Source organism: Nicotiana tabacum, chromosome 22, assembly GCF_000715075.1.
Source record: "Nicotiana tabacum cultivar K326 chromosome 22, ASM71507v2, whole genome shotgun sequence".
Taxonomy (NCBI): Eukaryota; Viridiplantae; Streptophyta; class Magnoliopsida; order Solanales; family Solanaceae; genus Nicotiana; species Nicotiana tabacum.
The window spans coordinates 21,575,673-21,719,851 of record NC_134101.1 but is presented as its reverse complement, the minus strand read 5'-3'; the positions used below and the strand labels follow the sequence as shown (position 1 = coordinate 21,719,851).

General features: G+C 37.4%; 8 protein-coding genes and 2 non-coding genes across 18 annotated transcripts; 6 read left to right on the top strand and 4 right to left on the bottom strand.

The window, feature by feature from the left end:
- The first annotated feature begins 9,007 nt into the window (after window positions 1–9,007).
- Window positions 9,008–14,376, top strand: LOC107820482 (uncharacterized). Of its 4 annotated transcripts, none has more exons than XM_016646791.2 (8): window positions 9,008–9,243; window positions 9,705–9,756; window positions 10,725–10,995; window positions 11,098–11,192; window positions 12,614–12,764; window positions 12,881–12,977; window positions 13,416–13,498; window positions 14,201–14,376. In XM_016646791.2, exons 2-8 carry the CDS (start codon window positions 9,709–9,711, stop codon window positions 14,206–14,208), a joined length of 753 nt encoding a protein of 250 aa, XP_016502277.2. In that variant the 5' UTR covers window positions 9,008–9,243; window positions 9,705–9,708; the 3' UTR covers window positions 14,209–14,376. The 4 variants fall into 4 exon arrangements, with proteins under 4 accessions (XP_016502277.2, XP_016502269.2, XP_016502260.2 ...); XM_016646783.2 differs by having other exon boundaries at window positions 9,696–9,756; XM_016646774.2 differs by lacking the exon at window positions 9,008–9,243 and adding an exon at window positions 9,273–9,428 and having other exon boundaries at window positions 9,696–9,756.
- A 14,134-nt stretch (window positions 14,377–28,510) lies between these two features.
- LOC107773708 (azadirone synthase LFS) lies at window positions 28,511–35,485 on the top strand. Of its 2 annotated transcripts, XM_016593128.2 has the most exons (12): window positions 28,511–28,740; window positions 28,853–29,045; window positions 29,626–29,706; window positions 29,970–30,021; window positions 30,278–30,399; window positions 30,866–30,966; window positions 31,049–31,107; window positions 32,476–32,532; window positions 32,702–32,747; window positions 33,393–33,472; window positions 34,896–34,959; window positions 35,204–35,485. In XM_016593128.2, the coding sequence occupies exons 1-11, from the start codon at window positions 28,663–28,665 to the stop codon at window positions 34,957–34,959; spliced, it is 933 nt and encodes a 310-aa protein (XP_016448614.1). In that variant the 5' UTR covers window positions 28,511–28,662; the 3' UTR covers window positions 35,204–35,485. The 2 variants fall into 2 exon arrangements, 1 of the variants encoding a protein (XP_016448614.1); XR_012705213.1 differs by lacking the exon at window positions 32,702–32,747 and having other exon boundaries at window positions 35,204–35,276.
- Window positions 35,486–44,453: 8,968 nt separating this feature from the next.
- LOC107773655 (uncharacterized) lies at window positions 44,454–50,132 on the top strand. Its single transcript, XR_012704939.1, has 10 exons — window positions 44,454–44,772; window positions 45,539–45,598; window positions 45,691–45,730; window positions 47,296–47,459; window positions 47,768–47,806; window positions 47,949–48,035; window positions 48,134–48,212; window positions 48,723–48,847; window positions 49,750–49,841; window positions 49,958–50,132. It is a non-coding gene; the product is annotated as an uncharacterized LOC107773655 (transcript).
- A 2,095-nt stretch (window positions 50,133–52,227) lies between these two features.
- On the top strand, window positions 52,228–53,194 carry LOC107766175 (3-isopropylmalate dehydratase small subunit 1-like). The gene has a single exon (XM_016584920.2). It carries the CDS (start codon window positions 52,251–52,253, stop codon window positions 53,025–53,027), a length of 777 nt encoding a protein of 258 aa, XP_016440406.1. The 5' UTR covers window positions 52,228–52,250; the 3' UTR covers window positions 53,028–53,194.
- A 1,196-nt stretch (window positions 53,195–54,390) lies between these two features.
- LOC142176908 (U6atac minor spliceosomal RNA) lies at window positions 54,391–54,518 on the bottom strand. Its single transcript, XR_012705712.1, has one exon. It is a non-coding gene; the product is annotated as a U6atac minor spliceosomal RNA (small nuclear RNA).
- Window positions 54,519–63,404: 8,886 nt separating this feature from the next.
- On the top strand, window positions 63,405–77,418 carry LOC107766174 (phosphatidylserine decarboxylase proenzyme 1, mitochondrial). Its single transcript, XM_075243892.1, has 12 exons — window positions 63,405–63,674; window positions 66,682–66,770; window positions 66,916–66,966; window positions 67,077–67,142; window positions 67,223–67,283; window positions 67,441–67,550; window positions 67,658–67,911; window positions 68,357–68,463; window positions 69,629–69,696; window positions 70,683–70,760; window positions 72,994–73,116; window positions 76,783–77,418. Exons 1-12 carry the CDS (start codon window positions 63,503–63,505, stop codon window positions 76,921–76,923), a joined length of 1,320 nt encoding a protein of 439 aa, XP_075099993.1. The 5' UTR covers window positions 63,405–63,502; the 3' UTR covers window positions 76,924–77,418.
- Window positions 77,419–80,850: 3,432 nt separating this feature from the next.
- LOC107817943 (formyltetrahydrofolate deformylase 2, mitochondrial) lies at window positions 80,851–85,837 on the top strand. 2 transcript variants are annotated; one of them, XM_016643841.2, is made up of 8 exons: window positions 80,851–81,054; window positions 81,245–81,357; window positions 83,526–83,676; window positions 83,776–83,849; window positions 83,971–84,130; window positions 84,405–84,503; window positions 84,617–84,703; window positions 85,553–85,837. In XM_016643841.2, the coding sequence occupies exons 1-8, from the start codon at window positions 80,950–80,952 to the stop codon at window positions 85,697–85,699; spliced, it is 936 nt and encodes a 311-aa protein (XP_016499327.1). In that variant the 5' UTR covers window positions 80,851–80,949; the 3' UTR covers window positions 85,700–85,837. The 2 variants fall into 2 exon arrangements, with proteins under 2 accessions (XP_016499327.1, XP_016499326.1); XM_016643840.2 differs by having other exon boundaries at window positions 80,856–81,084.
- A 475-nt stretch (window positions 85,838–86,312) lies between these two features.
- LOC107817944 (probable aquaporin TIP-type RB7-5A) lies at window positions 86,313–87,823 on the bottom strand. Its single transcript, NM_001326011.1, is given in 4 exon segments — window positions 86,313–86,441; window positions 86,444–86,818; window positions 87,103–87,353; window positions 87,651–87,823. Coding segments are annotated over 3 exon segments (753 nt in total). The 5' UTR covers window positions 87,778–87,823; the 3' UTR covers window positions 86,313–86,441.
- A 14,357-nt stretch (window positions 87,824–102,180) lies between these two features.
- On the bottom strand, window positions 102,181–111,802 carry LOC107817942 (O-fucosyltransferase 29-like). Of its 4 annotated transcripts, none has more exons than XM_075244603.1 (10): window positions 111,313–111,802; window positions 110,570–110,654; window positions 109,653–109,729; window positions 109,400–109,488; window positions 109,090–109,279; window positions 107,325–107,506; window positions 104,710–104,812; window positions 103,676–104,004; window positions 102,843–103,036; window positions 102,181–102,751 (listed from the first exon to the last, which is right to left on the bottom strand). In XM_075244603.1, exons 1-10 carry the CDS (start codon window positions 111,532–111,534, stop codon window positions 102,744–102,746), a joined length of 1,479 nt encoding a protein of 492 aa, XP_075100704.1. In that variant the 5' UTR covers window positions 111,535–111,802; the 3' UTR covers window positions 102,181–102,743. The 4 variants fall into 4 exon arrangements, with proteins under 4 accessions (XP_075100704.1, XP_075100705.1, XP_075100703.1 ...); XM_075244604.1 differs by adding an exon at window positions 110,857–111,143 and having other exon boundaries at window positions 102,181–103,036; window positions 109,653–109,816; window positions 111,313–111,450; XM_075244602.1 differs by having other exon boundaries at window positions 102,181–103,036; window positions 109,653–109,816.
- An 18,026-nt stretch (window positions 111,803–129,828) lies between these two features.
- LOC107817945 (zinc finger protein ZAT1) lies at window positions 129,829–131,110 on the bottom strand. The gene has a single exon (XM_016643846.2). The coding sequence runs from the start codon at window positions 130,930–130,932 to the stop codon at window positions 129,991–129,993; it is 942 nt and encodes a 313-aa protein (XP_016499332.2). The 5' UTR covers window positions 130,933–131,110; the 3' UTR covers window positions 129,829–129,990.
- Window positions 131,111–144,179: the final 13,069 nt, after the last annotated feature.

Below are 144,179 nucleotides of genomic sequence, written 5' to 3'. Positions count from 1 at the left end.
ATCAAAAGAAATATTTGAGATCATATGAGTTGCACGAAATTCCAATAGGTGTTGGCACTAGGATAAGCCAAGTATCCATGCAATAAGTGGCAGAACGACCAGGAGAAGTAATTGCGCACTTTTAAAGAAAACTGAGAAGGCACGAAAGGAATTTAAATCAATGACCCAGAGTTAGTTATGTTATGACCGCACTTAACATTTCAGAGTATTATCCATGCAGCATATATGTTGACATTCCTACAGCTATAGGAGACGCCGGTATAAAGTTAAAACAAAAAGAATTGAGTCCACCTCACAGACAAAGGCTTGAATTGTTAGAAGATTATATTATGGATGTTCCATGGCGTCCACCAAAGGAGAAAGTAATAATACCCTGAGCAACAGATCGGAAGATAGCTTAAGCCTACTTAAAGGCTGGGAGAGAAGAGGAAACTAACGAGTTACATCAGGTAAGTGAATTAGGAGTCTGAACATTGCAAAATCACTCTTAACATTAGAGGTACAAGAAAGATAGTACAACAACCATATTTTATAACGGCTCTACAATAAAGCTAGAAAAAAAAAAGTACCAGTCTCATAAGGAGTAAGTATGAAGCTCCCACCGGATTGTGTACGCACTAGAGGTGCAAGTTTATAGTAGAGCTTCAAGAAGTGGAAGTGAATTTTACCTATGTGGATGGGAGGTTATGAAAGAGACAGAAGATACAATACGAGATTAAAAGCTAAGTAAGGTAAAGGTTAAGAAGGTACGAAATGCTCAAATGTAGAAGGTTGTGAATAGTCCATACATCAGATAGCGGGCTAAAAGCGCCATGATTCAGTACCCACAAATGATAGTGGTGTTGTCAGGGACATATCTTCTAGCCTATAGTTTCCAAGTACCGAGAGGTCTAGTTAAGAGAGTAAAGAAGAGTTAGAGACAATTTGATGTCCCGCTTGAAGTTCCTGAATAACATAAGGAAATGTATGGTGCTAGAAAGTTAAAGGAAGGTTATGAGTACTATAAATAAATATGTGTAGATCGCAAGCTAAAGTGTAATAGAGCAACAAGATTATTGAGAAGTTGACGAGAATAGGTAAGGCCTCAAAATTAAGCCCATCAAAACAAGAGAGCTGATGGTTTCCATAAGTTATAAAAAGAAAACTCAGTATAGCCTGAATGAACTCAGAAGAGTCTAAGACTATGAGCAATTTGAAGAGATAAAATGTTGCCCTGGTAGTAGAATAATGGTGTAATTGTGATATATAAGAGGATAACGTTAAGGCCATTGATTGGTTAATGATTCAAAGAGAAGGGATCTCATGAATTGCATGAGATTACAATACCCCTCATAAGATGAATCACGTTGGGATGCGATGAAATACAGTTATTGAAGTATAGTATCGTCCCTAGATGGATCAAGAAAATAACTTCAGATGTTTCCTGATGAGACGTGATTCCTAAGGACAATGTATTACGTAAGAGGTTTCAAGTTATCAATGGTAGATTATAGATCCACATTAAGGTGAATCAACAATAGGCAGATAAAAGTTCCAAAGTATGAGATGATATCAGGCCTTCATTTTTAAGATGAACAGTAATGAGGAAGAACTAAAGGACTTAGATTTATACATATAGGATAAGAAGCGAGAGGTAACATGGAGTTGGGTAGCAAACCTCGACAATAATAAACTGAAGCAAGTGTGATAGTGTAGTATGACCTACCTAGATGTAGTAAATCAATAAGGATATATTTACAAGGCTACGAAACAAGATATCGCAACAGTCGTAAGTTTGACAAATTACCGAGCGAAGAACTTTACTACACCTATATACACCGGGAGGAACAACTTGTCATAGTTCTATATATGTTCCCAAAGTGAGGCCTAGAGATTGGCTAAAAGCTGGAGGAAAAGGAATAGAAGAGTCGCATAGGCACACATACAAGGACAAAGTCGTACAGGATGCATGACAGAAGGTCGCAATAATTACGAGGTTGGAAGGATTCAGACCATAAGTCATGGTATCAGAAAGATGCCTAAAGGGGAGAATGCCCGGGCCTATGGATTTAATAATAGAACAGTTGCCTAGATGTATAGGCCAGCAATAAAGTATTTATAAGAGCTATAGGTTATAAGACTGATAAGTGCACCAGTCAACATTCGAGGACGAATGTTCCAAAGGGGGAAATGATGTTACAACCCATATTTTCGTACGTACGAGTCATCGTAAGTCAATTGATGTAAGGTCAGAAATGAAATCATATTTGAAAAGTTTACAAAGTAAGTTAATCATATTACCTCGGAGGTTATAAATATTGAAATCATGAACAACAAGTACAAAGATGGTTGGAAGATTCAAAAGCTAAAGGAATTGAAAAACATAATGTTTAGTCGAAAATCGACAAATTGGGAATGTTATAGCATGTACTTTTGGAGTGAGACCAGGGTGTTTAACATGATAAGGAGGTTATGTTATGATTTATTTTAGTCATATTATAGTCGTGTGTTATATTTTGAAGTCAAGTGAGTGATGGAACAAAAGTCGATGAAAGTCATCACAAGTTACGTTCATAAGTTTTACTGAAACTTTGGATCCAATGTAACTGACATTTTCTCCCAATATACGTAGATTTATGGGGTGTTCCACCCATCAAATTAAAGATCTATGAGTCTATTTTCTAACGCATTAAATCGTTTGTCAATACGACATTGGAGTAGAGAGATATGGGAGTTTTTCCAAGACTGCGCAGACTGTCACCTACTTGCTTAAACGAAAATCCAAAAATGGGCCTCTTCGGGTCGTCCAAAAATGGGCCAGTTCGGGTCATTCAAAGAGGACTTTTTAAAGGCTTATCCCCTTCATATATTAGGTTTATAATAGGGAAAAATAACCAGACTTAATCTCTGCAAAACTCCTCCCAAAAATTTCCCCCAAACCCTAATTGATTTTCTCTCCCTTTCAAGTTCTAATTGGAGGTAAAGCCTAGAGTTTGAAGAACCAAGATAGGAGCCGAGTTATCCAACAAATAAGGTAAGTTTACTGCTCTCTTTCATCCATTTTTTATGCTGTATATGCATAGTAAGTCGTTCTATATTTGTAAGAACTCACGGGACGGTGATCGGAAGATGTGAGTTTGAATTATTCACTTGTAGCGGACTGTTTTGTGGACTGTTTTATGGACTGTTTTGTGGTGCTGTTGGGCAGCGTGTTTTACTACTGTTTTGTGAGAGTTTTGGAGGAGGAAGGGTGTGGAGAAACACCACATAAATGCAGGATGTTGGGCGGGTCGTTCATCGTAACAATTTTGGATTGTTGACACTACTACGGTAGTCGTTTTGTGTATGAAGAGATTGGGGTATGTTGGGCTGTTTTGTAGTATTGTGTGGTATACATAAGATTGGAAACTAATGTATATATGTTGTTATTGTTGTTTTTGGTGTTGTGGTGTTATCTTGAATTTGGAGGAAGTAAGGATTATAGGGGAGATGTTGTCCGTTTTAATACAAAATAAGCTTGTCGTTCGTTGTGCGTTAGTTGTACCTTTCGTAACTTAATGATAGTATTATTATCGTTGTTGTAGATTAAGGTGAGAAGAGGCGAGTTCAAGTTGGTGATTGGAAAGATTGTGATAAGGTATGTTAAGGCTAAACCTTTCTTCATTTTGGCATGATCCCGTAACTACATGAGTTTGATAACGAGGCATAAAGAGAAGTTCGTATTCCTGAATTTATTCACATTATCCTAGTCTCAGAAGTTACAGTATTCTCCCTTATCGGGACTTCATATTCAGTTTAGTATTGTCTTATTTCAGCTAAGAGAGCAGAGAGTATATATATATACAGTGTTACAGTATTTTTTACCACCATCGAGCTATAATCGGTGGGCAGGCCCCTATTGGGCAACCTCTGATCAGATGGTAAGTTATATACCGAGCCTACTGTGGACGAGCGCCTATAAGCGAGCCCAGAATGGCCGAGATACAGAGCCTAGTATGGCCGAGCGCCTATGAGCGAGCCTACTACGGCAGGGCAGTTACACATACAGAGCCTTATAGAGCCGGACAACTATTTTACATACTATATGGAGAGAGTTAAGTCAGTATCAGCAGGTAAGCATATCTTTAGATTATTTTTTACTCCTAGTTACATTCCGTTATTATATCATCAATTCAGTTTTAGCTTTCAGTTATTTTGTTGCCTTACATACTCAGTACATTATTTGTACTGACGTCCCTTTACTGGGGACGCTGCATTTCATGCCTGCAGGTCCTGATAGACAGCTGGATAAACCTTCCTAGTAGACAGAGCCAAATATCAGCTTGGTTGGTAAGCTCCACTTCCCCGGAGTTACCAAGTCTAGACCTTGGAGTCCGTTTTATATATACAAGTTTGATGGGTAGGTCGAGGCCCTGTCCCAACCATGATACAATTCAACTATCTCTAGAGGCTTGTAGACAAGTCCTGTATAGTTTGTTCAACTATCTCTAGAGGCTTGTAGACAAGTTCTGTATAGTTTGTATAACACTATATGAGTTTTTGGGTATGTTTACCCCTTAGATGAGACAGACGATATTTTCAGATGATTCAGAATATGGCCTCATTGGCCTAGGTTGAGGGTTATTCCTCTAGAGTTCACAGTTACAAAGTGGTACGCTCAGGCCGAGTATGGTACCGGGTGCCGGCCACGTCCCTTCAGGTTTGGGGCGTGACAGGCCCGATAGGTCATCTTATGTTTTAAAATCTAATTCTGTGATCCAAAGACTTAAAAATCTCATTTTTACCCTCCTCGATTTTCGGTAAGCTTTTATGTTAAAAACTATGAAAAATATGAAATTTTACTTTGAAAACCATTTGATTTGACTTTGGTCAACTCTTTGAGCAAACGGATCCGAATTCATATTTTAACGGTCTCGGTGGGTCCGTATTGTGATTTGGGACTTGGGCATATGACCGGAATCGAATTCGGAAGTCCCTAGCCCGAAATATCGGACTTTGTTAAAATTTGAAAGCTAAAGGCTTAATGAATTTGAAATGTATGACCCATAGTTGACTTTTTAGATATCGGGTCCGTATTTTGGTCCCAGAACTCGGTATAGGTCCAACACCATATTTATGACTTTTCTGTGAAATTTGGTGAGAAACGGAGTTGGTTTGACGTGATTCGGACGTCCAGTTGTGAAAATAGAAGTTTTAAAGCTTTCGTGAAAATTTACTTTGATTTGGTGTCCGATTCGTAGTTCTAGGCGTTATTTTGGTGATTTGATCATGCAAGTGAGTTTGTATGATGTTTTAGGACTTGTGTGCATATTTGGTTTAGAGCCCCGAGAGCTCGGGTGAGTTTCGGATAGGCTACGGAGTGAATTTGGACTTAGAACATTGCTAGTGTGTTTCAGTTTTTGTTGCAGGCCTCAGATCTCGCAATTGCGAGATCAATCATCGCATTTGCGACCATTGTTGAGTTCGCATTTGCGATCTACTCATCACATTTGCGAAGAGTAGCGGGGAAGGCCAGAGTTCGCAATTGCGAACAATGTTTCGCATTTGCGATGGGAGCTGGGAGGGGGAGGGGGATTCTTCGCATTTGCGATCCAGCCAGAGTTCGCATTTGCGAACTATTCTTCGCATTTGCGAAGAAATCAGAGGTGTGATGGTTCTCGCATTTGTGATGAATTCTTCGCAAATACGACATCTGCAGCTGAATAAAATATGACTTAGACGGGATTTTTGGTTCATTCTTCAAATTTTCAAAACCTAAAACTTAGAGGCGATTTTTACAAGACTCCTTCTTTCCCAAATCATTGGTAAGTGGTTCTAACCTATTTCCTGAGAAGAAGCTGAAGTATCCACGACCGAAGCAGGAACAAATTCGGATGTGATGAGAGAGGAAACTGGAACGAAGATAGGATCAGTCGCGGTCGAAACAAAGGCAGAAATTGAGGTCGTAGTAGCCTTCCTCTTTCGTAACGAGGGCGCGGGAGCTCTCGACTTCCTCGTAGACCCCCTGGCCGAAGCTAGACAAAAACAAGAAAAGGGAAAATCAACGAAGAAAAACGAGCAAAAAGATCAAGAAGCTGATGGTAAAAAGTAAATTACCAGTCAAAGGGAGAGTAGGGCCGAATTTCTTGAAAACACATGGTCACTCACAAATCCCTGCGATGTGATAGAGGATCCGCTCGACCCAGTCAGAAATATGAGCGTCCAAAGGAGGAGGCCAAGTCTTGGATACAAAAGAAGAAAGCGAGAAATCAAAATTCAGGACCGAACACGGGGGAGAAACCAAAGAATTTACGAGTATATTTCCAAGCCTCAGGAAAGTTGTTAACATTGGCCACAACATCCTCGGTTCTAACAAAAAAGAAGTTAAACCAAAATTGACGACTGAACTTGTCGTCCAACTTCACCACCAAGCATTTACCCCTCGGTGGCAAAGGTTCAACATTGTTCCCCTATAAAAGGTGGGAGCGAATAGATGAATTAAGTGTCGCAATGTCAGTTAGACCCCGGCCAGCTCAGCAAACTTAGTGAGCATCTTTATAGCTTTATAAACATACGACGCGAGCTGAGCAGGACAAACGCCATAGTGATGATAGAATTATTCCACCAGCGGAAGGAGGGGAAAAGAATAGCCGACGTGGAAGGGGTAGGCGTAGAGGGCGCTATACCTAGGACGGTGGACCTATATCGTATCCCCCTCGGGCGGGATCAACTCGAAATGATTGGGAAATCCGAATTTAGCCTTAAGCTCCGCTAATTCCTTCACCGTCATCACTGACTGAAAAGCTCCAGAGGTGGCCTCTGGTGATTTGGTGAAATCGGATCTAGAATCAGGGTTGTGTAGGATTATCTCCTCCACCGACGGAAAGGTTTCCTCCTCAACGGTGGCAAGAACGCTTTCCCCATGGGAGGGGAACACCACCGCCAAGGGAGCAACATGACTCCCCTCTCCAGCCTCAGAAGGTACGTTAGACATGACTCAACGTAAGGAAGGAGAATAACAAATAATAGGGAATGAAAAACAATGTAAGTCGCTGAAACAGAGAAGAGAAATTCGGAGAAAAAGAGAGCAAGAGAAAGGTATGGGATTTTGAAGCGTTAGAAGATTTAAAACTCCAAAATTGTGTTCAAAGACCTCTATTTATAAAGGTCATGGCACCGAAACCGAAAACGGCTCATCATGATTGGCATTGGAACCGAAGCGACAAGTCTAATTAAAGGTCACGCGCGAAACAAAACGACACATCGGGAATATGCGTCATAATGACGCATGACATCATGACGTCATCCTAACTCGTGGACAACCTAACTCCAACAAATCGCCCGGGAAATTCGAAGCATTTGAAATGTGCAGCCCACAGAGGGCCACGTTACCTGCTCACCACAACAACTACGACCTATGTAGTCTGCTTGATTAGTTCGACCACCAACAATACGATTCGCTCATCGAACCCGTCCGCGAAGCCGACCTCAATAAGCAGAGGGACTAAATATATGGATCAAAATCTATCTCTAGAATATAAGTCAAAATGATATTGGTAAAGCATCTCCATGTCGCCATGGGTCAAAGTGATCTAATCAACAATGAAGGTCGTGGTCGAAGAGTTAGCAAAAATCGAAGTCGAGGAGTCGTCAATAATCGATGTTGAGGTCGCATGCCCTTGATAGAGTTATAACGGTTAGCTTTAAGATAGGACCTGAAGGAGAATTGTACTATTAGGGTTTCTAGAAACATGTTCCCTATAAAAAAGAAAGAGACACAATGATAGAGGACATGTGATATTCATTTTGTAAAATACACTTTAACTTTAAAAGAGAGAATCGGATCTTATTGCAAGCATACAAAAGCAACCTTTACACTAAGATTCTTGTCCACACTTTTACACGGGATCCGAGAATAGCTTAGATATTAAAAGGCTCATCCATTACTTATCATTGTCAGAAAGAACATTCACTGATTCTATCCTTTCTTGGGTGACTCATCCGTTCTATTTACATAAGTGTCATTTATTGTTGTTCAACACTATTTAATATTTTATTATTTCCTATGACTTCTTAAATATTGATTGTGTGTCGTCGTTGCTATTGAAGTATATCTACATATTGTTTATTGCACTTCCGAGAATTTCATCTTTGGGATATTATTGTAAACTAAGATTAACCCTCACTGATATAAATTTAATTGGTTGAACCAAGATCTATATTTTTTGGTCGAACAATTTAACTTTACACAATACTCCTATAACGTAAAGCCATGAAATTTTTTATCAAATTAAAATTATTATTATAATAGTAAAATCAAATCTATTTTTCCTCAGATTAAAATAATTAAACTATGCGTGACTTGATCAAAAATATATATAACTGCAATGCCAAATTTATCGGTAAAAACAAAATTTATAGCAAATAAATAAGTCACCCCTAAAACTTTTAACTATCCATATTTTATAAAACAAAAGATAATTAAAAAGTATACAAATGAAATGAAAAAAAAAAACAATTATCTAGCGCCCAATTCATTAGTGAAATTTCTTAATCCCACTATTGTAAATGACCATAAAGGCTCATTCTCTCCCCGTTAAAAGAGAATGAAGAACTAATAATATTGTGAAAATGATATCATACGGTTACTTTTAAGTATGTTCTTTAAAATATATTCATAGTTTACAATATATTTAAAAATTAGTAAATTCGTTCAAATTTCAGCACACGATGTCCTGAAGTTTAAACCGCAAAGTTTAAAATCGTGTCCTAAAGTTCAAAAATTATGTCACTAATTCGATTCTTATGTTCTGAATTTTAGATTAGCAATTTAGAAATTCAAGACAATTAGTCATGAATTTTAAATTAGCAGCACAAAAATTAAGAATACAAAAAATTCAGAATAATTAGTCATGAAGTTAGGTGAATTGCCTAATCGTTAAACATATAAATTGTAAATATTTTTTAAGTAGCAGGCTTAAAATTGCTGTTCACCATCTTATACATTTACTTATTAGGGATGAGGGATCAATTTAAGGGACATTTTGAACGTTTTTTCTTCAGTCCACAAAACAAAAAGAAGTGGGAGAGACAACTGACAAGCAGTGCGTGTGCATTGGTTGAATAATTAGATGATTGCGTCACGTGTACAAATTTCATCAAGTTAGAGAGAGGCAGACGAAGCTCCCGTGACTGCAACACAGCGTATTTCTGTTTCTCTGTGTACAACTGAACTGAGATCAAATCATGCACCCATTACTTCCCTCAATTTAGGACCAAATATAGGTATTATCATTGCCCTCTAAAATATCTCTCTTCTTTCTCCAATTTTTTAAATTTACTTTTCGTCTTCATTGGTGACTGTTTCATCTCTTTTTTGGATCCCTTTTTCTTTAAAGTGTTATGCTGCTCACTGCTTTTTTCCTTTCTGTTAAACTTTTTCGGATTTCAGTCCCCCTTTTCACTAATTTGTAAGTTTTCTTAATCCGGGTTTATTTTATTGGAAGGAATAATAAATCAAAGTTGGGTTCTTTTTAAGCTTCTCACTACCAAGTTGCTAAAGTTTGATGCTTTGCATCTTGTTATGGTGTTTTCTTGTTTAGGTTAATGTAATGTCAGATAGTACTAAGTTTTGCTTTAGCTTTTCTTGTATGTGTGATTGTTGGTAATTACTAATATTACTAGTTTGTGGGGAAAATTAGAGCTATTTATTTATTTTCACCTATTTTTTCTTGAAGTATTTGCAGATCAATGGATTTAGGGAATGAGGTGCAGAAGATTCTAAGCTGGACATCTGTGGTAAGCCATCATAATTTTGGTTAATGTTCCTGTCCCGCTGATATTGGTTCAAAGTATCTCTTGGCAAATAATTGTGTTGAGTCTCTTTTCTTAGCGATATTATAGCTCACTATAAGTAGAAGAATCTTGATAGTACTAGACATTTCAAAGGGAGGTTAAGTTGAGATAGTCATACTAAAAGTTCACTTGGATACCTTCAACAATATGTAGTACTTCCTACGAACCCTCAACGAATGAGTTATATTGTGAAAAATTGATTTGATTTTTGGTCATAAAAAGTTGAGTTAAGATCCTACATTATCGATCAGTGATCCCCCCCCCCCCCCCCAAAACCAAACCCCAAAAGCCAAGTGTTCCATGAAGGGGTGTTTGAAACCTTTGAGCTTCAACTGGATTGAGTTTAGTTTTTGAGTGTCTTTGGTCACACTAAACCGATCCCTTGTGTTACAAAGTAGCTCATTCAAGTTCGTTGAGATTGAGCTGTAAACATGAAAGAGATAATATGAAATGTATCAATTGCATCTATATTATGGCTGAATCTAATTCATTTGCTAAGGACTCAACATTGCCCAACTATGGTTTGCAGTTTCTTCCCGTAAGCAATGAAGAATACTATGAATGAAAAGTTATCATCTTGCTTCTCGGCTCTCTAAGTAACAAAGGTTGATAAAGTAGTAGCCCCTTTCCTCAGTCACTCTCTTGGCCTCTTAAGTGATTAGGCTATCAGCTTTTAAGGGGATTGTAGTCTAAAGCTATGTTGCAAGGGCTCTTCGAAAATGTCGCCGGGTGCGTGTCGGATCCTCCAAAATAGTGTATTTTTGGAGGATCCGACATGGGTGCGCCATCATTTTGGAGAGTCTAGGCAACATAGGTTTAAAGATTCTTTCTATGTTTAGAGGAGCATAATATTCATTTTTCTTAAAATGTATATATATTAGCTTACTTTTGGTTTTGGACATCTTTTTCAGTGTGGTAACCTTGGTCTTCATTTGATCTGGCTTATCCTACACTTGATCATCAATGTTTGGTACTCTGTATTGGGCATAGCTCGTAAAGTGGAGAATACCCTCATTTCTAGCGGGTTGCTAAAGAGTTACAATGCCATTAACATTAGTAAAGTGCGATACCTGGCTGTTGTGATTGAAAGCGAAGAAGCTCGCCAAACTTCAAAAGTTCTTGAATTATTGCATTGGCTTGCATCTATTGGTATAAAAAGCATCTGCCTCTATGATAGAGAAGGTAAGGTTGTCAAAAAATTATCACCAGCTTGTTCGAGTGCTTTATGATGCATCTACAAGACTCTGCTAAAAATATGATTCCCACAGTCGTTGCTTATTGTAGGAGTGCTGAAAAAGTCCCAGGAAGCCATTATAGAAGGATTGAACAAGTCCCAGGAATCCATCATAGATGGATCGGATCATGGAACCTTGCCTGAGGTATTGTCAAGTTCCTGCATAGTTTTGGACTTATGGGTTATGGTACTTTTTACATTTTGGTACACATTTACCTTTACTTTCATTTCTTTTCTTTTAAGTCCTGATATATTCAAGTGAAGCGTGATTCTTGTTGGAAATTAAGGCATCTGCAAATCTATGTGACATGCTCTCTAGCTAGATTATACCGAAAAAATTGACTTACTGTCAGAAATTATATCTGCGAGGAATCTGATTAATGGAAGATAGTAAACTTTACTCCCTCCCATGATTTTCTTGAATTCTGCAAGTAATTTGACAGCTATGGAATTAAAAATGGACAAGATAAATTCGTCATTTCAGAAGTTAGAAATTGAGAAACTATATGAAAGATACTGTGGTTTGATTGTCCATCTTTTTGATATGGATCAGGAAAGTTGAGATTTTCTCATTTCAGAACATTAGACTGTTGACTCTTGAAAAGCACGCAGGCAACGTTCTGGGAAGGGGAGGAGTGCACAATATTTTTATATTTACGATGACATATATTTCTTACGTTTTCTGGATCTAGGAAATATTATGTTTAAAGATATCTCTAACTAGCTCAATAATGATAACCTACTCAGAATATTTTATCCACCTCTAATTTTCATTATGTCACTTAAAATAGGAAGGTCGGAGAAAAAACAGAAGACCCTCAAAAGACCCTTTCTCGTCATTCAGTATATTTTAGTTTCTCTAAGTTATTGGGTGTCTGTTAAATCTTAATATTCGGACGTGCCTAGGACAGTGACCAATATTTTCTTTCGAATTACATTTCTCTTCTTTTTTACCGAATGCTAATCTGAAGCAACTTTAAACGCATGAAGTGTCACCAGTGCTATTTTTACAATTATGATGGACTGTGAACCTGGATCGTGAAAAGAAGAATGATAAACAAAATAAGTTAAGATTTTCTCGTCACTTTTTCTCTATATAATGTTTATGTTCTTTTCCTCTTTTTTTGGTTATATTGGGGTGGGGTTAGGGGGTGAAGGAGAAGAGATTATTGGTACATAAGAAAGTTAACTTTTTCTAGTAGGTTCTATGTGATTGACATCTAACTTTGTCCCAGTTACAATTGCCATTTTTGCTTTTTTAAAATTTTGCTCTTTGTAACCAGTTTTATAAATAAATATCTTACAAATGAAAAGGGAGGAGTGCAGAGACCTGAAAGATTGAATGAGAAGTGATAAAGAGCCAAGCACACCTAGAAATACTGGATACAAAGTGAAAAGAGCCAAAAACAAACTAAGTGATAAAATCAAATGAAAACTGTGGAATAATGAGGTTTAAATGATTTAATGGCAAATGCCATCCGGGTCTCAGCTTAAAGTTAAATCTACATAATATTGCACTAATGACTGTCTTATGTTTCTTTTGCCGATATCCTTCTGTGCCGCAAGCATGTAGATCTGGAGTTTGTCTCTTTTGCTGATTCAAAACCTGCCGTGGCCAAGGCAGCTAATTTACTTTTTGTCAAGCATTACGCCAGCACCAAACCAGGAAAACCGAATATTACTGAGTCTGACATGTCTGAGGCTCTACAAGCAGCAGGTCTGTCGATTTATCTTCCTTCCCCCTGTTTGCCTGATTTATTCATCAATATGAATTTTTCATCTTTTCTTAAACGATAGCTTTCTATACACGTGGATAAATTATCAATCCTGCAGGTTATGAGGGACGAGAGCCTGATCTTTTATTAGTTTATGGTCCTGTGAGATGTCACATGGGTTTCCCAGCATGGAGAATCCGGTACACTGAGATTGAGTAAGTACACCCCTGCTGAAATACTTAGCCTTTTTTTTGCTTATCTGTGGCATGATGTGACTCTCTAGATAATGCGTCGGCTCATTTGATTTGAGTATATTAAAGGTACTGCTACTGTGGTATAGTCTTGAACAGTTTAACTCTGACTGCAGACATGCATCTGTTATGAAATTCTTATTGTTGATTATCTGGAGTTATTAAACAACATAAGGGATAGTGTCTTAGGGTACAAGATTCTCTCAAAGTTATATTCCTAGTATAAAGTTAGTTCATATTTGAATTGATTCTTCTTGTCTTCCCTTGTGGTCAAATCATGGTTATAATTTTTTTTCTTTTTTAATAATTAGCAACTTGTTAACGTTTCTGGACCGTGCACTAATTTTAGGACATGTTACAAAAAGGTTTTGGATCTGAGTTTAAATTCATTTATGGCTGCAGACATATGGGGCCCCTGAAGTCCATGAAATTTGGTTCCCTCATAAAAACCATCCATAAATTCACAAAGGTGCATCAAAACTATGGTATGTATAACATTTATATAGCTGGGAATGCTAATCTTCTCTGCTTTCAGAAACCAACCTTGCTCTTTTTGCATGTCACCCCTGAGCCTGTCTCTCTACCAAATTAGAAAAAAGGTCCGCCCGGTTCACTAGCATCCCACATTCACGCAGGATCTGGGGAAGTGGCCGCACCCTAAGGGGTGTGATGTAGGTAGCCTACCATGATGCAAGCATCGGGTTGGCTCGAATCCGTGACATGTAAACGGAGACAACTTTACTGTTGCTCCAAGGCTCCCCTTAATCTCTATCAAATTAGAAACAAAGCAAATTTTGTCTTATCGTATATCTTGTGTTTAGAGGTTGGATAACTCAATCTCCTTTAAAGATGCAAAATATGGGAAATTTTGAATTTCCGTACTATTGTAGTAGTGATGTATCTATTTGGTATTTAAGCATAATTTAGGGTACACTTTAATACGTTGATGAACGTCCAAACTGATCACACCAATCCTCTCGGACTCTCCTTTGAACACACACCCCGCCCCACCCAAAAAAAAAACTTTTATTTATCTCTTTATCTTTTCTTTTTTGTCGTTGAGGGGGTGGGAAGGGGACATGGAATTGTTTTCCAAAATTTGCTTCTGCAATTTCAATTGCATACACTGATTCAGCAGCTTTGGTCTAAAGAGAACTAATCTGAGTTCTTCACGTTTTTGTTTTCAGGCCAATGAACACTTGAAGATGGAGTGATTTTTTCCTCAGTATGAGATTGTTATGCTTCTCAGCATTTACAATATGCAGTCAGCTTCGTCTTATATATTTATATTATTCCAAGATTTCATACAAAATATGCACCACGAAACCTTAAATTCTAATAACAAATACCCCTTTGTGCACTCTCTCTCTCTCTCTCTCACTCTCTCATACATAATTACTCGTGTGTGCACATTACAACAATAACAACAACAACAACAACAACATACCAAATATTATCCCACACCGTATGGGAGGGTAGTGTGTACGCAGACCTTACCCCTACCTTGTGAGCATAGAAAGGTTGTTTCCAATAAACCCTCGACTCAGGAAAGCATAAGCACTACATTAATGAAAATATAGACAAGAAGGGACTTGTGTATGCACATTGTTATAACTTATTAGTTAGAGATGCCTCTTCATGAGATTCTCCTTTTGTAGAAGTCGCAGATGAACTTATGGTATTTGTCAATGGGAGAAAAGCTATGACAAGGACAGTATAAACTGTATAGGGTGAAAAAGATTGCTGTAATGACAATGATAGATACCAGATCTCTAACTTCTCGTATACAGCATACTATATTAATTTACTATGCTTAAATGATATAGAGAAGTGAGAATATGTATGTATTAACTATTAACTATGGTTTAGTGATAACAATGTATGTGGTAGGTACACGTAAACAATGTGGATACGCTTTGTCTATCCCTCCATCCTGGATCAGTTGACGACATAGAATTGGAAACATTCAGATTTATTTCAGACACTAATTGGTTCATCGTTAAGGATGATATTCTACAATGACGTGAAGTACTAACCTATAAAGTAAATAAACGTCTCTTGTCTGTTTGTTTTCCCCCCTTTCCTGATTAGCTTACGGGAGATTGACAGGAATGGCCCTATAAGAGGTGGTCTTAGCGGAATATCCTTGTAATTGGCCGTATTTAAAAAAATAGCTTTCGGACCAATGCACACAATTATGCTCTCAGGAATTTTTCTACCGGAGTTTGTGCTATATTTATTCTATCTATATTGTTAATTGTTCACAAACTTTATCTGATTGGCATATTTTGTGCTTGTTCAATTGTTTGTCTAACTCTACTAGATTGGTGTAACTTTGTGTCATCTATAATCAACCTATTTGTTAAATTGTTTATTAAAGTCTACCTGGTTGATATGATTTTGTCTGTGTTGTTTAATACAGTGCCTTTAGAAATTGCAATTTGGTACATAACAATATGACAAAATGGTAGAACTTTTAGCTATAAACATTGTTAGGGATGGCAATGGGACAGTGTGGGACTGGGCGGGACGGGTTTACTCTTCTGCGGGGAGGCAGGTTAAACCAGTTTTTAAAAAGTTAATGCGAGGCTGGTAGCGGGTTTAATGCGGATTGGCTTTGAATTTTGATCTTCTCTTAAACAAAGTGATCATTTCCACTAAATTTCACATTCTAACTCACTAGCAATTTAATTTCGGTTTCTCTCCAAGAAAAGCATTCTTGTTTTTGTATCTTGTACTTATTTTATTTTCAATAATTTATTTTTAAAAATGATAATGGTTAACTTTGGAAAGCATGAATAGTTAACTTTCAGAAAATAAGGGATATATATAATCAGTTAAGCACTGTCACACCATAAGTGACTTAATTTTCTTAAAATGAAAAACTACTATTCTTCTACAAGTATTCCTTTTTACTGCTAATTTCCTTATATTCCAGTGGAGATAATTATCTAGTGTCAATTAGGGGCAGAATCATGAATAATCTTAGGATAAGAGTGATTAGATCTACAAATTAATATGCCATTAAATTTTAATTCTAAACTGCAAAAACTACTTTTATGTCTTTAGCTCAACATTTAATCACTCTATCCAATATACAAATTGCTATTTATCATATTTTATTGTTCGTACATTTCTATTGAACTATCAATCTAAACTTCTAGTAGTATAAAATGTCAAACTAGTTTGTTTTAGGAAAAAAAAAATAATAAGTGGGGCGGGGCGGGTTGAAAACAGAAAAAATGGCTATGCGGAGCGGATTAAAATTTTTGTGGGTTTTGCCAAACCCGCCCCGCACCCGCCGCATTGCCATCCCTAAACATTGTATTATTATATTGCATTTAGTACAAAATCCCGCCATGTTGGTAGATCTTAACTGAAGCCTATCTATCTATCTATCTCTCTCTCTCTCTCTCTCTCTCTCTCTCTCTCTCTCTCTCTCTCTCTATATATATATATATATATATATATATATATATATATATATATATATATATATATATATATATATAGCGAAATGTCGTTCGCCTTTTTTACCCTTTAAAAATTGATGTCACATTGGACAAAATTGTGATTGTATATTAATTATTTTCCTAATATATAGAACTTTAAAATCAAATTGTTCCTTATTTGAACTATGTAAAAACTCCTAATATATAGGAATTTAAACTTGAGTAAGATTTTATTTTTATAAATCTTTTCCTTATTTAACTTGTAACTATTCACGATTCTTTACATGTTAGGAATTGTAACGAAAGCTTTTCTTCAAAGTTTGTCTTTTTTTTTTTTTTTTTTTGTAGAATTAAACACTTAAATCATGAAGTATGTTTTTAAAATTCAATTTTTTGTTATCTTCTTTTTGGACCATGTGAGTAGTGTTAACGCTATTTTTATCACATTTGCACAAAGTGTCTAAGGTGACTTATAAACTATTTGTTTTTTTTAATATAAACCTTTTAATCATTAATGATGGAAAACACATAGTACATCATATTATACATTAAATATAAACGTCACTTAATCATTTTTAAATATTTAGAACTTCAACATTAACTATTTTTTTTGATATGATAGGAACTCCTAATATTTAGAAGTTAAAAAAATAAGATTTTAACTTAAATAAATTATTTTTTATTTGAATTGTGTAAAATAACCATCACTCTTTAATCTAATTCGTGTTCAAAGAGAAAAGCCAAAAATTTAATTTTAATTTTTAATTTATCAAGATCTAATAACAATCATAAATATTGATAATGAACGTGCTACGTTTCACCCGTTTTAATAATTTTGTTTTAATATTAAAGAATGATCAAGAATATTAAGGTATATTGTTTTCTAATCCAAATGATAAATTCAATTAAAATTACTAATTGTTAATTCAAATGAGAGAAATGAGCTTGGATATAATGATGAGCAAGAAACCAAAAACGGCAATATCCACAAAGAATAAATAAGAACTAATAGTTATTAAAATCGTTAATATTAGTCGGTATTCCTTCTATATTCAAGTATATTCTAGGCTCTCAGACTCTATTCCTTTTACTTTGTAAATACACATGATATTTTAATTTCTTTTTAGATGTTACTATCACTAAAGCTAATATTTTAAAACTCATTGTAATATTAGGTAATAACCAAAAACTCAAAGGAGAATTTGCATTTTTTGAAGAAAAAAAAAAAGAATATCCTTTTGGAACTTTGATATAATATAATACTTGAAGAGAAATTTAACAGCTAGAGAAAAAGATGTTATAGTAAGATTAGTTTGGTCAAAAGACAGAAATTTGAATATTGAGATATCATATATTCTTTAAGGTTTGATTCAGGGATAGGTAAAAAGCTCAAAGATAAATCAAAGTTAGAGCCATTTTATGAATGACGATAATAGTTCATTAGTCAAAATTAATTTAAAAAATACATTTGAAAAGCTCAGTATAAATATTAGGCAAGAAAAATAATTAAAATTGTCTTATATTATTTAATTATTATTTAAATTTTAATTTATAGTGAACTTTAAATTCAACTAGATTTGTGTCCATTTAAAATTTTGATAAATTTGTGATGGACAATATCTCTTTGTATTCAAGTCAATTATAGCATTTTTTTAGACGCGAAGGAAGAAGCTATGGGTTGATCAAAATCAGGGTTAAATGTATATGTTGTTTGAATTTATATACATTAATTTTTTATTTTAAAATTTTATCTTATTATTGTTTTCATTATATGCTTGAGAATTTCTGTATGGCAATATTTTTTCCTTTATCGATCAATCTAAATATGATTAATATTATTTATTTTCAAGAACTTCACTTTTAGATTTTTATTTTATAATATTTTGGTAAAATTTTATTTTATAACTTAGTTACGTTATTTAGTAATATATTATTAATTTTTTAATTATATACTTATTGAAATAGGTGTGCGTTACGCTTACAAGACTAGTACAAGAGAAAGGACGCGAGACTATTTATTAAGTACCGCTAACTACACTAGCCCCTCACATACCACACCGTGCAATTGTTTGAAATCTTTGTCAATATGAAATGTGACACACGTTCAACAATAAACACCTAGAGCAGGGTAGTCGCTGGAGTCTAGTTCAAGTTCGCGAATTCTTGTGATAAAATATAGGCCAAGTTAAGGCTGGCAAGTGGGCCGGTCTAGAATCGGGACCGGCCCAGGATCACAGCTTATGTGGGTAGTGGGTCTAAACGGGCTCAACCGTTTAAGATCGGGATCGGGGGAGGTGGGCCTGGCAAGTGGGCCGGTCCTTAGCCTGAGGTCCGCGAGACTGGACCATTTGGGACCGGTCCTAGCGTGCCTAAACGGTCTTAACGGCCATAATTTTAAAAAACAAATCTGCCCGTTTGGGCATTTAAAACCTAGATGTTTCCTCTGCCAAAATGGTCGTCGGCTATTTACAAAATAGTCATTTAACACACACACACCCTCCCCCCTTCCCCAACTTTGTTTTAACTCCAAGCTTTTTATAATTACACTTTTTTCCTATTTTCAACTATAAATACCCCCTCATTCTTTCATTTTTCTCACAAAATCATCAATCTCTCTTAATCTCTCTTATATTATGATCCAAAAAAAGATCGGGAAGAATTGGCAAAAATGGTTACTATTATGTGCTTACCCTATAATTGATTTAGCATCCTAAATTTTAATATTCAATATTTAATATAGAAAGATATTGTCATATTTTTTTGATGCTATAATAAAATTATAACGCATTGCTTTGAATATATCTTTATAATATTTTTGTCTTTAAATTTTGAATTAAAAAATTTAGGTCACAATTCTATAATATAATTTACAAGGAATTGCCTTAGATATTTTTATTACCATTTTTTTTTCTCTAACTTCTATAAAATTTTTAAAAAAAATTAGAAAGTATTCGTTGGGCCCACTTAGGCCCAGGATCGGCCCCGCTTAGCCCGGGACTATTAGTTTATGGTCTCGGGCCCGGGCCGGTTCCAACAAGAAGCCCGCGACGCCCGGGCCCACTTAGGACCGTTTAAGTTAGTACCTGACCCACGAAGCCCACTTAGGACCGGGCCCGGCCCACATACCACCCTTAGGCCAAGTATCTAGATAACCCCTTAAACGAGTTTCGAAAATTTCATATAAGCACCTAAACTAAAACCATGACCTATTGGGCACTCCATCTGTATTGATGTGAAAATTTCAATAATAAATAAAGGCAAAATAGCCTAAATGGCACTTATACTTGTGCCACTTTGTCATGCCGGTCCCCAAACTTATCATTTTTCCAATTAAATACTTACCCTCGTTCAAAACTAATTTTGTACTTATGACAGGTACTGATAAGTGTGAATTTTAACTACTTATTTGTACCTTCTTGCTTTAGTTTTAGTCTGAAAGTATAGATTTCTATTCCCAAAATTACTAAAATTGTGCAAATTGCAAGAATGTTGGAGAATTGGACTTGAATGAAGAAAACCCAACTCAAAAAGGAGTGTTACAGCTCATAAGGCAAGAAGGAGCGCAACAGGCCAAAAGCGCGATCCGCATAAGTAATTTTGTGGCCGGAGAAGAAAGCGTGGACCGCATAATTCACTCTATGGCCGCAGATCTGGTGACTGATACTCAGAAGATGACTGAAGCCAAGTGCAAAACACATACAATTTGTGCGGCCGCAAAATATGGTCGCACTAACAAGAATTCAAAAAGTTCAGAGTGCTTGCAAAACGACCAAGTATGAAGCCTTGCCAAGAGTGCAGCCGCAAAAGTTGAAGTGCGGCCACAAGCGGCCGCCAAAGTCTTCAACATGTAGATCCAAGTAAAGCGCGGACCACACATGGAATTGTGCGGCCGCCGATCCTCCCGAATGATATTTTTGTCAGCGAATTTTGGACCACTATAAATAGACGGGAATCACTTTTTGAGGTCAAGTTTGGTAGTTTTTTGAGTTGTAGTCGTTGTAGTTTACCACTTTTGGTAATTTGTAATATGTGTGAGTTAAAAACACATAAGCTTATCATTTAATTTTTTATTATGGATCTAATTAGTGTTTCTTCTTTATTTTATTCTATTTCTATTATGAGTAGCTAGATATTTTCTAGGGTTGTGGCCCAACCCTAGTGTGTAAATCTTATGGGTAATTAATCTAATATTTGTTTATGATTGGGTGTTTGTTATTTAACCTTGTTCATGCTTTAATTCCAGAATTAATGGTTGCAAATATTGATTAATGCTTTTTTGACTTGGTCTTTACTTGAGAAAAAAAGATCTAGTCTAGAAAAACTTAGCTAACAAGAAATTGGGCTAGTTAAGGTTTTGAATAGCCTAATTAAAGGGTTTAAACTAGAGATAGGGAAAACCCGACTTAAGCTCATATCAACTATTTGACTTGATACCCATTGGGCTTGAGAAAGCCAAATTGGGCAAAAATTACTCTATGACCGAGAGATATTGAGTGAGTAACTTAGAGTTAAGAGCTATAATACACACAATCACTAAAACAAGTATTAATATAATTAACTCATTAAGCTAACACCTAGGTGAAGGTTACATCACTAGGCCTTTTACCTATTTGAAAAACAACCAAAAATATTTTCTCAATCTCTAGTTTTTGTTTCTCTAGTTAATCATTGTTAGTATATATTGTAGAAGTAAATTACAAAACCATCTTGTTTGGAAGCATATTTAACCTATTTCTTTTACACTCATCAAGTGTACACTCTAACACCCACACTTAACCCCCTGAGAAAATCGACCCCGACTCATTGTTGGGTACTATTCGTTCAGCGACCGTTTCCAATCATTGCTGAGTGAGGATTGGGTGTGGACCAGGTACCCCATTAGAGGTAGCAGTTCACAAGCTAAGTCTGGATCCAAACTTTCTATCGGGAAGGCAAATGAAATGCCCGATAGTAGAGGTTCGTAACAAGTTTGTTAAAGAAGAGGTAACCCGATTACTCAATATTGGTTCGATCCGTGAGGTAAAGTATCCAAAATGGTTAGCCAACACATTGGTAGTGACAAAAAAGAATAACAAATTTAGGATGTGCGTAAACTATAAGGATTTAAATAAGGCGTGCCCTAAAGACCTATTCCCCTTATCGAACATTGATCAAATGATTGATGATACGACCGGACACGAGTTAATAAATTTCCTCGATGCTTACTCCGGGTACAATCAGATCAAGATGAACCTAGAGAATCAAGAAAAGACCTCTTTCATAACAAACTTTGGCACATATTGTTATAATGTAATGCGTTTTGAGCTTAAGAACGTCGAAGCCACTTATCAGAGGCTCGTTAATAAAATGTTTGAGAATCAGATAGGCAAAACAATGGAAATATACATTGATGACATATTAGTCAAGTATTTGAATACACGGGATCATTTGAAACATCTTCAATAAACTTTCGACATTCTGAAAAAGCATAACATGAAACGCAACCTAGAGAAATGCGCATTCGAGGTTGGTTCCGGTAAGTTCTTGGGGTTACTAATCTCTCGCAAAGAGGGATCGAGGTAAATCACGATAAAATCAAAGATATCGAGGATATTCCGAACCAATTGACGAGTGTGAAAGAAGTATAGAGATTGGGCGGAAGGTTGGCGGCTCTAAGCAGGTTTATCTCAAGATCCTCAGAAAAGTGCCATCATTTCCTTTTTACTTCTGAAAAAGAAGAACGATTTTGTATGGACTCTGAATGCCAACAAGCACTAAAAGACATGAAAAGGTACATGTCCAGCCCCCCGTTATTATCAAATCGGGGGAAGGCGATAAGTTGTTAATATATCTAGTAGTCTCGGAAGTAGAGGTAAGCGCCGTCTTGGTTCGAGAGGAAGAAGGTATGCAATTTTCTATTTATTACATTAGTAAAATACTATCGAGAGCAGAGACTCGTTATCTGCACCTCGAAAAGTTGGACTTAGCTCGCGTAGTTGCCTCTTGAATACTTAGGTCTTATTTTCAGTGCCACCCGGTAGTCATTGTGACAACCTTTCCCTTAAGGAATGTCCTTCACAAGCCTGAGTTGTCAGGCCATTTTGCTAAATGGGCAGTCGAAATTAGCAAATTCGACATTGAGTATAAACCTAGGACTGCAAACAAGTCGCAAGTTTTGGCCGACTTTGTGACCGAATTCAGTCCCGGGTTAATGCTCTCGGCTGCTAAGAAAGCAATGCTAGAATCGGAAAATGACATCAAGAGTTTGGGCCCTATTTACGGATGGAGCCTCCAATATGAAAGGGTCCGGTCTTGGGGTAGTTTTAATCACGCCCTCGGGGGAGACTCTGAGACAGGCCATTAAAATTGTTCTGTTAACTAACAATGAAGTCGAGTATGATGCTTTGGTTGCAGAACTCAAACTGGCCCAGGAACTGGGTTTCGAGGTCATCGAAATAAAGTGTGATTTTTAGCTGGTGGTAAACCAAGTGTACGTGATTTTTAACTCAAAGGAGGAACACATGCAACAGTACTTGAACAAGGTTCAAGCGTTACTTGCACGATTTAGAGAGTGGTTAATCGTCCATATTCTGAAGGAGAAAAACGTGGAAGCATATGCATTGGCTAATTTGCGGTCATCCACCGAGATGAAAGGATCTGATTCCAGTACGGTCATCCAAATTCTACATTCGGTGTTGGATGTGGATGGTTACTGCGAGGTAAATTCGATTAACTTGGTCTGGGACTAAAGGAACGAGTTCATCGAGTATCTCCGACATGGTAAATTACCCGAGGATCCAAAGGCGTCCTGGGCACTGCAAACCAAAGAAACTCGCTACTACCTCATAAATGGGCAGTATACAAGAGATCGTTCCAAGGAACATTGGCCCGGTATCTGGGGGCCTCGGAGGCGGACTACATGATGAGGGAAGTCCACGAAGGAGTTTGCGGGAATCATTCTAGTGCAGACTCATTTGTTCTAAAGTTGATCAGGGCAGGTTACTACTGGCCCCGGATGGAATAGGATGCAAAGGCATTCGTTCAAAAATGTGACAAATGTCAACGTCATGCACACTTAGTGCATCAACCAGCAGAACTTTTGCATTCGATGTTGTCCCAATGGCCATTCATGAAATGAGGAATGGACATAGTTGGACCTTTACCACCGTGCCCCAGAAAGGTAAGATTTTTCTTTATTTTAACTAATTATTTCACTAAGTGTAATGAAGCATGTCCATACCAAAAGATTGGAGAACGCGAAGTGGTTGACTTCATATAGGACCACATAATCTACCGATTTGGAATACCAAAGGAAATCGCATGCAATAACGGGCCGCAATTCGTAGGTTCAAAAGTCACAAAGATTTTGGAAGGGTTAAAAATCAAAAGAATTACGTATTCACCGTGCGGCCCAAGTGCTAATGGACAGGCGGGATCGACTAATAAGGTAATTATTCAGAACCTTAAGAAGAAGTTAGAAGATGCTAAGGGCAAGTGGCCCGATGAGCTGGCGAGAGTGCTATGGACATATCAGACAGCGGAAAAGTCAAGCACGAGAGAAACACCTTTCTCTTTTGTGTACGGTTCAGAGGCTCTGATACCGGTGGAAGTAAGGGAACCGACTTTGAGTTTTTTTCGAGAAAATGAAGAAACAAACAATGAAGTGTTGCTGGTGAAACTAGACTTTCTCGATGAACATCGGGACTTGGCATACGTGAGATGGTAGCTCAAAAACAAAGGATGTAAAGGTATTATAATTGCAGGGCAAATATTTATTATTTTAAAGTGGGAGATCTGGTTTTAAGGAAGGTCACTCAGAGCACTCGAGAAGTCAACGTCGGGAAGTTGGGGCCAACGTGGAAGGTCCTTATCGAATTTCTGCTATCACTGGTAAATGGTCGTATGAGTTGAAAAATCAATATGGAGTCAAACTACTAATCAATTGGAACGTGACTCACCTCAAAAGGTACTATTGCTGAGGATCCTTGTTGGTACTGAAAGTATGTGCTGTACTTTTTTTTTCTTCGACCAGTTTTTGTCACAATCGGGTTTTTCTAGCAAGGTTTTTAATGAGGCAACAACATAAAACATACTACGAAGAGAGGATAACCAACAAAGACAAGACCTTTAAATATCAAGGCACTAAAATTCTCACACCGATGGGACCGACGAGTACGAGCTCGCATGGTAAAAAACTTGTGGATGGTTAAATAATCTTTGGCCTGATGGCAAGCCTCGCCTTCCATAATTCAAAAGGATTATTTACTCGTTCACAAGTTGTCTCCGCTGATAAAGCAACAGTATGAATACATGACTTCCACTATTCGAACCCTCATACTTAGCATTCGATCACTGGGAGGAAATGTATGATACGACACCAAGAATGCCACGAAAACCGGGGACTGTTAGAATCAGGATCAATAATATCTCATCAGGGTCAAGGACTGCATGATCAACCCCATAGAAATAAGTTGTACAAGTTAGCCACATGTATTGGAAACTTTATTAACTTGAGCAAATGAATGCCTATGTACTTTTAAAGATAGAGGGAATAAAATAAAGTCCTTTTATTTTGTCTTATTTTTTGTCCAAATGATGAGCTAATTTTATCATTTGAAAGTTAACAAAAACTTCAAATGTTTGTGCCGGAATGAACAAGAGATGTACTCTTCAAGAACACCGTAAATATAAGGGCCTTCTCTAGTCAAGATACCCTCATAATAAAGGGTAGATTCTGGAAGAGTTTATTCCCGAAATCAAAAGCTATCAGATGAAACAATATACCCGAAACTTTATCAACTTAACATAAAAAGAATATTTTTGCACAAGACTTAAGCAAAAAATTCTTTTATTTATCAAGTGTCAAACTTAGTAAAAGGTTTTGACATAATTACAAAAGATAAAAAAAAGAAAGAGAAGAATATATACACTATTCCTTGCTACCAGAACCCGAAGGAGGAGAAGGGTCTACATTTCCCCAGGTAGTGGATCTGCCTACCGGTTCGTGGACTTCATCTTCTTTAATTTCTCCTTAGATTCCGGAATACTCGGAACTAGTATTCGAGGAGTTAGTTGCATAGGAACAAGAAGGAAGATTCTCACGAGTAGTTAACTCCAATTTTCGGGCTTTGGCAATGTTATCATTAATATCAGCAATGCCCACTTTGGCCTCCTCCAAAGTCTTCCTCTTCATATGATATATAGCATAAGTTTTTTTGAAGACAAGTGAATCTTCTTGATCCTGGAGTTTGGCTCGGAGTTTATCGATCTCGGCCTGGAGCTCTTCTTATTCAACCTTCATGGCACTAAGGCGGAAATCAAGCTCAATATTGGTAGTTGAGTGAAGCCGGTTCTGCTCCATGACCCTCTTTAGCCTCTCTTCCATTTTGGCCCTTTTCTCCTTGTTGGCCTCCTCGGTTTTGGAGCATAAGTTGGCCTTTAAATTATTGATTTGCTCATCGAAGGCAGACTCGCGCTCGACAACGACTATGATAACATCATGAAGTTCGGCCCACTTAGCCTTATCTTCTTGAAGCTTTTCATGTAATTGGGCAGCTTCTTGACCGTGGGCCATTCTATCTTGCTCGCTCTACTGTAACCGAGCCTCAAGCTCGCCTATCTCTGCAACCTTTGCCTCCAACATCGGTAGGCGCATGACACTGGTCACTCTCACCTAAAAGTTGATTCCGCTTAGAATCAAGTCATTGTTTGTCAAGGATCAACCTTAGCAGGCCCTCAGAAGCAAGGAAGTTGGCCTAAAAAAGTTAGAGTTAAGGTTACTATTACAGTGTATAAACGGAAAAGGACTTAGAAGGAAATTAGAATGGTACTTGAGCCACACTGTGTATGAGGAGAGCCCATTTTCTTCCAATCTTTCCCCGAAGCCAGCGGGTTCATATCGTTGGCAAGCTCCACCGACCTGGAGAGGACATGACACTCTTTCGAAATTGAAAGAGTGGCGCTTCGCCTTCCTTGGGGATCTTGAGAAGGCATATCATAGGTTCTACCCAAGTCCCCCTGATCAAGAGACCGAGGAGGAGAAGCATTCCTTATCTGATCAGCTGATGCCAGTAGAGGAACTACAGTTGGTGCTGGTGGCGAAGGAGCAACTAGTGTCGATGGGCGTGAAATTATTGGTGTAGAAGGAGAAGAAGCAGTTGCGGCAGGAGGAATGGTGATTATTGCTTGCTCAGTAGATGAAGGCAAAAAGAGCTCGGGGTTCGAACTCCTTTGGCCGGAAACAATAATGGGGGTCGAGAAACGAGAGTCAACATTCTCGACCAAACCCATCTCACCCAAAAGTGCCTCAACTTCATTTGATGATGGGTTTTGAAGCTCTCCCAGCTGAGCATCCGGTTGAGCGGATGAAGATTTTTTTTCCTTTGAAGAGAAGCCTCTTCATTACTGGCTTCTCCTTTGTCATCGAGGACCATTATAGGTACTGAGGTCGACTTGGTTGGTGTTTTCTTTGCCCTCTTCTCCTGAGTCCCAGCCAAGGAGGAACGTCTTCTCTTTAGTTTCTTGTTCTCGGGCTGGGGACTCCAAGAGGAGGCACTCTCACCGGAGGCCCGGGCAGATCCACGAGCTGTGTTTCAAGCAAGGGTATTTTGCAACACCCTCATGGCATCCTCGGAGTCATCTAAGACGTCGATTTCGGGGCAAATGACGGAGCCCCTCGGAAGCCCTGTATTAGGCAAAAATGGAGTTAGCAATTTATTCATGAGATTTCTTGTGTCCGAACAAGGATAAAAGAAAGAAAGACTTGGCTTACCATGGTGCTTGACATTCCACTCGTATTTGGGGGTCACTTCCTTCCCTCGTCGGGATTCTGCAGTTGTAATATTTAGAATTTTCTGAATCCATTAGTCCATGCCTTGAACCCGTGGCGGTTCCCAGCGGGTAGCTGAAACGAAGAAAATAGAAAATCAACAAAATAGAAATGATCTTTTCACAGAGAAAAGAAGCAAATAACCGAAAACTTACGAAAACGGTTCCACGACTCAAAAAAAGCTGGAGTTGTGGGCGGGATGATGTCTCTGGTAGCAACAACGACGAACCTTTCCATCTATCCACGGTCGTTGTCATCGTCTACGCTGGTGAGGAGAGTATGGTGACCACACTTGCTAAGGTTTATTAAGAATAAAGGTTCATTATATGTGCAAGAGTTAGAGTTTTTCCGGTCTCAGTGCACAATTCGCGAAGGCATGCCACCGCCTGCCATATAGACAGTCGTACTTGTGCTAAGCAGACCTGATATCGGTGGCAAAACTCTAAAATTATTGGGTCAAGCCCTTCACTCGACCCCAAAGAGAATTGACCTAAAATAAAGGGATACGTATAGACATAGCTAAACCCTTTCTTGGAGTAGGTAACTCGCTTTACCATATTTGGGGCGAGGATTTTAATATTAGGACAATTGCAGTCCTCATTCACAGTTAGGATACTAGAAGGGCAAATGAAGAAGGGATACCTACGAACTGGCCAAAACCGATGGCCTTGAGAAGTTGCAGGAGGGATTTTCTCTTGAAGATCGTTTGCATTGCTGAGATGAAGTGGTATGATGGTGTTAACAATAAGGTCAAAAAATATTAAAACACACACAAAGTGTAAGCTATGAGAATCAAAGCAGTGACAGCTTGCTCAACCATCGAACGTGGGAGCACTTCATTGCAAACAGTGTCACTTTAAAGCTTTTATGTGATATCACATTTTCGTGTATATTATTTGTATATATATATTTAGTAAAAATTTCGGACGAAGCAGTGTTACCTCAATCAAGGTGCATTCATCCCTGGGTTGTTTAGTATATGCGATAAGAATAATAAAGTTTAGGATTAACTTTATTCTATGTTTGATTTAAGATATTAGTTAAATCCGGAATAATTTTATACTAAAACAATAAAAATTATTATCCTAATTAGAAGGTGGTACAACTAATGCCTTTGAAATATCCGTCACATGGAATATCCTAAAATATCTCACCCTTACACGACCCTTCTTTTTATGAACTTAAACAAAAACAATCTTTTCTTACAAAACCTTGACCCACAAATTGAAAACGACGTTGCCAGAAATGGTCACAAATTGAAAACTAGAGGTGGTTTTGAGTTTTGAACTCTCACACGGTCTGCTTCTTGTAGAGGCGGAATTTTTACCGTAGAAAAGCCATTAAGTTTTGGAAGGACCAAACAAAACTAGTACAAAGTGGAGTAGTAATAATGGCAGAATCACTTCAACTCCCCATTATCGACCTTACTTCCCCTGATCGTATTTCCACCGCTCGTGCAATTCGTCAGGTCTCTCTTTTTCCTTATTATCTCAAAACCAATGTAATTGGACTCTTTTACTAAATTTTTGATCTTGAATTATAAGGCCAGGTATTCAATCCATTGTGAATTATTGGTGTAGGCATGTGTAGAAGTTGGTTTCTTTTACCTTATAAACCATGGGGTAGAGGAAAAGCTGTTTAAGAAAGTGCTTGAACACAGCCAAAAGTATTTCTCACTGTCAGTTGAAGAGAAGATGAAACTGGTACGGAGGAACAACAGAGGTTATACTCCCCTTTATGCTGAGAATCTCGATCCCTCTTCTGGTACCCAAGGTAGTTCTTCTTTTTCTTTTTAGTTGTTATTTGCTTCAATCATGCCCTTGGTGTTTGCACAAAACCAAGTTAATTTAGCACTAACATGAGAGCATTAGTCACCGGCTGAGGTAAGAATGCATATTAATTAAGGTGATAAAAATTATCTAAAAGTGGAATATCTATTGATCTGATGTGAACATTTGGTGGAGATGATTTTATGTTTGCATTGACACGGAACATTAGCTGCTGCATAGCAGAAGGCTGAAATTCTGTAAAAGGATTTAATTTTGCTGCTGAAATTACATAAATTTTTATTGATACAACATGATTGAAACAATTTGGTTGAGTTGGTCTCAACCATGTGGCAAATCAGTTGATTTCATTGCGTATAAGCGTGGATTAAGCTACATTGACCCTGTCCGAAAGTCGTGTTTACCAAAAGGCTAGCTCTTTGCCTAACAAATGTAGATTTTTCTCTTATGCCACTTTTCTTCAGTAGGCTTTTGTTGGTTACATTTGCGAGTTGATCTGCATTCGGGGATAGTAAGACAGAAGGTAGCTTAAATCTGGAGTTAATTGTTTCATCATTGGAGTGCAGGTGATTCAAAAGAAAGCTTCTACATCGGTTCTCTGGAAGACAAGAGGGCTGTTAGTAACTTGAATCAGTGGCCTGCAAAAGGTATTCTCTACATCTTTCTTATTTGAGCTTACATCATGATCTTGTCCTTAATATACTTAGGCTCTTGGAGTTTGTTCGTCCTTATTGTGTTGAATATGATCGCTGTAACAAGAAGCAAAGATTTCTACCATCAAATGCTCACTTTTCTTTATTCGTGCATCAATTCACGTGTGCTTCGAGACATATTTCATGTTTGAAGGACAGATTTCTCCAGAAAACATGTGTGGTGACTCTTTGATTTTTCTTCCATTTGGAATGTCTAGAAATTCTGCCATGTTGGAGATCAACCATGGAGGATTACTATAAAAGAGTCTTGTGAGTATCACTTTGATATTTTTTAAAAGCAATTTTAGATTTCCTTATTCCCTAAACTTCCTCTTGATATAAACAACTGTAACACCAACCCCTATAAATATTTCATACCACTCACTTCCCTGTGCCTATAATAACTGAAAGTTAAACGTTTAAGTTGCATCTCTGATCATTGGTCTTCATCTTCTTGCTAACAGCTCAGTGTTTTGCAGATGGCTAGGTTACTTGATTTGTGGTTGATTTGACTATCTTGTCTCAGGGATGCTGGGATAAGACTAATTTCACTGATTGCTTTGGCATTGGAATTGGATGAGGACTTTTTTCATAAAGCAGGGGCATGTGACTCACCAAATGCATTCCTTCGTTTGTTACATTATCCAGGTTTAGTTCCATAAACGGCATTTATCTTTTTGAGTTTTTTTTTCTTCCTGTTTTTTAATAGGTGACCAGTACCTGTTTTCTGTCTAAATATTAGTTTTGCCGCCGCACCTCCAGATGATATGAAGTGGGAGTGAAAAGGGGAGACAATTTGATTGATGCTTGTGAATATGCAAAGACAAGTTTTTTCAGGGGGGACTGCAGTTTCTGTGCTATTAGTGTTTTTCTTTGGATTATGCGTATTTGTTTAGCGAAGCATTATGAACTGAAAAAGTGACTACTTATGGAATGGTCCTTTTTACATAGCCAAGGTTTCCATGCTTAATAACTGCACCTGATGCAATACTTGAATTTCCTTTAACTTATAGGGTAACGACGTGCTTGGCAAAATGATTTTAATCATGCAAATTGAACAGTGGGGCTTCCAGTTTGATCATGAGTTCAAATGCTTTATGTAAACTTTCTGTAGGTGAGTTACGATTATCTGAACAAGTGGTGTATGGTGCTTCTGCTCATTCAGACTATGGAATGTTAACTCTTCTAGCTACAGATGGTGTTGGTGGACTTCAGGCACGTCTGATATGAATGTTTTTTCTTTATCTAAATGTTGGTTCTCATGAATGCGTATATTAACTGGTTCTAGAGCTAACAGGTTTGCCGGGAGAAATTCAAGCGACCTCAGATATGGGAAGATGTGCATCACCTCAGTGGGTAGGTTCAATGGTCACTCAAATATAGATATTTTTGATTGATTATTCTGGAGTCAGAAACAAGCCTGATCAAGATTGAATTTGAGCCTCTATCCTAGTGAGTGAAAAGTTTCAACGTGAAAATGAAGAACATTGTTCTGTTCATCTATTTTTGCAATATTCCACTGTCTCCCTTTTGTCCATGTGCGCCACTCTAGAAGGCTGTAACCAATGTGAGGTGTCAATCATTCTGATAAATTTGCTAATGCTGGATGACAATCTGCAAAACGCTATTCAGATGTGGAAAGGTTTTCTGTTTTCTTGAATGCTATAATGGGATATTCTCACCACATTTAATGATTTGGGGTTCTATTGCAAATGATCCTTTTAAATCCATTTCAAGCCCATCTCTTAAATTTGTTGAGATAAAGGGACATTCCTATATCTGCATCCTTATGCGCATCCTGAGTGTCATCTACTGCTTCAGAGAGCTCTCCACTACTTAATATGTGACACGTTCTCTTCTATCTTTCTTTTTCTTGTCTTTTTTTCTATGTGCTATCTGCATTCTGTAGTGACGCCATGAATGTTCTCAACCAGTTGAACGATCTCTTTACTGTCATGCTTAATATTCTCTAAAGGCTGCCAAGTTGTCCTAGACCTCTTCCCAGACCCCCATTTCCACCCAAAAAGACCAAGAAAAAAAAAAGTAGAAGAAGAAAGAGCCCTTCCCCTTCGGCGTAAAAATCTGTTCCTGATCACAATCCTACTGTCTTGAGTCTATCACAACTACAGGTTACAGATTGCTGTTGACTAGTGATCCAAAATGGAAATGAAAATTTAGGATCCTTTGCTAAAGTAGATTTGTTTTAACCTTGGTACAACTGGATGAGTTAGTCTTAGGTTGTTCCCTTGTAGATGAGATACCAGAAGCAGATATGTTCGAGTTAACCAAGTTTTCTTCACTTAAATTGCGAAGGAAGAGGGTCAGGGTAGCAGGCAAAAGCCTCAAAACTTCTCTCATCTTTCTTTGTTAATTTCCAAGATCCCTTCTACAAGGTACTTATCGCGGCATTATTATTCAAAAGTAACTGCTTTATAAAGTCAGAGGTTTATTAGCAGGTGTGTTTTGTATGTCTCTCTCTGTGAAGGTCTAAATACCTTCTCGTGTACCTTTTTGGAAAAGTTTTTTAGAACCGCTTCAATAAGGGGCTAATCTATTTACAAGCATTATACCATGAATGTGTCGGCCAGTACTTTCCTATGTCGTCGCCAACATTCCCTTTCTACTCTATTCAATGTTTAATCTTCTCTTTGGCTTGATTATGTAGCATAATACATGGTATCATCACATAACTGCTGAAGTTTCTTTTCAATTGTTGTTCTGCAGGGCTTTCATAGTTAACATTGGAGATATGATGGAGAGATGGACAAACTGCTTATTTCGGTAGGGCAAATCTCTTCTGTTCTCTTTTATATCTAAAGACATCATAATCCTTCCCTAGGGTTTTTACCTATTCTAGGTTGAGAGATGTTATATTTCTTCATGTTGCCTTTTTCTGTGCTGAAAATTCATTTTACTAAACTCAACAGTAACATAAACTATACATTTGTAGGTCCACATTGCATAGAGTTATGCCAACAGGGCAAGAGCGTTTTTCGGTAATCAAGATTTCATCATATGTTGCTCTCCTTTTTCTTGTCAAACTCTTTGTGTTTTACCCCTTATTTCATATCAATCCATGTCTGGGAAATATTGATATAGATGGTTTGCTTAGTTGAATCCTTGTTCTGACATGTTTGGGATCTATTGTCTTTGCAAGTGGAAAAAGGAGGATACAAGTATTACAAGCAGTGGGGTGGGGAGAGAGAAACAATAGCTATATTTCTTTGAACTTTCTATTAAAGGGAAACTTCCAAGAGAGCTGATCTACTGCAGATGATAGCTATTATATGTTGGAAAATATCTCCACTGCTCGGTGGAATGTTGTATATATTATACAGAGTGTCTATGAAGGAATTCTGCATTAAGTGACACATTCTCGCAATCTTTCTTTTTCATATTCTCACATGAGATACCTAAAAAGTACTTTTTAAGAAGATCCTATAAAGTAAATTGTTTTAGTGAAAAGGATGTCTTTTTGGCTTTTTCTGTTGCAGCTTATGCAATATATCTCATTTCTTGCCATATGCTATCTGATAATGTATGAACAATTGAACGCATTCTAAATATACTCTTGACTCTTCATTCTGCTGGCATTAGAACTATGCAACTTAAGCTAACAAAATACTGGTTGCAACATGTAGATGGCTTTCTTTTTAGAACCAAATCCAGATTGTGTGGTGGAGTGCTTGAAGAGTTGCTGTAGTGATTCATCTCCTCCCAGGTACTTGCGAGTTTTTTGTGCTAGCCCTGAGCCTGAGCCCTGATGCTGTCATTTTGAAAATATGTTGATGACTTTGGTCAAAGCTTTAATCTGTCTATTTAACATCTCCTGGACTTGCTCTTATTGTTCATGGATGTTGAAGTAGTAAAAAGAAAATTCCATCTTGAAATTCTGCAAACTTAATCAGTTTCTTATATGAACCATAATTTTCTTTGATTGGGGGATCTGTCGGTGTGCCTTTATGCTCTTATCATAAAGTTTTCCCTTCAATAGGTGGCTGCAGGCTTTCTCATATGGTCTGTTCTATACGGTAGGATGATCCCAAAATGCAATGCGATTCTGGTGTTCATTCTATTCCCATATTTGGTATTCTTGATTCTGTCATAATTCCTCTTCCGGGTCTTTCCCAAAAAAAACATTTCCAAAGTTGGTTTTCTGGCTTTCCCTTACTTGATGCAAATTGATTATCCCACTCTCCCAGAACAGAAAGGTAATTCTGATGTTTCGTTCTATTCTCATGCTTGGTATTCTTGACTCCCTCATAATTTTGATTCAGTAGTTGACAGAGTTCATGCCTTCAGTGGAGTTTCCATTCCATTAAAGGGTGCAATCAAGGAATGGTCCACAAGATGCTATTCTACCCTCAACTTTTTCGCGAGCCCTCTTCTCTCTCGCCTGCCCCTTACTCCCACTTCTTGAGTATGTGTATGGCAGTCCCCTTCACCCCTTCCTCAATCTCCAGTACTGCCCTTTGCCCCTCCTAAGCTACCCACTATGTTCCCCTAGGTCAAGACAATAAATTCCCGTCTTTTCCCCCGGCCTTCAACCTTGCCCTCTGCCCTCAGGTTTCGCCATCACCTATTCCCTCCTCACAGCCAGCCATCTCCTATATGGTGTTCCACATTTTACTCACTGACACTGTTATCTTCTCGTTGCTAACTCGTTAAATTGGCATACTAAACTTAGATTAAAATATTTTGGCTGCTTTCCGGCATTCATTGCAACGAATACGAGTGTCAGGTGCCATAATGCCATTCCATTTCATTATGCTAGACTTCTTTGTAGTTTAGCATTTGGGACGTCAAATTTACTCAGAGTCTCCCTCCTCAAGACCCCAGAAAGGAAACCCACCCACCCACCCACAAAAAAAAAAAAAAAAAAAGAGAATCCAAACTAAGAGGGAGAATGGTGGGGATGTGGACTTTATATTTTGAAAAAGATAAAATAAAGAAAAACTTCTCAGGGCAGAGGGCACAAACTCACAGATGGATTGGGTTATTCTTGTTGGTAAGAAATTGGCCACTTGAATTTTGTGGTAAAGAAACTAATCAGGATAAATAAGACATATGGATGCTTCTGGATGTGACAATTATGATCTCTTATTATGTCTCATATCAGTTCTTCCCTGTTGATCTTTCAACAGATTCTCTCCAATTCGTGCCGGAGACTACTTGGAAGAGCGCTTTAAAGTTACATACGCATCATAGGTGAGTGCTGTCTCATTGTTGCTATAACTTAAATATCTTTCCAGTTACCACACTTTTGATCAGCAGCTGTTCACATGGAAGGCTGATTACAATTTTGAATTGAGTCTCTCGTCTGTTTGAGTTCTCAGTAGAGATGTCTGAAGAGGTCAATGTAGGGAAAATAAATTTAGGTTGTTGTCTCTCTTCTTGTGTATTTTCCTGTGAAATCAGAACGATTGTAATGCCTTTAGTTGTTTTAGTGCAGATTTTGCGCGAGCAGTCGTTGAACTATGTTACAGGGTGAGATTGTTGTTTGCTGATGAAGTTTATGGATGTTGAAGCTCCCTCGAAGTATATACATTGTTTTAGCTCGATCTTGGTGTGATTTTGTATTCAGCAATTTCACAAGTTAATATATTGGGGACAGTTTGAGGTGGAGCAAGTTTCTTGATATACGCTTGTGTAAAAGAGCTATTTGGACACTAATATGTGGCCATTTACATTATCACTAGTCTATTTGAAACATATCTATGTTTTCTGCCTGGTATTCCAGATCCACTTTTGTGTAAGCCAGAACAAAAATTGGGGGGGGGGGGGGGGGTTCTGTCTTCTTATTTGTCTTACCCTTTAAATCACCAAAATAAATTACTCGTATTTATATATGGAGAAATGGCGCCAAATAGCATTGTCTTTTTGTTTTTAATTAATTAACGATCACCATAAACAATTTATTTGGTTTATGTTTTTCTTTACTGTATAACTAATACATAAATAAGTTATGCGAGAATCTAGTTATTATTTCATGTATGGTATAATAAGGAATAAGGATATGGGTGTTATAATACATGGAATAGAATTACTAAATGACCTTCATGTAGTAAGCAATATTTTATTTTTTTAAGAATGAATAACTATTTTAAATTATAGATTGTATTAGTTTATACAACAAGTGAATGGTCTAATAATCAATAATCTCTGCAATCATTAATTCCTACATTTTAATTTTTACATTAATAATCATTGCATTATAATTCCTATATTATTATCTATCTATATCTAACTTCCAAAACAAACGACTCTTAAGTGTGAAACTAATAATACATGATAAGTTAAGAGTTCTCGTGCCTTTTCCCTTCGGAATCGTTTGGTTTGTAAACAAATTACACCATGATTATAAATTTATAATATAGGAATTATAATATGGGATTTAATAAATGACAGAATTATTTGGTGGATATACTTTTATTTGTAGATGTTTGGTTCGCTGGATTAAAAATGTGATATACTAACTATAATGTAAAATATGTGTTTCAAACTTGAACAAACTTTATTCTCAATTACCTTAATGTAACGACCCGACCGGTCGTTTTGAGTATTACACCCTCGTCCCCCATTTACTGCTCAATTTATGCTTTAGATTTGTTATGTGACTTGCCGGGGGCAATTGGTTCGGGTCCGGTAAGGTTTTGGAATGATTTGGAACACTTAGTTCTAAGGTTTAGAACTTAAGTTGAAAAGATTGACCGGATGTTGACTTATGTATAACGACCCCGGAGAATTTTTGCTAAGGAATTTAAGGTTTTGTGGTGCCGAGGTAGATCAATTAGTACAAAGGTTATATAAATTTCTCGCGGCAAGCTTGTGAGACGCGGCTCGAACGTTTTAGGTTGAACAATGCACTGAGGAGTAAAGAAAAATTTTCGGCAGAAAAGGACATTTTTGCGGCCCACTATGCGGTCGCAGAATCACTCTGCGGACCGCATAATGGCCGCAAAGTGAAGCAGATGTGAGGCAAGATTTGAGAAAATCTGTGGTGCATTATGCGACCGCAGGACAGGTATGTGGGCCGCATAATCACCGCAGACCTATCCATGCGACCCTCATTTTGGAGCTTCAATTATGCGGCCAGTTAAGCTCATTTTGGAGCAAAAATCTGACATTTTTAGAGAGAAGGGAGAGTGTTCTAGAGAGAGGAAGAAGCTCAAGTGCGTTGTTCATCAAGATCTTGTTCAAGCTTTGAAATCCAACAAGGAAATATCACAAGATCTTCACCCAAGAGGTAGGTTCTAACCCCTAGTCTTCAATTTCGAGTTTGGGTAAAGATGGGTGATTAAGAGTATGATTCTTGGGTATAAGAGTATTATTTATACGTATCAATAAGGTTTATGAAAATATTGTTGAGTTCAAATGGGTAAAGATTGGGTTGAAAATGGTAGAAATCTTCAAAGAGTTTAATTGAAGATTTGAGGGTTGAGTTGATGTCGAAATTTGGTGAAATTTATATGGTTGGACTCGTGGTTGGATGGACGTTCATATTTTATAACTTTTGTCGGGTTCCGAGACATGGGTCCCACGTACGATTTTTGAGTTAATTTTGAATTTTTATTGAAAAATTAGTATTCCTTATGGAATTAATTACAATAATTGGTATTGACTAAATCGAATTAATTGTGGCTAGATACGAGGCTTTCATAGACCAATTCTCGTGGCAAGGGCATAGCAGAATAAAGAATTTTACGGTTTGATGTAACAGTTCTAAATTTGGTCCTAAGGGTATGAAACCCCAGATTATGTGTTATGCGATTGGTTTTGAGGTGACACACATGCTAGATGACGGGCGTGTGAGCGTGCACCGTAGGAATTTTGACTTGGTCAATTTCCATGGAATTGTGTAGTTGAATCCGTACATTCTCTACGTGTTAGAGAAAATTGAGCTGAGACTCGTGTTAAAAATCATGCTTAGACATATGTTGTTATTATCGGTACCCACTGGGGTCATTTTCTGTGGTTGAATTATATGTTCAAATTGTAATTTCACACTCAGTCATATTCATTCATTTCATATCATATCTCAGACTCTTTTGCATTTATTGATATATCATATTATTATTTTTGGGCTGATTTTCATGACATCTTGAGCCCGAGAGACTGGAGAGGTTGATGACTGAGTGAGGCCGAGGGCCTAATTGTGAGGATATTTATGGGATCGGGCTGCACGCCGCAACATGTTTCATTGATTTATGCCATGATTGGCTTGTTATAGCACTTGGGCTGAAGGAGCCCTCCGAAGTCTGTACACACCCCAAGTGAGCGTAGGTACCTACTGAGTGTGAGTGCCGAGTGCGAGTGAGAGTGAGAGTGCCGAGTGATGAGTGACTGTGAGGAATGAGTGACTGTGAGGCTGGAGAGAATGGGAGGACTGAGTGACTGGTACTCTGAGAGGATGCATTTGATTTCATTATTTGTTGCATTTCAGCTGTCATATATCACTATTTTTGAAATTTCGAAAAAACATTATTTTCTGTTTCAGTCAAACTTGATATGAAATTTCAGTGAAATCTTAAATGTTGAACTTAGAGAGCATGCCTACCCTTTTATGTTGGAAAGTACTGTATTTGGACTTAGCTGAGAAGCTCGTCACTACTTTCAGTTTCTTATTTGTTATTGTTACTTACTGAGTTGGTTGTATGCATACTACACCATGCACTTCGTGTGCAGATCCAGGTGCTCCCGGACATAGTGGTGTTGATTATTTCACACAATTGATTTTCTGGAGATTCAGAGGTAGCTGTCGTGTTTCGCAGACCTTGTCTCTCCTTCCCTATCTCCTTGTTTACTGTATTTGGTCTTAGACTATTATACACTGTGTTTTTCAGACTAATGTATAGATGTTCATGTACTCAGTGACACCCGGTTTTGAGAGTGTTTGTATCGGAATTTGCTATATTTTTTTTGGTATTGTATTAAACATTATGTTTTCAAACTTAATGAAAATCGTGGGTTATTGATGTTGTCGGCTTGCCTACTATCGAGATAGGCACCATCACGACGGGTGAGATTTTGGGTCGTGACACTTAATTATCTTAGCAAACTTTGAGAGAAGAGTTTTAAAAAGAGCAAATGTGGCATACGAATAATATCACGATTGTGGTATAAACAACCGCAAAATTTCTTATATCAAAATTAAAAATTCAGTCATGTTATAAGAAAAATCAAATTATGGTGGATGTCTACTCTTACACCATGATCTTCTCAAATGCTTAATGACATATTCAATGACATATTTTTCTTCACTTTTCATGCCTATATAAAGGCCTTGTAATGGATAGAAAAATACACACAATTGAAGAAGAAATAAGAATCTCTCATCTCTTTCTCTCTATATCTCTTAGCTTATTTTTTTCTTATTCTATATTATTACTTTGATCTATATTTTGCAATAAATAGACAACTCACAATCAGTAAAGAATAGTTCAGTGAGATTATAGTAAACACATTAGAAATTCATCCTGATATTGGAGATATAAGTTTATACCAATATTTGGAATAAGCAATGGTTCGATTATTAGAAAATTAATATTTATGTGGCTGCTAGGGATGTCACCTTTTTAAATTTTCATGAACTAAATAATAGGTGACATGCGGTATACTAAATAATCTACAAAATTAAAATTATAATTTATTATGTATGCTTATGGTTTTACCTTATAATACGATTTTAGTATGCCTAGTATAATGATTATAGATTAGTTTACTGTCAAATATAATATAATAATAATGATACTCGTAACTATTTTATTTTAATAAGATAAAATATTAGTACTAGAAGTATGTACTACAACAAGCTTTTCATTGATGATAGTTCTTAGAATTATTTCTATATGGAAAGCATATAGTAGTAGATAGTAGACAGAGATTTGTCCCCTGATTTTTTTTTTTGATTCCCTGATTAACCTAAAGGTTCTGCTATATCTCTTTGTTTTTCTAGAGAGCATAATACTTAGTTTTCACAAAAGTGCATGGTAACTAGTAGTACTATATTATTCTATTTGATACATCCTTTTTTTTTTTAATGTTTTGGTCATATCACTTTCATCTTGAAGTAAGCTTATTGCAGCAAAGACCACATGTGAATTTTCAATATTATTTTATATTTTCATATATCTGTTTGACACTAATTACTTAGCTTATTTGAGTAAACGAAAGTCTATTGTTGAGAATTATATCCAAATGACATTATGAAGAGTTTAACTCAAGAGGTAAGCATTTTCTTCGTATTTGAAATTATTTTTGTCCTTTGCTATTAATGATATCAATTTCAATGAGTTCAAGTTGCAATGCACCATGAGGGTAAGACATCAGGATCAAGTCCTGATACTCCATGATGATAAGAGTTGGGTTTGAATCTCAATTCATTATGGCCTAACATGCCTTTATATTGGTAAGATATTGGGTTTGAGTCCCACTATACCATATTGATGATATAATGGTGACTAAAGAAAAATAATATATTTTTCATGAAAAGGCATGAATATTGCCCCACTTGATTTGCTCCATTCTTGAAGTGAATGTGGTAACGACGCATAATAAGTTTAAATGAAGACAAGTGGTTGAATAATGAACGTGGGCGTTCCAAAGATCAAAATAATAATAATCATCACGATGATTATAAAAGGAGAACAATAAGGGTTCTCAAAATAGTCCTTCAAAATGTGAAAGCAATATTTACCATCAAATTGATATGAAAAATAATAAAGCACGCCGCTGATTGTGATCCATTTCTTGAAAAGAATGTGACTTGTGATAAGCATTGAGAATGCAGACTCATTCCTAAAGGTGAATGTGGCAATATATAATAAAAGTAATGAATAAAGACATGCAATGTATTATTAGATAAATACCACACAACTCACCTCTAAGGGAGGTTTGAGTGAAATAAAAAGAATAAATATTATTGTGTGGTTACATGAATATGTCATTGGTCGCGTACATGTGATACGCCAAAAAAATATTTTGTTGTGCCTTATAAAAGGTTATTAAAGGCAAAATTAAAGCAAAAAATAATTTTGCTTATGATGATTTTGACCATGATAATTTATTATGATATAATTTTCTCCGTGAATGAGACATTTACCATATGAGTGGTGTGACAAAAAATCTTGTAGTACAAAAGTTGTTAAGAGATCCGGAAAAATTAATTTGTTACTGCCCGGATGAATAAAATTATTCACGATATTGATATTGTAAAGTCTCAAAAGAAATTTTTTGAGTTTCAAATGTATAAGTCAAAGTGGTTGGCATATTGAGACTATAAATGAAAGGAATATTGAACATCTTCATATTTCTATAATCATAACGGGTAAATATGAAAGATTACCCGATTTTCTTTCTATTTGTACTACACAAATATAAGTATGATGATGGAATTATATGTCACAAGTAAACTAGAGGTTTACTGAAATAAATATTAGTTGGCATGACCGGTTGACCATCTCGATTCAATTATGATGTGAAAAATTAATTGAGAATTACATTGGCATATAGTGAAGAAATATAAAATTCTTCAAGAATTCTCTTGTGGTACTTATTCTCATAATATACCAGTTAAGGTTGAGATTGAATCCCTTGATTTCTAGAACGAATAAAAGGTGATAAATATATGGGTCCAGTCACCTTCCATGTGGACAGTTTACTATTATATGATTTTAATAGATGTGTCTATTCTATGGCCACATGTGCATTTGTTATCAACTTGCAGTTTGGCTTTTGCAAGATTGAGTGCTCAAATTATTAGAACACAGTTCCAGAATATAAATTATGATGATTTATCTTGATAATACTAGTTTAAATCCAAGTTGGTTTAGCAGAAATTGTGTGCCTCTAATTATATCTAAACTATTAGTTATGAGAACAAAACTGCCAAAATAAAATTTGGTATGTGATGTATTATTTAATATACAACAACACTTGTACGCATCTAGCCAAGTTATGATAAGTTCTCCCTATCACAATCGGTTTAGGGTCAGGAACCAAATAATTTCCATCTAGAAATATGAATGTGCTGTATGATTTAATTGTTCCACCACAATGCACAAAGATGGATCCCCAAATACGGCTAGGGATATGTGTTGGTGATCCCAACACTAGGGGGAGAAAATAAAAAGCTGAAAAAGTATTGCATGTAATGAATTATTATGAGTATATCTAGATCCTCGTACGAGAAAATGTGAACTTGAAGTTCAAGTGATAATTCATTTGCAAAATATTGCCAGACGTATTTGCTGACCCAAAGCTAAATGTCATATTAAGCTGTTAATGCTTCAAATAAAATAAAGTTCATAATGAATAGAGTCTATGGCATGCATGAAGCATAATAGACTAATCGATTCCAAAGATAAAACTCCTTGAAGAAGGAGAAGAGCAAATGTTCAAGATGGTCATAACAAGGAGGTAAGTGCTCTAGAAGAGCACCACGACATAACACTTCATAAGACCTCATGGGAGAGGCGCAAGTACCTGAAAATAATAAGATAAAGAGATCTCAATAAGTTATGTCTTTATTGGGTAATAGTAGAACCGATATAAAATGATCGTCGACGATATTGTTAATATAATGTAGTGCTCAATATTATTAATATTGACGAGGATCTTGAGCTCAAATCTGTCATGAAATTTGGACAGATAAATGATTGGCCAAATGAAAAATACGCAATAAAAATTGATTTCACCTGAAAAATATGAAGTTGGACGGATAGTCCTAACACCTGAAAGTATAAAGCTAGTGCAGGTATAAATGTGTCCTTGTACAGAAAAAAAAGGTCAAGTCGATAGACATAAAGGCGACTTGTATCACAAGAACATTTATAAATATCCTGGCATTGATTATATAGAGACATGTTCTCCTGTGGTGGATGTCGTCATTTTGGGTTTTAATCTGGCAATACAAGAAAAACGTGATATGCGTATAATGAAAATCATTGAAGGATTTAAATTGTTCTGAAGCATATTAAGGTTTCCAAGAAATTTATTAAATAAAGCTTCAAATTTTTTTATACGAATTGAAACAATCAGGCGCATGTGGTATAATCGCCTGAGTGAGTACCTGTTGAAAGAAGGTACAAGAATGATTCAATTTGTCTTTGTGTCTTTATTAAAAGATCTGGATCTAAATTTATTATAATCGCCGTGTATGTTGATGATTTAAATATCATTGAAACTCCTAGGGAGCTTCCTAAAGTAGTAGACTATTTAAAGAAAGAATTTGAAATGAAAGATCTTGGAAAGACAAAATTTTGTCTTGGTCTACGAATTGAGTATATGAAAGACGGATTTTTTGTCCATCAATTAGCATACACTAAAAAGATTTTAAAGTGATTCTATATGGATAAAGCACATCCATTGAGTACCCCGATGGTTGTGAGATCACTCGATATAAATAAATATCCATTCTGACCTCATGAAAATAATGAAGAGCTTCTTGGTCCTGAAGTACCATATCTTAGTGCAATTGGTGCGCTAATGTATCTTTCTAACATTATAAGGTTGACATAACTTTTTCAGTTAATGTATTAACAAGATATAGCTCTGCTCCTACAAGGAGACATTGGAATAGAATCAAACACATATTGCAGTATCTAAAAGGAACTACCGATATAGGATTATTTTATGGCAATGATTGCAGTCCCAATCTTGTTGGTTATGCCGATGTTGGGTATTTATCTGACCCACACAAGGCTCGATCTCAAACATGCTATGTGTTTATATATGGAGGCACTGCCATATCTTGGCGATTGACTAAGCAATTAATCGTGGCTACTTCATCTAATCATGCTGAGATAATTTCTATTCATGAAGCAAGTCGAGAATGTGTATGGTTGAGGTCTATAATACACCTTATTCGAGATAAATGTGGGTTGAAGTGTGACAAACTACCCACAATTTTGTATGAAGACAATGCAGTATGCATAGCCCAATTGAAGGGAGGATTCATAAAAGGGGATAGGACAAAGCACATTTCACCAAAGTTATTTTTCACATATGATCTTCAAAAGAATGGTGATATCAATGTGCAACAGATCCGTTCAAGTGATAATATGACCGATTTGTTTACTAAATCTCTACCGACATCAACCTTCAAGAAACTAGTGTACAAGATTGGGATGCGAAGGCTCAAGGATGTGAATTGATGCTCTCATCGGGGGGGAGTTAATACGCATTGTACTCTTTTTTCCTTACAATGTTTCGTCCCACTGGGTTTTCCTTGTAAGGTTTTTAACGAGTCAACCAAAAGACGTATTTCTTAACATGTGTACTCTTTTTCCTTCACTAGGATTTTTTTCCCATAGGGTTTTTTCCTAATAAGATTTTAACGAGGCACATTATCTATGGATATCCAATGGATAGTGTTATAAGAAAAATCAAATTATGGTGGATGTCTACTCTTCCTCCGTAATCTTCTCAAATGCTTAATGACATATTCAATGACATATTTCTATGCTTAATGACATATTTTTCTTTACTTTTCATGCATATATAAATGTCTTGTAATAGATGAAAAAATACACGCAATTGAAGAAGAAATAAGAATCTATCGTATCTTTTTCTATATCTCTTAACTTATTTTTCCTTGTACTATATTATTATTTTGAGCTATATTTTATAACTAAGTAACATTATTTTCACATTTTATCCCACTTTACTATCCATTAACGACCCTTTATTATTTTCAATTTACAAATTCAACGTTTTGCAGTAAGCCAACGATATGAATTGCGCACAAAATGAAAAGTTAAGGGTACATTAATCGATTCAATAATAAGTCGAAATGTACCAAATCAAATTGAACTACAACCCTCTTGAATATAAAACAAAGGAAAACAAATTTAGAAGCGAAAACGAGGGGACATTTATGTTGCGGATGATCTGAATCTCCCAAATTTGGAATTGTTCTCCGTAATGGTGTCTTAAAATCCTATTTGTTAAGTCTCTGTTATATGTTCAATCTCAATGGCGGCTCCATTCTTTTCAACGCCTATTCAACCTTTCGTTTATCAGGTATTCTGTGTTTGTGTAATTCGAATTATCCTTGATCAGATTAGTTTTGGCGATTGGGGTTTGTTTTTTGGCTGACCAAGTTCAGTTACTAACGACTAACGAGTATATTCTTTACCGAGTATCCGTTCAGTAAAGGTATTAAATCTTTTCCGAGGGTCTATTTCTAACTGGTTTGTGAATATTACTTGGGAAGTGATAATTTGTTACCTCATGTTCCGTAGTCTTTACTTCATTTTTAGCTAGCTAGTTATTGATGGTAATTTCTGTGAGATCAGAATTTACTGGGAAATAAAGTGGAAAGGGAGGGTAACAAAGATGTGCAGGTGCTAGTTTAGCATTTTAAGTTGTGAGAAATAAAAGAAAACATTTAGGTGCATCTGCTACAAAGGGTATTCTATGGTTCCTTTTTTTTCACTTCCTTAACTATTGTGTCTGGACCAGCTTGCAGACACCCGACTGTTACACCGGATACCTAGTACCTCCCATCAGCATAGGTATTGGGTAACTCTGCCAAAAAAAGGGACTCTTGTCATTCTTGTAGCTCATGAGTATTCTAGTTTCACATAGAAAGCTAGGAAACAGGTGTAGTCTGTTACATGTGCTTAGTTTGTGGCTTACAGTTGGGTTAGGAATTAAAAATACGACAAAAAAAATATGATAATGTTGACTTCTGTTGAAGAAATCCTAACAATTCAACATTAGACTGCGATTCTTTGTCTGTATATGACTAGTATCATGACATTTGTGTTATATCTATGCTCTGTAGAGTCCGCAAGATGCTGTGACACCTTTCCAAATTTTCGGTAATGAAGCTCATATAGTTCAGGTACTCATTTGCCTATTTTGGTTTCGCTGTTAGAAAAGTTTATATGGTTGATTTGTTGATTTTTGTATACCTTTTCTTCATCTATGTTTCAGATTATGTTGAAGCCGCAAGAAAAGATTATTGCTAAGCATGGTAATTTGTGTTATTTGTAGAAGAGATCTCCTGCATGGTATCACAACCATTTAAGGATACATTTGCTTATACGAGGTTTCAGTTGTTACCATTAATGGCATGCCTAACACATTAACATCTCTTCGTTGTGCATGGTGTTTGATTCAGATATTGGAGAATGAGCCAGTTCTGACGGGCTTACACAAAATCTACAAACTTGAAAATCTAGTTGACTGGATATTTTCTCAAGGATGAATTAGTATATGTTGAACGTACTAGAAGTTGTTCTTGAAGCATACTAGCTTATCACTTTTTGGGGATAGAAGCGCATTGCCTTATGAAAATAGGAGGTTTTCTTACCGGTCTGCCACATGATATGCAAGAAAGAGGATCCATGAAATCATGATAAAAAAGAATGATCCAAGTGGTAATGTCCTAGTAGGTATTGGTTTTCCCTGTAGACGGTTGAACAGCCAAAATTTCGAATTGCTCCCCACCTTAAAAATAAGGAAAAATAACGTAGGTCTATGTATTAAGTCTTCTAGTTGGTTTATCACTGTTCTAATTTGTTGGGATTTAGGATGGAACCGAATAGCGAATTCTCTTGCGGTTAAGACAAGTCCTGCATCTCCTACCTAATGCAATTGAGCGACCCACCATTTCTTTGCTCCCCACCTTAAAAATAAGGAAAAATAATGTAGGTTTATGTATTAAGTCTTCTAGTTGGTTTATCACTGTTCTAATTTGGTGGGATTTAGGATGGAATCGAATAGCGAATTCGCTTGCGGTTAAGACAAGTCCTGCATCTCCTACCTAATGCAATTGAGCGACCCACCATTTCTTTCCTTCGATAATGCCTTCGCTTCACTTCAAGACACTATTTACCAAGGAAACACTGCCCTTTTCTTTTAACGGAAGAAGCCGAAGGGCTGAACAAGCATTGAGGTAATGAGCTGTAAGAAAGATGAGTAGGGGGAGCATGGTGAGATAGACAGATGTCCAATCTTGCAGCATCTAGTTGCTCGGCTTTAGTCTTGGGCTGATCTCAGACTTCAATCAACACTACCATTAGTACTCGTAGTTGTGTCATCTCAATATATTATTCTTTTCTATTGACAAACAACCACTCTAAGATTTGGTTGCATAAATGAATTGTTCTCAATGCTTGCAGTTTTCTGAATCTCATTTGACATCCTTGAAGGAATAGCGTGTTCTTATTTGATTCCTGTAAATATCTTTTTTACACTACTTAGAAGTAAAATCAGTAGCTCTGACGTGTGTCAAAGAAAAGCAACTAACTTTTTTTTTTTTTTTGCATTTCTATCCTCTCCACATGGGTTTGTTCTGGTTTTAGATTAGGTTTGTGTGTGTGTGTGTGTGTGGGGGGGGGGGGGGGAGGGTCTTTGCTGTCAAAGAAGGGAGGTTCATTTTCTCAATTATATATAGTCAGTCAACAGTCACTGTTATATGGATTGTATCTTGTTTACACTAAAAGATATTTCAATTTTACTTAATCCAACTATCATAAAATTACAAAAAGAATTCATCATTTTTATTATTCACTCTTAAGTGACAATACTTTGCAGGGTCCATGTGCTACACGTCTTCTTCCATTCACTTGGAAAATGTCTATGCCACTGAAAATGATACAAGTGTCTGGCAGTGGCTTTTTGGAAAGAGTATTTCAAGTGTGGTTCTCCAGAATACAGGTACAACTGATGGATTTGTTGGAATTGCTGCGCCTTATTTGGTAAGAATCCTACCGGTTTGTTCGCATCTCAGCTACTTTCCTTGTTTGGTTGGTTATATTATGTTAGATGGACAATTTTTTTGCCTTTACGTACCCATCTTGAACAGGTATGACATGGACATGGTACATCTTATGGTCCTTCAAGGGCGTGTTGTATTTGCACCTTTACCTAATACTTGTATCTGATTCCATCATTCCATGTAATGTAGGGTCTTATAATTCTTATTTCCTTATAGATCCAATTTAGTTGTAGCATTACTAAATCAATTTTTTTTTTCTTTTTTATCTGATGCACCGACACTGCACAGATTGATCTAGCAATGTTTGGAGGTGAAATCTTATGCCAGGTAAAGATAACTCATTGTCTCTCTTGTTCCATCCTTGTGCTAAGGATATTATTCTAGCTTCTTCTTACAATCATCCTTATTTTCTTTGTGGTTTATTTAAGTTTTCTAACTGGATCATCTCTTTTATTGATATATTTTGTAGCCAGATGCATTTCTATGCTCTATTAATGATGTCAAAGTCAGTAATACCTTTGTCCAAAGGGCACATAACATGATTGCTAGTGCAGAGGTGAGATGACAGAATTATTCTGTGGTTATGTGTTATCTGCCTTTGTGGTTTAAGCAGACAGATCGAACCTTTGTTTGATGCGCTAGTAATATTTCCAGGGATCTTTGAGGCATAAGATATTGGGACAAGGGCTTGCTTTTATAGTCGGAGGCGGTTCTGATATGAAGCTGAATCTCAGTTACTGTGAAAAACTTCTTTTACTTTTTAGGCATGGCTATTATTTAAGTGTTTGATTCATGTTTGTATGTTTAAACCGGCAGAAGAGAGAAAATGTGGGTCGTCCTAGAACCTTTAGAACTCTTAGATACAGGCAATGAGATTCTATCATTTCTATCGTCATGTTATCATTGTTTTTCAGATTTCCGACAGACATTATTTTAGTTTTGAATACCGATTATTGTAATATATTCTTAATGTGAAGATCTACAGTGTACTTAGATGTTGGTTATGGTCAGAAAGATGATCCTTCTCAGTGAATACGAAGCGTTGTGTGTTCATTGGTATGCTATTAGAGTTTCTCGTGAGAATTGGATGGTTAAAATTTTAGCATATTTGTTACCAAATAAGAAGTACTTGGCCCATTAAATTTTTTCTGTTTTATGATATTAAGGAATCTTAATTGTATTGAACATCACAAGTTTTATCATCTGATCCCTTTATTCCTGCCCAATTTTTTTCCTCATTCAGTTGTATAGAAAAATCTTGAAGTGGGAGAGGTACTTGTTGCAGATGTGGCAAGCATAGTTGCATTATCAGGAACTATCAATTTCCATGCCAAATACAATGGACAGATGAGAAGGGCGGTATTTGGGGTATTTGACTTGTCAGCTTCTTTTGGCTTCTGCCTTTTTCACTATTTTCTTAATTATATATATATATATATATATATATATATATATATATATATATATATATATATATATATATATATATATATATATATATATATATATATATATATTTAGATATGCTCATGTTTGCCCTCCCGGCAAAAAATTCCTCATGTTAAAAACTTAAAAGTAGCTTAGGACATAAATTAAGATTAACAGCTAACAACAGCAACGCATGAAGTTAACAACTCTACTTGGTATATACTTCAACCTGAACCTTCTCTTACACATGACTGATCTCTCCCTCACTACTCCCTACCTGGTGCTTATATGCAAGGAGTTCCAGGGGTATTTATGTGAATTATCATTTGAAACTTGCAGTCAAACTTGAGAAATTAAGAGAGGTGAGTGAAATTGAGGTGCTTCAGGAAATGTTTGTTTGGTGGTGGAGTTAGTTTGTAATGTATGTTATCATGAAACTTGTATATGCCATCCTTGCTTTTCTTTGATATTCCCTTTTTGTGATACATGGTACTTATTTCGTGGAATGATAGTAGCCACATGAGCAAAGTGCGACTGATCCAACATAAGGGAACAGTTTTCTAAAGAAAAAACTGAAAAGCAGATATACTGGTCATGATCTTTTTTGGAACTTCAGTTATACTGCAAGTTTCTGGTGCTTTCTTCCATTAGAATGTCTGAGATCCAAATTGCATTCAATAACCAATGTATGTAGTTTCTATATTGCTGCTAATAGCATAATATCTATGATTCCGCTGGCTTTGAGTTCTTCTTTTATGCAAGTAATCAACTTTAGTTCTTTGTCATCTCTATGATTTGGTTTCCGAGGCATGTTGTCTCTAACCATGTTTATGCAATTACAGAATTATAACCTGGTAACGGCTGTTCTAACGGGGCCAGGTGTTATCTTCATCCAAAGCATGCCTTTTCATAGGCTTTCTCAACACATTGCTAGGTAAATCTCCTAGCAGCACCAGCAATTGGAACTAGTTGAACTATTAGACAGCCTTCCTGTCAGTAAAACTCTAGCTTTGGAGAAAATTGATCAGTTGTTTTGTTTCTCTGTTGCAGGGCAGTAACATCTCCAAACATGAGGGACAATCCCAGATTCTTTCTTCAGATAGCAATGTTTTTCTTTATAGCTTATGTTGTCATTGTATCATCTTTAATCTTAACTTATGTTTGAGCCTTCTTATTTCTTTTTTGTTTCTGTTAACATTCTATATATCGTTCTTTGTCACTTTTATTTTCTTTTGGGTTGACCAGCTTTTAAATCTTAGTTGCAAATATCGAGTAAACATTCTAACTTGTACAGTATCTACCTTAAAAATTCAGATCATAGCAGTGGCTTTTCTTGTCTTAGAACTGCATGATTTGTCGCTGTATTGAATTCAGTATGTTATGAACTATTGAAGAAGGTTCAATGCCTGATGTCTTTGCTTCAAATGAAGCGCCGAGAAAAGAGAAATCTATTATTCTTTTGTAGAAATTAACCAACTTTACCAGTAATAAAGTATTTATAATCCTCACCTACATGAAAAACAAAAATGGATTTTGTAATCACTAAAATTCAACAATTTCAAAATTTTAGTAGCTTAAGCAATTGAATGAAAAGTTGACGTGGACCTGGCATATTACATGTTTGTTCCTGCGCAATAAAGGGCTCTTTACTCAAATAGTCTGTCGGATTCTGTTTACTCTTTTAGCCGGTATACATAGTTATATATTGATTATACATAAAACACATGGGATCATTCATATATTATACATTCCTTGGCTATTTTTAGTTTAAAAAGTTGGGTGAACGGTTACAACAACAACAATCTAGTAAAATCCCACAAACGGGGTCTGGGGAGGGTAGATTGTACGCATACCTTACCCCTACCCCGAGGGAGTAGAAAGCTGTTTCCGGTAACCCTCGGCTCAAGTTGGGTGAACAGTTATTTAGGTTAATACTGCATATACAACTCCAATACAATTGCCAGCCGATGAACCAAAAGCATTTAAGTGCCTCCCAATGTCTACACTGGTGTTTGGTTATGCTACCATTGCTAGGCTGTTTATTTGGTTTTGGAAAAATGTACCCAACAACGCTATTCAAACAAGACTTTGAAATATTTGGCTACATATATTGGTTTATTGAAACATGAGTTTTTGTTATAAAATACCCTTATGTCCTACTACTTAACACATACTCAAAAAAGAGAGGAGAAAATGAAATAATTCATTTAGGGGTCGTTTTTTTACGCGAAATAAGGTGAAATAAAGTGTGGGATTAATAGCCTGTTTGGCCAAGCTAAAGAAATCAACGTATTTTGAGAAGTGCTTTTTTCAAAAGTGCTTTTAAAAAAAGTACTTTTGGAGAGAAACACTTTGTGTCTGGCTAATCACTCTGAAAATCACTTTTGAGCAATAATTTGTGTTTGACCAAACTTTTCAGAAAGTGCTTTTAAGTATCAAATTACGAATAAGGACATGGATAAATTTACTTAATAGTTAATATTATAAGTAAATAAATAATCTTAAAAATTTGTTATTACATGCAATAATTAAATCTTTTTATTTTATTTAAGTTAAATATGAAAATAAAATTTAAAAGTACTTAATTCTTTTAATATAAGTTAAATATATTAAAAATTATTCAACAAATATAAAAGTATTCACCATTAAAGTCACTATATATTAGAAAGTTATCCTAAAAATAATAAGAAATATTTATACATTAATATCCTAAGTATTAGGTTTAACTGTTATTTTGGTATATAATATATTTTGTTAAGGATATTTTTGGTAAGAAGAAAAGTCAAAATTGCTTCTGCTTTTGGGAAGAAACTACTTTTTTCTGCTTCTCAGAAACTGTTTTTGCTTCTTTCCAAAAGCACTTTTTTCCCCAAAGTTAGGGAAAAAAGGTATTTTTGAGAAAAAAATGTATTTTTGGCCTCTTAAGAAGCTTGGCCAAATATGCTATAAATTTATATCATATTTGATTGCCGGTATAAATTTATAAATTTATGCCATTAACTAAATATGGTATAAATTTAATCTCAATCTTAATACAAAATATCTCATTTTATCTCATTAAATTTGAAATTATATTATTTCACCTTTCAGGTAGAATAAATTAGTCCAGCAATTATAATCTATTTAGTGAGCGTACCAAACTACACTGGTTAGAAAGAGTAGGGTTAGCCGGTTAGGTGGACTCTAAATGGCGGCACTGGTCCATTAAACTGGCGGCTCGCCTACTTTTTTTCATCCATAATAATAAGGCCCAATATCTAATACTACTAGTAAGTACTTCCACCCTATAGCGCGCGCACACCACTCTCTCAGGAAAAATTAGCAATCTCCGAAGCTTTCAGCAATGGCGGCTTCATCAACTCTTTCCAGTTCCATCACCACCTTCAAACTGTCTCCGTGCCAACCACGCGCCTCCTCTATTACCGCCTCCGTCAAACTCCCTTCGATTTCTTCCAATAACCCTTTCAATCCCTTAATTTCTCATTTTGGCCCAACTCCGGAAAACCCCACCGTCGCACCTCTCCGTTGTTCCGCCGCCTCCGCCACACCGGAAACCACCACCACGACCGCCACCACATTCCACGGCCTCTGCTACGTCGTCGGGGACAATATCGACACTGACCAAATCATCCCCGCAGAATACCTAACCCTAGTCCCGTCAAACCCAGACGAGTACAAAAAACTCGGGTCCTACGCGCTGTGCGGACTCCCTTCATCCTACCAAACCCGTTTCATCGACCCGGATGAATTCACATCCAAGTACTCCATCATCATAGGCGGAGACAACTTCGGGTGCGGGTCGTCGCGTGAGCACGCACCGGTTGCTTTAGGAGCCGCGGGCGTGGCGGCGGTGGTGGCGGAGTCGTACGCTAGGATTTTCTTCAGGAACTCGGTTGCGACAGGCGAAGTTTATCCGCTTGAATCGGAAGTGAGGATTTGTGAGGAGTGTAAGACGGGTGATGTGGTGACTGTTGAGCTAGGAGAGAGTAGGTTGATTAATCATACGACTGGAAAAGAGTATAAATTGAAGCCAATTGGTGATGCTGGTCCTGTCATTGAAGCTGGTGGCATTTTTGCTTATGCAAGAAAGGCTGGAATGATTCCTTCCCGAGAAGCTTAGTTTTCGAAGTGGTAATTGATTCAGTTCACTAGTTTTCTTTTAAAGTTTTGTACTTAGGCTTGCTGAAAACAGATGATTGCATAATAAATATGGTGTTTGTTGTATGATTTGGAGAAAAAAATCAGCACCTTTAAAAAGGTGTCTTATGTTCTGTTATGCCTATTTCAGTATAAATCAATGGATAAACAACATATGAATCCGAAAATAGTTGGGTTGACTATATGATCCTCGGAGGATTTGTCATGATTCATTATAATTAGATTTTTTTATGTTTACTGTCAACTTAGCATTGTTTCTCCTTTATCCTAGCTTGAGACCGCTTTACTTTGTGACATGGGCGGTGTTATGTTTTATCAGAAGAAAAAAAGGAAAGATGTAGGCTGTGTTATGGTGGTTGCTTTATGATTTGGGAAAAAGAATCAGTTATCCTAAAAGGGTATGTCAGAATGTTTTCTTATGCTTATATCAGAATCATACTTGAAAGATGTTTGTCACTACGGCAACTTCTAATTTGAAGATACCCGAAGAGCCTTACTTTGCTATACTTTGCTAGATCTTTCATGTTACTAAAGTTCAAGGGTTCAACTCATATTTGGCCTTATGCATGTCTCACACAATTCCTTCCCCGCCTTCCTCAAATTGTCTCAACAAAGGAACCTGGTCTTTTTATAAAGACCTTCAAAATTACAATTTGGTCCTACAGAAACTTAGAGAATGGTTCCTCAATAAACTTACAAGGAAAATGATACTAACTTTAACTATCTATTAGTGATTATATTTAGGTGGCAATCAGGCAAATATCTATTAAGGAAATTAGTGACTTCCTGATGATTAATAAGGTTTGAACTACATCGAAGGTCGTCCTTGACCAGTAATCAAGGTTTAGATGAAACTAGAGTTGATATGAGGAACTGCCAAGTAAAATAACTGCTGACATATTGTATCAAATAAAAGTCAAGTTCTGTTGGCATTGGATTCTTAAGAGTAGAGCAGCATTGCACTCAAGGGTGTGGCCTAGTGGTCAATGAAGTGGGCGAGAACCATGAAGTCTCAGGTTCAAATCCCAGCGGAGACAAATACTAGGTGATTTCTTCTATCTATCCGAGCCTTGGTGGATAGAGTTACCTGGTACCTGTTGCTGGTGGGAGGTGGCAGGTATCCCGTGGAATTAGTCGAGGTGCGCGCAAGCTGGCCCGGACACCATGGTTATCAAAAAAAAAAAAAAGAGTAGAGCAGCATTACTTGAGATGGTTTTAAAGGGGTTGGGAAATTGACTAGGATATGATTAGTGGATTTTACTAGGGATGAGCAAGAACAATCATTGAGATAGTTCGCTATGTTTCAAAAAAATGTTTTTTGGTTGATAAAGTTGGGGTAAGATCCACCGAAGTGGGTAGCCTTAACCGGATGTGTGTGGCAACACGTAAAGCCCGAAGGCTGTTCCCGTCCCTATTGGGGAAGATGCCAACCATCTCTTCTTTCTTCGAACACATGTTTGATGTTCCAAATATAATGCTTAAATCTTGCTTAAATCTTCTGCATTCAATTACTAGAAAATAACATCATTTTGTTCTAGGAGCCGTTGACAACATGAAGATTTTGATTCAGTAGTTTCTATGACATGTAATTTTATCCCATTAGATATTAACTTGCATAGTTTGCCTAGCAATGATACATAGTTTGCCTAGCAATGATCGATGGACCTACATGATGCACATCGTTTGTTGAGATTTTTCTGCTTATCCCAGGTTCAAAGTTGAAAATTTTGTCTCTTGTCTTGCACTAATTCACTCTGTTGCCCCCACACAACCCTAAGACTCTAAATTACTCGTTCCTGGCGTCATCTCTTAGGTTGTTTTCTTTGTCACCTTATGTCATGTGGACTTTCCTCCTTTTCCTTCGTAATGAAAGCAAGTTTCGTGGACCTATAAGTATACCCTCCTCTTTTTAGACTTGATCCCCATCTGGATGAACGGGCTATAAGTAAATTACATCATAATATTGGCTTGTCTCCAGCTATAAACAAGGCAATTTGCCAAAAGTTTGCTTGTTATCATTCCAGAGACAAAATTGGCTTGTCTCCAGTGAAATAAGGCAATAGCCTTTATGCTCATTTCAGTGAATTGCCAAAAGTATACTCGTCTATTGTAAAAACCCCTTGTCCTTTCTTTTTGGGGTAAATTTTGATTCAAAAATCTTCGCAGTATTTGCAGCATTAGCAGACTGGCGTTACAGCATGCAAAATCTCCCTTCGATTGGTGGCAATGTTGCTTTGTATTTTTGTATAGATGCTAAAGATTGTCTATAATGTGCTCATATGTTACTCTTGATATAGTCACTGTGACTTAGATACTTTTGCTTTCTCTAATGACAATTGTTTATTCTTATTTGCGTGGCTACTATGGCAAATCACTGTTGCGCCAACTTACTTGAGATAATCAATGCATCATAACACTAGTAATTCTAACATGCTAAGTTTAGGAAATATCGACAATCTCAAGCCACAAGCTCTCACAACAACCGTATAAATTTAAGCTACGCTACCACTAACACAAGCCAAAATACAATCCCAAGACTGACTTAAGTAGCAAAACTCTAGAAGTTTAACAAATAACATACTAAAGTAGTCTAACAAAATGATAGCCCACGCGAAGCAAGTGCGGGGCTTACCGGATCCATCGTTCGCTCTGTCTGTCACACTTCTTGAGTCGAAGTGTCAGCCTGACCTAGATTATCTGTGGGGGAGAAAAAGAAAATAAGAAACACAGTCAGCAACACCGACTGAGTGAGTAATAACATAAACCATAGTATTTATTTGGGACAAGTATAGATAAAATATCATGCATTTCATAAAGTTTTCAACAATACGCTATTTAAACCAATGTTACAATTTGTGGATGAAAACAATAAATTCAGCATGTAAAATCATCATGATTCAATAGTTATCTCTATCATATCCTTTTTGTTTTATAATGGGAAGTACTTAAACAAGAGTCGACATGCATTTAATGGATGTGGTTACAACATACCTTTATGGCACACATGAAAACGAAATATACATGAAAATTCTCGATGGATTTAAAATGCCTGACACATAACTCAAAGTCTCGGAATATATTTTCAATCAAATTGTAAAGATCTTCGTATGGTCTAAAGCAATCAGGAAGAATGTGGTATAACCGCCTTAATGAGTATTTATTAAAGAAAGATTATATAAATGATGTCATTTGTCCATGTATTTTTATAAAGAAAACAACATCGGAGTTTGTTGTACTTGCTGTATATGTTGATGGTGTAAACCTTATTGGAACTCCTACAGAACTCCAAAAGGCAATTGATTATTTAAATGTAACGACTCGGCCGGTCGTTCCGAGAGTTATAGCTTGTTTCCCCCATTTTTGCTTCTTTATGTGTTGTTCAGCGGTGTTGTGTTGTATCGGGTAGGTAGTTTTAGGTTCGGAGTAGTTTCGGAGTGAAATGAGACACTCAATCTCTTATTTAGAAGGTTAAGTTGGAAAAGTCAACCGGATATTGACTTATGAGTAAACGATCTCGGATTGGGATTTTTATGGTTCGGATAGCCCTGTTAGGTAATTTTGGACTTAGGAGCGTGTCCGAAATGTAATTTGGAGGTCCGTGGTAGAATTAGGCTTGAATTGGCGAAATTGAAAATTTGGTGATTTTCGGTCGGCAGTGGAAAATTTGACATCGGAGTCGGAATGGAATTTCAGGAGTTGGATTAGATTCGTAGTGTCATTTGTGACGTTTGTACAAAATTTGAGGTTATTCGGACGAGGTTTGATAAGTTTCGGCATCGATTGTGGAAGTTTGAGGTTTCAAGTCTATTAAACTTAAATTGGTGTGTGATTCATATTTTTGTTATTGTTTGATGTGATTTGAGAGCTCGATTGAGTTTGTATGGTATTTTAGGACTTGATGGTACCTTTGGTTGAGGTTCCGGAGGCCTCGAGTGTGTTTCGGGGTGAGTTTTGAGCTAGTCCGGGCATTTCCGGAACTCGGGTATGGTTCTGGTGCTTTGAATTTTGCGGATCGTATAATTCTTCCACGACCGCACTCCGGGGAAAAGTTCTGCAAATCCGTTAGTCTGACTTCGGAAGCCTATATCTTTTGATCTACAAGGAATTTTGAGATGATTCAAAAACGAAAGTTGTATCCCTTCGTGTCTAGTTTCCAGAAAGTAAAGAAGTCACAATTTGGACATCTGTAGAGAAAGTTATGGCCAAAATACTAAAGTTTGGCAGTGCAGCCACCAAAAGGTGTGGCCGCACCATTTTTTCACGACCGCAGGACCTGGGAGGCGCGACCGCGCTTGGAATTTCGCGGACCGCATAGTGGGAGTTCAGAGGGTGCACTATATAAACAGGGTTTAGGGCATTATTTCACATTTTGGACCTAGTGAGCTCGGTTTGTGGCGATTTTTCGTGGATTTTTCAAGAAATTCATTTGGGTAAGTGATTCTAACTCGAATTTGGTTAATATACATGAATATATCAATGATTTCATCATCTGATTAGTACTTTGAGGTAGAAATTTGGAAAAAAATTATAGAAACTTCATAAAATGAATTTTTGGGATTTGAATATCGATTCGAAGTCGGATTTGAGTGAAACTAGTATGGTTGGACTCGTGAGTGAATGGGTGTCCGTAATTTGTGACTTTTACCCAATTCCGAATCGTGGGACCAAGTTTGAGCCAATTTCGGGTTTTTGGTCTAAATTGATAGTTTTTCTTATGGAATTCATTCCATTAGTGTATATTGATGGTATTGTACTGATTGTGAATAGATTCAGAGCATTTGGAGGCCGTGTCGAGAGACAAGAGCATCGCGGGGTAGAGATTTGACCGGTTTGAGGTAAGTAACGATTGTAAATCTAGTCCTGAGGGTATGAAACCCCAGATTTCGTATTATTTTACTATTTGAGGTGACACACATGCTAGGTAACGGGCGTGTGGGCGTGCACTATTGGGGATTGTGACTTGGTTCGTCCCATAGCAACTGTAAAGTTGCATATTTTGTTGAAACTATATGATACTTATGTGTTTTAGAAAGAGTTTCTGTAAATTGGGCTGAATGCCATGTTTGGGCCTTGTGCTAGTGCTATTTGAACCCTTAGGGGCCTTTTTTTACTATCCCCTCACTGTATTTGATTGAAAATTTATACTCAGTCATGGTTATACCTGTTTACTGTATAACTCAGTTTTTATTACTCTATTTTGATGCATATAAATATTGTTTTGGGTTGAATACCCTGTTTTACTGAGAGCCCGAGTGGCTTGAGAGGTTTATGACTGAGTGAGGCCGAGGGCATGATTTGTGAGGATATTTATGGGATCGGGCTGCACGCCGCAACATGTTTGATATAGGCCGAGGGCCTGATTGATTTGTGCCATGATTTGGCTTGATATAGCGTTTGGGCTGAAGGAGCCCCTCCGGAGTGTGTACACACCCCCAGTGAGCGCATGTACCTACTGAGTGTGAGTGCCGAGTGCTGAGTGACTGGAAGGCATGAGTGATGGTGAGGTATGCCCGATGGGCTGTTTACGAGTGATTGTGAGGTATGCCTGAGGGTCTGTATACGAGTGACTGTGAGGTTTGCCCGAGGGTCTGTATATGAGTGATATTTTACCCGGAGGGCTGTTTATGATTTCATCATTTTTGCTTACCTTGCATTGAGCCTTTGTTTGAAAACTGTTGAAAAATATCTTTAAATGATTTTACTGGAACTGGGTTTAAACGAGATGCTTTGATTCAAACCCTGATTTTAAAAGCATGTGGTATTTTACTGAGATTTCATGATATGAACCTTATATGCTTATTGCTCGTCACTACTGCTCAGTCTTTATTTATTGTTGTTACTTACTGAGTTAGCGTACTCACGTTACTCCCTGCACCTTGTGTGCAGATCCAGGTGTAGCTAGACACGGTAGCGGTTGTTGACTATTCTGGTTACAAATTTTCTCGGGGATAGCGAGGTAGCTGCCTGGCGATCGCAGCCTTGCTCTTCTCCCTCTTATCTTCCTTTAGTTGTATTTATCTATTTCTCAGACTATGTTAGTCTCGATATTGTCAGATAAATTATAGTAGATGCTCATAACTAGTGACACCCCGATGTCGGGCTTTTCTTTCCGTACTTTTGTTTTGATTTGAACTCCTTTACGAAGGTTTTTTTTATATTAGATAGCCTTGAAATTATCTTTAAAATAAAAATATCGGTTTATTTTGGAAATGAGTCGGCTTGCCTAGTTCCACGATGGGCGCCATCACGACAAGGTTAGTTTGGGTCGTGGCATTAAAGAAGGAATTCGAGATGAAAGATCTCGGAAAGACAAAATTATGTCTTGGTTTGCAAATTGAATATTTGGCAAACATGATTTTTGTTCATCAATTTGCCTACATAGAAAAGGTATTGAAACAGTTTTACATATATGGAGTACATCTACTAAGTACTCTGATGGTTGTTCGACCACTTGATGTGAATAAGGACCCATTCTGATCTCAAAAAAAGAATGAAGAGCTCCTTGGTCCTGAAGTACCGTATCTTAGTGCCATTGGTGCACTAATTTATCTTGCTAACACTACAAGGCTTGACATAACTTTTTCAATTAATGTCTTAGCAAGATATAGCTCTGCTCCTACAAGGAGACATTGTAATGGAATCAAACACCTATTGCGGTATCTAAAAGGAACTACCGATATGGGCTTATTTTATGGCAACGATTGCAGTCCTGATCTAGTTGGTTATGCCGATGCTGGTTATTTATCTGTCCCACACAAGGCTCGATCTCAAACAAGCTATATGTTTATATGTGGAGGCACTGCCATGTCTTGACGATCGACTAAGCAATCAATTGTGGCTACTTCATTTAATCATGTAGAGATAATTGCTATTCATGAAGCAAGTCTAGAATGTGTGTGGTTGGGGTATATCTTATTCGTGAAAATGTGGTTTGAAGTGTGATAAAATACTCACGATTTTGTACGAAGATAATGCAACATGCATGACTCAATTGAAGGGAGGATTCATAAAATGAGACAGAACAAAGCACATTTCACCAAACTTATTTTTCACACATGATCTTCAAAAGAATGGTGATATCAATGTGCAACCGATCCATTCAAGTGATAATATGGTTGATTTGTTCACCAAATCTCTACCGACGTCAACCTTCAAGAAGCTAGCGTACAAGATTGGGATGCAAAGGCTCAAAGATGTGAATTGATACTCTCATCAGGGGGAGTTAATACACGTTGTACTCTTTTTTTCTTACAAGGTTTTGTCCCATTAAATTTTTCTTGCAAGGTTTTTAACGAGACAATCAAAAAGTGTATTATTAAACATGTGTACTCTTTTTCGTTCACTATAATTTTTTTCACTGAGTTTTTTCCTAGTAAGGTTTTAACGAGTTACATTATCTACTAATGGACATTCAAGGGAGAGTGTTATAAATAATATTAAGAGTGGATATCCATGTATTATGAAATTACTTCGGAGTAACTTAGTCATAAACTAGTCTAGTTACTTGGTCACTAAAATTAGTTATTTGCTCACCAAGATTTGTTACTTGGCCACCAAGACTAGTTACTTGGTCACCAAGCAACTCTCTTATAAATAAAAGATTTCTCTACTCATTGGGAGAATATATCATCAAGAAAAGATCTAGTATTATCTCTCTAAATTTCTCTTGTGTTACTTTATTTCATATTATTCCATAACAATCTCGTATTATAAAGAGATATTTCAATTCTTTCTCTTTTAAATAATAGGAGTAGAACATAATTAAAGTATGAACTACGTATAGAAAAGAACACAAAATTTCACTTTTGTTATAAATATATTATATTATGGATGTTCATCTAGTACTCCGTTGTAAATAAGCTTCCTGAAGAAGCTTATCCATATGGGACTCCGCCATAAATATATTTATCTATTTAGTACTCTATTGGAAATAAGCCTCCTGAAGAAGCTTATCCTTTTGGTACTCCGTTATGAATAAATATTACCTATGGTAGAAGATTATCTATATCTGGTGCAGTAGCAACTTACACAATAGCTTAGATTAGCAGCTTACAAGCAGCTTACACAACAACTATATGAATTAAATTATCATTAATATAATCCTCACTTAAAAGATAATTCAAGTCAAATGCCAGAAGCATTTGTTGATCCAAAACTAAATATCATATTTCAGTTGCAAATGCTCCTATTAAAATTAAAGTCCCCAAAGGATAAAGTTTACTGCACGCATGAAGCATAGTAAACTGATCAGTTCCAAAGGTAACAATCCTTGAAAAATTATAGGAGCAAATGATCAAAATGATCATAATAAGGAGGAAATGAGCTCTAGAAGAGCCCACGACATAACATTTCATGAAACTCTAGAAGAAATTCAGGTACCTGAAAATAAAGAAAGTGATGAGATCTCAACAAGTTATGTCTCTTAGGAACCGATACAAAATGATCGTCAACGATATATTTAATCCAATATAGTGCATGATATTATAAAAGATTGTGAGGATCATGTATATAGTCCAGACACCTGAAGATGTCACGCTATTTAAATGCAAGTCATAACCTATATGACTCATTTGATTAAATCAATATGAAGATTCGTGAAGGATTTAAAATGCTTGAAGCATATAATTCAAAGTCTCGAGAAATGTACTAGATCAAATTACAAAGATCTTTTTACGGTTTAAATCAATATAAACGCATGTGATATAATCGCCGCAGTGAATATTTGCTGAAAGAAGGTTACATAAATGATGTTATTTGTCAATGTATTTTTATAAAGAAAATGTCATCACCGAATTTTTTTATACTTGCTGTTTATATTGATGACGTAAATCTTGTTGGAACTCCAGCAGAGCTCCAAAAGGCAATTAAATATCTTAAGAAAGAATTTGAGATGAAAGATCTTGGAAAAATAAAATTTTGTCTTGGTTTGCAAATTGAATATTTAGCAGACGAGATCTTTATCCATCAATTTGCCTATACAGAAAATGTCTTAAAATGCTTTTACATGGACAAAGCACACCCATTAAGTACACCAAATAGGTGTTTGATCACATGAAGTGAATAAGGATCCGTTCCGACCTCTAGAAGAGGATGAGGAACTCCTTGGTCCTGAAATACTCTATTTGAGTGTAATTGGTGCACTTATATATCTTGCTAATGCTAACAAAGGTGGTGCAGATCATATTGGTTGTGCAGATGCAGGTTATTTATCTGATCCCCATAAAGTTCGATCTCAAATCGGGTATGTGTTTACGTGTAGAGGTACTGTCATATTATGGCGCTTCACAAAGCAATATACTGATGCTACCTTTTCAAATCATATCGAGATAATAGTTATTCATGAAGCAAGTAGGGAATGCATATGGTTGAGATCAGTGGTTCATTTTATTCGAGAAAAATATGAGTTGGAATGTGATAAAAAATCCACAATATTATGCGAAAACAATGCTACACGCATAGCCCAATTAAATGGGTGATTTATAAAAGGAGATAGAACGAAGCATATTTCACCAAAATTATTCTACACACATAATTTTCAGAAAAATGGTGACATCGATGTGCAACAAATCCGTTCAAGTGACAATCTAAAAGATTTGTTCACTTTGCCAACTTCAACTTCTGGGAAGATGGTATACAAGATTGGAATGCAGACACTCAAATATTTGGAATAAGGTTTTTATCAGGGGGAGTGAAATATGCGTTGTACTCTTTTTTCCTTACTAAGGTTTTTTCCATGGGATTTTTCTTGTAAGGTTTTTAATGAGGTAGCTAGAATTGCGTATTACTAAATATGTGTACTCTTTTTTCGTTATTAGGATTTTTCCTAGTAAGGTTTTAACGAGGCACAATATCTTTTAATGAACATCCAAGGAGAAGTGTTATAAATATATTATATTGTGGATGTTCGTTTAGTACTCTATTGTAAATAAGCTTCCTGAAAAAGCTTATACATATGGGACTCCACCGTAAATATATTTATCTATTTAGTATTCTATTGAAAATAAGCATCTTGAAGAAATTTATCCTATTGGTACTCAATTATGGATAAATATTACCCCTGGTAGAAGATTATCTATATATGGTGCAGTAGCAACTGACACAACAGCTTACAAACAGCTTACACAGCAGCTTACACAACAACTTGCAGTACTAGCTTACAACGAGCTTGTAGTATCAGCTTACAACAACTTTATTTCTTCTGTAAATAAAGGACAATTCAGTTCATTATATACATTAGTTTGAAATTAAATAATATATCAATCTGTCTATTCGATTTCTTTACTTTACCGTTTTTATTTTATAACAACTTTTATATTTATTTAGCCTAATGATTGAATCTCTTAAAATTAATCAAATTTTACCCCAACCCTAACAAGAAATTCGTGTACCAATTCAAGACGCAGTCCACAAAACCCACTTCGAAGATTTAACAAGAAGATGAAATTCAGGGGTTGCCAGAGAATTCCGTGCTTCACTTACAATGGACGTCTCAATCATCTAAATGCACAGCGTTTCCATTTTACTACCTTTCTTCGTAAGGTACAAGCCACCGAAGCTCGAGCATCGCTCAATAGTGGCGGCAGTAGTAGTAGTAACAGCAGCTCTCAGGGTACAACTCTATTTTACTTCTCTGTTTGAAACACAATTTGTGAATGAGTTGCATTTTATATGAAATGAGGCCGTCACGAGCGATGAGAACTTTAATGTATTGTGAAAGTTCAAATTATTTTTGTAATTCTAATTCTATTGATGAACTTTCTGATTTATCTCCGAAAGTTGGTAAAGTTGTATCAATGGAATAGTCGAGATGCACGCATGTTTTCTTAGACACCACCGTCAACAGCAAAGGAACTTAAATAAAATGATTTAGACAATTCAGATTCTAGGTTTATTGTTCTGGACAATGGCGTGCTAGATAAATAGGTAAGACATAGAATTAAAATGAGATGGTTAAAATGGAGGAGTACTATGAGAGTCTAACAGGGTACCCACCCAGAGTGAAAGGTAAGATGTTGTCAGGTAATGGAGCTTATGTTACTTTAAAATGTTGTTTGTCAACTCGTAAGTGATGATTTATCATTTGAGTACTCTTCTTGGTCAAAGTAAACATTCAGAGGCTGCAAATCAGATTCTGTTGGAAGGTAAAGAATCCTAAAATAGTCAAGTGAATATTCTATTTGATGCAGGAAAATTATTACCAATATGAAGTGTTGGGTTAAAGAAACTCTGTGGATTGGAATAAAGTTAGTATACAATATTATCTTGTGCCTTATTCATATAGGCACACAAATTAACACATTAACAAAATAGAGCACAACGACTTATGTGGCAAATTCCAAACTAAATCTAGTGAAAGTGGAGTTGATAGCTGGAGTGAGCTGTGCCTACTGGAGGTCTCCTCCTGTTTTTTATTTTTATTTTTTATTTTTTAGAGATTTTGATTTGACTATGGTCGTATGTAAGGCTCGTGTCTGATGGGGTTTTTCATGGTAATATTTTACCTGCCCAGAATAGCTATTGTGAACTGCTGAAAATTCAATCTGATTCATGGTTCCTTATTTTTTTTTTTTTTTGATGAAGTAAGATGATTCATTGATGGCATCTAGAGGATGCAGAAATACAAAATAGGAAAGTGTTAGCTCCATTACAATGTGATTCAATTCCAGTCGGAGAGCTAACAACAAAAAAACACAAGAACGAAAGTATGGCCTAAGTCAAAGTAAGGGAACTGATAAAATCTAGATAGGAGGCAACGCTATTTACAGGGGTGAGGTTGCTCTAACTAAAAAGGTACACTAGACCTTTAGCTTTCAAAAAATGAGGAGTAGTGGAAACTCCATCAAAACATCTACGATTCCTCTCTGTCCAAAGAACCCAAAAGATGCAAGGAGGGATCATCTTCCAGATTTTCCTGATGGCTCTGTCAACATTCCACCTGTTCCACCCTTCAACTGCTTCCTTAATGCCCTGAGGTACGGTCCAGCTTATTCCCATAATGGAAAAAAAACATAGACCACATGGAAGTGGCTACTGGGCAATGAAGAAGAAGATGGTTAATAGACTCTGAGTTTTGTTGGCACATGTAGCATCTATTAGCTAGTTGGAAACTCCTTCTACAGAGATTATCTTGTGTGAGACAAGCTCCCCTTAGAGCTGTCCATGAGTAGCAGATGACTTTTGTGGGCAGTTTTGTCTTCCAAATCAGTTTCCAAGGCCAAGAGTCGATGATTTCATTTTGCTCACAGAAGTGTTTGTAGCCTACCTTCACACTCTAAGAGCCTGATTCAGAGTTACCCCACTTGAGTTTGTCTGATGCTTGCTCATTCATAGAGAAGTTCCCAAGTCTTCCATACAGTTCCAGTAGACTTTCTAGTTCCCAGTCCTGCATGTTCCTTCTAAACAGGATGTCCCAAGTTCCTTCTGATCTGTTTTGAGCTATTGTTGAATTTGGAGCATTGGCTATCTGATATAAGGATGGATAGTTGTCCTTCAGTGTGTTTGTGTCTAACCATTTATCCTTCCAGAACTTGACATGTAACCCATTTCCAATCTTGAATGATATGTTCTGTGAGAATTCCTCCCACAGGCTGCTGATGTGCTTCCAAGGGCCTACTCCATGAGGTGCTCTGTTGTTTTCAGTGCACCAGTGGGTTTGTTGTCTATGTTTGGCAGCAACCACCTCCTTCCATAAGTTGGAGCCTTCATCTCCAAATCTCCCTAGCCATTTCATTAGCATGCTCTTGTTGTGCTTTGCTAGGTCTCTGATTCCAAGTCCACCTTGGGATTTAGGTTGTATTGCTCTTGACCATTTGACAAGGTGGAACTTATGAGCTTCAGAGTTACCTTTCCATAGAAAGGTTCTTCTGGCTTTGTCCAGTTGTTTTAAGACCTTACTAGGCATAGGAAAGAGTGACATGCAATAGGTTGGAATGCTGTCCAAGACACTATTTATCAAGGTCAATCTGCCACCCATTGAAATGTATTGTAGCTGCCATGTTGCCAGTCTTTTTTCTACCTTTTCAATGACTCCATTCCACACATCAGCTGATTTGTATTTAGCCCCCAAGGCGAGGCCCAAGTAAGTAGTTGGAAAGGTACCAGTATCACATCATAAGATAGCAGCCAAAGCTTCCAAATCGGGGACTTCATTGACGGGGTATATTACACTCTTTAACATATTGATATGTAGGCTTGCTTCAAATATGAGTAGAGTGAGATTGAGGTATTGTACCTGAGACCTTTTAGCACCACAAAAGATTATTGTGTCATCTGCATATAATAGGTGTGAAACTGAGATGGAATCTATTGAAGAGTTTCCAACACTGAACCCTTCTATCCATTGTAGCTGCGTTGCTTTGTCTAGCATCTGACTAAGTCCTTCCATGGCTAGAATGAAGAGGAAGGGGGATAAGGGATCTCCCTGTCTTAACCCTTTCTGTGGAGAGAAAAAGCCAACCGGGCTTCCATTAATAAGGACTGGTAGTTCCTTAACTTTAAAACTATATATAATGCTCCATCAGATTATAACTTAATAGTGCTTAATCATGTTACTTGTTAACCTATCCCAATATTATCATACGGCACAGCAGCTGAGATTTGAGGCTACTGGTATGCAGGTAGCAATCTCTTATTGCCTGGTGCAACAGTCGCAACTATAGTTATGCTTGGTCTTCTCCATGCCCGACGTCTTTATGATGATCAAAAGGTATTGTTCTAACTCATAAATCTAATGCCGTTAGCAAACTATTGCCTGTTGGGTTTCTATTTTGGTTTGTGCAAAATCAGATGACATCAAGTTAAGATATTATGTTTTCTCCCATGGAGCATTCCTAATCCTCTTTGAGTCGCAGGTTGAAGAGGCAAGAGAAAAGGGAGCTTTAGAATTCCGGCCTGATGCAAAGGTAAGAACGCATTTCTATTTCCTATGCAATTAATCTTTCAGCTTGCCACATTATTCTATGCAGTTTTTCATGTTGAACTTACTGGAAATAATTTTCCTTCTCAATTGTAGGCTACTTTCATGAGATTGCTTCCACTACGCTCCATTTCTAGATTCTGGGGTACCTTGACCAGTGTGGTAAGTCTCTAGCAATTTCAAATAGCAGAAGATTCGTCAAAAGTTCTGGATCAATTTGACTCCATGCAATGCTCTACCAGGAACTTCCGATGTGGCTGCGCCCATATGCATATAAAGGATGGGCTCGGGCATTTCATTCAAGTAAGCAGTATTTCTAGTTTCTACTTCGTGATGCTCTGAACATTCTTCTTACAAGTTTGATGCTTTAGATTTTCATATTTATTCTATGACACATTGCGAATGTAAAGATAAGCTTTTGATGATGGTAATATTTAGAGAACTCCATTTTTGAATCCAGACTTGGAAGAAGTAGCTTTGCCTTTGGAAGAATATGCATCTTTACGGGAGTTTTTTGTCAGAAGATTGAAAGAGGGTACCAGACCTATTGATTGCAATCCCTGTTGTCTGGTAACTGGTAACCAGCTTCCTAGTTATCTCTCGGTTCTCTTGGTGTTTCAAAATATTGCAGATTATCAAATATTCTGACCTTTTTGAGTTGGTTTATATGGTTGTAGGTTAGTCCAGTTGATGGTACTGTTCTCCAATTTGGCGAGTTGAAAAAAGCTGGGGCTATGATTGAGCAAGTCAAAGGATTCACTTATTCTGCTTCTTCACTTCTTGGTGCCAGCTCCCTTCTTCCCATGGCTGTGGTTGATGACAATAAAAATGAAGATGGTGGGCAAGAAGGTTCTACGGATGATGCAAATCAAAAGTCTTGGTGGAGAGTTTCATTGGCTTCTCCCAAAGTCCGAGATCCTGCACCAGCATGGTAATCACATGAATGTTAAACTGTGTGCTGTGAGGATATCTATAATATACTACAACATGTTAACACCTTAGGTATATTATGAAAATGTCTGTTACCCTCAATTAATCATCTCTTTGATGCATAGTGGTTGTTGGCAGAATAGGCCAACTAGGCTATTTTGAATATAAAAAATTGCCAAGGCACTTTTTCCAGTACTCCTTTAAAACTGTATATTTTGATTCTTAAACCATTCTGGACGACATACATCTTTTTATGGGAATGATCATCTATACTACTAGACAAATTATATCTAGTTAGCAGATGCCTAACATGTAGTACTCGGTCATCAGGTGAACCTTTTTTCTTTCCTTATGTTTTCTACTTTTTGTTTGCGTTTGGTAATAATTTCTTGGTGATAAAGGAGAGAATGCTACTTAATTTGAAACTGAAAGTTGACTTATTGCAGTCCAATGAAAGGTCTCTTTTACTGTGTGATTTACTTGAGACCTGGAGATTATCATCGCATACACTCACCAGTTGATTGGAAAGTTCTTGGTCGTCGACATTTCTCTGGTAAGTCTTCACATTTGCATCCATTGGTTAAAAAGAGTTCATCCACAATATTAGGCTTATTGTTTGTGACGTTTTCTATTTGTCCTATCTTTTTGATCGCTTCACCTCGCATCCTTTACCCCACCCTGCCCAAAAAAGTCATGTTTCAATGATATAGAAAGGATACGCCGGTCATGCAGAAAGGATCTTTTGGCTACCATAATTTATTGATACCGAAACAACCTAGGAAACGTTGTCAGCCTATATAGACAACTACTTATACCAAGAAAGCCAGGTATCAGATCCCTGTAGTTCAAGCCCTTTTTTTCCCCAATTCCTGTACATGGAATGATTACCAGTGAGTAAACTAATATGGGGGAAAGATTAGCCCTACCCACTATCCTTTCCCCCCCAAAAGGGGTCTAGAAAACTGTGGCTGATTTGTTCTTTTACCTTGTCAGCCACACTCTCATTTAGTCGATATTGATAGTCCGGTATATCTGTATTTGTGTCTTCAACACATGAGGGTTGGTTACTGTTATTCTCTGTTTTCATGCATATTCTAACCGTATTTCATATGATAATGAAAAGATATTATGTGACTGAAACTAACGTAGAGGACTTTACTATAATGACCATCGTGTTTGTACACAATCAGATACTTGTACCCGATAGGAAAATGTATTAACACATCAATTTGCCAAACTTAAGGCCACTCAGTGTGGTTGAGTCACCTGTAAAGGAATTATGTGACTTGGTAGTGAGAGTGTCCAATTGGCTAAATATTTTTTTTTAGATTCATTCAAGAGACCTCTTAAGGAAGGGGAGCCTTGGAGCAACAGTAAAGTTGTCTCCTTCTGACCTATAGGTCACGGATTCGAGCCGTGGAAGCAACCACTAATGCTTGCATTAGGGTAGGCTCTTTACATCACACCTCTTGGGGTGCGGCCCTTCCCCGAACCCTGCGTGAACGCGGAATGCCTTGTGCACCGGGCTGACCTTTTTTTTTTTTTTTTAAAAAATATTTATTCAACCTCTTTGGGATCAATTTAACTTGATATCAAAGCAACAGTCCGCTTCGAGTGTCACCATCTCCTCCAATTGAAAAAGAAAATTTGATGCATGTAAAGTCTTCCTATTCAATTTCCTACCGGTGGTTTATTTATTCCGTTCATTTGTTTGATAGGTCGTCTCTTTCCCATGAATGAACGAGCTACCAGGACAATAAGAAATCTTTACGTGGAGAATGAAAGGGTAAATTCTGATTAACTATGCTGTAGTTGCGTTCAATTCCCTATTTTTTTCTTGATCTTTTTGAGATGGTGACTTCTCCGAAAGAGGTTATAAAGTAGTTATTGCTGTTGTTATTTGCACCAGAAGCAAGTTATGCATAAATTTTTAATCTCATGGAATGTTATGATTGAACCTGCCATGTATGTCCCTCTTTGTGGAGAACTTGGTGAGCCAGTTGAAATTAACATCTGTTAAGTTTGAAGGTTGGTTTTGTCCCTATTGTATTATCTTGAGCATATAGGGTCCTTTAAGTTTGCTAAAACTAAGCACTTTTGGTTCAATGGGCTGAACATCCAAATGGGGCCACTAAAACTAACAGAAATCACGTGTTTTTCATGTGACTAGAGTAAAAAGCAATTCCCATATATTTTCCTCCGAGTCACCCAAAAAAAAAATCCCAGACAAGAGAATCACCACAAAATCGAAGGAAAAAGTCTGCCAGCAACGAAATTAACCGTGGTTGGGATAGAATGAAATTGGGCAAGAAAACCCAATTGCGTTTTGTTTGCAAAACAAATGACATTTTCCATTACTTTTAAATAATTCATTTGGGAATTTCCGACAGTTGGACCAAAGGAGTCCATTGCATCAAGAGTACAGAGATTGATTAGCCTGCTACTTTTTTTGAATTAAAGGAATATATGTGCTCAAGGTATCACAATAAGGACGATAGTAGTCCCACGTGTGATCTAGTGGTCAATGAAGTAGGTGCAAACCTTGGAATTCAGGGTTCAAATCCTGTAGAGAAGTCCTCCTAATAGAATGTTTTTACTTGTTTGTTCCTTTCAAATGTTAAAATGTTCTTGTTTTCAGTTGCATATTCCTAGTCCCTCCCATATCCTCTGATTTTTTTTTCTTCTGATTATTCTTGCTCATTCTCTCTGTGACTATCAATGTCTAACAAAATGATGTGTGTTTTCTCTTTTGTGATTTCTGCCTATTATCAGATTGTGCTTGAAGGTAAATGGCAAGAAGGTTTTATGGCAATGGCAGCCATAGGTGCAACAAATATTGGCTCCATTGAGGTTAGCTATGATGCTTGTCCCTTGGCGGAACACTTAATTTTGTATGTTTAAAGTGTGTCAGCTATCTGTTTGTATACAAGTATTCATTTTTTTCTCTGTAAATATATTTTTAGGAGGACTGCCCACTGGAGCTTTTTCATTATCAAGCTACTCAATTTTGTTAAGTTAAACTGAGCAAGGGGGGTTTTAATCCAAAACTATTTTTTTTTTTGGGGGGGGGGGGGGGTGTGTGTTCATTTATTACTTGTGCAGAAACTTATCATCAGTCTTCTAGGCTTTTGCACTGTAGGTACATCTGGATAGGTGCCTTAGTGATAATATTGCATTATGAATCACGAGATGAGATTTATTCCTCCACAAAGGGCCAAATATACCCTTCTACTTTCATATATTGTCTGTATTTAACCTCCGTTATACTGTTGGACCAAATTTACCCCTACCGTTATACTATCGGGCCAAATTTACCCCTACAATCAGCAAACTTTTAAAAATACCCCTTGATATGTTAAGTAATTCAAAATCTTCCAAATTCCTTTTATTTAAATCACTTGTTGTTCTTCTTGGTCCACTATTTTAATTTCAAAATTTACTATTGATGTGAATGCTAAAGTTACTAGATTATACAAATTATTCATAATTTTTTTTATTACCAATGCACCCATTTCTCTTTTGTTATAAATAAAATTGGTTTAAAATTTTATTTATTTTTCAATCATATACACACCGTAGAATTTAGTGGGTCTATTTATTGTGTATTATATGCAGCTGATCATCATGTATATACATGTATATTCAAATATATTTTATCGTTACCTGGTTAGTATAGAGTTCGATCGACTAACTTAAGAGTGCAAAATATGTAGGCATTTAATTAAAGCAAAATTGAATTAGACAATGTAAAGTCTCCGAGAAACTTCAACTTCAATCACTAATACTTGCAAAGTCTCCATACATTTGGTGCAATGAATTCATTAAAATTGGGATGTTGTAAATACTTTTAGAATTTAGAAAAGCTACCTAATTTAGATTTTTTAATTTACTATACTTTGTTTATTCGGTTGTATCATTTAATATTTTTTTCTCTTATTTTTTTTCTTTAATTCAGAAAGCAGGTAAATGCCAATTATTTCAAAAATAGTGGACCAAAAAGAACAACAAGTGATTTAAATAAAATGAATTTGGGAGATTTTGGATTACTTAACAGATCAAGGGGTATTTTTAAAAGTTTGCTGATTGTTGGGGTAAATTTGGCCCGATAGTATAACGGAAGGGGTAAATTTGGCCCGATAGTATAACAGAGGTTAAATATAGACAATATATGAAAGTAGAGGGGTATATTTGGCCCTTTCCCCCACTAATAATGACCTGAAGAATTTCTATAAGCAAGCCGTGACATTCGAGTGCATTGTCATGGCTATGATTTTTTCAACAAGGATCATGGCTATGAAATTCTACAATATAAACTAGCAAGGACAAAAATTTTCTGAGCTTAATATAATATATAAATAGAAAGAGAAACTGGAGTTGGATGACTAAGACAATTGAGAGGCATCAGCTTTTGATTGTCATACAGTGTCATCGACTTTGCCATTAGAAACCCCGGTAGTAACCAGGCTAGTGAAGCATAACTGACACTGTTGCATATAATTAACTGGAGATGTCAATACGGGATGGCCTAGCCCAGCCCACATGGGCTTTGGCATTTTACGGACTGGGATGGGCCGGCCCACTATAATTATATGCAATGTTAATTAGTTAAACATTAAGAAATAACTAAAATTTTAAGGAAAAAAGTATTTAAATACCAGTTTGAGATTGGACTTCTCTTGTTATTTTTAGTTTTCTATATTATTTTATATTTTTAATTAAATAAGTTTATTAAGCCCACGGGCCGGCCCAACCCAACCTTGATCAAGCCTCATGGGCCACATGCATACTTGGTCTTGGCTTAAAAGCCTCGTTTTTGAATGGGCTCCAAAAATCTTAGCCCAAAACCATTAAATTACGGACTGGGTTGGGCCGGCCCAGCGGGCCAAACCAATATTGACCGCTCTATAATTAATCAACCAAGAGATAATGAGTGTGGACAACTCATATAAGAAATCTCAATTACTAGCTCATTGAAGACAGACCCACTAATAGTGTGGATGAAGTACGCGGTGATACCCATTTGCAGATCCCACCGTGGCCTTCACCTGGTTCTGTTTGACTCAACTTTTTTCTGATGTTTCAGCTTTTCATTGAACCAACTCTGCGAACAAATAGGCCATGGAAGAAGATGCTACATCCAGAACCTCCTGAAGAACAGGTATATGAACCCAAAGGCACTGGTGTTTTCCTGAAGAAAGGAGATGAGGTACCATCCTGAAATTTGATGTTAGTTTGGAAGAGAAATATGCATGCTAAACTTCAGTTTTTGTGGCGTCTTTTGAGCATGCAAAATATCATGATAAATTATATTACTTGGCCAGTTGATGTGTGTGTACGAGAAATAAATCCCATCTTGCAGTTGCATCTTTTGAGCATGCAAAATATCATGATAAATTATATTACTTGTCCAGTTGATGTGTGTGTACGAGAAATAAATCCCATTTTGCAATGAACTGCTAGATCTATTCGTTCTTTTTATACCTATGGTTTGTACTTTTATTGCATGGATTTGCAGTTTGGCTTTTAGGCTTGTAATGCAGATATTACCAAACTACACTAATGATCTCCTCTCCTTTTCTTTCCCCCTTTTTAATAAAGTTCCGTAATATATATACAACAATGACCCAGTGTAATCCCACAAGTGGGGTCTGGGGAGGGTAGTGTGTATGCAGATCTTACCCCTACTCCGGAGGAGTAAAGAGATTGTTTCCGATAGACCCTCAACTCACGACGATTGTAAAGGACAGTGGAGCAGTAACATCAAAGGAAATCAGAAAGATAACACCAATAACGTAATAACCAGAAAGCAGAAAGAAAAGCAATAACAATAAGTAGTAACAATGGCACAATGCTACAGACACAATGGAAGTAATAAGGACACAACAAGAGCCACTAGCATCCTAAGACAACATTATCAAACCAGCCTCCTACAGCCTAAGCTGCAAGGCTGCAACCCTAATGAAGTAGTATGGACACAACAAGAGCTACTAGCAGCCTAAGACACAACACTATCGGACTAGCCTCCTATCTCCTAACGTACGACCTTAATGCTCGACCTCCACAACTTCCTATCAAGGGCCATGTCCTCGAAAATCTGAAGCCGCACCATGTCCTGCCTGATCACCTCTGCCTAAAGGTGGCATGTGGGCCGGGCCCGGTCCTAAGTGGTCCGGTCCTAAGCGGTCCCGGGCTTCGCGGGCTTCTCGTTGGAACCGGTCCGGGACCGGGATTACGAACTAGCGGTCCCGTGTTAAGTGGGCCGGTCCTGGGCCTAAGCGGGCCCAACGGAAACTTTCTATTTTTTAAATTATTTTTATACAAGTTAGAGAAAAAAATGGTAATAAAAATATCTAAGGCAATTCCTAGTAAATTATATTATAGAATTGTCACCTAAATTTTTTAATTCAAATTTAAAGACAAAAATATTGTAAAGAGATATTCAAAGCAATGCGTTATAATATATATACTATACTATACTATATATACATCTTAAGATATATAAGCTATATTCGATTTGCCCATTTAGAAGGTTGTCTAGAAAAAGTAGGGGCACTAATATGAGGGTCAGACGGGGGATCATCTGGATTATTATTAATTGGATTAATTTCAGGAGCAGGACTAGTGGGTGTATCGTCATCCGGTTGCGTTTCATCAAAATCTATTTCTTCATCATCATTTTCATCAATAGTTGGATTACCATAAAGAGCATTCATATATTCATGGTTTAATTGTTCATCGGGTGCAATATTATGGCAAAATTGACTCTCGGTAAATTGTAATAAACTATTATCGCTATCAAGAATAGCAGGTGTAGGACGGGTAACAGGTTTCGGCCGGGGAGCCGGGGGAAGTGGAGGAGGAACAGATTGGCCACTAAAATTTTTTAATTCAAATTTAAAGACAAAAATATTGTAAAGAGATATTCAAAGCAATGCGTTATAATATATATACTATACTATACTATATATACATCTTAAGATATATAAGCTATATTCGATTTACTATATATACATCTTAAGATTTATACATTAATATTCGATTTATATACTATATATACATCTTTATATATATATATATATATATATATATATATATATATATATATATATATATATACACACACACACTATACTATACTATATATATACTATACTATACTATATATACATCTTATAGTTGGATTACCATAAAGAGCATTCATATATTCATGGTTTAATTGTTCACCGGGTGCAATATTATGGCAAAATTGACTCTCGGTAAATTGTAATAAACTATTATCGCTATCAAGAATAGCAGGTGTAGGAAGGGTAACGGGTTTCGGCCGGGGAGCCGGGGGAAGTGGAGGAGGAACAGATTGGCCACTAGATTCACCACTCTTGGATTTTCCCTTATTTTTACTAAACATTTTTTTTAGGGAATAAGCCATCTTAATTAATCAAGCAAAGTAAATAAAACAAACAAAACTATAATATTAAAACTTAAGAGTTGGAACGAGTTTACCGAATTGACGAACAACTTGTTGAAAAATAATTATCGTTGAAGACTTAAGACTTCAATTCACCAACTTCACAATTTTGCATAAATTGTAACAATTAAGTAAGCAATTATAGAAGAATATTAGAGAGAGATTGAGAGAGATTGATGATTTTGTGAGAAAAATGAAAAAATGAGGGGGTATTTATAGTTGAAAATAGGGAAAAAGTGTAATTATAAAAAGTTTGGGGTTAAAACAAAATTTGGGGGGTTAAATAGCTATTTTGCAAATAGCCAACGGCTATTTTGGCAGACCAAACCGCTAGTTTTTAAATGGCCAAACCGTTAATTTTTTTATTTTATTTTAAAATTATCCGTTGAGAGGACCGTTTAGGACCGCTTGAACCGGCCCACTTCTCAGCCGGTCCCGGTCTCGCGGGCCTCCCCTATGAGACCGGCCCACTACCCGGCCCACCACTCCACGGTCCCGGTCCTATCCGGTTAGGACCGTTTAGGCCCACCGCCCATGTGGGCTTGCGGTCCTGGGCCGGTCCCGGTCCTAACCGGCCCACATGCCACCCATACCTCTGCCCAATACTTCTTAAGCCGCCCTCTACCTCTACTCGTACCCGTCAAGGCTAGCCGTTCACACCTCCTTGCCGGGGAATCCATGCTTCTCCTCCGCACGTGCCCGAACCATCTAAGCCTAGCTTCCCGCATCTTGTCTTCCATGGAAACCACGCCCACCTTCACCCGGATATCTTCCGTGATATATAATTTGGTATAAGTTTATCCAATGTTTGGTTTGTAATTTGAATCATGTATAACTTAATACACCATATACCACCAACAAAATGGAATAACTTATCCATGTATAACTTATATATGGATAAAGCACCAAAAGGACGAAATTACCCTTGTCTTTTTCCTAGAAGCCAATGAAGGTCAAGCATCCAAGGGTATAATTGTAAACTCATTGCTTTTTAGTTTAAAAAATAAACAAATATTTCAAATGATAGCTTGTATATCCAATTTTAGTGCAATAAATCCAACAACCAACAAGAAGCGATCCGTGTATTCCTAATCCCTACATAACTAATCCCTGCATTACAATCCGTAATATATATACACATATTACAGACTAGAAGAAACAGTTCTTGCTAGGTAGTGCTATTATGGCTCTAGCCAAGAAATTGATTTTGAAGCGCTCATCATAGGTTGCAAATATGTTCATGGATATTCGGGAATACCAGAATAGCTTTGTATAATAATATGTCAACATCTTATGGACAAAATAATAGTATGTAAATGTTGTACAATTACTTTCTCCCATTTTTGATTCGAAACAATATATAGATCAATTGAGTAATTCTCTATTTGATTCCGTTGAATTCTACAGCTAGCAGCCTTCAATATGGGTTCAACAGTGGTTCTGGTCTTCCAAGCTCCGATAAGCATGTCAGCAGAATTCAGGTTTTGTATTAAAAAGGGAGACCGGGTTCGCATGGGAGAGGCCCTGGGCAGGTGGCATGATCCCTAGTTACAATGTCTCAAATCTCAATTATAGAATTATAAGGGGTGGTCAATTTGTATTATAGAAAAGCCTAAAAGGGAAATGCTTTCGCACGCCCCTGTCCCTTTCCCCTCCCTAAGTCCTAAGAAAATCATATTACAAAATTTTGCTGAGAAGGTCTTCGTTACAATATTACGAGGTAACTCCATTTTAAGGGTCGTATCAGTGGGAGCTCAGGTTATATTTTGGTCAGAAACTATTTGTAAATTTAATGTCTTTTGGGATGATGACACTGAGATACGCTTGCGGAAACACAGTTCCCCCCCATCTTTTGGGGGGGGGGGGGGAGTGAAGTTTAATGTTTTTCATGAAGTGTGGAAAAATGTTTCCTTAAAAGACATGTTTTCTGGAGAAGCGGTTTCTTTTCCGGAAGAGAATTATTCTCACAAAATACTCGTAAATCTTCAAAAGACTACGGGTGTTTTTGCTTGTTTGGTATGAAGAAAAATATCTTTCGGAAAATGTTTTTCATTTTTTCCTTGTTTTGTTTGCTTAAATATTCTAGAGAATATTTTCCTCGTGAACTTATTTTCCTCCAATTGGAAAAAATAAGTGATAAAATTATTTAATTTCCAAAAAAATATTTTCAAGGAAAACATTTTCCTCCATACCACTCTTTACTAGCATTGAAATCTTTTTTGTACCAAGTCTTTTCAGAGTACTATTTTCAGAAGAAGTTCCCAATAGTAGTCCAAAATTTTTGTAACGAAGGGAGCATAATAGTTACATGCAAAGGAAAACTGCCATTCTTTAGAGGGGATGCTTGTTTAAGAACAAAAAATATATCACTTTCTTTTGTTCCAAGTCATTGCGTATTTTTTTAAAAATATTTGTTCCTTCGTATATTTCGAGCTTCAATCACTTTATGGTTCTTTGTATTCTGGCTTTGCTGTAAATCGTAGCTAACCTTCTTCCTAGCAGAAATTATTAATACTTGGGATATTTTTTTAGAATCAAGTAAATTACATATTACCACCACATCGAGCTGCTTTTAAATTCATATTACAGCCATATAGGCTTGATTCATTTTGCAAAATTTCCAGGATATTGACAACGTTAACTTAATAATATCTTGAAATATTAAAGCTATTATGATTAGGGGTGCAAATGGACCGAGTTGGTTCGGTTTATATCAAAATCAAACCAAACCAACTATATCGGTTTGGATTGGTTCGGTTTTGCCGGGTTTTCAGCATTTTCTGGTTTTTTTTTTGTTAGATGAATATTATTTTAATCTTACTTTGTCAAATTTTTGATAAGTAAATATATGTGTTAGTAAAAATTAATTTTTTTTACAAACATATGATCTATTAAAATATTCTTATAGGAGAATTTTCTTAATAACACATGATATTTATTTATTTTAGTCGTTTGACTAATTTTTCGTTGATGTACACTTTCAAAGTTAACCAAATTTAGTAATTAAGTATAAAAATCAATATGATACCTAAATAATGATATGTTCTATTTAATTTTAAATTATCGAAATTTCACTTCAAATTCGAAAAAGATATATAAGAATTTTGATAGATTTTGACATATGAATATGGAAGAACAAAGAGATTGACGCATTTTAGTAACACTTGATAAGAAAGTGATCGTACAACCAATTATTTAAAGTTAATAAAAATGGAGCACTTCATATTTAACGAAATATTACATGCCAGAAGAGTCGCAAATATTTCTAGATATTTTTTAAAGAAAATTCTATAAAAAGTCTTAAAGGCATATATATAAAAACTATATATTTATATTTTGGTTTGGTTCGAATTTGTTTTACTCAATACCAAACTAAATTAGACCAAATATAATTGGGATTTTTAATCGATTTGGTATTTGGCACGGATTTTCGATTCGGTTTGTACACCACTAACCATGATCATGCATTGGATCATCCATAATTGGAGGATAGACCACCATTTAATCCACGCCATTTCTTCCCCCATAGAGTAGTAGAGTAGCATAGGTGCTTGAAAGAGGCATCCCCTTTGCTATTTTAAATTCATCCTTTCCTCTGCATTTCTTGTCGAGTGAATCACGTTCACTTCTGCAAGGAGATTTGTCAAAATTTTCCATCATAAAGTTCATATTTGCCGCACTTCAAATTCAAATGAAGCAGTCAAGAATAGTTGGTGGAGACCAGAAATGCAAACTTAAAGGACCAAAACTATTTAGGAGTATATTTAAGGGATTATTTTAAACCAACCCAAAAATACAAGGGACCATGTTCGTCATTTTCTCTGAATTTTTGACTTCTAAAGAAAAAAAAGTACATTTACATTTTTTACAAAAAAAAAAAAAAAAAAAAAAACTTACCCTCATCGTTTCATTTAGTAGAGTAGTAAATGAGATATTTAAGAGAGATACATGATAAATTAAATAAATAATTCTTTATTCTTATACTAAGATTGCTGAATAGTTATTCTTAAGTGATGTACATGTTAGAACATGCGCAGCGAAAGTAAACATACAAATTAGGCATCAAATACATGTAAATTAGACAATGATATAATTACGAGATTCGAAACCACTAACCTCTTGAAAACGTTGCACAGGTCCTCCTCAGAGCAAGAATCCAGGGCTACAGTCTTCTGCTATGGTCCTAGTAAGACCTTGGACGAAATTGCTTTGAGTGAGCAAGAACAATAGTACAACTCAAAAAAGGTGAGTTATTGGGTGAAAAATATCTTTCTATGTAGACTCGTTTTTCAGCCAAAGAGGGCTCCAAAACGTGTAGAATTCTGCTTGTGCAAGTAGAATCCTAATCTAACTCTACAAGATGATTTTTCTCCCGAGTCACTTTTTACCCAAGCCAGTCCAGGTTTTTACTAGGTATAGCAGGGACCACATAAATAGTAAGAGGCAACCAATTATAGCATTAATTCGAAAATTTGGATGAATTAATTCCTACTATAATTAATTGCAGTTTATTCCACTAAAAAACTGCAATTGAACTCCTCAATATGAATTTCGAAAATTCACTAACACTTATTTTAACTCCCCATGTTAAGATCACAAATATCAGTTAATTAAATTAAATCACTAATAATTTAATTTAATCAACTAATTAAATCCTCTATAATTTCGCTTAAACTATTTCATGTGACGGATACAAAATCCACCGGTCGAGTTTTCACATGAAAACTTATAAGCTTACATAAAAGGGATATCATCAAACTCAAAACCGAGTTATGGTTTCTATCAACTATTTCACAAATGCTATTCGTCATTGTCCAATCTATTAAGCATACACTAACTCTGAATAGAGTTGTACCTTTTGATAAATCAAAACAATAAACAAATCACATTGATCATAATAATTATATCAAGATTAGGAGTTTAAGATCATTTAATGAATTAGAGAAAATATTTTATATATATTCAGTACAATAACAATTTTTCTCTACTCGGTCCGTTCAATATACACTAAGTATACTAGCACAAGAAGTCGGAGTAAAACCACTCCCATAATCAAGACAAATTATACTATAATCTTGTGCTATAATCATCAAGATATTTTGCCCAATAACATCTTCGATTGTGAACATAATTTATTAATTATGAGAACCGACATCTTCTTTGCATGAGCTAAGACTCCATACACTAAATTATCTATTACAAAACTAAAGGACACACATGTAACAATTGATCTATTTTAAATAGTATTTTATTGAATTGAATAAATTAAATAAATAATTATTCCATAAAATATAAAATATAATACTATGTCTAAACTGCATGGTTGATAATATATCCCAATAGTACAAAAATATAAAAAGACGGAAAGAGAGCGATAAAAATGTAAGCAAACGTGCCTAAAAGGTCCAAAAGGTGGTTGTGGTTGTGGTGGACTTGTTGTGCCCCACATTTGGAAGTTGGAAGTTGGACAGATGTCTGAAACAGATAAGAGTATGATTTGACTGATAAACTTGGATATGAAATGCTGGTGAGAATTTGGAGAGAAAAATTAGAACTGAAGGTGGGAGCGAGGACATGAACCTATTGGTATCCCCAAACTTTGGTCCGCAAGTTAGTAAATTTGCGAAAAGGTCACTCAAATCTGTAAAATTCCCATTTGGGTCCTCCTCAAATTCCCTGGTACATGGCATTCATGTCTTTCATTGCCCAGTAAGTAAGTGTTCATATGTGTATGCACAGTGCACTACCAGCATACATAAACATTTCCAACATGGGTAATAAATGAATTCGGATGTGGGTTATTTGTCTTATGTAATAGGACTACTGATTGGGAGATTGAGACGAGAATTGAATTCGTTTTTGTGAATAGGATGAAGTAGGAATCGTAGCAAAGCTATCAGATTGCATAGCATCAAGGGGTGGAAATATTCTTAACGCTGATGTTTTTGTTCCAGAAGACAAGAATGTCTTTTACTCAAGAAGGTATTTTCTCTTACTTTCTCTTAAGTTTGTAGTATCTCATTTGGGGTTGGGTTATGTGTAATCTTTTGCACTAGCCGGAGTACTATAGAAAATGGACTTAAGTTATATACACTGAAAGTGTAAAGACTTTTTTTAGTGTAGTTTAACCCCGTGGCGGAGGTAGAATTTTCGCTAACGGGGTTCAAAAAAGAAAAAAATTAAAAGAGATTGTAGCTAGAGGGAATTGAACCATTGACCTCACAAAAATTTTGAACTCCTTTGATCACTAAGCTATGCTTTTGGGTTGTATCAAAGGGATTCAAAACATATTATATAGAGGTAAAAAATAGATTTTGCCTTATATATACAATGTAATTTTTGGGTGAAGGGGGTCGGATGAACCCCCTCCCATGGTTTAACCTACTATAGCTGTTTAGTTACCTTTTGCATGAAGTTACCAAGTAATGTTTATCATAGAGATTACTTGTAATTCCCTGATAACAACTTGTTTGGATGGTTGTTACACATCGTTCCATAATGTATCGTATTGTATTGTATTGTATTGTACTTTATTATTTGATGAATACAATGTATGGATAAATTGTATCGTTTACCGTTGTTTCATGATATCATGCACCAGCAATATGAATAATAAATTTGTCATATTATAAAGTAAAATTATGATACGGGGTAAATTTATTATATAAAAAGGGTGGGTAAATGATAAAATAAAATAATTTAATAATAGTGAAGGGTGAGATGAGAGAAAAAGACAAGATAACGACGCAACCACACCAAATCGGTCGTTACATAAAGTGACACATTTCGTCGTTACGTAACGACGGATTTAACGATACGATACAATAAAATTTAAGTAATAACCAAAATAAATATCGTATTTAAAGTAACAATACGATACGATATAATAGGTAACGACCATCCAAACAAGCTGTAAGTGACTAGATTGTGTAACTATGTTTTATACTGTAGCCTATAGAACTTAAAACTCATAAAATTTTTGATAATGTATAGCGTAGCTGGATTCTGTTTTTCAAAAAGAAAGTTATCCATCCCCTACCATTTATTCATCCTAACTGGATTCTGGTTAAGGAAAACATTTGTGTACAGTGTCATGCTTGGACATGCTTGTACCGGATTACTTCATTCCTCTTCTATAAGAAATTTTAATTTTGCAATCATGGTTAATCACAATGAGCTTTATTAAGTATGCTCGTAAAAAATAATGAGAAAAAATATATTGAGTATTCTGCAGTGGCTTCTTCTTGTGATTGTTGTATCAATAAGAGAAAATTGTTATAGCAGTGACATAATACTGGTGAATCATCATTTGGTTAGTTCATAATAACATAAGCAGTAACAGAGGTACCTGTAGCAGCAGATAAGGATGCTGAAGGACCATTTTGTCGACACATTATATAATCTTGCAGCTACAATATTCTATCGGTAGAGAGTGATTTTGAGAATCAATTAACTTAGCATGCTTGGAGAGTGGCAAACACTTCACAAACAATTTTATATTTATCTAGGTAGTCAAATGAGGCTCACCTTGCATAAGCCAAAAAAGAAAAAGAAAAAAAACTTATATCTATTGCAAAGAGACCCTGGCCAGTAATATTCAATTTAAGATTAACTTATGTGAGTTTTCAGGGCTGTTTCAGGCGTCTATGAAAATGTTAACTCCATGCTTTCTTGACGATATACTCAGTTACTCTGTATCTTCTAATAACAAGAGATCTTCATAAAGATTATTCACTCAATAGAGTTGATCGAGCAATTGTCTTTTGAAGTTGATCTGTTTATAAAGTAAGAACCTAAGGACTGATCAAAAGTAAATGAAGAACCTAATGTCTTGCTAAGTATTTTTGTCAATTACTGTCTTATGAAGCATATTAAAATGAACTGTATTTTCTTTTCTCTTTTTATTTGTGGTGAAAGAGGTAAAATGTTCATTTTGCAAGAAGTAATGAACCAATGGTCCTTATGTGTCTTTGTAAGTGGTACTATGTGGTATATTTATTCAGAATTAGCCGTAACGTTTTGCCAGATACCTAGAATATTATCTTTTGTTTTGGATTGGTCAGCTATGTTCATAGCTCTTTTATTTTTGTTTTTTCCTTTTCCTGGTAAGTCATAAGAATAATACAAAGTAAATCTTGCTTCAATTACAGTGAGTTTGCTTTTGACCCTGCTAAATGGCCCCGAGGGGAAATGGATGAGGACTTCTTTAAGCTATCAAAGATGTTTAATGCAATGAAGTCTGTTGTTCGGGTTCCTGAAATAGATCCCAAATATAAGATCGCAGTTCTTGCTTCAAAGCAGGTTCTGATCCCAAGACTGGTCAACAACTGATTTATGTGTTATGCCGAAACCTTTCTTAGTACCATTTTTAATGTAAAAACTGTCATCAACTTGTTGCAGGACCATTGTCTTGTAGATTTGTTGCACAGGTGGCAGAATGGTAGGCTTCCTGTTGATGTAACTTCTGTAATAAGGTTAAGCATATGCAATTTCTTCATTATACTATTTATTTTCAATTCAAAGAATCAGTTATCATGTAAATTACTTACTATAAAATATTTTTTATCATATAAAATGTATTTCTTTGTTTAACAGCAACCACGATCGAGGTCCAGACGCTCATGTGATTCGGTTACTTGAAAGGCATGGAATTCCATACTATTATTTGCCGACAACTATGGGGACGAAAAGAGAAGTAGAGATCTTGAAATTAGTTCATGATACTGATTTTTTGGTACTTGCTAGATACATGCAGGTAATCAAAATTCTGGGACATTGAACTCTTACTGGTGCTTTCTCTTGATTATATCAAGGGGCGGTTCTGTTGGGCAACAGAGGCAGTTCTGTGTTAGAAAACTTTTTTTCTATTGCTTATATTAGATGGTTCAGTTTAAATGATTTAAACTGGTTGTTTATAATTTACATGATTCATGTCATTTCATGATGTTCACCATTATAAAACTCCTAATAAATGTTGCAGTTCACTCCTTAAGTTGCTTTCGTAATTTAAGGTTGCACTTGTCATGCAGGTATTCTCTGCAGAGTTCTTAGAAAGTTATGGGAAGGATATCATTAACATTCACCATGGCCTTTTGCCATCATTCAAGGGCGGGAGTCCATCTAAGCAGGTTCAATTTCCAGACTCCTTTTCCTTAAAATGGTCATTTTCCACTCTTACTCTGGAACTTCTTTCTATGATGGTTTACAAACTTGAGGCTTTTTATTCGTGATCTTTTGATAGGCTTTTGAGGCTGGTGTTAAGTTGATTGGTGCAACAAGTCACTTTGTTAGTGAAGGACTTGATGCAGGTCCAATCATCGAGCAAATGGTAAGTATTCTTATGTCTAACCATGCAATGTCTTTACTATTTGTAAGCTTTTTTATGTGCATTGGAACTCCAAAAATTAGTTTTAGGATCCAACCTGCATGTTCAATCTTTAACAGCTTATCATTCTATGGTTGCAGTCCTACCTAGCTTTTCTCTTTCTTTGGATTCTGTTTCGTGAAGTTAAAAGCATGCCTTCAATCATAATTTATGTATCATTACTTCGTAAACTTATTAACCCATTTTTTCTTTTTACTCTTCTTGAAAAACGAATTATCTGTAAAACAAAGACATGCTTTTGGTTGAAAGTCTTACGGAGCAATAAGTTACAATTTGGTTGTGTGCTCTTAGAGAAAATACATTAATCCTAATACGAAAACATGGTCACCCAAACACATTCGTTTTTCATAAAAATTCTTGTTCAAAAATATTTTCAAAAAGCTGTCTAAATGCCACATGGGTGCGTGCGTGCGTGTGCGTGTGTGTGTTCATTGGCATAATGCTGCTTCATGTTCTTGATTGTTTCAATGCACTTCGTTTACTTGCATCGTCTTGAGTCTTGGCCTTGGATTTGATATTTTGACTTTAAATCCAGTAACTGTTCGGTAGAATGTATGAAGGTAGACCTGAGAGATTGGTTCTCTCGAAGGAATACGAAGCGATGGAAAGGATTTGAGAAGAGGATAATGCATTTTTAAGTTCAAAATATTTGAAATCTTTATACTAGTGTTCCCTTACCATCTTAGCAAATCGGCCCCTAATTTGAGAAACTAGTCGATTACCATCCGCTAAACGTTCACCATCATTTTATGATTTCAGCTTCATGCTTTTACAGAACCTTTCTTCTTTCAGGTTGAAAGAGTTTCTCATAGAGACAATTTGCGGAGCTTTATTCAGAAGTCTGAGGATCTTGAGAAACAGTGTTTAGCAAAAGCAATTAAATCATACTGCGAGTTGCGCGTTTTACCATATGAAAAAGACAAGACTGTTGTATTTTGAGTATAACCCAAGTGGGAATGGGGACACCATAAATCTTTGTACATTTAGTTACAGGGAAGTATGGATATTAGTGTTGTGACTTTAATATATTGTACACACACTATTCAGAAAAGAGAAGAGTTGACTGGTTTATACCAATACTACATGAGTCAAGAACTGTTCAAGAAAAAGAGAGAAAACGACAGGTTTCTTCCAATTCATCTTATTATCATCAAACTTGCTTCAAAGCCGTAACTGGGTGTAGAACTTTCTAAACTATGTGTTACTTGAAAAGGTTAGTGGCTTGAAATTTTCTTTCCAGTTTCTTTCCTTATCGTCCTTAGTTTCCCTCTTCTTCCTCTTTCTTCCTCTTTCTTCTTCTTCTTCTTCTTCTTCTTCTCTTTTCTCCCTTTTCACCTTTTTTTTGAGCCAGGTTCTATCGGAAACAACCTCTCTACCTCGCCAGGTGAGGGTAAGGTCTGTGTACACACTATCCTCCTCAAACCGCACCTGCGAAACTATACTAGGTATGTTGTTGTTGTTTCTTTCTTGTGTGGCCACTGTTATTTTAGAGTTATTTAGCTTTGTCTAAATGAATGTACACATGCATAGGCTTTAGATATCCTCAGTCTTTCAAAAGAAACCAAAACATGATATTTCATTGGAAACAAACTTGTTGCATAGCATAATATACAAAGCTTAAATTAAAAATCAACATTGCATTTGAAAACACACAAAGAAACATTGAAGAACTGTTCTCTTCTTTTAAGCATAGTCTTCTGAGGTTGGAAGTGGGGTGTGGCATCCAATAAAGACATCTCCATAAATAAACCCAGCTAATCCTCCACCAATGAGTGGGCCGGCCCAATAGATCCAGTTTTGAGAAAAGTCTCCTGCAACCACAGCTGGCCCAAATGATCGAGCTGGGTTCATTGACCCACCACTGAATGGACCAGCTGCCAAAATGTTGGCCCCAACAATGAACCCAATTGCAATGGGTGCAATGGTTCCAAGTGAGCCCTTTTTAGGGTCTGCTGCTGTTGCATAAACAGTGTAGACCAGTGCAAAGGTTATGATTATCTCCATCACCACTCCTTGTAATCCATTGAGCCCAGCAGCAACTCCATGGGTTGGAACAGCCTGCCAAAAACCAACATATGAGGCCCAACTCCAATTACAAATAAACAGTCATATTCATTATTTATTTTTTCTAGTCGATATACGTACAATATACACTAATTATACAAATATTCTACATGAAATATACATATATTATGCATCTGCCGGCTCTTTTTAATTTAAAGGGTTGGATGGACGGCTATACGACCGCTTAGGCTGGTCTTAGGTAAAGTTGTTTTTTTATTGAAGTTGTGAAAAATATAAAAAGACATATAATATGGATTGAAAATGATAGCAGTACATACCAATCCATTAGTAACGTATTTGAGGAGGAGGCAAGCAACTGTGGAGCCAAGCAATTGGGCAATCCAGTAGAAGAAGCCAGTCAAGATGGTGATGTTTCCACCAACAGCCAATCCCAAAGTTACAGCTGGATTCAAATGGCCACCTGAAATATTGGCTGCTATGGAAACCCCAACAAACAATGCAAATGCATGAGCCACAGCTACTGCTACTAGACCAGCTGGATCAAGAGCTGCATCTGCTGTCAATTTATCTACAAAATCACCCCACAAAGCAAAAAAAAAAAAAAAAAAAGGTTAATTAGGCAGTCTTGGTGTAACTGTAAAAGTTATGTTGTTTTCGGTTATGGATTGAGAAAACGGCATCTAGTAAAATGTAAGGTAAAATTGAATATGATAGAGCCAGTCTAGTCTTTCTCTAGACTCCGTGGCATGTGCATAACGAATTAATGGGACCTTAGTGCACCTGATTGCTCTTTTTACTATTTAGTGCTAGAGCAGATTAAGTATTTATGTTAGCATGCAAGTTTAATTAGAGAAGTGTTACTTACTATAAGCTATAGCAGACCCAACCCCAGCAAACACAAAGAGAAGAGTAGCAATAAACTCAGCTACATAGGCCTTCAATGATCCAACACTAAAAGAGTCACCAATGCTACCAAAGGCAATCCTCACCATTTTTAGTTCTCACTAGAAAAATGCCCCAAAAGAAGCTCAATTTAAGTTCTTAAGAGGGTTTTGCTTAAAACTTGATGGTTTTCCAAGTTTCACATAACCTGTCTTTATATATCCATAGGGTCTTACCAAAAATAACACATTTTGCAACTTTAACAATAAAAGAGGAAAAAATTAAAAATAACACATTTTGTGTTTGGTTTTGCCGACCATGGGCCTTATTTGAGTGGACTAGGACAAATGATTGGCGCCGTCCCACCGCCCTTTGGCTTTTTTTGATTTATATTTCACATTAATGGTTTAATTGAGACGACTAAGTTATATTACATTGTAATGGACGTTTAAGAAATGAATTTAAAACTTTGTTTAGATAAGCTTAACTAATATACAAGATTTAAAAAGTGATAATTTTTTAAGAAGAAAAAAAAGAAGGAAAAGAAAAGGTAAGCTCCACTAGAGTTATAATACTAGATGTCTGATGTCAAGAACAAATTTCTTTCTTGTTTAGAATAACTATAATGACGTTCCAACGCATAGAGGAATCATTATAATGTTGATGCTGGTGATAATGATAATTAAGATTATATATAATGCGGTTGTGTTTGGTATGGTGTAAAATATTTAATAAATTATATTCTTTTGCTAATTTTTTTTATTTATAATCATATGATATACCGTATGACCAAACTAATTCAAATTCACATTGTGTAGGACATATTAAAGAACGAATCATTTCCTTTCGGGTGTTTTTTCATTTTCAAGTTTTAAACTGAAAATATTTGATTAAGATGTCCTCCACATCCCTTTTTACAAACTATTTTCTACTTTTTGATTGTCTTAGATTGTTGTGAATATTTCCTAAAGGAAAATAGTTGCATCAAACGCATTCTAAAAGTATGCCATAAATTCAAAAATATTTGTGGGTTTTGAGCTAGTATTTGGAGAGAGAGAAAAAAAAGAGCTGCAAATTTTTATTTGTAAAATTTTGCAAGAACAAAAAGGTACTTTACATTTTTGCAAGAAATTATTGCAAATTGAACTCCCCAATGGTGTTTTATATTACTCCGTACGTATTAATGGTTCATGGAGACGACTAATTAAGTTATACTATTACATTGTAATGGGCATTCAAGAAATGAATTTTAAACGTTGTTGAGATAAGTTTAACTAATGCATTTAAAAAGTGATAATTTTTTTTAGAGGAACAATAAGAAAAAGAGGAGAAGAAAAGGTAAACTCCAGTATAGTAGTCCAGATGTCTGATGTCATGAGCAAAAAAGAAACTATTTCCTCTTTAGAATAACTAAAATGACGTTCCAACACGCAAGAAACTTATTATAATGTTTATGCTGATATAATGATAATTAATTGAAGTACAATAAGGGGTATGCTTGGAATGGTGTCAAGATTTTTAACGAACAATTACTCTCTTTACTAAATTATTTTATACTCCAAGACGTCGAGGGTCTTTCGAAAATAATCTTGTGTGCGGTCAAATCGATTTGAGTCAGTCGTACGGATTGGTCAAAACGATAATGTTTCGATCAAAGGATATCTACATAACAAGCTCGGTCAAGGTCCGAAGTAAAGGCGTCGAACTTCGAGCTCTAAGACCGATCAATGACAAGCTCGGTATCATTATCGAGCTCATATCCAAATCGAACTACGAGGCAAAACGGAGATTATCGAAGATGCATAGACCGACCAACACTCACCCCGAATACCGAGACCCCAAGTCAGAATCGAGCTCGGACCAAGGTCGAGGGCTCGGTCCAATGCCGAGCTCGAACCAGTATCGAGCTCGCAGACAAGGGCCGTTGCAACCGCACTATGGGAGAGAATCTCGGCGAAAATCGAGGAAGAAACAAGTCATCATGGGTCCTCCACTATATGCTTTATTTTATTATTTTATTGTAAATAAAGTAATGACCCTCTATTATAAAAGAGGGGGATCCTTGTAAGCAAAAGGGCATGAACAGATTGGAAAAAGGCCTTTTCTCATAGACAAAGATATCTCCTTGTGCTTGTCTTACTTCATGCTATACATTCTTTCTGTTCATCATTCCTATTCTCGTAGTCAAAATACTTGTATTGTTATCTTTGTATCAAAGGATATTACGTATCCTTAGAACCATACTAAATTTAATGTTATTCGATTTTTCGGGTAAACAGTTTGGCGCCCACCGTGGGGCTAAGGATAACAGTGATTATTTGATATAAATCTACAGTACACACCAGCTTACAACTTCAAATCAGCAATGGCTTTACCTATCGACCTCAAAGCCGACCTTCAAGATGAAACCAACAACTTGGCACCCGGGGCCGGAAGGCCACTTGACGATGGCACTGAGGCTCGAATCGAAGTACCCGAAATTCGAGCCGAAGTAACATTGGATGTCAATTCACAAATAGCTCTGGAGGCGAATCAGCGTTCCGAACCGGAAAGAAGCATTCAGGGCGGTACTCGATCCGTAGCCCGAGACACCCATAACGCGGGAGAAATCGGGGCCAGCTTGCGTATGATCTTTGAGATGCTAAAAGCCCAACAAGTAGCGATAGCTCAGTTGCAGAGCCAAACTCGTATACAAAGCAGGCCGGATTCCAATCCGCTTTGAGAAATCACCCCCAGAACGGAGCCCGCACTCACTCGACCATTAAGCCTAACGGTTACTTTTATTTTCGAGTTCGAGCAAACACTCACTTGACTATTAAGCCTACGGGCTACATTATTTCGAGTTCGAATCATTCACTCGACTACTAAGCCTACGGGCTACTTTTATTTCGAGTTCGAGCAAGCACTCACTCGACTATTACGCCTACGGGCTACATTGCATCGAGTTCGAATCATTCACTCGACTGCAAAACCTACGGGCTACTTTTATTTTCGAGTTCGAGCAAGCACTCACTCGACCGTTAAGCCGACGGACTACATTATTTCAAGTTCGAATCATTCACTCGACCACTAAGCCTACGGGCTACTTTTATTTCGAGTTCGAGCAAGCACTCACTCGACCACTAAGCCTACGGGCTACTTTTATTTCGAGTTCAAGCAATCACTCACTCGACCACTAAGACTACAGGCTACTTTTATTTCGAGTTCGAGCAAATACTCACTCGACCATTAAGCCTACGGGCTACATTATTTCGAGTTCGAATCATTCACTCGACTACTAAGCCTATGGGCTACTTTTATTTCGAGGTCGAGCAAGCACTCACTCGACTATTATACCTACGGGCTACATTGCATCGAGTTCGAATCATTCACTCGACTGCAAAGCCTACGGGCTACTTTTATTTTCGAGTTCGAGCAAGCACTCACTCGGCCGTTAAGCCGACGGACTACATTATTTCGAGTTCGAATCATTCACTCGACCATTAAGCCTACGGGCTACATTATTTCGAGTTCGAATCATTCACTCGACTACTAAGCCTACGGGCTACTTTTATTTCGAGTTCGAGCAAGCACTCACTAGACTATTACGCCTACGGGCTACATTGCATCGAGTTCGAATCATTCACTCGACTGCAAAGCCTACGGGCTACTTTTATTTTCGAGTTCGAGTAAGCACTCACTCGACCGTTAAGCTGACGTGCTACATTATTTCGAGTTCGAATCATTCACTCGACCACTAAGCCTACGGGCTACTTTTATTTCGCGTTTGAGCAAGCACTCATTCGACCACTAAGCCTACGGGCTGCTTTTATTTCGAGTTTGAGAAAGCTCTCACTCGACTATTACGCCTACGGGCTACATTGCATCGAGTTCGAATCATTCACTCGACTGCAAAGCCTACGAGCTACTTTTATTTTTAGTTCGAGCAAGCACTCACTCGACTGCAAAGCCTACAAGCTACTTTTATTTTCGAGTTCGAGCAAACACTCACTCGACCATTAAGCCTACGGGCTACATTATTTCGAGTTCGAATCATTCACTCGACTACTAAGCCTACGTGCTACTTTTATTTCGAGTTCGAGCAAGTACTCACTCGACTATTACGCCTACGGGCTACATTGCATCGAGTTCAAATCATTCACTCGACTGCAAAGCATACGGGCTACTTTTATTTTCGAGTTCGAGCAAGAACTCACTCAACCGTTAAGCCTACGGGCTATATTATTTTGAGTTCGAATCATTCACTCGACTACTAAGCCTACGGGCTACTTTTATTTTGAATTCGAGAAAGAACTCACTCGACCATTATGCCTCCGGGATACATTATTTTGAGTAAAACTACTCATTTCTTCGAATTCAAACGAACACTTGACTATTTAAAGCTGAAGGATGTTCGAGCCCGATAAAGCAAAGGGGACTACCCATGAGGCTCGAAGGCAACATAGATTAAAATTCAAACTATATATTTAGCTTGAAAGGCTCTTTTGCTTCAAAAGGACGAAAGATTTATATTTACAAATATTTTGTACAGAGGCGGCTACTCTGCCAAAAGGAAGTTCTTTATACAAAAACCGAAAGCGGTATCGAAAGAACGCAGCAAACGACCTAAGGCCCTAAAGTATTGGAGACTCGGAGGCTGTATTCTCAGCATCGTCCTCATCTTCAGACTCCCCCGAGTCATTGGAGTCCTCCTCGGGAAAGGCCAACCTCCGAGCTTTGTTCTCTTCCGCCCTGGCGACTTCAATCTCGGCCCCAATATCGAAGCCCTGAGCTCTGACCTCCTCGAGAGCCTCTCTCCGAGCTTGCCATTTTGCATGTTCGACCATGCTCTCAGCTTTGGCTTGGTTAACCTCGACATCGATCCTGAACTGAGCCACTTTGGCATTAACTCTTTAATTGGCCTCGATCACCTCAGATCTGGCCACTTCAAGTTCTTTGGCCGAATCTGCTTTATCTAAAGTGGCCAAATCCAACCGATGCTGAAGCTCTTTCATCTTTTTGATCAACCCCAAAGTGTTTTCTTTCGCAGATCAAAGTTGGGCATCAGACAACTCCAACTGAGCTTCGACGGCTTCGTTTTTCGAGGCATGGATATCCATACACTTTTTAAATTCTTCTGCCTCGGCCAGTAGCGCATCTACCTGTGAGTTAAGCCGTCCAATCTGCTCAATCCTCTGTCGAACCTGTAAAATCGGATCATTAGTGGTTATCTCTTTTTCATCTTCACTATCATGGAACATTCGGAATACCTGCTTAGCCATCTCCTCATGCTCTTCCCGAGCTGCTGTCAAATCTGCTCGAAGTTTTTCACTAAGGAGCTTGTACGAGTCACTCTTCTCAGTGAGGCTCCGAACCTCGGCATCATGCTCCTCCCGGATTCGAAGAAAGGCCTCGTGATGCAACACTGAAGCCTGCAAACAAAAGAAGAAACATTATAATTACCTATAACTCTATATGTAAAAGAAGTGGGGAAAACACCATCAAATTTACCCGATTCAAAGCATGTTGGGCCTCGTTGAAGAAACAGGCGGGCCCTACTTATTCATCACTGATTGATCCTCTTTGGTCACCAAGGACCGAAGGTAACTGGCAATCCCCACAGGGGAAGAAAGAATTCGGGTATCCGCAGGTACAGAGAGCACTATCTTCCGCCTTCGGTCGGGATCGATACTCGGGACCAAAAATTGGTCCACCAGTTTATGAATCGATGAAGGCTCAGCAGAACCCGACCACGATGCTTTTTTGGGTACCTAATTCCACCAAAATCGGCAACCTCCTCCGAGGCACCTGACTCGAGCCCCTCCAGAAAACCATGGATATTGGCCGACTCCTGAATACCCTTATAGGACTGATCCTCCAACATGACGGCCTCTTGAATCATGGAATCCGAAATCTGAGGGGATTCTCCAATGTCAACTATCCCGAATTCATCCCTTGAAATACCTTCTACTGCCCGAGAAGATCCACCCTCGGTATCCCTTTCTATCATCTTAGCTCGAGAAGGGATAATCTCGACTTCTTTTTGTTCTAGGATTAAGGCCAAGGTTCCCTGATTTGCTTCCACCAAATTGGAAGACTGTTGAATCATAACATTAGCCCGTATGCAGGCTAAATTCTCCTCTCCTTCTTCGGGCTCGTACCTTAAATGGCGGACCACTTCCGAAGACACAACACCAGATCCCCCCTTCGGCTTTCGAGATATCTTAGCCGGTTTCTTCTTTTCCGAGCTCGGGGAGCCGATACTTCTTTTCTCTTCCTTTCTTTTACCTGCTTCAGGACAGGAACTTCTTCGCCACCAGATGGGGGCCTCATGACTACATCTTTCCCAAGTCCTACAAAAGGGAAGAGGGAGATTTACCATACAAACCGATGAAGAGGCAAGTCGATAAAAAAGATTTACCATGACTGCGGGCCTCCCATCGACCCTTTGATAATTCGACCCAAGCACGCTCAGAGTACGGTCTTTGTAACACCAGACTTTCGACCTATTGCCTAAGATCCGGGATCAGTTCCGGCATTCGAGCTACGGCTGTGATTAGGAAAGAAAAATGGATCAACAAAATAGAAGGCAATCACAAAATCAAAACGGGCAAAGAGAAACATTTACTCACAGCTCATATTCCATCTCTCGGGAAATGGCAAGTCATCGGCAGGGATCAGGTCCGAGGTTCTGATTTGAACAAAGCGGCCCATCCAACCCTGATCCCGAGTCTCATCTATGCTCGAGAATGGCGCTTTGGTTGCTCGGCGAACAAGCTTGATCAACCCTCCTCGATAAAGTCGAGGACTGTAAAGGCACATAAGGTGATCGAGGGTGAAGATATGCCCCTCGACCTTGCTTGAGAAAAATTGAAAAAGAATCACTATCCTCCAAAAGGAAGGGTGGATTTGGCCGAGGGTCATATCGTACCTCTTACAAAAGGCAACGATGATAGGGTCTAGAGGTCCCAACGTGAAAGGATAAGTATAAACACTTAAGAACCCTTCGACGTGGGTAGTAATTGATTCATCGGGCGATGGGATTACTACTAGTTTATTATCCCAGTTGCATTCCTGTATAACTTTATCGAGAACCTTTTCGGTAATTGAACATTGATGCCTCGACATCGGCTCACACTGACCCGGTATCAGAGAAGGCTTTTCAATTTTAAAATCACCTACAGTCGAACACCCAACCGAAATGAATTCCTCAGGGCGGGGCTCTTCCACATCCTCGCCACCAGCAGGTTGAGATGAAGAAACAGTCTCTTTTTATGGAACAGTTTTAGACATTTTTGCCATTTAAAATTTTTTAGACAAAGAATGGAGGTATTTGGTGTTCTAAGGAAGAGTTTGCAGTAAAACTCACAGATTTACAGGCAGAAAACTCAAAAAAGACGAAAAGAAACTTGGAAAATTTGGAAGATTGAAGACGTAAAATGATGAATGGTGGAAGGAAAGGCTATTTATAGATTGAAGCAATGACGGTTCAATATTGGAGGTGGCCGACCACCGTCTGACATATTAAATGCCTCGGTAAAACCGAACCGATGGGACAACTGTTATATACGTCATGGTCGGGATCGATGAAAACGTCAGTATATATCTGATCGAGCTGTTGGGAAATCATATCGTTTCTCGCCAAATCCTTTTTCGAGAAACGAGGGGACTATCTGTGTGCGGTGAAAACTGATTTGAGTCAGTCGTACGGACTGGTCGAGACGATAATGTTTCGATCAAAGGATATCTACATAACAAGCTCGGTCAAGGTCCGAAGTATGGGGGTCGAGCTTCGAGCTCTAAGACCGATCAATGACAACAGTATGGGCCGAGGGACCGCAGATGCGGAAGTCCTAGAGGCTGAATGAAACATTTAATGCGGGACTTAGACGATTTTGACTCATTTTCTTTCACCTCTTGGGCGATTTAGGAGATCTTGGAGAGGGGTTTTTACCTAGCACTTGGAGGTAAGTAAATTCTACCTAATATATGTTAAATACATAGATTTAGGGTATTTTGATCTTCGGCCATCCTGGTCCTCAGGACCCAACACTATATTATTCAACTATATTTTCTATTTTTAACATGAAAATTGTGGAAATTTTAGGTTTAGATGAAAAACCTAGGTTTTGATAAAAAATGAGATTTAACCACGAAAATGGTTAGGGAATTGAGGGAAAATTATATATTTGAGTTCGTGAGGTTATGGGTAACAACTTTCTTCAAAAATTTTCGAAATCTGGGCACGTGGTCCCGGGGATGAATTTCAGGAATCCTTCAATTGGGGTTGGGTAATCACTCTAATAGTTAGAATATGAACTTTTGAACATGTATTGATTAATTTATATAAAATTTGACTAGTTTTGGATTGTTCGGCACCGAGTTGGGGCTTTAGAGCGAAATTGTGACCGAAAAGTAGGCCTTAAGACGAGGTAAGTCTCTTGTAACCTTGTAAGAGGTAATTTACCCCATAAGTAATTTAAATTAATGTTTGCTTGAAAGTGTGGGGGCTACGTACGTACAAGGTGACTAGATTCCGTGCGTAGCTACTAATTATGCTATGTCCGAGTAGTTTTAGGACCCAAATCATGAATTATTTCAAATGTTTGCACCCTACTTGTTAATTAAAGTGCTTAAATTATATTAGAACTTGTTAAAGGAATTGTGAAAGGTCGTTAATGGAAGTTGTATTACATTGTGTATTAGCCTTTAATAACATTTAAGTCAAATGCTTATAAAGTATCCTCTCTTCTTGTGGAGCGAGCCGAACGCCTCGGCAGTAGATAGATGCATCTATAGTTCGTGCCGCTCGACCCTCGGCAGTATACACATTATTCAAGATCGGGCCATACGACCTCGACATAATTGTGCGTGATAATACTCAGAGTCTAATTATACATTTGATATCATTTCATGGATTGGGAAGTCAAAATCATATATGACTGAATTAATTTGGGAATTTCCATGCGTGAAAGGTTTAATTATTTCCTTCTTGTTAACGAGTTATTATTATTACCATCTATATAACCCATGCTTATTTAGAACTTTCGTACTGCTATTGTTAGCCCATAGTAAGTGTCGATGTCGACCCCTCGTCACTACTTCTTCGAGGTTAGACTTGATACTTACTGGGTACATGTTGTTTATATACTCATGCTACACTTATGCACTAATTGTGTAGGATCTGAGGCAGGTGCATTTGGCGGTACTACCGGCACGCATCCCAAATATCCTGAGGCTTAGTAGTGAGCTGCTTTCTGAGCCGTTCCGCAGCACCTAGAGTCTCTCCTTTGTATTTATTTCTGTCTATTTACATTTCAGACAGTAGCTAAAGTTTTGTATATTCTACTAGATGCTCATATACTTGTGACACGAGGTCTTGGCACATGCACTAGTGGACTTTATGGATTTGGAGTACTTACATCATTATGATTGCCATTCAGTTGTCTTCATTTCAGTTATTAAATTTCCCACTCCTTAAGTTATTATTAAATAGAGTTTAATTACTTGAAAGACTTATTAAAAGAGAAATAACATGGTTTAATTCACCGCTGGCTTGCCTAGCAGCGACGTTGGGCGCCATCACGGCTTATAAAGGAAATTGGGTCGTGACAACATTGTATCAGAGCACTAGGTTCATGTAGGTCTCACAAGTTATGAGCAGGCCTAATAGATTCTTGCGGATCGGTGCAGAGGCATCCGTACTTATCTTCAAGAATCTATAGGGTGTTAGGAAACTACTCTTTCTTCATCTCTTATCGTGTAGTTGATGTGGTACTAAGTATCTTTCATTTATTCTCTAACAGATGGCGAGAACGCATGCATCGGATCTTCCAGACCATAGAGGGGCTGCTCCCCCGTTACTAGAGGCTGAGACAGAGGACGAGGGAGGGATCCATCCCGTGTTAGGGGACGAGGACGTCCTAAATTTGCCCCAGATATACCACTAGTGGATCCAGTAGAGGATCCAATTATTGAGAAGTAGGGTGAGGTGCCTACAGCAGGACCAGCCCCACTGGATTTCATGTCCGTACCGGGATTCCAGGAGGTCATGGGACGTATGCTACGGTTAATGGATTCTATGACTCATGCCGGTTTATTTCTAGCAGACCCTGCCATATCTCAGGCGAGAAGGGGAGCACAGACCCCTACTACTCAGGCTCCAGGGCATGCAGTTGTCGTGTATCAGACCCCGGGTGCACTACTCGTGTGCGGAGCTCAGCCAGTTATAGCAGCTATACCTGAGCCCATACCAACTGCGGCCGGTGATCCGCATAGGCTATTGGACAGATGGACCAGGCTACAACCTCCTATCTTTGGAAGTTAGTGACACGAGGACCCCCCGGGACTTTATTGATCGGTGCAGGGACAGATTGCTATTGGAGTCCCATGGGGTGGATTTTATTACTTTCCAGCTTGAGGGCAGGGCCCGTAGGTGGTGGCAGTCATATCTTCTCGGCAGACCAGCATGTTTTCCTCCCATGACTTGGGACCAGTTCACACGCCTCTTCTTGGACAAATATATTCCACACTCTAAGAGGGAAGAGTTGTGATTTTAGTTCGAGCAGCTCCACAAGGCTAGATGTCAGTGACCGACTATGAGGCGAGATTCTCCGAGTTGTCTCACTATACACTTATGATACTTCCGACTGATACAGAGAGGGTGCAGAGGTTTATTGCAAGTTTGCACTCTGCTAGCCAGGCCATTATGGCCCGAGAGGTTGAGATGGGGACTTCTTACGAGCTAGTTGTGAAGATAGCTTGGAGGATCGAGGGTGCACGTCAGCATGGTCGGGAACAGGCTATGAGGGATAAGCAGTTCCGGTATTCTGGGGAGTTCAGTGGTGCCCCGGCTGGGGGAAGGGGTCAGTTCGTGAGGAGTCAGTCTAGCAGGCCCATATATCCAGCACTGCCACCTCCTCGGGGTGCTCTAGTGCGACCTTATTTCAGCGCCATGCCAGAGATTTCTTACCGCCCACCACTATTCAGGGTTCCTCCAGTGGGTATTCAGGCCATAAGGGTCAGACTTCAGGTTAACAGTCCACCGTACCGAGAGGTTGTTTCAAGTGCGGGGACCTTAGTCTCGTGTGGAGATTCTACCCCAGGATTCGGGGCAAGGCAGTGTAGCAGGGTCAGCATCCTATGATTCTAGCACCAGTTGCCCCCACCATCCGTCTTGCCACCCAGAGGTGAAGGGAAGGTGTGTATGGGTCGTCCTAGAGGTAGAGTCCAGTCGGGTGGAGGCCAGTTAGGTAGCGCTCCAGCTAGGTTCTATGCTTTTCCAGCCAGAACAGATGCAGTGGCCTCAGATGCCGTGATCACATGTATTATTTCTGTCTGCAGTAGGGATGCTTCAGTACTATTTGACCTAGGATCTACATATTCATAAGTTTCATCTCTATGTCTAGTAGCCTTGTCTTGGCACTTCCTGATTTGGCCAAGCCATTCGAAGTACAAACGAATGCCTCTAACTATGCCCTGGGCGGAGTCTTACTACAAGAAGGGCATCCAGTGGCGTATGAGAGCCTGAAGTTGAAGGATGCAGAACGGCTCTATACCGCCCACGAAAAAGAATTATTGGTTGTCGTCTATTGCTTACGCCTTTGGAGGCACTATCTGTTGGGAACCCCTTTTGTGGTCAAGACAGACAACACAGTTGTTAGCCATTTCATGACCCATCCAGAGCTGAATGGCCGACAGGCTAGGTGGAAGGAACTCCTAGTGGAATTTCACTTCAACCTGGAGTACCGAAGTGGGAAGACTAACCAAGTTACTGATGTGCTCAGTCGAAGGGCTGACTTAGCATCGGTGTGCCTACTCGCCACCCTAAGGGGGAGCGAAGTGGCCACCACTATAAGAGACCAAATACAAGATATACTCCCAAAAGATCATGCTGCACAGTATTTGGTCGATTTGGTAGGACAGGGCAAGACTCGCCAGGTCTACATGGAAGATGGATTCTTGAAGGTGAAAGGGAACCGACTTTCTGTTCCTAAAGGAGGAGATTTGCGAAGGACTCTTCTGATGGAATGCCATGATACTTTGTGGGTCGACCATCCAGGTGAAGAACGCACCATGGCGTTGTTGCACAATGCTTATTATTGGCCTCAAATGGCTGATGATGTTGCTCAGTATGTGAAGACTTACCTAGTATGCCAGAAAGACAAGTCAGACCACTTGACACAAACGAGACTTTTGGAGCCATTTCCTGTTCCAAAGAGACCTTGGGAAAGCGTTTCACTGGATTTCATCACTGGATTGCCCAAGGTCGGAGATCTTATAACTATCTTGGTTGTGGTAGAGCTGTTTTCCAAGTATGCTACATTTATAGCTGCCCCACAGTAAATATCGACAGAAGATACAACTCAACTGTTCTTCTCTCATGTTGTCAAATATAAGGGTCTGCATAAAGACATCGTTAATGATCGCGACTCTCGCTTCACTAGCAACTTTTGGACTCAGCTCTTTAAGTGCCTCGGGTCCAAATTGAGCCATAGTTCAAGTTTCCATCCACAATCTGATGGCCAAATGGAGTGGTTCAGTGGCATGCTGGAGGAATATCTCCGCCATTTTGTTACTAGATCATGCAGAAGAATTGGGTGAAGCTTTTGGATGTTGCTCAACTGTGTTTCAATTCAAAAAAGAGATCTAGTATAAACAAAAGCACTTTTGAAATTATTATCGGACAGCAACCGCTACTCCCACATACTGTGAATGCCCCAAATATGTCAAAATCTCCTCGAGTTGCTAGCTTCTCGAAGGAATGGAGGCGAAATTTGGAGATAGTGCAGAGCTATCTTATCAAAGCCCAGAAGCGGATAAAAAAATATGCTGATCAAAATTATCGCTTTGTTGGATATCAAGTAGGAGACAAAGTGATGGTGAAAATTCCAAAGCGGTACTTGTTTGCAGGGGTCGATGATCCTCGCCTATTGCAAAAGTACATTGGACCCTTGTCCATTGAGAAATGCATTGGGAAAGTTGCATACCGGGTGGATATCCCAGCCTAGTGGAAAATTCATCTAGTCTTCCATGTCAACCTTTTGAAACATTTTCGGGAAGACATGGAGAATCCTTCGCGGAGCCAACTCACAATACCCAGTATTTGAGGCCCTAATTCAATCGGGAAAAGGAGGGTAAAATCTATTCTTGATGATCGAGTGATTCATGCTTCAAGGAAAGATCTAAGAGTTCCTGGTGAAATGACAGGGTTTTGATGCAGAGGAGAATACTTGGGAGAGGGGAACAAACCTCAAAGCCTACAAGAGCATGATCGAAGATTATCTTGCAAGTAAGGCGCCGAAGATGTCGCCAACTCAGGTGGGGGAGAATGTCATGGGTGGCTTTCCATGCATGTCCCATGACCCCTTGGACGCGCCCCATGGTGTCCTAGCAAGCCTCCCAACGCCTAGCGCCATGCACGGCCCCGTGGTCTTGGCCGTGCCAAGTGTCAAGCGCGTCTGTGCCTATGTCGCCCCACCGATAGCCCTCGCTAGCGCCAAGCCTTAGGCAGATGCCAACAGCGCCGCGCGCGCAGACTCTGATGCTAAAGACAAGGATGTTGCCAACGGACTTGCTTCTGCTTTGTAGAAATGTATGTCATTTCTATTGTAAATATAGAGTAGTTTTACTTCATGAATTTCCATTATGTCTTTCTAGCTTAGTTATGTCAAGTCCTGTAACTTTGGTTTATTTTTTTAGGTACTATTAGGGGGGTCAAGCAATCAAACTTTCTAGCAAGCAAGCAATTCTCTGTACCGGTGTCTCTCCTCCTCGACATCGTGTTCCTTTCATATAATAGTTTTCATTAATGCAATCAAGTTTTTTTTCATTCTCAATTCTCTTTTTTGTTCTCTCAATTGCTCTGACATTGATTTTTCCGTACGACACTGACAATTTCGTCTACCGTACGGAGGGGACCCCAGTTGGCGGATAGTAACTACACGAATATCAGTTGCTTAACCTTACGTCGTTCTTCCAAGAAATCTCAGGAAGGCGCCGCGTAACAGGTAGGATGGCTGGCGTGATGTTTCGTGTGTACATTTATTCTAGAGATAAATATTTGGACTGGATGTTTCCACTTAAAATTTAAGCAGTAGATGTCCATAATGAACTAGTCCTTAAATGTTCTACCCCAAAAAGGTTCTAAATGACTTCTCTATCTAGTTGGATAAAAATTGCAGGAATAATTTCGAAATTATCAGAAGTTTGCATTTTGCAAAGTTCGCAGGTTTACACCAGTAGCCTGGATATATGATTTACTTTAGCTGGGGAGTTGGAATGTCAGATTATTTTGATGCATGTTAGAACACATACAATAATAATATACATTTTACAGACTGATGCAAGCGGTCAGCGCCTAATCTGTATACATGAATGGAATCAAGAAGGAATAAGGTACGAGTGTACCAATTAATGAACTAATCTTGGTAGGGTGCATTACATGTTGATAACCCTTTGAATAAGATGAAATTGATTTCAACATCAAATGCTATACTGAGAAAGAGATATAAACACCAGAATACAACGTAAACAGTGGTAACTGCACAGAATAGGATGCATATAAATGGAGATCAAAGTTCTTTTTCTTCTTTGTTCTCTACATATCTTACAAAAATATATATTAACAGTCGTAGCACATCAACATCCGCTTTCTATAAAAACAGCGGTGAACCAAAAAAACAAATCTAGACAACCTCAAGTCCTGCCAAAAGAAGGCGGTCGCAACCAATTCTAGAGGACCATGTCAATATGACAATGCTACAACACTTCCCCTGAGTAACTCATATAATCGGATTAAATCAGTCTCTTTTAATACAAAGATTCTGTAGGATTCTGACCCGACTCCATTTCGTGCAAGGTCTAAAATTGCAGGGAGTATACTCTCTGGCTCTCTACCCTCCTCCCAATATAAATACTAGGCTTTGTCCATGGCATGGTTCGAATCCATGATGTCCTTTTAGTTCATACATCACATGTTGCGTCCCTACCATTGAACCAACGCCTCAGGATCCTCTTTAAATACAATTACATGTCCTGTCAAATTTCCTCTACTGAAATTTCTCCGAGCTCTTCTCGTCAAGGTCACTGCTATTGCTTATGTACCTATATTGTGACTCCGGCAGAGTTGGATTACTTCCTGAAATATGATCGTTGTATCTGTTTATGACATTTGAATGGTTGAATGGTGTCTTACAGATACACGAGGATGGAAATTCATGAAACTCTCCACGCCCTGGTCTCATTTCCTCAGGTTCTCCCATGTATCCTCTTTGGCATGATTTGACCTTTCCGGAGAATGTCTCCCAGTCCATCTTATTTCGAGCCATGAACAAAGCGCTGAGTCTTTTGGCATTTGGTCTGATGGTCCTCTTGTGCCCCATGTACCTCCTTTGGCATGATGAAGAAAGAAAACAATTAGCTCAATGGTGAAACAAGAAGATAGGAACATGAATAGAAATTATTTGTAATGAAGTTTCAATGTACAAAATTTCTGAGTTGCAACTATCTATCTAAAAGATGTTGAAATTGAACACTTACTTCCAGTATTAACCTGCTTCCAAAGAAATAAGCTAGAGTTTAAATCACAACTAATCTGAAAGTTCTAGAATCAGCAAACTTAATCTCCACATTAGTTACTAAGTTTAAAAGTCATAGAACTCTCAGACAAAGTTTAGGCAACCAAATTTAAATTCCTGAAATTTTTTTAATCGACACGATGAATAGAAGAAACAATTCCATTTTGGTTTACGACATAAACTCTTGAAGCAAATAACTAATTATTAACTGATTCAACATGATTTCGTGACATAGAGGCCACTAAATTTGCTCAATTTTCTTAACCATGGACCGATAGCACAATGCGCTTTAATCTTGATTCCTTTTTCCCTTTTGCTTAGCTTAGACAAACTTAGTTCAACGAAGTAGACACGTACCATGCTAAGCACAAAAAACAGGTGTCCTCTGAACAAATGTTTAATTAGATATGTAAGTGTGCTGAAAAGAAAAAGAAAAAAAGAAGAGCCTCACCTACTACCAGCAAGGATCTTAGCCATGTTCCCGTTATTGTTAGTGACAAAGACATCACTTTCATCACATACAATGTAGTCAATTGCTGCAAGACGAGAAGAGTAAGGAAGAAAAGGTTTCAGCTCATCACCAGCAACCATCTCTTTGGTATAAAAGTTTGGAAACAGCTCTTTTAGAGGCTGGAGAGTTTTTTCTCCACCATATATTTCACCAGATGCAACATAAAGGTATGTGTCATTTTTGAAGCCAAGCGCCCGCAGCATAAGCCCAACTTCGTGGGGTGTTAAGGGACATCTTCCTCGAGTTCGCTCTTCATCAGGGCTCAGCTCCTGAAGCCACAAGTTGAATAGAAATGTGTTATCAAAAAGTATGGAAAACCTTAATTTTGCGATAAGGTATACAGATCATACGAGGTCCAGTTGAATAAGGAAAAAACGAGGAAAGGAGGGTTTTTACTTTTTTGGGTTGGGTGGGAGGGGTACCAGTCTGCACTGCACTCTTTTTAGAAAAAAATAAGATGACTTATGTTAAGCATATAAGACTAAGACCCACATTTAGTGGTATTTGGACATTTCTTCTACAAATGCAAAAACAAAGATATGGTTGTAAAGTAATTGTTCATTACTCCTGTAAAAACCATATTTCATCTTTCCAAGTTATTCCAGAAAAAGAAAGCATTTCAAATCCCAGTGTCCTCGAACCATGCAATACTCAAATAGAATAATGAAGGGCTATGAGCCAGAAAACAGTTGTAAGTTCTATGACATGGCAATAGATTGATAAACTCAAAGATCCCAGATAGACACAATAATAAACAAATAGGAATAGGCCACCCTTCCCCAATCTAGGGGAAACATATAGATCTGGACTTTACATTTCTGAGAAGACTCTTTCTCCACAGGACCAGTGATTTGAGACTTTCAATTTCTTAATCAATAAAAAAAATCCTTAATCTGATCAAGCAGAAGTAAAATTGCCTAAATTGCCAAGTAGTAAAGAACAAAGTCATAATTATTTAAGGAAAGAAATCCTACAGGTAAAGTGGCCCATCGTTTTCTTATCTCACCCAATTCATATCTTTCCTTATCACCCCCGCCATAGTAGCACCCAGAAAATGCTAGCATATCAGGTTCAAACCTGAAATATATATATGTATCAGAGCAACACACGTTAAGTGCCAATGGAAAGCATAAATGTGAAAGGAACTCTCTTGGATAACAGACATATATAACAACACACGTTATTATTATTACTATTATTATTATTATATTTATCTTTTTTACTTGCACTTTTATTTATTTCGATAATGATGATGATATGAGTTGAGCTAAATGAAAGGAATGGGGATTCATATCGCCGACCCAACTTGTTTGGGACTGAAGCGTAGTTGTTGTTGTAGTGAAGGCATAACAGGTACAACTCGTAATCTAAACACACATCTAACACTTAGCTGACACAGATATTCAAGTACTATCAAGTCAGAAGGTCAAAACACCGTTTTGTCCTTTCAGCAAAAGAAAGCATGGATCTTGCAGTTCATTTTACGTTTTTTAAGTGTTTGTTACCCAACAACTAATTAGGATTTCTCTTAATCCCTTAATTGTCTATGATCCTTCCCCAGAGCATACAAACTTGATCTCAAGTTGATATGCAATTCTTAAGAATTATGAATATAAATGAAAGAATGCTTACATGGTTTGAGCAAACAAATCTCCATATCATATTCGGCAGGAAGTTATACATCATTCAGAATTTCTCTTCTTTTTTTGGTAATGGAATAAGATTATTCAGAATAATAACCCACCAGATTAGGAAGGCAATCAGATTTTTCTCTAAGCTTCAAATGTAAAAGAATGGGTTTTACCATTCATTCACTTAGGTACAAGGAGGTTTAGCCAATACACCCCCCTCCTTCCTATAATCACTTTTTGGTTTCCGCTGCCACCTTAGGATGGATTTGGAACTTTTAAAAACAAGAGAGGATTTTGAAGGGAAAAAAAGAAGAGAGAAGGTATACAGGATTCTCATGACAGACAGCAGCTCCATCAGGAATTAGGAAGGTTTCCTTTTTAGGAAAATTGTATACTATATGGCAAGACCCTCCTACTTGTAATCATGGGAAAGATTTCGAATCCCTATGATTGTGTAATTAGAAGGAGGAATTGCTTTTCTTTCTTTTTTAGGATACTTGTAACTACTATTTAAACCACCATGCTGGAGGAATAATCAAGAAAGTCATTCCCAAATTCTCTTCTCTTCATTCTTAACATACTAACAAAGCAAGGCTCATCAATATTCCTGGTTTATCCAATATTGGATACCCATGTTATACTGTTCTCACACCAAACGTCCAGTCATGGGCGTTCAGGGGAGTGTTACGTGTGTTACATTGATTAAGGTAATGGATGAATTGCAAACCTATTGACACTTCTGTGGGCTGAAACTCTAAGCTTCTTCTCACACAAGGGAGCCTTTGAAGGAACCCCTTTATCATCGAAGATTGGTTGACAAGCATAATTATCTTACCGACCAGACATCTCATTGGCTGTTAATGTTACTAGTTTCTCCAAACTCCTTGTGAATGTCATTGAAATACAGTAAATTCACCTTCTAAGGTATACCAAATGTTCACCTGAATAGGGTCTGTTGTATGAGGATATGGAACATGCATATATTATTGGGTACTCTGATGCAGACCGGGCTGGATCTCCTTCAAAGAGATGATTTACTTCAGGGTATTGTGAAATCTAATAGTATCTTTTTTTAATTGGTATTCTGCGTCTGCACTTTATCTAACTACTACACCTTGCTTTTTTGCCTTTTGCTTTTCCAAGATAGATTTTCTTTTTGCTTTTCCAAGATATTATTTCTTGCTAGGTGTGCTTTTACAGGAAATCTAATATCTTGGAAAAGCAAAAAGCAAGATACAATAGCTAGATCAAGTGCAGAGGCAGAAGACCGAGCAACGACTTTGGCTACATGTGAGCTTATATGGCTAAAGCAACTTTTTGAAGAGTGGAGATGAGGAGGAGATGCACCAAAGCAATAGATCTGTGACAATCATGTTGCATACAAATTGTTTCAAACCCAGTATTTCATGATAGACCAAAGCATATAGAAGTAGATTGTCATTTCATTCAACAAAAGATTGAGTCAAAGAGCGTTGTGAGAGATTTTGTCAGCTCGAGTGACTTGTTAGCAAGCAGACATTCTTACGAAGTCACTTCATGGCTCCAGAACTGAGTATATTTGCAACAAGTTAGGAGAATACAATATGCACACTCTAGCTTGCAGGGGAGTGTTAAGAAATACGAAGGTTTCCTTATTAAGAAAATTGCTAATACAGCGAGATCACATTCCTTGTAAATACAAGAAAAGTTTTGCATCCCTGTGATTGTGTATTTAGGAATAGAAATTAATTTCTTTTACTTTTAAGGATTACTTGTAAACACTATTTAAACCCCAACATGCTTTAGGGAATAATTGAGAAATTCATTCCCAAATTCTTTCTTTACAAAACACAAAATCCTCAAAGTTCCAGCATTAATTTTCAGTTCCACAATTCAGACTTTGCTTTGTAATATTGCTATGCAAAGTTAAACAGATAGTAGACTAAGGTTTGATTTCAAACACAGTAAGTCAAACAAACCTCAAATGAACTGCAATGAAACGTCTTGCCATCTTTCGCATACGCACTACAAGTTTCTGACCAAGATTCCTTATGGGCTTAGTGAATTTTAAGGCATGATAATTCACACGGCAACGCAATTTTTGCAGCTCTTCATCAAGGTCATTAGCAAGCCGATAATCAAATTTTGTCAACTGAAGAACCTGCATACAATTTGGAGATCAAACATTAATAAAACATGAGCAGAAGCATCCACTTTCTACTACCAATTTTTGACTTGTATGCTCGATGAGCATAAATTCATAAAATGTGTGTTCTTTCATCAACTGTTAAATTCCACGTCTTGAAGTTGTTACTATAGACTGAAGGATAACTGAAACAACGAAAGCTGCAGTGAATTTTAAATAACATTTAAGAGATTGTATGATGTCAATATGGTTCCTAGATGACCAGGTAGACCAATTGATACGGAATCGTATCGAAAATATGGATATTGCAAAATACGCGGAATCAAAAAGATAGAAGATTAGGGTTTAAAATAGAGAAAGACAAGAATTAACTACGAACAAGTTAAACCCCTTGAATTTCCTATGATGAACACCAATCAATGAAGAGCACGAATAAGAAACACGGATTAAGCCAAGTAAAGAATAAAATTCAAAGCCCATAGTAAATATATTAACTAGAACAATGGATTAACATTCAAATACATAAGATAATCCAAGAGTATGAACATGAACTCATACAAGATTAACCTAACATAGATAATCTAAGAAAATATGGTAAATAAAGAGAAAATAAAGATACCCTAAACCTCTCAAGGTTTGTCTTTGTTTATCAATCCATCACAAGCTTTTTCCTCAAGATGAGTAAGGAACTATTTATACTAGAGTGCTAGTTACGCTAAATGACCAAAATACACTTAAGCTAGTAAGGAAGCTATGTAGAGCCAAATTACAAAGCTAGCCTAAATTGTTAATATAGCCACACTTGATCTTGACCCCTTTAAAGCACTCCAATGCTATGATGTTGACTTGAAAATCATCCTCGTCAAGCGCCCTAATCCGGCATGTATCACCAATTGATAAGTATGATACACATTTATCCAATGGATATGAGACTATGAATCTATGAATGGGGAAAGTCGATTGATTGTTAAACATGTTTTCTAAGTTAGGTAAAGCAGATATTAGATTCATTTTAATGGTCCCGGTAAATTTAACCACTCAATTTTGACTATTCCACTACCTCATTAACCAGGGGAATTAAAATATCCTCCATTTAAGCATGCCATTTTCAAGACAAACCTATATAAACATGATAAAATGTTATGATCATGTAAATTTATGACCTCAACATAATCCATCTGAAAGAGCTTTTAGAACAAGAGAAGTGCTCCAACCATACCATGATATAACTATGCCTAGAGAGAGTAGAAACACCATTAGTCTCCAGAACAATGGCTTCAATACATGCTTTATCTGTGCCACATTACATCTCTGAGATTGAGAATAGCTACGTCATACATGGGCTCCGTTAGATTCTAGAAACATAAAGATGTGTGCATCCTGAAATAGACCATAGTTTAGGATTTCTACAACTTGACTGCCTAAACAGCTCACTGAACAATAAACCCAGAAGAGTGACCACATTCCCTAAAGTTCACTTATAGTTTTTTGGGAAATATGAGGTTACGGTTAGAAAACAGAAGCTAGTATAGGTGAGTAAATGATTGAACAGATATGATAAAAGACAGTATTAATTGTTCTGCTTTTTGTTTACTTACACGTCTCCTTAAAAGTACAGGCAATACTTGGTCCGAGTAATATTCAGGTTCTGATTTTCTTGGAACGCGCATGGTATATGGAGGTTTTTGCATTAACTTCATGACCTTCACTGGAACTCTTTTAACAATACTGACATCCTTTGCAAGGTATGAGATGAACCATTTAATATCAAAGATGTTGACAAAATCACTGCAGGTTAAAAGGATATCTTAGTGAAAAAAAAGAGTCAAACTGCTTCTGCTATTATGATCCACTATGAACTTATGCAATAGACAGACTCCCAAAAGTAACTTTAAAATGCCCACCAACCTATCATCCTTCCAAAATGAATGATGGTCCAACTCAGGTACAACTAAAGTGGCATTAAGAATCCGTGCAACAACCACAGCATCAGTTATCTGGTAAGCACGAGATAGGTTCCAAAGGTTAGATTACTGAGATAAAGAAATGAAATTAGCAAAAGCAACCCGTTTGAGAGAACTTATCAATACAAAAGAAAACTGCTTGAGAGATGCCAAAGATTAGTGGATAAACTATATCAAGTCAAGAACATTATACTTACTCCAGTCCTTTGTTGGTTGAGTCCTCCGCTAGCTGCAATAAGTAGATATCCATTTGAAGATCGCACACTCACAGCAGCTACATTTCGTTTCGGAAACATTAGAGTCCAAGTTATTCTCACCAAAATTGAAGAGAGATACAGAAGCATATAAGTGAACTTCAAACCTAAATAGGCAGGAGAAAGACTTTAGGCAATTAAAACAATAACTAAGTGCAAGTGCTTGTCAAGTATTTTAAATAAGCATGTTTTAACTCCTATTGTGTCAAATAACAAAAAGCAGCAAAATCCAATGCAATGGCAGACCTGAACAATAATTTACTCACTTATACACATCAACTACGATGCTAGATAGCAATAAGGCTACTCTTTCCTTTAAGATGACTGATGGGAGAGTGAAGATAAGAATAATATTATTTTGAAAATTACACTAGATCAGGCAACTTAGCAAATTTGCTTTTCATTGACTTTCTTTTCACCTTCTTGTTGGAAAGAAAATCAAATCAAGCAACAAATAGCAGGTGCAAGTAGCGTATATAAGAAAAATGAGAAAAGGCGTGGGAACTAAAAACCATCTATTCTTAAAAGTAGGATGCCAGCAAGTCAACTCTCTTCACATATTTACCATACCCAAAAGTAACCAATTTTCTCTCCAGCCTCTTCCTCCAAACATAGTACTCTACTTTTTTATAATTGTCTGGAGAGTATATCATAACATTTTAGTTGAAATCATGATATAAGATATAAATACCGATTTCCATAACCCATTTAAGATGCCAAAAGCGTCGAGTTGAACCTTCAAGACCTCACTTTCAGATTTTGACCAACCAAATAATGTTGCCTAAAAACAATATGTGATACGAGTAGTAACATCATAAACAGTTAGGACACTGAGTATCTGACGAAAAGCGGTTACTTACAAGCAAAACGAGGGCCTCTCTCACTGCATCCAAAGTAAGATGCGGAATACCTTGACTTCCAAATATCAATTGGTGCACCTCCATCCTAAAATATAGTATCAAATAACAGAAATGTGATGCTTCAAAACACCTGGATAGGCAAGCGAAAACTAATCTTCCACCTTCATAGCAGCTAGCTAGTGTTGCAGCCATAAATTTCAGTTTTCCTATAAACTTCTTGCCAGATAGCAAAGGAATAGTGAAATTCATCATTGTCCCAACAGATAAAAAATCATTCGATCACTCACCAGCAAACTTATAACATGAGATTCTTTTTTTTTTTTTTTGATAACCGTGGTGTCCGGGCCGGGGTCAGCTTGCGCGCACCTCGACTAATTCTACGGGATACTTATCAACTTCCACCAGCAACAGGTACCCGGTAACTCTATCCACCAAGGCTTGGATAGATGGGAAGAAATCACCTAGTATTTGACTCCGGTGGGATTTGAAGCTGATACCTCACGATTCTCACCCACTTCATTGACCACTAGGCCACACACTTAGGTGCATTATAACATGAGATTCTGAACTCTCCCTTTGTATTTTATCGAACCCAAAAGCAAAAAAGAGTTGAAATAATTTGTCAAATTTTGAAACAAAAATCAAATTTTGGCTACATTCTAAATTGGTCGAAACAAAAACATTTTGAGAAAAATATAAATACAGTGAAAATGAAGCTAATTGAGCATTTCTGTTTAGATTACCTGATTGTAGAACCAAGAAGGTTTGAGGAGTGGGTGAGAGTACCATTCAAGATTGGATGCGACGTGGCCAGTGAAAAGTGAAATCAAGCCTAAGGCAAACAACATGAACCCACAAAATTTGGTACATGAGATCAGTCGCCGCGAACAACAGCTAAACAAGAAATGCTGCTGCTTCTGGGGATTATTAGCCAATACCCCACAACTATACATCCAAAATTTCATAACTACAGCTACTTGATTTTGATTTTTCTGCTAACCTTTTTTTAAAATCATATTACGACCATACTATCAACCCACAATAGGGAATGACAATGAATCAATGTCTCATATAATAAGAAGCTGCTACAAGCAGTGACAGACTGTGGAGCTTTCTCAAACGTAGAGTGTGATAGCCCTTTTCTTTCTTCCTTTTTTTTTTTGATTTAATTTTGGGGAAACGGAGATGCAGGAAGGAATCACAGGTCAGGAGGTTGGAATCATTATTCATTAGGTAATAAATTATAGGAGTAATACTCTTTTCTTCCCAAAAAAAAAAAAATAACACGTCCCCTACAGGGTGCTATTGAAAAATCTACAAATCAAATTGAACCAAAAAATGATTCAAACTAACTATTTACACTCAAAATCGAATAACAATTAAATTTGTATGTGATTTTAAGAACACGTGATCTAACTTGATACAAAATGATAAATCAGATTAAAATTTAAATAAATAATGAAAAAGTAAATGCAAAACGCACAAGTTGAACAGTCTTAGCCTTAGAAGGTTAGCCGCCATCGAGCCAAAAGTGCTTTTATCGACATCAGAACAGAATGACAAGAGAATAATAAGAACTAACAATAACAATATATTATTTGGGATGCGTGTTACAATATGTTCAATGAATTATCATACCCCTTTTATATAGTAGAGGAGTCCTACTTTAGGTACAATTATATAGAAGGTAAAAAATCTCTTAATTTGCTGATTGACGGTTCCTTATTGATACGTGCCGAGATTCCTGCCGCAATATCCGACCGGTCACAGATATTTCGGTCTTCCCGTTAGTTATCTCAACAATGTCTCTCCAAGATCGTTCGAGGCTAAGGTCGACATCGGACTCACCGCTAGTCAAAGGCACGGGTTCCGACCTCGGGTCCTAGCTCGGTGGGACTCGAGGTCGATCTTCATTCCTTAGTTGCCACGTTCCAAACCTAATCTACCAAGTCGTAGGCGAGCTCGATTTCGACCGTATACACATAGTCCCCTAGTTTTTCGGAGAGTAGATGACGAAAAACGGCATGAACTTAATTTCCGATCCCAACTTCGATATTTTGTGACAGAAACGACAAAACAGTCAAAACGTCTCGTCAGTCAAGTCTTAATGGCATTAAATGCTCGTCAGTTGCCGATCGGCCATTCCCAGATGTGAACAGTCGTTGGGAAGCTATAAATAGCCAATCATTAGTTCATTCAAACTTTTACTTTCAAACCTCCCCACCTCGTACCTTTAGGAATTTCAACACTTCCGAGCATTAAATTTCTGACTCTTCTGAAATCCTTTTATAAGAACTTCAACTCTGTTTTTATTCCAAACCATCAAGCTCAATCTTTTAACTCCCTCTCTTTATTTCATTTATCAAAGAAATGGCGAAAACTTCAAAATCCGTTTCCCAAAAAGAAACTACCTCTGCCTCGCGACCGGCTGTAGAGGAAAATGTTTCATCTGCTGCTACAGAGGAACCGGCACCGGAACCTCCTCTGAAAATGTTCATCCCCGGGGGCTGCCTGACTGGTGCTAATTTCAAGACCGAGAAGCCCTCCTCGGTACTGGGTCGGTGTGAGCTGGTCTCGAGATATATTTGCTCGATCACCGAGGACGTCCTTTCCGAGGTCAAGAAAGATTGCAACTGGGCTAATAAGCACATATTGGTCCCCAAGCCTGAGGAAGCCATCACAACCCACATGGAGGGATTTTTAAGTCTTTACACTTATCCTTTTACGCTGGGTCCCTTGGACCCGGTCATTATTGCCTTCTGTAAGAGGTACGAGGTGACCCTTGGTCAAATTTATCCTTTTTTTTAGGATAGTAATTCTCCTCCATTTTTTTTGTAAGCAAGATCGAGGGGTATCCCTTCACCCTCGACCATCTCATGCCCTTATATAGTCCCCGGATTTATCGAGGGGGACTAATCAAGCTTGGTCGTCGGGCCAGTAAGGCCCCGTTCTCGAGCATCGACAAAGATCGGGATCGAGGCTTGTTAGGCTGCTTTGTCCGAGTGAAGACCTCGAATTTAATCCCAGCAGATCATATGTCATTTCCTGAGAAGTGGAACATGACACGTAAGTATATTCTTTGCTTTCAAGATTTTGTTCATCGCTCTTCATTTTCCTCCCTTCTTATCGATGTTTTATGGTGGTGCAGTTATTGCTCGGATGGCGGATGGAGTTCCTCGACTCAAGGAATGGGTTGAGGGCATTACTACACAAAGGCCCTATTCCGAGCGTTCGTGCCGCGAGCTTTCAAAGGGCCGATGGGAGGCTCGTTCCCATGGTAAGATTTTTCTTAAGTGGTATTTTATTTCCCTTCTGCGATGTTGAGTTCTTACTCATTTTATTTCTTTTGGCAGGTTTATAAAAAGATGTCGCAATAAGGCCTCCATCTGGTGACGACAATACCCTTACCGAACCATCTGCTCTGAGGCATGACAAAGAGAAGAAAAGAAAAAGGGCTCCGAGTTCTCCGAGTTCTGAGAAGAAGAAGCCAAGAAAACGATTGGCACGTAAACCCAAGGAAAGCACCAGTGCTCGAGTACTATCTCCGGACTCACTCTATCGATTGAGGGATAAGTCTGAGGGGGAAGGAGAAGCCTTCGATCTGGTGGCCAGCATGACATCGCAACACGAAGGGCAAGGGGGCTCCGAACTAGAGGGAGTCGAGGCCGATCTTCATCAAGTCGGGGAGGCCGAGGAAGAGGCAAGAACTAAAACTTCCCGGGATGTGGGCAAAGCCCCGCAGGAAGAACTTAGCCTGATAGAGACTACTGAGTCACCCTCGTTCACAAAGTCAATGTTCAACGAGGCCCAAGGTGCAAAAGAAGGCCCCACTGAGGGGACCCATAGAGTGAACGACCTCTTCCGCGATTTTTCGACGGCATGGATTCGGTGGCCACTGAAGACGCCACTGGATTTGGCGATTTAGAGATACCGAGGAAGATCTCACCCTTTGAAGCAAACGGGCCTTCCTCGAGCCCGAAATTGGCCAATCGATTCCCTGCCCCAAGTGTTAATCCCGATCGGAAGCGATCCATTGTTATCTTCCTTTCGGAGGATGCCAGAGTCTTTTTCGCCCCCGTAGGGGTGACCAGTTATCTTTGGTGGTTGGTGACCGAGTATGATCAAGCCAAGTTGAACGAGGTGGATGCACCCTGCCTTTTCAACGAAGCAAAACAGGCGCTGAACCGGGTAACTTCATGCTTTCCTAAGTGATTCTTTGATTTACACTTGGATTATTTCATAAATAACTTAGTGTTTTTCTTCATGCTCGTAGGCCTCGGTGCTTTATCACGAGACCTTTTTAAGGTATCGGGACGAGCTAAAACAATTCAAAGTTGAAATTCACAAGCTCACTAAGAAGAGAGACGCCTTTAAAATTCTTAGCGAGCAGTTCGAATAGGAGGTTGAGAACCTTCGTGCCGAGCTGGAATTTGCTCGAAAGGAACATGCGGATTTTGTCGAGTAGGTAAAAGTTTTTGAGGTTAGTGACGCTGAATTTGATTCGGTGACTGATGGTCAAAATACGCAGGTCCAACAAAAACTCGATCGGATTGACCAGCTTCGAGCTAAAATGGATATAGTCAAAGCTGAGACCGATGAATGGAGAGATTGAATGGATCGTCTGGCCTCAGAAAAAGAGGCTGCTCGAGCACAACTAATTTCGGCTAAAATCCAGCTTAGAGCGGCAAAGGAGAGGGCCGAGGTTCATACCAAAAAGGTTGAGGAACTCCAATCCCGGTTAGGTTCGGTTGTCTCAGATCAAGAAAGTCTGGCCAAGGAGCTTAAAACGGCCAAGTCAGAGGCCATTGCGATCAAATCCGAAGCTGATGAAATGGTGGCCTAGTACAAGGCCGATGCCGAGGAGGCTCAGGACCTTGTAAAAAATATAGTTGAGCATATGAAGTGGTAATCCCGAAAGGAGGCCCTCGAGAAAGTTCACGCTCGGGGTTTTGATTTACCGGCTAAGATCAAGAATGCCAATGTGCTCGAAGCCGAGGCCAGAAAGCTGGCCTATCCCGAGGAGTAAGATTCCAAGTCTGAATATTTGGGTGAGTCCGAGGGTGGCGGAGACCCCGAAGGTGATGATGTGATCCCCGACAAAGACTAGGCCAATTAGGCCCTTTTCAGATGTTTTTGGTTTTTACTTTTTGTATTATCTTTTTGTGGAGGTCGTTCGGCCTTTGTAAAAACTTGCAACGGGGTTGTTTGACCCTTGTAAAAATAATTTTTTATATGTATATAAGGCTTTTTCCCTTCAACAGTTATCTTTGCAAAGATCGAAATGCCTTAGCATGAAATAGTTAGGTTACGTTCGGAGGTTCGAACAAACCTTGCCTTCAACATTATTTCATTTTAAGGCATCGTGGGGGTTCGGTATTACCGGAAACTTTTTTCCAAAGTAGTTTAGATTATAGCTTACCGAGGGTAGCCTTTAGAAATAGTTATGAAATTTTGAGGGCCTTGTTTTTTGCTACGGGTCTCGGGCATCTCTGAGCCATTTTAGTATAGCAGTAGCCTTTTTAGTTTGGGTGTTGCCCAATGGGTTTGTCATCACGAGTTATCCGGACTTGCCTTAGATAACCATCCCCAAACGGGGTTAGCCGTAGCTTTTTGGAGTTCGGGCAAATCAGCTTCGTGCCCTCGGGTTTTGATATCCCGGAATGGTCGTTGCCTTTTAATTGGGGCAATGCCAAATAGGCTTTGTACCTTCGAGTTTCGATATCCGGAGTGGCTGTAGCCTTTTAATTCGGGCAACACCAAATAGGCTTTGTGCCCTCGGGTTTCTATATCCCGGAATGGTCGTAGCCTTTTAATTCAGGCAACGCCAAATAGGCTTTGTGCCTCCGGGCTCCGATAATCCGAGTCGTCCGAGTTTGTTTTCGGATGGCAACCTCTGATTGGGAGTGATCATTTGAACCCGGATAAAGGCGGCCCTTGGGATCAATACCTTTAGGGGATCGAATGTAAGAAATTCCTTAAGAGAAAAAAGATAAATTCTTAAAGGACAAGATAGTTATCCGCAAGGTAGAAACTTTTATTCTTGTGCGTGATAGTTACACATGTGTACAAGTTTTGTGCCAGGGCTCAATTAGTCTATGCGGGCACAGTTCATGTGACCGTTTGGCCCTTACAGTAAATGCTATCGATCGAGCCGTGACCGTTCAATCATAAAATTTCCTTCCTTGCTAAAGTCTTTAACCGAGGGTGATTCCCCTAGTACGGGGCCTATCGAAGAGAGGCCTCGAATATTGTTGTGTTCTTCGATACCGGTTCATAACCGGCCTTCAATTCTAAGTTGGCATAATTTACTTGTTGCCTCGTTAAAAACCTTGCCGAAAACCCCATTTGGAAAAAAAACCGGTTTAAGGGAAAAAAAGTACAACGTGTGCTTTCAGGCCTAAAGGTTGTATCGTTCTTTGATGATTCCCTGCAAGTGTTAGTTCGGAATGTAAATAAATAAAAGAAAATGAATGGGATCGTACTTTAGCAGTAGTATCGCTTCAAGTGATCTATGTTCTAGTTGTTCGGTAGTTGCTCACCGTTCATCGTTCCGAGTTTGTATGACCCTTTACCAGTGATCTCAATAATCTGATAAGGGCATTCCCAGTTCGGCCCCAACTTCCCTTCGTTCGGGTTTCGGGTATTTTTTGTAACCATCCTTAGTACCAAGTCCCCGACATTGAAGTGTCGAAGGTTGGCCCATCGATTGTAATACCTTTCGATTCGCTGCTTTTGGGCAGCCAATCGAATAAGGGCTGTTTCACGCCTTTCATCCAATAAACTTAGGCTCGCGTTCATAGCCTCGTCGTTTGATTCTTTGGTTGCATATCAGAATTTGAGACTTGGTTCTCCGATATCGGCCGGTATTAGAGCTTCGTTACCATAGACCAGTGAGAACGGGGTGGCCCCGGTACTGAACTTTGAAGTCGTTCGGTATGCCCATAAGACTTCGGGCAGGATTTCCTTCCATCTTCCTTTGCCCGTTCCCACTAGAGTGTTAGGGTGTTGATAGGATCCTTTTGATCTTATGATATTCGAGAAACTTGCTGACCTTGCCACCGATGAATTGTTTCCCGTTGTCGCGCGCGATCTTGGATGGCACTCCGAATCGGCATATGATATGGTCCTAAATGAAGTTGATGACTTCTTTCTCCCTGACCTTTTCGTATGCCTGGGCTTCCATCCACTTAGAAAAATTGTCAGTCATAAATAATATAAATTGAGCCTTACCGGTGCCCATGGAAGGGGACCGACAATATCCATTTCCCACTTCATGAATGGCCATGGTGACAAAACCGAATGCAACAGCTACCCGGGCTGAGGAATCATCAGAGCGTGTCTTTGACATTCATCACATTTTCGTACGAACTCCTTTGCATCCTTTTCCATATCGATCCAGTAATAGCCGGCTATGATAACTTTTCGAACCAATGATTCAATGCCTAAATGGTTTCCACATGTACCTTCATGGATTTCCCTCAAAAAGTACTCGGTGTCCCCTAGTCCTAGACATATCGCAAGTGGGCCATCGAATGTCCTTCTGAACAGGGTTCCATCTCCGGATAGGCTAAAGTGGGCTGCCTTTGTGCGTAGGGCCCTCGATTCCTTTGGATCTGACGATAATTTTACGGTCTTCAGGTATTCTATATATTTATTTCTCCCGTCCCAAGTTAGGCTCGTTGAATTAATCTCGGCATGATCTTCTTCCACTACCGATCTCATAAGTTATACGACTGCCCCCGAATTGAACTCATCATCTTCCACTGATAACCCTAAGTTAGCGAGGGCATCGACCTTACAATTTTGATCCCGGAGTACGTGTTGCAAAGTCCATCCTTTGAACCGATGTAATGTTACCTGCAACCTATCCAAGTATCTTTGCATTCGTTCTTCTCTGACCTCGAATGTTCCATTAGCTTGGTTTATAACAAAGAAGGAGTCGCACTTGGCTTCGATCACTTATGCCCCTAAGCTTTTGGCTAGTTCAAAGCCTGCAATCATGGTCTCATATTCGGCCTCATTGTTAGTCAATTTCACAGTCTTAATAGATTGTCTAACTACATTTTCTATTGGTGGCTTCAATACGATGCCTAGTCCAGACCCTTTTGCGTTTGAGGCACCGTCCGTAAAGAGGGTCCAGATTCCCGAGGAGGTCCCTGAGCTAATTAATAAATCTCTTTCGACCTCGGGTATTAGGGCCGGCGTAAAGTCGGCCACAAAGTCTACCAAGATTTAAGACTTAGTGGTGGTCTGGGGTCGGTATTCAATATCAAACCCACTTATTTCCATGACTCATTTGGCCAACCGGTCTGAGAGATCGGGCTTATGCATAACGTCCCTCAACGGGTAAGTAGTTACGACACATATAGGGTGACACTGGAAGTATGGTTTTAGCTTCCTAGAGGCGCTTAGCAAAGCGAGCACCAGTTTTTCTAGGTGAGGGTACCTAGTTTCGACCTCACCTAGGGTCGTGCTAACATAGTAAATTGGAAATTGCGTACCTTGCTCTTCCTGGGCCAGGACTCCACTTATCGCTATCTCTGAATCTGCCAAGTACAAGTATAGTTGTTCGTCTACCTTCGGTGTGTGAAGAAGCCATGCGCTCGATAAGTACCGTTTGAGTTCCTCCAAGACATTCCGAGGTCCATGAGAAGTTATTTTTCTTTTTCAATAGTGCAAAGAATCAGTGGCTCTTATCGGATGACCTCGAAATGAATCGCCCTAGGGTGGCAATGCGTCCGGTTAGTATTTGCACGGTCTTCACGTTGTCCACAATCGTGATATCTTCGATGGCTTTGATTTTATCGGGGTTGATCTCGATTCCCCGGTTGGATACCATGAATCCGAGGAATTTACCCAACCCAACTCCAAATGCACATTTTTTCGGGTTCAACTTCATATTGTATTACTTCAATATGCTGAACGTTTCGTGCAAATATTTTAAATTGTCCTATGCTCGCAAGGACTTAACTAACATGTCGTTAATGTAAACTTCCATTGATTTTCTTATTTGTTCCTCGAACATTCGGTTTACTAGGCGTTGATAAGTGGCACCAGCATTTTTTAATCCGAATGACATCACGTTATAAAAGTACGTGTTGTACGTTATGATGAAAGAGGTTTTTCCTGATCATCCGGGTCCATCCGTATTTGGTTGTACCCGGAATATGCATTGAAAAAACTGAGGATCTCGTGGTCGGGCGTGGCATCGATCATGCGATCGATGTTGGGCAGAGGAAAAGAGTCCTTGGGACACGGCTTGTTCAAATCCTTATAGTCTACGCACATTCTTAATTTATTCCCTTTTTTAGGGACTACCACTACGTTTGCTAACCAATCCGGGTATTTAACTTCCTGAATTGACCCTATTTTAAAGAGTTTAGATACCTTGTCCTTGATGGAAGCATGTTTGACCTCGGACTGGGGCTTCCTCTTCTGTTTGACCGGATGAAATTTTGGGTCCAAGCTTAGCTTGTGAGTGGTTATCTCCGGTGGGATCCCTGTCATATCAAGATGGGACCAAGAGAAACAATCTTCATTACTTATAAGAAATTGAATGAGTTTTATCCTGAGCTTGAAGCTTAAACCCGTGCCCAGGTATGCCTTTTGATCGGGCAAGTGTTCTCTCAATATTACTTGTTCCAGATCTTCGACCGTCGATTTAGTGGCATCGGAATCATCGAGGGCTATAAAAGATCTGGGGACCCCGTAATCATCATCCCCGTCTTCCCCTCGTTTGTCCGAATCTGCCGAGACTGGTATCGGTGATTGCTATTTGACCCCATTTTTGACCATGTGGTTCGGATCCTTCGATGTTGAGATTGTAGATGCCGGTATCACCTCCTTGATCGCGAATATTTCCTTGGCAGCCGGTTGTTCACCATAGACTATTTTGACTCTGCTAGGTGTTGGGAATTTCAGTGCTTGGTGTAGTATCGAGGGCACTGCCCTCATGTTGTGGATCCATGGCCTTCCGAATAAAGCATTGTACCTCATGTCTCCTTCGATCACATAAAGTTTAGTTTTCCGGATGGTCCCGGCGTATTTACTGGTAACGTTATCTCGCCCTTAGTGGTTTCACATGCCGTGTTGAACCCAGTTAGAACTCGAACTGCAGGCACGATTTGGTCTTGTAAACCGAGTTGCTCCACGACCCTCAATCAGATGATATTGGCGGAGCTACCTGGGTCAATAAATATATGTTTAACTCAGGATTTATTCACGAGTACAGATATTACCAGTACATCATTGTGGGCTGCACGATTCCTTCCATGTCCTTGTCATTGAAAGACAAGGTTCCTTCCGGTATGTAATCTCGAGTCCATTTCTCCCTTGTGATGGATACTTTGGTGCGTTTCAACATCGGCCCCTGAGGAACATCGACACCACCGATAATCATATTAATGACGTGTTGAGGTTCTTCTTGCTAGTCCTGCTTGTTAGAATCTCTATTCCTGAAATAATTATTTGCTGGTCACTAAGCAATTCTCGAAGATACCCATTGTTAAATAATTGGGCTACTTCCTCTCTCAATTATCGGTAATCCGCCATTATGTGGGCATGAGTGCCGTGATATTTACACATATGGTTTAGGATCCCTCTAGGATGGATATAAATGTAACGGCCGAGGCCATTTGGTGTCCTTGATACGTCCGATAGCTGATACGATGGCGGCATCGTCAACGTGAAAGTTTTATTCTGATAATCTCGGTGCTTCCTTAGGCCCGACGGGCCTGTCGAAGCCGTTTTTACTCATGAGTCCCCTACTATGTTAATCTCGATCGTTTCTCTTTTCGCTTCTTATGAAGATCTGTTACCTCTTCGGTCCCTATTGTAGGTTGATAGCGATCCCTGCTCGATCATGGTTCACGGTATATGTCTCTCTTGGCTCTATCAACGTTTCTGACATGATAAACGGACCTCGAAGGGGCCCTAAGTTGATCATCTTCGACTCTGATTTTTTATTGATACCGGTTATGCACGTCGCCCCAAGTAACGGCCGGATATTCTATCAGGTTCTGCTATAACTGTTGTGAAGCCACCGAGCTTCGAATATTAAGTCCCTAAGTGAAAGCTTGAACAACCCAATCATCAGCAACCGCCGGTAGGTCCATTCGTTCCATCTGAAACCGGGACACGAACTCTCTGAGCATCTCATTGTCCTTCTGTCTTACTTTGAAAAGGTCTGATTTCCTTGTTTCGACCTTGATGGACCCGGTGTGCGCTTTCACGAAAGAATCCGCAAGCATAGCAAATGAATCAATAGAATTAGGAGGTAAGTTGTGATACCATATCATATCCCTTTTTGACAAGGTTTCTCCAAACTTCTTCAATAGGCCAGACTCGATCTCGTCATCCTCCAAATCGTTCCCTTTGATGGCACATATGTAAGAGGTCACATGCTCATTTAGGTCGATCATTCTATTATACTTAGCAATCTTGGGCATGCAGAATTTCTTAGGGATCGGCTTCGGAGCCGCGCTAGGAGGAAAAGGTTTTTGCACGAACTTCTTGGAATCCAGGCCTTTCAATATTGGTGGTGCTTCTGGGATCTAGTCTACCCTGGAATTGTAGGTTTCCACCTTCTTGTCATTAGCTTCGATTTTCTTCTCCCCTATTTCTATCCGTTTTGTCAACTCTTCGAGCATCTTTATGATCTTGGGGTTAGCCCCCGATTCATGTTCATTCAACCTTTTTGCGACCGGTTCATCCCTATAGGTGACTTCCCGGGGTGGATCGGGTTCAACTCTGCTCGGTGCTCGACTTTGGCTATGTAACTGAGCTATCACTGCATGTTGAGCCTACAACATTTTGAAGATTACCCGTAAACTGATCCCGTCCCCTCCAATTTTTTGTGTATTTTGAGTTGCCGATCGGGCTCCACCACGGACGCTATTCTCGGGGTTAGTTGACAAGTTTGCGTCGATAGCCACATGTGAATTAGCGTCAATTGGGTCTGCGACCGGAATTTCGATTGGATCAGTGGGCAGTACCTCGTTACCGGGTGCTACGTTGTTATTTTCCCCGTGGTAACCGGACTCGTTGTTAACATGTAGGGATGCTGATTGAGAGTTCGACATTTTGTATTTTAACCTAAAATCATAGACACTTCAAAGAGCAAGCATAAAGTAGTGTGTGTGTTATGGAGATTTGTATCAAATAACCACTATTATCCTTAGCCGCACGGTGGGCGCCAAACTGTTTACCCTCAAAATCGGATAACAATTAAATTTATACGCAGTTTTAAGAATACGTGATCTAGCTTCATACAAAATGATAAATAAGATTGAAATTGAAATAAACAATGGAAAAGTAAATGCAAATAACACAAGTTGAACAGTCTTAGCCTTAGAAGGTTAGCCGCCCTCGAGCCAAAAGTGCTTTTATCGACATCAGAACAGAATTACAAGAGAATAATAAGAACTAACAATAATAATATATAGCTTTGGGATGTGTGTTACAATATGTTCAATGAATTATCAGACCCCCTTTATATAGTAGAGGAGTCCTACTTTAGGTACAATTCTATAGAAGGTAAAAAATCTCTTAATTTGCTGATTGCCGGTTCCTTATTGATACGTGTCGAGATTCTCGCCGCAATATCCGACCAGTCACGGATATTTCGGTCTTCTGTTAGTTATCTCAACAATGTCTCTCCAAGCTTGTTCGAGGCTAAGGTCGACATCAGACTCACCGCTAGTCGAAGGCAGGTGTTCCGACCTCGGGTCCTAGTTCGATGGGACTCGAGGTCGATCTTCATTCCGTAGTTGCCACGTTCCAAACCTAATCTACCAAGTCGTAGGCGAGCTCAATTTAGACCGTATACAGTGACTTAAAAATAAAATTAATTTGATTTGTACTAAATCGATATATAAATATAATAATTTAATAAACAATAAATTTTATATAAGTTTCTCTTTAAAACTAGATTTGACATGATCTTGATCCTTATGTGGGACGTAATTTTTATTACCATAATTATTGTAGAGTATCCCGTTTTGCTTATTTAAACATTTGATTCTAACTGTATGGTTTCTTCCTTATCATGTGTAATTTAAATATTTCAATTTTTGTTCTTTCAATCAATTTCACAAGTGAAGTCATGATGTATTAAACTCATATATTGTTTCAAATTTTAAGATATTATTTATCAACGATTTGAGGAAAAAAAGCTTCATTTGTTGTTATTTTGCTTTTTATAATTATAAAATTTTATGAGTGATTTATTTATACTTTTTAATTATTAAATTTTTATTAAGCTTGCTAATGTTTATGGAACCAATCGTGCAGCAACAAGATCAAATTTGACACCCAAAATTGGAACTAACGAAGGCATAATAGAAGGGGGTTGTTATGGTAGTGATTTATTTTGTTATCGACTCGAATTATATATCTTGTTAAATAATTCTTAGGGATATATATATTATATTACATTTCATAGACAGTTCCACAAAAGTAAATAAATACAATAATATTCTGCACTAAGTTAAAAGATCTGTTTCTTTTTTTTTTTGCCCTCCTCCAGTGGTGGCAAGGGGAGTCAACTGACACTCATTCGTCGGGAAACTATAGCGCGTAGATAGGTTAAATATTTTATTTTTATGTATATATATTATGTGTTGACTCTCATTAACTTTTTCATCTGCTTATTTATTTATATTTGACTTCCCTTAGAGATAATTCTGGCTCCGTCACTGCCTCCTCCTCCTTCTACTATTTTCTTTTCATATATTAGCATTTTTTTTTCCTTGTTCTGTTTGCGATTTTGACTTTTTTGTTCTCCTTCTAGTGTTATTTTTTCTACCATTACCTTCCAGCTTCATCATATGATTCTCGCACGAGATCGAAATTTCTGAAAGCTGGTAATTTTCGGACCACCTAAATATACCAACTATAGTGAATGATATACTCTGTGGACCAAAATTCAACTCAAGCCAAACTTTAGGAAGAAGAAGAAGAAGATAAAATTTTGGGTCCAAGAATTTCAATTTGGAAATATTTAAAGAATAGAGAATAGTTGTTTATATATTGTCTCTATTATGTGTGCAATTTGAGCTTAAGATAGCTTGCTAAACATGTCACGCGAGGGTGATTTATATAATGCATCAAACAGAGTAGTAGCAACATTATGAATTCACATATTCACGTGCTTCATAAAACTAAAAATGATCTTTAAGAAAAAAAACTAGGCAACCCTTTTTTCTATATATAAGTTTTAGTTGACGGAATTACTCAATACCTCTGACGGTGTTTTACAAAAAACAGGGGAAAAAATAAAAATATAAAATAGATTGAAAAACGTGTTATACAAGTGTAAATATAGCAAAGGTCAGGAGGTAGTGGCCAAATAATTTCAAGAAATAGGGGTATAACTGACAATCATCCTGTTAAGAGCAGTAACAAATAGCCCGATCTATAGATTTCACCGCACTTAATTAAAATATTTCGTGAACTTCTATTTCATATTTTGCTTTTGTTTTGCTTCATATCTTTGATATTTCAAATTTGCTGACGTGACTAATCAAATCTATGCCAGGTAGATTTTGAGTTATGCATTCATCTAAATTTAGCTAGCGTTTGGCCATAAATTCTCAAATTTATTCTGAAAAATCTAATTTGGGTGAAATTTGGTTTGAAAATAAAAATGTGTTTGGACATCTGTTTTGGGTGAAGTTTGGTTTGAAAAAATATGAAAATGACGTATACCCACAGGTTCTAAAAACTATCACAAATACTCAACAATACCATTATCAATAACATTCATTATATTATCGCAAAACATAGTCCTGAACATAAATAAATTTGATACAAAATTATCATTTTTATAATGAACTATATGATACACTATCAGATGACCGAGAAGACGAAGCAACATCGTTACAAAATAATAAATGGTGGGCTCTTTTATAAAATATAAAAGTTTGGGGCAATTTTTAAAAAATATAATAGTAATATTTTGGCCCAAAACCAGCTCAATTTGACCAAAATGTAGGTAAAATCTATGGCCAAACATGTGTTTGCCAAATAAAATCCAAATTTAATTTGGTAAAATCTATGGCCAAACGGATCCTTAATGTCTTTGATTTGGATCATTTATATACATTAAAAAACTCACAATATTAGTACAAATAACTAATTTTAAATCTAGTAAATTAAAAGTCCGTTTAGTCATGAAATTTTTTTCGATTTTTTTTTTACTTTTTTTTTCGAAATCTATGTTTAGCCATAAAATTTTCAATTTTCACTTGAAGATAAATTTTGGAATTTTTCGAAAATTTGAAAAACTCCAAAAGCTGTTTTTCAAAATTTTCACTCAGATCACTCACAAAAATTCAAAAACAACATAAAATTATATTCATGTCCAAATACAACTCTAATTTTCAAATATCATTTTCACTTGATTTTTTTTTTTTATGTTTTTCGGATTTTTACAATTTTTATGCCCAAACGCCCACTAAATGAGTTGTGGTCGAATTGTGAACTCGAACCTATAAAGTTTATTTTAAATTTGTCTATGCAATAAAGATTTCTAATTAAGGACGAAAAGAACACAAGTATATGGTAAAAGTACCACATATTTCAAAGATACACCAAATATAGTGACTATTTCATGCCTTTATTTTTGAAATTTCCCCTAAGAGTAATTTATAAACTTTGCTTTGGAAGAAAGACTGTGTAATTGCAGAAAAGGGTAAAGAGATTTTGACCTCACATTACTTAAACATCACTGTTTAAGCTTTAGTTGTTAAAAAAAATCCCTTTTCTGGTGCGATGTGGGGATTTGAATAGAGTAGATGAGGAGGGGTTTGCTGCTTTGCATCAATAAAGAATGTTTGGGCCCGAATTAAAGGGCGATATACATCCGTATTAAACAAGCAATCACATGCAATTAAAGAAAAGGATTACAGAGACAGAAACTACATCCTTTTTCTGACTAAATAGTACACCTCATTGTAATCTGCAATCGCCTAACACATCAACATATTAGAAGCCAAAGCCAATCACGGAAATCAAAGAAAAAGTCAGCCTTTCAATTCATTTATTCATGAATAAATATGGCGGACAACTCCTATTAGGGTTGATTATCGGGTGGATCATGTGATTATTTATTCTTAACGATTCTTATTAGTTATTGATTTTTAAATATATTAATCCGCTAGCCATCCGATAAGATATCAGGCAGATTGATATCGATTTAGTTATTATCGGACGGTTTATCGATTTATTTGAATATGTATTACAGAGGCCTATAGGTAGTTGGATACTGGATTTTTTCAAATACTTTACTTCTACTTCTATTACCCCAGTGAAACTATATTACATGAATTGCAACTTACCAAGGATTTGAACATCACATTTACATATTGAATTTGACTACAGATAATATGTTCTATGCTTAATGGAGTAAATGATAAATACATCTATGCAACACATCAGAGAAGCTATAACTGTACAATAGTCCCCTTCTTTTGTATTTGACTATTACATGTATTAATGGCCTTCAAATTAGGAACGAAGTAAAAGAGTCATATCTAATAAATTGTACCAATATTTAGTCTTTATATATAAAGCATACCCACTTTACCTTCTGCTGCTCTGGCTATGGCCGTAACTGACGGCTGGGTTATGAGATTAGAGGAAACGAGGAAAAGATTAGAGAAGATAATGGGAGGCGACGTGTTGTGGTGTTGTGGGTGTGTTGACTGTTGCCTCAACCTTCATAAAGTAGAGGGTCTGAGAGTGAGGGGCGATGCAAGAGGGAGAGGCGAGAGGGCTAATTTTGAGATCCGAGGGAAATTAGAAATTAGGAATTTAGATTTTAGGGTTTCTAATAGTGGATAAGTGGAAGGGATATTTAATATACATATCGATAAAAATATATAAATATAAAAATTCTTAACGGGTTAACGGTTTATCCGATCCGGCCCCAAACCGATAAGCCGTTAATAATAAAATTTCAATTTATTCCCCACTCGTTAATACGATAACCTGATACCGATAAGCCATTAAGCCACTTTGCGATTCGGTTTTCGGTTTCGGTTCGATTTTGAACACCCCTAACTCCAATAACAACTCCATGCCACTACCACTAGCTTTAGTCTTTATTTTATTACTCCTATTTTTTAGTTTAAGTTTTAAACAGTATTAAAAAATATTTACGTCATTAAATTTTCTACAATATAATTAAGAGTAAATTTTTATAATAAATATTAATAACATGATAAAAATAATAACTAATTTGCTATCACATATTGAAATTCATTAATAGTGTAGATTTTTTGTAAATGTAAAAGTTAAACATATCGATTATTTATTTTTTAAGTGAATAATATGGATTATTTTTATATTTGATATATTTTTAAAAAGTTCATTATTCAATCTATTTTTGCGTGAATAATATAGATGAATAATTATTTTTTTATATCTATTTTGCCACTACTAGGTGATAGTAACTCTCTTAAAATTTTAGCTAATTGATGTTACAATTATGTCAATTAAGAGAAAAATGCACAAACAAAAACTAATGGAGAAACAGAAAAGTAACTAGCGTGATCATCTGGTCACTTAAGATGTAGTTTCTGGCTGTCACATCTGTCATAGCCAGAGAAGAACTAATACTGCAGACAAATCCATAAAGGCAATGATGAGAGAGGAAAAGCCAATGGAATTCTTTATATACATAATGTTTAAAAAAACTTATTTTAAAACAAAAAGCAAAAACAAAAGAAGCACAAAGAGCACAACGCCCAGCTGTTAACACGAAATGAACTACACTCCCATATGGCATTCTTTGCTGTATTTTCACAGACCAAAACTGAATCGATATTCTTCTATCAGAAGCCATACTCATATGCAAATACAACATATTCAAATGAATATTTCTACACTCCTAACATAAAATGAAAAATTAAAAAATTCATGCCAATTACCTTAGCTTATAGCCTTATTGTCACGGGCCGACTTTTTTACGTTCGCCAGCGGCACCGACTCGCCTTTGCGACGCCGTTAGTTCTCCTTGCTGCAGGCCAGCCTATTTCCTTTCCCAGGTTTTCAAGCACGATCTTGTGCCTGTTGGCGGGACTCGCCCATGAGGCTCACCCCAACTTGTGCCGCCCGTAAGATGTCTAGGCACTTGGCCCTAGACATGTCGTGGCGCTTCATCTTAGGATCATAATTCATGTGCGCCCTGGGGGATTGGCTTAGGACATGTCTTGTCCCTCGCCCAAGACTGAGCATCGCTCCCGCGTGCATAGCCCAATCCTCAAGTTTAACACTCGCCTAGTGCATCCGCAACTAGCTCGTGCTTGGCCCGAGTAAGGTAACCTTTAGCCCTTGGCCATTGTCATGCGCGTCTTTCGTGCCATGCCCATACATAGCCCTCGCGACACGCTTCCATCCCGAATAGTGCAGTGTCGCCTCACAACTGCACCTTTAGGCCAACGGACCCTTGCTTGTATGGTTGAACCCAAGCCATGCTCACAAGTCGACACATGATGCCCCTATGACAGGTGCGTCAAGTATCCAATCGGCACGGAGTTCTCCTTCCAACATTCGGCAGCCCGCGGGGCTGGCCGTCCCACACATCGAGCCTCCAGCGCCACTTTGGTGCCCAATGCTAGGCCGAAGGCGTCGCGCCGTCCATAGAGTTCCCAAACTCGTATGGATACCTTGGACACTCCTTTGAGTCATCTAGGCAGGCCCTTGAGGTCGTCCCCATGGTAGCTCTTTCGATACGGCTTGGTGGCAGAAAGTATGGGGGAGGCAAGTCGGAGCTTTCATCACCTATACCCCTTATATATACTTAAAATTAAAAAATCAAGTTGTCCGAGTAGACAGATCTACGTCAGACAATCAGAAGAGTCTTTTCTTACCAGTTCTTTGCCGAAATCACAACCCAAAGTGTGAGTTGTGACACTTATACTGTATTGATACCAAATAACAAGTATTGATACCGAGTGCAAATCTATACAATGACTACTACTAAATATGCTGCCTCAATACTTCTTACTACATATAGCGTTCTATTTAAGCTCGTCTCATAACAATGGAGTATTTTTTATTATGTAAAGCAAAAATAATATACTGTTTCTCTCCATCAGCTGGATTCCCCACCCCCCTCCTCTAAACCCAGGACAGGCAGGCTAGGGTCCCAAGGCCAATCTCTGTCAGTAATTTGTTTCTGCAACTGATTTCAGATTGCTTGTGAAGGTTTCAAAGCAATGTGACTTGCAACTACCGCGTAAAAAGAGGAGCTAAAATAGGATCAAAATTCAATAGTTATCTATAACAAGCAGAATCCATTTGACAAAAATTACTAAAGAATTATGGAAAAAACAAAACAAGAAAGAAAATGAGAGTTACAATTTTGACCTCCCATATTCATCTCCAATGGCTCTGCTTCCTTTTGATCAAAATCAGCATTAAGAAACTCCAGAGACCTCTGGTTGGCTAAAATCTTCGTCTTCTATTGGAGCTGGCATGTTAAGATCTATAAACCCATTTGGGAATTTAGCAGAACTTGAGTCCATTAAACTATCGCCAACTTTTGATGAAGAAGAAGCAGTTGTTGATGAACTCAAAATATGTGATCGTTTGTGCCCACCCAGTGCCTGACCCGACCCATATATTTTTCCACAAAATGGACATTCATGCACTTTCTGATCCACATTCTTCACTCTCAATTGTCTCGAATTTTCTTTTGACTTGATCCCTTCGATTTTGTGAATGGTTTTATGACTGCCTAAAGCTTGAGAAGATTTTAACACTTTGTTACAAATCTCACATTGGTACTTCCCTTGTTTTTGATTTCTACATTTTGACTCGTCAGACCCATATGAACTTCTCCATACATCTTTAGAAAGCATCATTAGACAAATAGCAATGTCTTCTTCAGGGGAAGTATCGGAAAAGGAACTCACTGGTTCTAGTTCAGGTTCAAATTCAGCTGATTTCTCCTTTTTCACTTCCACTGCTTCTTGTTCTGATATGAACATTCTTCGAGTTCTCTTGGATCTCCTCCGAGTTGGCTTCTTAGTTGACTCAGTTTCGCTTTCGTTGTCATGTACTACAACTGACCCAGCACCATCCAAAAACTCAGGATCTACAATCTTACAACTCTTCTTCGGATTCTCTCTTAGCCCATAACCCAAATACTTCTCTTCCCTAATCTCTTCTTCTTCTTCTTCTTCTAAGGAATGGAGTGAGAGAGTTGACTCGCTACGGCCGGCGGAATCTTGTTTCTGCGGCGGAGTTTTTGGTGGAAGTGGAAGAGTCCTTAAATGAGACCTCATGTGACCACCCATAGCTTTACCACTTGAGAATTTCCTTGAACAGAGCTTGCATTTATGCTTCTCCATACTCATTTGATTATTAGTATTCAACAAAAGCAAACCAAACAGATCACACAGATTCTACAGAAGCAATGTTAACATATATAGATACACGTAGCTAGATATGGCTGTTTGATTCTCTCACTAAAATGGTTAGATTTTCTCTCTCTAAAATAGTTAGATGAGAGAGTTGAGGAAGTAGAATGGAAGTGGGAACTTATAAAAAGGGGTGATTAAGAGGAGAAGTAGGTGACAAGCATTCTTCACTTCCACCAAATAGAGGCACGCACCCATCACACCCATAAACAGTTGTGATGTGATTTGCTTTCTGAATTTATTACAGAAAAAATTTAATTACTTAACTAAGCAATAAGTTATAGATAAGTTAACTTTTACTACTACTTTTTATTTACTAATTAAGTTACTTAAAACATAATTATAAATAAAGATTGACACTATATATGAGATGGTAACTCAAATAAGATAATCTCTACTCTTGGCACCTGTTAAAAGAAAAGATGGTGAGTTATATATTACATATTAGAACTGGTCAAATTGTACAGAGATGCACGGTCACAAAATGATGTAAACAATTAGTCTTAATAGCATTTTAACTCTTTAATAAACTTATTATTTTAAGTTTCCATTAATTTATTTTCTCTATAGCTGTAAAAATTGTACAATAATGTGATTTAATAATTTTATGGGACCGCGAAAATGGAGTATATAAAATTTAACTATAGCGTGATCGTGAGCGGGTAAAGACTAAAGAAAAACAACTGAACATGCAAATCTTGCCTTCTCAGTGTGATCCCTTTTTTGCTCTTACCTTTTTCTTTTAATATATTAGAAAATGTACATAAACTCATATTCTACACTTACTTTTATATTTGTTTTTTTTTATTTATGGTTATGCCTGTTTGTATTTTGTACTACATTAATTAGATCGCCGATTATTAAGTCGTAACCATCTTTTTTTCCTCTCGAAAAAGTAGTAGCCCAATGATTAAATGTTTCTTTCATAATCCTTTTAAGATTATATTGCACAGGCATCTTCCCTTTTAAATTTTTTCCTACAAAAAAAGAAAAACTAAAAAGTACATCGAAGATCACTTTGCACGCTAAGTTTCAATTTAATTTCTGTTCGAATGTAAGGACATTTTTTTTGTCATAATCCATAATAAAAATACTACCTCAATTTACTTCATGACTTTATCCTATAAGTAATAGTGATCCGAATTTCAAGAACTTTGTTTGACTAAAATTAAATATGTGGCTGGCTTGTACAAGGACTACTACTAGTCAATAAACTGTTTCGTTGTTTGTTGTACCAAATGAGAAGCCACCGGTAATTAATTACTAAGGCTCCGTTGAAGGTAGTCAACTTTATTTAATTTGATTTTTATTTGGGTGGTCAACTATATTTAATTCTCTTCACTTTTCTAGCTTATATAAACATTGTTTAATCTAAAAAAGATTAACTGAAAGAGATTTATGAGAGCTAAAGCGAAATTGATGCGCCATCCTTCAAGAATTTTCTTTTAGTTTTTTGTGTGTTTTTTTGGGTGGAAGATACAGAGTTAGAAATAGGAATAAAGGAAAGAAAGGATCGAGTGGCAAATGAATGTGATAGAAGTAGTATATCACTATATTGCAACATTACAATACTAGTACCAATTGTTTGGGCTTTTAAGTTTGGTGTAGTTTAAAGAGGGTGAATGAGAAATAGAGGGAAAATGAAATATTTGAGTTTTTCTCATTGGCAAAGAGACATTGTCCCATATTGGAGGAAGAAAAGACTTTTGATGGGTATTTATACAATTGCTCTTCTTCTAACTCTTAAAGAGTTAAGAAGAAGGTAAACCTCGCTCCGTCGTAGTCGTCGCTTGCTCGACTTAGGATTTGAATTTGATTAAAGATTGATTGATTAATCTTTTTGGACAAAATTCTTTTCAATTATTTAATTAATTAAATTAATTAACGAAAATTCAATCCGGAATAACCCATGACCCGGTCCGGTCCGATCCGTTTTCTTTCCCGAATTCTGAAAGGTTGCAAACCTTTTCAGAATCAGTGCCAAATGGTCTATAAATATGTCTTGAATCCCAGAATGTTCACTTACTAAATTTTTTGATTATCTTCTTCTTCTTCTTCTGCACAATATTTTTCAGTGTGTTTTACGACCATTGAGTGGTTCGCCGTTCACTAGAGTTTTTGGTACCAATACGCTGGTGAGTTAAATCGTCCTATCCCGGGAAGATAATATTCCAACACCTCGGGTACTTGAGGGGAATAATTTTCTTAAGGACACACTGTGCATTCAGTGAACTCGATTTATTCCTATACTATTTTTCAGAATTTATTTCGTTAAACTAGTGTTACTAACTTTCTGTTTTTGTTTATATATTTCAGAAAGTTTAATAGTTTAATTGTTTATTACAGCAATACAGGTTGATAACACCAATTAATTTTTATCTCCTTCCAGATTAAATCAGAGTTAATAATAGCAGTAAAAAAATCATACTTGTAGAATCGTGTATTTGGTAATTTATATACCAGCATTATGCAAATGGTTAACAGCCCTAACCACTAACTAACATGTGCAAATACTGGAAAAAGAATTAGATCGAAGTTTTTTTTTTTAATCAAATGCTATTAGATAAAAAATTTGAAATCCTTTTACATAGATTGTCAAATATAGAGTAGAGGTTTATTCAGCTTTTCTTTTTAATTCAAACGCAGGACAAAGACAAATGTTATATTTCCTGACGTTTAGCCGCGCCGACTGCAACGAAAAAGTTTAAGAATTATCACGTCGGCTGTTGCTTCTTTGCATGCCAAAGGCAAAACCACGCGTATGTCTATGGCATTTGACTCGCCTAGGTCCAACCACCAGTATCACCGATTAATCTTTTGTCAAAATTTCACTTGAGTCTTCTTATTAGTATATCATAAACAGGGCGGCCTAGACGATTTTTGTGGCATAAAGTCAAATTTTACGAGGGCTTTATTATTATTATTTTTTTAAAATTATTTATTTTTCTATCGTTTCTTAGATACAAAATTATTAATAATTTTCTTATAATCAATAAATCTTTCTTAATTAACAATATAGTTAATCCATTTAACCTTTCTTGAGACATTGTTGATCTTAGGTGGGATTTTATCAATTTTAATTCTGAAAATTTCTTTCCGCTGACATTTTATCAATAATGTTATGAAATATTAACATTATTTCATAAGTAATATATGCATTGGAAAAAGAATCAGATCTTTTTATTTGACCAAGTGTATCAACTAAACTGTTATCTTCTAATTATACTATTTTTCTTAATATTTTTAATTCTGAAAATAAAACTAAACCATCAATATCGAATTGATATCATGATGTAAGGAACATTCAAGATTAAAGCAATATTTTTTCAAATTTTCATCATCTAGTGAACTTAATTTTTATCACTAAAAGAAAATCAAAAATTCATATGCTTCAAATTGTTCAAATATATTTTGAAGTGAAAAAAATAGCCTTGTGTACTATGTATAAAGTAATCAACTCCAAAGGACTTTTCGAAAGATTTTGAGATTTTATTACCAACATTCTCATCAAATTGTTACTCCTATATATCATATGTTTCTTATGAAATTCGGGTTCAATATTCATTTCAAGTGTAATTTTTTTGGCAAAAATCAATGCAATTATAAGTTTGTTAAAGAAATAAATTAAACTTTTTCAATTCACATAACCTTTTTTTAAATTTATGCATAATCTATTAGGTGTAATAAAAAATGTCCCCCATAAATATGGGGTCTAAAACAGTTGTTTTACTTGCTTTATGAAAGGGTGCCCCTGATCATAAATAAAAAACGCAAGCTAGCTTATAATTTTAATTTAGTATACCTGGAGTACCACACATATCAATTTTATAATATCAACGAATTTAGATTAATACTAGTATTTTCAAGGTGGAGAGCAAGGCAAGACGGGGCGTAATCCCAATTTCCCAAATGCATGGGGCATTAAGCCCCATTAATTTTTTAAGATCTTTAGAATAATTTGTATAAAATTCAAAAACGTGTAAATATTAGATTCTCTCTCTCTATATATTCTAAGTTGTCAAATTCTTAATTATAGATAATAAATCATATTGGCCATTATTAAAAAAAATTAAAAATGAAAATATAATGTTGAGGGACGTACATGGCAGAAATCTAATATGCATATGGCTAGGGGTGTAAATGGATATTTAAAAATCGACTAAACCGACTGAACCGTACCGAACCGAATCGATTTTTAGGTTTCTTTTAATAAAATCGTAGATTTTTATATAAATCTACAATCGTACCGATAATTAGGGTAGGTTTTTTGTTTTATGAAAATAAACCGAAAAAATACTAAACCGTATCGAATAAATTTACATGTGAAAAATATATTTATATACTAAGTTTAAAAATAATAAAGCATTAAATTTTTCCTTAACCTTTGAAATTATAAAAATGATTACAAGCCAACAAGTAATTAAAATCAAAATCCTAATTCTCAAACCTATTATGTTACTCCTACTGAAACTAAATTATTTCCAGCATATTTACTAGCAAGACACAAAGTATTCTAGCGATTATGAGTAGCAAACTACAATGTATTGAATATGTTTCCTTTTGTATGATTTAGATTTATCTTTTTGAATATTTAATCTTCTATAAACTTTATTCTTGAGTCCCAACTTGATTAATATCTTTCTACTCGTGTGATTTATTTTTTCTTTGTCTTTGCTTAGTTTCTTTTACGTTGTTGTAGAGTAGTTGACAGATCTATAACATGGCCATCTTTCATGTTTTCTTAATTCTTCACCATTTAAACAGTAAAACTGTCTAGAGAGTTTTGTTAAGTCCAATAAAAGTATGTATATTATTGCATTTTACTTTTACTAGCGACTTTTACATGATATTTAAAAAAATACCGAAAATTAACCGAACCGTACCGATACCGATACCGAAGAGAAACCGACATAATTGGGATGATTTCGAAAAGTTTAATTTTGGTTATACATAATAGAATAATCGAAAAATTGGTATGATACAAATTTTATAAAATAATCAGCCAAACCGAAACATTAACACCCCTACATGTGGCGTTCTTAAGTGTACATGTAAAGAAAGCCCTTGACATAAATCGTACAAGGAGGGAATGCTAATACCCGATGAGTTAATTTTTAATTACCTCGATTTGTTTTAAAGATGGGCGGTTTAGGCCGATTTTGGGCGGGTCAAAATTGGTTGAGTCAATAATTGGATGGGTGACCCGCCCAAAAGTTACTTGGACTAAAATGAGTTGGGACAGAATTGACTAAAATTTGGGTCATAACTCAACCCGCTCAACTCTTATCAAGCTTTATTTAATAGAAGAATTAACTCAAATAGCTGCTCACCCAACTGCTTATACTAAAAAATAGTCGGTGAATGTATAATATATGCATAATTTATGTATGTATGTGTATAGTTGTGTATAATCACTGTATAATCTATGTAATATATATATATATATATATAACCGGTTATTTGTATAAAGATTCCTACTTAATATTTGTTGTTTTCTTATGAATTGTATAATTACTAAATAAGATTTTTTTCTTTTTTTGTTATAGTTATATATAACATATCAAACGAAATAAAATTATTTCTAAGTTATTTTGATAAAGTTACTCATGGATCAATTTGAGTTAAAAATCAGTTCAATTTTAAATGAATTGAGTTAAGATAAGTTGAGTTTAATAAATGGGTGGGTCAATAACCAGCCCAACCTTGAGTGAGGTAGGCGGATCATTTGGATTTGGGCTAAATTTGACAGCCTACTGATGAGTCTTGAACAGTAGAACTATAAATATATTATAACAAGATTAATATGTAAATTGAACCCCAAAACAAGAATGATCCTTGTTTAGAGTCGTGTTCCACTCCATTTTTTAGTTTCATCTCATACTTTCTTTACACTTTGTATATTAATGAAATGAAATAATTCTATAGTTTTCCTAGAGTTTTGCATTTCGGTTCGGCTTACCACTATCTCCAATGAAAATAGAGTGAGGCATAGATTCTTGTTATTATCTGTCTTGAATATATTATCTGTATGTCATTGCGCCGCCAACGTTTGAAGACATGGAATGGAAACTGCGCCATGCAACCCACATTGAGTCTACAATTTTTCCCTTTTCCCAACTAGTGCCAGCTTCATGTCAAAGCCATTCACAACTTCTCAAAATTCATGGTACTGATTTTTCCTTTGTGAAACCAGAAATTCATTAAAGCACGTAAATTTTGACTAACATTAATAATTAGACCGGTAGAGTCGCAATCAAGAGTGTGATTAGATAAATAATTAGATATTTCCATGCTTTATCATAAGCCTGAGATTCGAGCTATGTGGACGAAGAAATTTTAGTAAAATGCACTACGCTCTTTAAATTTAAATGAGTTGGACCAATAAACTTTGCATCCAAATATTAAAATTGTCCATTGTAGCTCGACAATCCACAGGATGAGTTTATTTATTCATCGGAGAAAAATCAGAACAATAGTGATTGAAGATGTAAATTTTGTGGCGTATAGCTTCGAACTCGTTACTGTCTCTAACCAAAATTAATACTACTAATTTTCAATATTCATCGGAGAAGAACCAGCACTCCTTTTCACGAATATGTTAGCACCTTGACCTCATATCCAATGAATCTGAGAGATGGCTGCTAGTTTGACAATTACACGACAGACTGGGAACTAATTTTGACAATTAAGACACTAGTTAATTAATTTTCTAAAATATGAGAGATTAGGCTGACTTATCTTTTTCTTTATTTCAGGATAATTAAAGATCTAGACAGACACCATACCCACAGGAAATGCTAAACATAGCTGAGGATGCCGATATATAGTTGCAGCGCGTTTACTTCTGGCCGCCGCTTATTCTACTCCGGTCTACATTGTACACTAGTCTACCGTATTTACGTTTTTCTTTCCTTTAGGAAAACACAAAATTCCCGAATAAAGCATAGCTGGTTGATTAATTGTTAAAAATATATGAAGCAGTTAGTAGTTTTACAAGAATTCTTCAATTGAATACACTACCAAAAAACAGCCAATTTCTGACCGAGTTATTCCAACCGGAAAAAGTAGTCGAAAATTTCCGACGGAATCGGTCGAAAATCGCATAAAAATATATTTTCCAATTTTTAATAACTACGATAGATATTCCGTCCATATCCATCGCAAAATTTGGCGGAAAACACCACGAAGCTGTTAGCGACCAATTCGGTCGGAAAAAATAAAAATAAATTAAAAAGTTGTGACCGATTCGGTCGAAATCATTTATTAAAATGAGGTTTGATTGTGTTGACCTCGTTTGCGACCGATTTGGTCGGAATCTAATTTTAAACCCCCCGACCCCTTTCTTTTTTCTTTCCCTCTTTTTTTCCTTCTCTCTTCTCTCTCTCACACTCAAACCTCCCCTCTCCCTCCTCCCACCCAGCCCGCCCGCTGCCATCACCGGTGACGCTGTCCCAGCGCGCAACAGCAGCTCCGTCGATGACCCTCCACTGCCAGGTAGGTTTCCCTCACCCTCCTTTGTTATTTTTTTTATATAAAAAAATACACTGATTTTGTTTAAATCCTCCTAGTCTAGTTTGTAAAAATTTGGTTGATCTTAGCTAAAGTAAATCTATGACTATTGTTAGTAGCTAAATTAAAGTTATATACTGATAATTTAGAGTTATATGTTAAAGTTATATGTTGGTAATTTAGGATTATATGTTAAACTTATATGTTAAAATTATATGTTAGTAGTAATATAGAGTTATATGTTGCTAAATTAAAGTTATATGTTGGTTATTTAGAGTTATATGTTGCTAAATTAAAGTTATATGTTGGTTATTTAGAGTTATATGTTGCTAAATTAAAGTTATATGTTGGTAAATTACCTACTAATTTGGGGATAACATTACCAAGTTGGGGATAATTTTACTAAATAATTTTGCTAACTAATTTGTAGAGTTGTTATATATATAACAATTCATCTCATTTGATTATATTGGGGAGGGTACTAATTTTAAGAGGAGAAAGTATGAAAAATCTATTAAAACTATTAATGCTAGTTGACGAGCGCAAAACCGGTATAGAAAACTTAGGCTCGCTAGTCAAAGATAGTATAGTATTAAATCGTCTCACAAGGTTTGGCTTAAATAATGTTCTAATAAACCTTCAGCTTAACACTATCCAGGAAGATAAACCTTTGATTTATGTTATTATCGACTAATAGTAAAAACTAAGATTATCAGTTGTGAGAAAATAATGGAAATTGAATGACTAAGTAACAACGATTGAATATCAAGGTGAGAAGTAAGGGCTGTGACAAGATATGTGATCAACTATTATTGCGGGTAACTCCGTGCTAAGTTCACTCTAAACTTCTATTGACTCTTTCGATTTCAATAGATGATTAGGCTATCTTAAGAATTCTAATTCTTCTTCCGAATGAATGAGAGTCCCGTTAACCAAAATAATGACAGGTTCTATGAACATATGCCAAAATACAGTGAATGCATGATCTTTCGAAGAACGTCTCTCGACTATTCTTCTAAATTGGGTTAACTGATAATTCTCTAAACTTTTTCGATTACCTATGAGAGGCGTAAAATCAACCCAAACAAGATAACAAAATGCGAATTACAGCAACACTTCTCTTTCGATTAAAGTAAAACCACAATTGGCCTTGCAATTCAATTAATAACTCATTTAATGAATTCAGGCAATTAACAGAAGTAAAAACCCAAAACAATAGTCAAATCACAATATCCATTAATAACCCTAAGAAAGATTACTCCATAGTGGAAAAGTTATTCATCACAAGAGTGTTAGAAGAACAAGAAGACATTACATTTCACAAAATCAAATAAACTTCTGTATTGAATGAATTGGATGAAGTAATTAGAGTCTCCATTGTTTCCTTTCCTTCTTCTCTCCAAAAGTTGCTTCAAAATCTCAGATCCCTTGTTTTGAGATGAGCTAGGCTTCATATAGGTCAAAAAGAGTCGCCTCCGAATTTACCAAAATAGGCCTGGGTAAAGTTCCGGGAAAAGACGTGTGCGGTCACGCATCTGGAGCTGTGCTCGCGCTCATGGCCGCACATGTCTGGCAGAGTACTATGTCACTTGCGCTGTCATATGCACGTTGGGGTCTCTCATGCGCGGTTGCGCATCTGAATTTCGCTCTTGCTCAACTCTTTTTTCTCCCATTAAGTGCACTACTCGTCTGTTGACCCCCGAATATGATCCCGACTTAATTTCTTGGACTTTTTCTTAGACTTCAAAGCTCTAAAAAGCTCGAATTAGCTCCACAACATCTGCATAACTCGGAATCGCTCCTACAAAGCATAAAACACACACTCTGTGCAAAACAATACCATTTAAAGCTCAAACACTAATAAAGTGCAGTGAATTAGAGTGCAATAAGTGACCAAAATACGCAATTATAGACTCCCATCAACACCTCACACTTAAACCATTGGTCGTCCTCGAGCAATAAAACTACACTTCACATAGAACACTACCTTGTTTTTCAACAACTCTGATAACTCATCACACTAAGACTTAAAACAGATTAAGTACAATACCGTAACATCTTAACCTCGAGATTAGACTCAAAAGCACCACACATTATATTTTCTTCATGAATTAAGTGCCCTCACACAACTATAGAAAGTAGTTCCACACACGATAGAAATTAAGAACAATTAGGAACTCAAGATAGAAAGAATTCACTCACTCTCAGAAACAACATTTATATGCCACAAAAGACGTACCATAGGCTTGCCCGTAGTGTACAACTCTACTAATTGAGCTCATTCAGTCAAAGATCCAATAGGACTTTATTTGGTTGTAATGTAGGCTGCGGGATGGGTAGGATATATTTGGATATGAGAGTGACTACACCTCCCAAAATACTTTAATACATACAGTTAACCGTTCAAAATCCCCCACTTATGTCAAACCATAACTCCACTTTCATATCGATTTACATTAACTCCCTACTTCTTTAAGAATAATTACATCAAGAGTCACCACTATCAAAGAATATTTTGCATAACAATACAACTATATATTTTTCTCTTCTTTTATTTTTCAATTCAAGTGGCTCATACTTTTTTCAATACATTGCACCTTTCTTCTTATTTCATTAGTTTCACTTAAAAGCCACACCAACTACCCCACACTTCAACTTTTATAAAGTTCGTAACCAATTCAAGTTCTCACGAGAGGTAAAAGGTTCAAATAGATGGTCAATTCAAACAAATGGGTAAGGCTTATAATGCGATTGCCAAAGAAACAAGATTACAGGATCAATGAGGTTAACTAAGATACATAACCATTAGGTGGGTACAAGCATATAACTGTCTCAACAAAGAAATGCCTATATCACTTGCAAGATTGAATAAAACTACTATTTCGCTTTGCAAACACATATGGCAAGTTCTAGACTTCAGATGCAATACACAGAATAACACAAAACCTCACACATACATGGTACATAACTCACTCAAGATCGGAATCATGACACTATTTTTGTCTTTTTCTGTCGACTTTAATCCCTCAAGAAACCTGTCGACTGATATCCATCATCGGAAAAAATTAAAAATTTATTTTTCCCCACTTTTTATGGGTTTTTTCAATTAATTTCTATCTCTAACTACTACAACTAACAAAAATAAACTACAACTTTCAAGAAGAAAACTCATATACATACATACAAATATCCCCCACCCTACACTTTAAGTTGTAGCATGTCCCCATGACACACAATGAAAATGCAAAGGTGATGAAAACTCCCATGATCAAGTCATTCTGTGTCGGAGATGGTGCCGAGGTCCAGATGACAAGCTCAGCCAAGTGCACGCAGCCTTGCCATGATCTTCTTCTCGGACTTGGCATTCTGTGTAGCAAAGGAGTCCACTCGAGCTCCCAAATCAGTGACTGAAATACGCATCCTCGCCATCTCATGTTCTAAAGCGACCATTCTCATTTCCCATCCGCCGCCTGAAGGTTCTCCACCACCCTGCTCATGCGGTGGATAAGCAGCGACATCCTCACCGTGTACCTCATTTACCTCATCGGGTGCATCAGACTCCTCACTATCTGCCTCAGCAGACCCAACAGGTTCCTTCCCAATTACAACTTTATTAGCCCGAATTTCTGTTCGCGCTTGACTTTCCTATCTGTGGCCCTATTTTTTGGTACCCGTGCCTCACGGCATAACCGAGTGACTAGTGTTGGGAAAAAAAACCCATACCTCTTTACAAGACAACGAATTGTCATCTCTTCCTAAATGACTTTAGCAACATCAAAGTCATGGCCAATGACAAAGCACCAAATCAGAGTAGCCCGGGGGACATTCACCTTAGTAGTGTTGCCTGAAGGCATGTGGCGGTTATTAATCATGTAGAGCCAATATTTCCCCTCAAAAGTGAGTAAAGCAGAGTGAAATTTATGGTCGTGGATCAACCACACCACCTCCTTCCCGGGCATACAAATTGTCGCAAAGAATATGAGCCATGGATAAGGTTCCCCGTTGTACGCCAAATACAAATCATTTGCATCAGGGTCTTCTACGTATTCCAACAAATGATAGGCCCTTTGGATGGCCTCTTTGGAGAGATTCGCTCTCTTCTTCTGGACTGTACAAACTTGGTCCTCATGTTCCAGGTAGTTCACATAGCACTCCCGAACAACCATTAAATTTGCTTCGTTAGGTTCTTCGAAGAACACCCCCATTCCTCGCCTGACTTATTCCGTATACACTCTAGGACAGTCATTTTGGAGAGACCCAATATCGATTCCTCTTTCCGATATGGGCTTTTTGTCTACTTTGATATTAAATCATTGTTGGGCTTCCCATGAGAAAAACTTATTCTGATCATAAGGACGAGTGGATACAGAAGCTCACGACCGGGACGTGCCCGCTTGACCACCTGTAGAGGCACTTGCAGTTTTTCCTTTCTTAGAGGGCGCCATAGTATCTGTAACAAACAGCCAAATATCAACTAATGAATAACTCAGCAAACCAAGAAAGGCTACTCAGACTTCACCCTCACACCTGGTCACAAAAATACACCCTCAACCTCATTGTGGCATTTACACAAACACTTAACATGCACAACTGTTCCTAACCTCCCACAAAGCAAATTTTAGCCCTAGCTAGAGTAAGGATACACCAATTTCACTCCTATCAACTATATGGTCAGTCTCCATGGTGAAACTTAACCTTCACCCCACAAGAAAAAGGATAACAAATGTAAAGAAACAAAAAATTGCTACAAACAAACAAGAAAAAAAAATAGAAACAAGGGAAAAAATATCTCACATACATGAGGGGTCTCTGGGAAAGAGTGCTCATGAGGAAGGGGGAAGGGTGAATAGTAGGGGAGTGGTTTTGTGTTGTTTTTGCAGAGAGGGTGTGAAAGAGGGGGGGGGGGGTTATTAGGAGTTTTGTGTAAGAGGAGAGGGAAAAAGGGAAAATTTGATGGGGGGTTGGGGGGGGGGGGTCTGAAATTAGAAGAACGAATTACTTACCTGTGCGCGGTCGGGTCATCCCGTGCGCGGCCACGCACATATGGCAGTGTACTGATGCATGTGCGTGGTCGTGTGCGCAGTCAACCCTTCAAGTGTATGGTCGCGCACATACTCTCATAGTTTGACGTCATCTTTTGCGCGACCATATGCGCAAGGTACCCCACCAGGTGCGCGGTCGCGCATGAGTACACTTACAAGGTGCCTTTTAGACACCTCAGTTCCAACTGTCCGCAACATATGCCTTCCTGCACCTACCAAGTCATAATACACACTAATTTCTATCTACTCTACACTACAAACAAAAGTGAAAAATTAAGCTAGTAGAGGAGTTAGAGGTAGTTCTAAGTTATAGTCGTCAGCTTGACTCAATCGGGCATCCTCAAATGATTTTGATGCTCGAGGATTGCTGAGCAATTCCTCCTGCAAGATACGGTTTTAGCATGTGCCCATTCACTTTGAAATTCTCCGTTCCATCCATGTTCTAGATCTCAATTACCCCATATGGTGATACATGTTTCACCACATATGGTCCCGTCCATCTAGACTTATATTTTCGAGGGAACAATCTGAGTCTACTATTATACAGTAAGACCTTTTCCCCTTCATGAAATTCCTTCGGTTTAATCAGACGGTTAAGCCATTACTTCGTCTTTTCCTTGAAAATTCGTGTAT

Bases quoted from the DNA above. Each gene is read 5' to 3' on its own strand.
- LOC107820482 (XM_016646774.2), top strand. From the start codon at position 9,361: ATGCTGCTCACTGCTTTTTTCCTTTCTGTTAAACTTTTTCGGATTTCA. The intron at 9,429-9,695 runs GTAAGTTTTCTT...TTTTTCTTGAAG, and splicing joins GTCCCCCTTTTCACTAATTT to TATTTGCAGATCAATGGATT. The intron at 11,193-12,613 runs GTATTGTCAAGT...CTGTGCCGCAAG, and splicing joins ATCATGGAACCTTGCCTGAG to CATGTAGATCTGGAGTTTGT.
- LOC107773708 (XM_016593128.2), top strand. From the start codon at position 28,663: ATGGCAGAATCACTTCAACTCCCCATTATCGACCTTACTTCCCCTGAT. The intron at 29,707-29,969 runs GTATTCTCTACA...TGGAATGTCTAG, and splicing joins GAATCAGTGGCCTGCAAAAG to AAATTCTGCCATGTTGGAGA. The intron at 32,748-33,392 runs GTAATCAAGATT...TGCAACATGTAG, and splicing joins CAGGGCAAGAGCGTTTTTCG to ATGGCTTTCTTTTTAGAACC.
- LOC107766175 (XM_016584920.2), top strand. From the start codon at position 52,251: ATGGCGGCTTCATCAACTCTTTCCAGTTCCATCACCACCTTCAAACTG.
- LOC107766174 (XM_075243892.1), top strand. From the start codon at position 63,503: ATGAAATTCAGGGGTTGCCAGAGAATTCCGTGCTTCACTTACAATGGA. The intron at 67,551-67,657 runs GTAACTGGTAAC...ATATGGTTGTAG, and splicing joins ATTGCAATCCCTGTTGTCTG to GTTAGTCCAGTTGATGGTAC. The intron at 69,697-70,682 runs GTAAATTCTGAT...GCCTATTATCAG, and splicing joins TTTACGTGGAGAATGAAAGG to ATTGTGCTTGAAGGTAAATG.
- LOC107817943 (XM_016643840.2), top strand. From the start codon at position 80,950: ATGAACCTATTGGTATCCCCAAACTTTGGTCCGCAAGTTAGTAAATTT. The intron at 81,358-83,525 runs GTATTTTCTCTT...CTTCAATTACAG, and splicing joins AATGTCTTTTACTCAAGAAG to TGAGTTTGCTTTTGACCCTG. The intron at 84,504-84,616 runs GTTCAATTTCCA...ATCTTTTGATAG, and splicing joins GCGGGAGTCCATCTAAGCAG to GCTTTTGAGGCTGGTGTTAA.
- LOC107817942 (XM_075244602.1), bottom strand. From the start codon at position 111,534: ATGAAATTTTGGATGTATAGTTGTGGGGTATTGGCTAATAATCCCCAG. The intron at 110,655-111,312 runs GTAATCTAAACA...ACTATATTTTAG, and splicing joins CTTCTTGGTTCTACAATCAG to GATGGAGGTGCACCAATTGA. The intron at 109,489-109,652 runs GTAAGTATAATG...CGTGCTTACCAG, and splicing joins TCAACCAACAAAGGACTGGA to ATAACTGATGCTGTGGTTGT.
- LOC107817945 (XM_016643846.2), bottom strand. From the start codon at position 130,932: ATGAGTATGGAGAAGCATAAATGCAAGCTCTGTTCAAGGAAATTCTCA.